The sequence below is a fragment of the Arachis stenosperma genome, chromosome 1 (genome assembly GCF_014773155.1).
Source record: "Arachis stenosperma cultivar V10309 chromosome 1, arast.V10309.gnm1.PFL2, whole genome shotgun sequence".
Lineage (NCBI taxonomy): Eukaryota > Viridiplantae > Streptophyta > Magnoliopsida > Fabales > Fabaceae > Arachis > Arachis stenosperma.
Window position 1 is genome coordinate 4,766,836 of NC_080377.1, and position 138,737 is coordinate 4,905,572.

At 34.7% G+C, this 138,737-nt stretch overlaps 3 protein-coding genes, 3 long non-coding RNA genes and 2 pseudogenes across 11 annotated transcripts; 6 read left to right on the forward strand and 2 right to left on the reverse strand.

Moving 5' to 3' along the window:
- The first annotated feature begins 231 nt into the window (after positions 1 to 231).
- LOC130962602 (uncharacterized) lies at positions 232 to 2,949 on the forward strand. The gene is made up of 5 exons (XR_009079789.1): positions 232 to 835; positions 921 to 1,108; positions 1,180 to 1,241; positions 1,376 to 1,496; positions 2,920 to 2,949. It is a non-coding gene; the product is annotated as an uncharacterized LOC130962602 (long non-coding RNA).
- Positions 2,950 to 10,146: 7,197 nt separating this feature from the next.
- Positions 10,147 to 11,761, forward strand: LOC130948658 (uncharacterized). The gene is made up of 3 exons (XR_009073298.1): positions 10,147 to 10,509; positions 10,655 to 11,307; positions 11,400 to 11,761. It is a non-coding gene; the product is annotated as an uncharacterized LOC130948658 (long non-coding RNA).
- Positions 11,762 to 21,942: 10,181 nt separating this feature from the next.
- On the forward strand, positions 21,943 to 23,998 carry LOC130962651 (uncharacterized). The gene is made up of 2 exons (XM_057888840.1): positions 21,943 to 22,173; positions 23,104 to 23,998. The coding sequence occupies exon 2, from the start codon at positions 23,111 to 23,113 to the stop codon at positions 23,771 to 23,773; it is 663 nt and encodes a 220-aa protein (XP_057744823.1). The 5' UTR covers positions 21,943 to 22,173; positions 23,104 to 23,110; the 3' UTR covers positions 23,774 to 23,998.
- Positions 23,999 to 24,690: 692 nt separating this feature from the next.
- Positions 24,691 to 30,639, reverse strand: LOC130962644 (protein DNA-DAMAGE INDUCIBLE 1). The gene is made up of 16 exons (XM_057888834.1): positions 30,375 to 30,639; positions 30,207 to 30,239; positions 29,731 to 29,882; positions 28,948 to 29,056; positions 28,566 to 28,682; positions 28,384 to 28,449; positions 28,236 to 28,298; positions 27,975 to 28,019; positions 27,773 to 27,834; positions 27,411 to 27,504; positions 26,747 to 26,839; positions 26,589 to 26,658; positions 26,395 to 26,462; positions 26,112 to 26,157; positions 25,719 to 25,744; positions 24,691 to 24,975 (listed from the first exon to the last, which is right to left on the reverse strand). The coding sequence occupies exons 1-16, from the start codon at positions 30,438 to 30,440 to the stop codon at positions 24,847 to 24,849; spliced, it is 1,239 nt and encodes a 412-aa protein (XP_057744817.1). The 5' UTR covers positions 30,441 to 30,639; the 3' UTR covers positions 24,691 to 24,846.
- Positions 30,640 to 42,068: 11,429 nt separating this feature from the next.
- On the forward strand, positions 42,069 to 52,220 carry LOC130957265 (enhancer of mRNA-decapping protein 4-like; annotated as a pseudogene).
- Positions 52,221 to 52,996: 776 nt separating this feature from the next.
- LOC130957340 (uncharacterized) lies at positions 52,997 to 92,026 on the forward strand. Of its 6 annotated transcripts, none has more exons than XR_009077247.1 (11): positions 52,997 to 53,830; positions 54,276 to 54,514; positions 54,658 to 54,813; positions 54,919 to 54,972; positions 55,138 to 55,191; positions 55,375 to 55,477; positions 55,994 to 56,057; positions 56,191 to 56,244; positions 69,564 to 69,656; positions 89,518 to 89,624; positions 90,000 to 90,792. It is a non-coding gene; the product is annotated as an uncharacterized LOC130957340 (long non-coding RNA). The 6 variants fall into 6 exon arrangements; XR_009077248.1 differs by lacking the exon at positions 89,518 to 89,624 and having other exon boundaries at positions 52,998 to 53,830; positions 90,000 to 90,108; positions 90,204 to 90,787; XR_009077252.1 differs by lacking the exons at positions 89,518 to 89,624; positions 90,000 to 90,792 and adding an exon at positions 92,004 to 92,026 and having other exon boundaries at positions 53,000 to 53,830.
- A 114-nt stretch (positions 92,027 to 92,140) lies between these two features.
- On the reverse strand, positions 92,141 to 92,952 carry LOC130957184 (chaperone protein dnaJ 8, chloroplastic-like). The gene has a single exon (XM_057884081.1). The coding sequence runs from the start codon at positions 92,840 to 92,842 to the stop codon at positions 92,543 to 92,545; it is 300 nt and encodes a 99-aa protein (XP_057740064.1). The 5' UTR covers positions 92,843 to 92,952; the 3' UTR covers positions 92,141 to 92,542.
- Positions 92,953 to 115,916: 22,964 nt separating this feature from the next.
- On the forward strand, positions 115,917 to 130,685 carry LOC130973982 (enhancer of mRNA-decapping protein 4-like; annotated as a pseudogene).
- Positions 130,686 to 138,737: the final 8,052 nt, after the last annotated feature.

Genomic DNA, 138,737 nt, shown 5'->3' on the forward strand with positions numbered 1-138,737 from the left:
ATTTAATTTATATCATTTAATACTTTAAGTTAAAGATAAAAAACAAAATTAATTATATTATCATGAATTTTTAATTAGAGTAATTTATTGAAAATCAATTAGTATTTTCAAATAATATTTTTAGAATAATTTTAAAGATCAAATTAGATTTCAAATTAATATTCTATATCTTAATTTGATTAAATTAAAAACAAAACCCTAACTTTCCTAATACTACCCGCCGCCAGTAACCTTCCTTTCCCAAAACCCACCTTCTTTCCCCAAAACCCACTACTTAGCAGCTTCAGGAAAATCAAAGAAAGAAATAAAGAAAAGAAAGGAAAGAAAGGGAAGAACGGATAGGGTGAAAAAAGGGGAAGAGGGAAACAGATCCACAGAGGAAGAGGAATGGGGAAGAGAGATCTGAGGGGGAGAGGGAGACCGTGACTGGCGCCGCCGCCGCCTCGCCCAGTTGCCGTGCTTCTCGTCGTCGCCACCAAAAGGAAGAGGGAGAGAGAGCCCCGTCGAACAGAACGCGAGAAGGGAGAGGAGCTGTGTTCTGTTGTTGACGTTGCACCACCGCCACGCCGTCGTTTGTGCTCGTCGCCGTCGAGGGTCCATCCACGTCATCGCTGGAGCCTGAACACCACTGCAACCACCGCGTGTTATTATCTTCAGATCCGCCGCCGTTTGAGTCGCGAACAGGGGAACGCGCGCGAAGGAAACCGTCGCAGAGCTGTCGTCGCCCCCGTTTTGATGGGCTCGCCGTTGTTCTGCTCGCGTGGCTGCTGCGTTGCCGAAGCTCCTCGTCGTTGCTGCTGGCACCGGAAATCGCCTTTCAAGCCAATATATGTTGGTAAGCCCTAACTCTACTTCAGCTTTTTCATCCGTTAAGTTTACCTTTATCGTGAGAGTTGTTGCTGCTGTTGGGTTCGCCGCAGGGAGGAGTCCGAGCAAGAAAAGGAAGAAAGTGGTGATGGATATCTCCGCTGCTGCTGTTGTTACTATCGGTGTTCTGGAGCTTGTAGTACTACCATTTTTGGGTGATGAACCTAGCTGTGTCCTTGCTGCTGATTGATTGCAGTGAGAGACGTTATAGCCATTACTTTTTATCTTGGTTAGTTCATGGGTAAGATTTCTTTGGTTCTTCTTTGTGCCATTTTATGTACGCAGCTAGTTCTGATCCGTTTAATTTACCAGAGTCACCATTGTCATATCTCGGCGCTGCCGCCCTTGTTTGGAACTACTAAATGTTGTCTCCGGTAGCACTATTCTTCCCATTTTAATTTTAACTCCTTTAATTCTGAAATTTATAATGTTTCTGCCTTTATTCTACTGCTATTTGGTTTCCTTGTGCCACCCTTACTCTAATTATAGAAATATGTTTCCATTTTAGCCACTGTCGATTTATCTATTGCAAAGTCATAATTGATAATGGAGCTGCTAAGATTGCTGCTGCTGCCATGACTGGGGATAAAGGGGGTTATTGAGTTAAATTCTGCGATTGAGACATTGAGGTAGGGGCATCTTTCTTAAACTTGTTTTTCTTTCCAAAGTTGTTATAAATCGATATTAATGCATGAAATACATTTCTGTGATTTCGTAAGTCTTATGAATTGGATTGAGTTATTTTGGATGAACGAGGTTAATAGTTTGACTGACAGATTAATCGATTGAGAAAGTTGGGTGTTTTGATTAGTTGAATGATATTGTTAAAGTGGTTTCCTTGAATTATCGGAGAAGATTATAATTGGCATTTGGTTTAACTTTAGAAATGGTTTGGTTTGAAACTGTTTGAGAAAACCGAGAGTTCTTAATCATTGACTGGATTCTGGATTTATAGTTCCCTTGGATTGAATATGGTTGTTGTGAAAATGGTTATTAGAAATGATTTGAATGATTAAAAGGCGCTTGGTTTGGTTTGGTTGGGACCCGGAAAGGGTGGCAGAGTCCGAGTTTTAGAGGAGATGCTGTCGGAATTTTATAAACTTGGAAGTTTCATTTGAAGTAATTATTTAAAAAGGGTTATTTTTTTAAAATTTTATATGTTTTAAGATTGATTTATAATGAACGGAATGGAAAGAATGATGATGAGGATTTTCTTTGAAATATGGTTTTTGAATGAATTTGGAAATGAGGTTTGGATTGAAGAATGATTATAATGTTGAGAATGTTGAGATATGAACTTTGAATTATTCACATGGCTTATGAATTTAAAATATCTGAGATACGAGGTTCCCTGGATTAAGTGCCGTGGCTTGCCACCACGTGTACCAGGTTAAAAACTCGATACTCTGTTGACCCTACGACGTAAGTGTGACCGGGCACTATATAAATTCCCGGGAATGTTACCCCCATTGAGCAATATTGATCATTTGAGAAAAAACTATGCATAGACTCTTGGGGATGCACGTCGGGGGAACAGTCTAAGGACAATTCAGACTTGTCGGGTTGGCTGGATAACCGACAGATGAGCCTCATCAGCCATAGGACAGGCATGCATCATATGCATTTGTATGCTTTGCTTGGGTTTGAACTTGTTTTGGTTTGCCTAATTGCTAAACTGTTCTTAACTGTTACTTGAACTACTTGCTATAACTGCTTCCTACTTGTGCTTTCCTTGCCTGTGTTTGTCCTGGCGTGTTACATTGAGAATGGACTTTGGTGCTGAATTAATGATTGTGTTGTTTGATTGCGTGGTTGGTTTGATTGAGAATTTCTTATGAGAAAAGAAAGACTTTGGATTTCTGAAAATACTAAACATTGGTTCCTTAAAAAGGTCTTGAACGATTAGCTATTAGATTTTAAAAGGATTTATAAGGCAATGATAATCACTGAATTTGAAAACAATTCTCTTATTGAATATCTTTTTATGACAACTTTGAAATTCCGTGGTGAGACGTGGTTAGGTTCTCACCCCCTACAGCTTTACCTTTTCAGGAACCGGATGAAGAAGCATTAAGAAGAGTTTATACTGTGTTTGGTTTATATTTTGTGGTACTAATTAGTTTTTTCTTCCCTCGTCTTTGTTATTACAAGTTTGTAAGAGGGATAGGAATTGTATGTTTTATATGTATATTATATTATGAGTTAATATGTAAGGAATCTTGTATATGAATCTAAACCTGCTTGTATTTTTCTTAAAATAAAGTATTTATTTTCAATTTTAAAAAAATCAGTGATACAGTATCGAGTCAAAGGCTCCTATTCTAGTAACTAGTATGTAAAGTAGTCGTAATACCTCTTGCTATCAGAGTAGTGCAGCCGGAAGCGTGACTTCTGATAGTGAGGGTGTTACATAGTGTATCATATAAAATAAGAGTAACTACTAAAATAGTATCCTGAAATTAAAGTTTATATCACTAATAAAAGTAACCTTAAAAAATGCTAACAACAAATAAGTTTTTAAAAGATTTAAAAATGCGACAAAAAAATATAAATATTAAATATATTCTAAACAAATACTTTATAGAAAATAAGATCTTTTCATCCTTAAAATTTACTAATTTTATGTCAAATAAATTTTTTAAAAATTTTGTAATTATAAATTACTATATTTTTTTGGAAAATAAAAAAAATCTAGAGATTAAATTTTGTTCTAAATTTTGTGTATTTTTTAAATATTTATTTAAATATTGTCACAAAAATTCAGATCAAATGAATATGTTAACTAAATATACAAGTTTTTTTGTTACTCACAAAAAAATAATATTTATTAATTATTTTTATTACATTTTCAAATCTTTTAAAGTCCATTTTGTCGACAACATTTTTTAAGGATTTTTTATCTACAGTTAAATTTTTTAAATACCGAATTATTAGTATTATTTTTCTAAAATTTGTCATATTCATGAGGCAATTAAGTTCAAACAAAATAATAAACTTTATAACAACACTTCGCAGCAATGAAATTTTGATTTATTTGTATTTGTATCTTGTAACTCTTTAGTGTAAGGAGAGAACACATACTATTCTAGAATCATATTGCATATAATAATATTTAAAAAATTAAACATGTATATAAACGCTAGTCTTTTGTAAACTTCTAATTGCAAGACAAAATAGACTAGGGGGCCATGGACAGGATTTGTTCAACTCTTACATTATTGATGGTTGGATTTTTTATTTTTTCTATCATCGCTGAATATCAAGATGTTGTTTCAGAAAAACCTTCAAATTCGGCTCAGCTTTTTCAATGTGTCAAGAAGTGTTGGAAATACTATATATTTAATTCGAGAAAGAGGGAGAAATGCGTTAATAAATGTCTTAAACTCTTAATGCGTTATGGACTGTCTGGCAGCGGCAGAAAAAATGTGATTTTGAAGGAGACGAAGTGCTAGAGGGTCTATTATTTTGTCCTTATTGCTGTTGCGAGAATAGAAATAAAACATTTGAATCTTCTAAAATGAAAAATTTAATAAAATAGTAAAATAATGAGCTTATTATTATTAATTTGGTAATTTTTATAAAATATATATTTTATTATTTTAATTTAAAGTTTTATTACACATCTAAGTAATTTATGCAACTAAGCAATTAAGTCATTTAGTTTACGCTAAATAAAGCTTCGTCTTCTTCTTCTTCTTCCTCTTTTTCTGGTGACCATAGCCCTTGTGATAGTCACAATAGAAGTTCTTGTTTCCCCCCGTACGGTCCTTGAGTGGTCGGGGCTTCGGCAGGATTCCTTTCTCGGCAATTTGCTGATAAACTTCCATGATGGGAAGAGTGAGCGGAGTATAGTTGGTGAATTTTCCGACTCGGGGGAATGGCCTGGGTGCCTTGCTCGGCGCTCCTTCCCTGGCTTGTTCTTTTTGTCTTTCTCCATTACCTTGTTGCCTAGGTTGGTTGTAGTCGGAGTGCCGTTTATTGGCAGCCACGACTTGGCTGACTTCCTCATCATTTATGTACTCCTTGGCTACCGTTTGGATCTCGTGCATCGTCCAAACTGGTTTCGTGGTAAGGTGCTTTCGAAAGTTCTTGTTGAGGAGGCCGTTCGTCAGACAAAGGCTGGCCACCGAATCGGTTAGGCCGTCAATTTTCAAGCATTTGTCGTTGAACCGGTCCAGATATTTTCTGGTCGGCTCTCCCTATCTCTGGGTTATCCCCAGAAGGTTGATCGGGTACTTTACCTTTGCTATTCGTGTTGTAAATTGGGCTAGGAAGGCACGGCTAATGTCTGAAAACCCATAGATGGACCCCTGCGGGAGGCCGTTAAACCATCTGATCGCGGGTCCTGCCAGGGTCACCGGGAAGGCTCGGCACCTCACCTCGTCCCCTACTCCCTTCAGATTCATCCTTGCTTCGAAGGCTGTGAGGTGTTCCAAAGGGTCTTGGTTTCCATCGTACCTCATGTCCGTTGGTTTGTCGAAGTGCTTCGGCAACCGGACTTCGAGGATGGATCGATGGAATGGGGTGGCGCCCATTATCACGGGTCGCCGTGTCCTCTCGGACCTCTGTCGCGTCCTTGTGTGTGGTTCAGTGCGTTGACGGGGGGACCTCCTCTCTGGCGAGGCGATGGAGGCTGCCCCCTCTGCTCCGGCTCCTCGGCCTTGGTCTCCGGCGCCCGGCACGACGTCCATTTAGGCGTCCCCACAGACGGCGCCAATGTTCGGTTGTGCGATTACCGGACGGTTCGAGTGGAATATGTAGGACTGGGGACGCTTCGATCACGATCGCGCTTGGGTCCGGTCTGCCGAGCTGCCGAGCTTTCGTTGTGGAAGGAGGGGGTGTCACCTACAAAGACACTCCGACGCTCTAGTCAGTTAGTGTGCAGGTGAGAAATGGGTTAGGTAGAATCTGTGACGTACCTTGGGGGAGGGGTAGGACCCTCCCCTTATATACTATGTCAGATGTGGGTCCCACGAGGGCAGAACCCACCTTCTTCGAAGCTTCCCTATACAGCTGTGGTGGCCAGCTGTCCCGGACGCGTGTGCGGGTCTAATACGGGCGCATTACCCGACCGTTCAGGTCGGGTGGTAGGTGGGTCGGGTCGGCCAAGTCCCTTTTTGGGCCAGGCCGTAACAGTCTCTCTCTCGGCTTTCAGGAGATGGGGAGTAGCTAGGATCGGTGGTTCGTCGGTCGTGCTCCTGGTCGGCTAGCTGCCGTTTCAGGTTCTGGACCCTGTGACGTAGCTCCTGCATTATTCTGGCGCTGTCGCCGCCAGTTCCTCCGAAGGGTCGCGTCCTTGTGTGTGGTTCAGTGCGTTGACAGGGGGACCTTCGCCGTCCTCTTGGCGAGGCGACGGAGGCTGCCCCCTCTGCTCCGGCTCCTCGGTCTTGGTCTTCGGCGCCCGGCACGACGTCCATTTAGGCGTCCCCACAGACGGCGCCAATGTTCGGTTGTGCGATTACCGGACGGTTCGAGTGGAATATGTAGGACAGGGGACGCTTCGATCACGATCGCGCTTGGGTCCGGTCTGCCGAGCTGCCGAGCTTTCGTTGTGGAAGGAGGGGGTGTCACCTGCAAAGACACTCCGACGCTCTAGTCAGTTAGTGTGCAGGTGAGAAATGGGTTAGGTAGAATCTGTGACGTATCTTGGGGGAGGGGTAGGACCCTCCCCTTATATACTATGTCAGATGTGGGTCCCACGAGGGCAGAACCCACCTTCTTCGAAGCTTCCCTGTACAGCTGTGGTGGCCAGCTATCCCGGACGCGTGTGCGGGTCTAATACGGGCGCATTACCCGACCGTTCAGGTCGGGTGGTAGGTGGGTCGGGTCGGCTCAAGTCCCTTTTTGGGCCAGGCCGTAACACTTTCTCTTTTTTTCATCTTTTTTTCAATATATATCATCATCACCACCACTATACCACCACCACATCCATCTCCTCCTCTTCTTTTTTTTTTATTTGAAATTCTTTGATTTTCTATTTCTTTTTCTTCTTCCTCCTCCATCATTATTATTGTCATCACCAACAACACTAATATTTTGCTAATATTTTTATTGATTCTGATTTTTTGTGGTGACATCATTAAATAATGAAAAAATATTGGTAAACAATAAAAATATTAAACAATGTGAATAATAGATATATCGAATATTCATTTTATTAAGTGTTCGGATGGTTATGCTAATATTAAAATTTAAATGAATAATTTAAAAGTGTAATATATTTTAATTTAATTGGTAATTATTTATATTATTCAAAAAAGTTATTAATCAGCTAGTATTACCTTTTTTTTTGTGACTATATCATGCATGTATAGTTTAAACCGTTGGTTTGTTGAGACATTTCTTGACCACTAATCCACTATACCCCCCTTCACTTCCCTCTCTTAAGACTAGGTAATGAGTTGTCTCGCTCAATAAAAAAAAAGGTATTAGGAATGCCATATGCATGTATAGCTAGTACCTTAGACATATAGTAATTAAGTATCTAATTTATTGCAAATTATTTTGAGTTTCTCTGGTATAATTTTTATGAATATGTGTCAAGAGAACAATAAATTATTAAGGAAAAAAAATAAATAGTATATATAAAATAAAGTATATTTTTTATTTTTAAAATTTATTAAAAATTTTTAAAATACCTTTAAATTTTATTTTATTTTAATTTTATTTTAAAAAAGTTTAGTTTTGATTTCGTAATAACTTCACAAAGACAACATTCAACATATATAAGCCAAACACCGTTTTTGGCACTGGCTTTTAGTTTCGGTACTAAATGTTTTAAAAATTTAGCTGTTAGTGATATATTTAATATGAATTAATTTTTTTAGATAAAATTAAAACAAAATAAAAATTAAAAATATTTTAAAAATTTTTTATAAACTTCAAACAAAATATATGCTTTACCCTAATTATAAGTAACTTTTGTTTTTTTTTTTTTTTTACCAAAGATAAAAAAATTCGAATTCGCAATCTCTTAAATAAATATAGAGAGACTATGTCATTTGAATTATAACTTATTGACAAGTAACTTTTGTTAATACTGAATCAATGTTAATTTTTATAAATAATTAGACCATTCCTTTTCTTCCCCCGGCCGGTATCATTACACATGGAAAAAACACATCCATATTGTGCTTTAATAGTTTTATTAGTTAGGCAGCTTTTCCCATTTTTTATAGGCTATATTTTATTTTGAACATCATCTAACGACAAATATATTATATAAGGATTTTATACAAAATCAAATAGTATTAACATTCTAATATGTTAAGCTCAAGAGGCAGTCAAATTTTAACAAGATAAGAAGCTATTCTAAGCAACACTTTGCTAAATTGAAATTCTTTTTATTACGTTGATAATAAGTAGCTCTTAGTGTAATGTAGGGATACGAACTAAAAATGGAATATCCTAATAACTCGTCCGAGAATTATGTTGCATATAATAATATTAAGGAAGGATCTAAGGTTGTATAAAACATGTTTTGTCACAAACTTCTAATTACATGACAAAAAGACATAGAGATCCATGGCTAGGAATGGTGCAGCACTTGCAATTGCAACATTGATTATTCAAGTAGTTACTTATTCCGCCATTGCTGAATTTCAAAACAATATTAGTGAACAACCTTGGACTCCATCCTATTATATTGCACGTAGTAACCTTTTTCAGTGCATCAAGGAATGTGAGATGCTGTATGCGCTTGAGCCGATAGTTCAGGCACTTTGCATTCAGCAATGCATTTCTATGTTTGGTTAGTATGTACTTTCTTCAAGGTGAAACATATAATAATATAATATAAGTCATTGTGAATCTTCTGAGTTTTATGAGTTTGCATCATCTTATATGAATATCTGATGTAATAATTTTTCCACTACTGTATGAGTTGAGAGATCAGTAAGTCATAAAGAGTAAAATATTTAAAGTTTTTATTTTTTATATTGATCACATAAATAATTATTCAAACGAATAAATGTTATTTAAGATGGTGCACGATTCAATGAATTAAAATTAAATTCGTGAAACAAAACACAATTGTAAAAGAGAAATTTAAGCAAATTGTGGTATTAGAAGTATCTCCTAATTATTTAGTCAAATTACTACAAGAAAAATATCCATTCAACCGCACTTTTTTTAAGCTACATTTGAAAAGCGTAGCCTATTACTAGAATAGGCTACGCTTTTCTCCGTGTTTACTTTTTGTAGGAGAATAGGAAACACATTTGTGGCATCACTTGAAAAGTGTCTCCTTAGATATTATAAATATCACTTATAAAGCGTAGCTTTAGCTTAAGAGCTATATGGGTTCACTTTTTCTACCAAAGAGAGCGCTTTTGAAAGGGGTGAGTTTTAGCCTGAGCCTGGCCTAATGAGGCGCAGCATTAGCCTCGTCCTTTTGGGCTTGCTGTCACGTGGAGATTGTAACGCATGGCTCGCTTTATTCACACCTGTAAATAAGTGACGTATGAGTTCACTGTCAAAGGAGAGTCTACGTTTCTAGTGAAATTGTTACTGTTACCCATGTTTGGGGGACAATTCATAATTATCCAAATTATATATGCTAAAATTTGTTTTTCATGGAATAGGATTTTGGAGGAATGAAATTTGGGCTTTTGATGTAAGCTTCAGAAAATAAGGACCACATCCTTATTGTTACTTAAAAAAAGACCAACCATTATAAACAATGGTTCTAAACAAAAAAAAAAAAAAAACAACTGTTATTTCATCCCTCAAAATTGAAAATAAAAATAAGATGCATTTCTATTATTATAAAGGATCAAGTACGAAATTTTTAAAGTCTTATGTTAGAATGACTTTCACAAAAAAAATTTATTAGAATCATAATCATAATCATAAAGTAAAACTAATAACTAATACTAATCTACAAACATATTTTTTTCAAATTTTTAATGAATAAGTAGAGAAATATGCATTTTAGAATAAAGCTATAAGCCTATAACACCTAATATATATAGTAATTTGGATGAACAAAGACATTTTTACATTCTATTTTAGTGATTTCATATCATTTAATTACTTGTATGTATCTTTTATGAGAATTTTTTATTTAAATGAATATAAAAAATTAAAATTTTAATTTTAACAATTTAATTATGACTATTAATCTAATTATAATTTGCTTATGTTTGTAATTGAATGATTAATTTACAGTTTTTTTTTTCAAATCATTATTTCACAAAATGAAAAGTCTTATTATCTGGACATTTTTTTGGTGATTAATATCTAGGCTTGTAGATCTAAATATGTCGTGGGCCTGTTATTTTCTGAAGGGCAATTTTTGTGAATGAACTTTGCCGTTGTTGTATACCAAAAAATTGATTGTACTAGCTCCCCGCTCTGGTTCGCCGTGCTCCTCCGGCAGCGAGGTAGATCTCCGAGCGTGAAGTTTGGCTACTGGGTAGAGGTTTTTGATTCATCAACAAAACCATGGCCCTCCTCCGGCTAGCGATGACGGACCTCCGAAGTTGCAGGAATCGAAGACGCGCAACGCAGCGCAGCGAATAGGGGTGCAAGCCGAGTGAGCGGCGGCGGCGGTGCAAGCCGAGCGAGGCCGGAACAACCATCTATATCTCTCCGAAGAGCAGGGAGCAGCGGCGATAATTGACTCGGATCCAACGAACGATGGTATTCATCCTTTCATGGGTGTGGGTTTTTTAGTCTAAGTCTCAGTGTTTGTTTTATTTATAACTTAACCAGCATTCAAGCAATGTTTTGGCCCGTCACTTAATACCTTTTATCATCCTTGTCTTTTTGGTTTGTTTGTTCTCAGCTTCAAAAGCAATTCATGGAATGAATGGGCCCATCAACACAAAAAAGGGGAAGAAATGAAATTCATCTCACTTAAAGACTACAACATGATATTTAACATTAGATAGGGTCAAAATGAAATTTTAAAGAAGACCCACTAACAAAGCAGCAACCTCTGCCAGAGAGGACAGGCTAATGCTGCGCCTCATTGTGACAGGCACTTCCTAAAACTCACCTTTTGAAAGGTAGCCTATTTGTCATACTTCAGATGCACTTTAAAAGTGTTGTCTAATGTATCTAAAACCAAATATAAACCAACACTTTAGTAAATTTTTATCCCCTTTTCACCAACACTTAAACGTGACTGGCTTCCTTTCTCCCTTTTCCCCTTCGCGCGCCATTGAGCTTCACCAAAAATCAGAGAAAGGTCACCCTCACGCCGTCACTCATCATCCTTTTCCCCTCTTCCCCACGCCGTCACTCATCACCCTCACGCCGTCACCGTCGCCCCTCTTCCCCGCTCCCCACTCTCCACTCTCCACTCACTACTCACGCACACCACTTCGCTACTGGAGAATCGTCGCTCCTCTTCATCCTTCTGCTCTGGCTGTCACTTCGAACTCACCATCGGGAAGAACCGCGTTCATCCTCTCTTCGCTCATCGTCGTCGAGAAGGTATGTATTCACCTTCATTTGGTACTAAAATTTGAGAGGGTTCCGATTTGATTAACTTTTTGCTTATCAGCTTGCATTGTTTGATTTGATAGGGGTGTTCTCAAGAACAGGGCTATTATAATGGCATGTGTCTGCAACAGTGCTACTCTATGAATTTGCTTCATCTTACGTTTTGCTTACTCTGGTTTGTGCATGCCTTCAATTTTGGTTCTTATGATTTTGTGTGTGTGTGTTCAGCTGCTTGAAAATGAAATCATTAATTAGTGTTTATTCAGTTCTGTTCTATTCTGAATAAACCTTTGAATTCCATTATATTGTTTATTTGATGTTGTCGTGAATTGTGATAAGACAACTGGAAAATCATACACAAAATTGTACTGATATTAGGTGTGTTGTAGTGTTGAGTTGAGAATCTTGATGCGTATTAGAAAGTAGTATTATGACACTGACTTCAAGTAGCTAAAGAAAGTGTCTAGTTCCAGTTGTTGGGTGATTTATTATGATAATTCTGGATTTTTTTGAAGGAAAACTTTGGATGATTTGTTCTTAAATTGATTTATGATCAGTGTTAACAGCTTCTGTAACTAATTTTTTATGCATGCTCATTGATATATTGGAGATGCATACTTATGTAAGACACTTTTATGGCAAACCTTATGCATTTTTATTCATGTTCTTAATAAAATAAATTAAATATTTTGGTATAATAGCTCTAGTTGCTAGGCTGAGTATCCTATAAAGTATAAACTAGATTTGAAGATTATATAGTTACAATAATGGAATCAGTCTTGCTGAATTTGATATCTTAATGGTTATGTTCATGGAATGAAATTATATCTACAGTTGCAACATAATTATGTTACAACAATGTAATGAATTGTATTCTTTTTAACTCTTTTTTATATATTTAATATAATTAGCGTCATTTCAACTGATGAAGACACAAATTAAAAACATATATTGCATAATGATATGATATATTTTGCTCGCTATGATTTGTATATGATTTTCAAATTGAGTAGTATATTATGAGGTGGTATATTATGAGGTGGCTGAAAGAGAAAATAGAAGTTAGGACAAGGGTGATCATGAAAAGGAGAGTGCACATAAATCAAGCACTTCAATCAATCTCAAGTTTTTTCATCATCTTCTTTTGTTGGTGTTACATTTTCCTTTTTCTTGTTTTTCTTTTTTTTCCTTTATATTATTGTTTTTTTTTTTCATCCGTATTTTTCTTTATTGTTCTTACTTCCTTTTTTTCTTTCTATTTTCTATTTTCAGAAAAAAAAGACAGAAGAAGGTTCATCGATAATGTTAAATAGCTATATTTACAATCGTAAATGTCAGTAATATTGGTAAAAAATTATCGAAGAATGAACGGTTATATTTACCAACGTCTTGACCCATAGTAAAAAATTGTACCAACGCTTCCGCCATCAGTAAAACTATTGATAATAGCAAATTTTTTTTTACAGAAAACTAGAACTGGAAGCACATAATGAAAAATGGATAAAATACGATTTGAAATGCTTAATTAATTGATGAATTTAATTACAAATATTATTTTTGGTTAGTTAATATTATGGCAGTCTTATATTGTGTACTTAGGATCACCTTCTTATAGTCTAAATTAGGAGTGTATATAGATAGAATAAATTAAAATTAGATTTGTCTGAGACTAAATATATATCGGATTTATTTTTTAAATTCTAATACGACCTTAAATCTAATAAAATCTATATATATTGGGGTCATAATTATACACCAGATAAAAATTAAATAAAAATCAGATCTTTAATCATAATTTCATGCATCTTTGTACCTTTTTTATGTGTACCTAATATTTTTTAATATATATTTTATAAAAAATTAATAACAAGATATCATAAATTATGCTATTTATATGAGACGTGCGGATGTGTGGATCTGTGGATTGGATCCACAAATATCACTGCCAAATCTGCAATCCGATCCTACTATAGTGCAAATTGAAACTGAGCTGATCCGATGGCTCTGCAGATTGAATAATATCCGCAAAATTCAGATCGAATGCGGATAATTACCATGAATATGCGGATATTATCCAATTCATATGTAGCCCTAATTAAATATCTAATTTATTGGAAATTATTTTGAGTTGTTGGTATAACTTTTATGAATATTTGTCAAGAGATCAATAAATTATTAAGGAAAAAAAAGTAAATAGTATATATAAGATATATTTTTTGTCTTCATTATTTATTAAAAATTTTAAAAACATCTTTAAATTTTATTTTATTTTAAATTTATCTCAACCAATTTTAATTTTGATTTCACAATAATTTCATAAAGATAACATTTAACATAAATAAGTCAGACACCATTTTTGGCACTAATTTCTAATTTTGATCGTAAACTTCTTAAAAATTTTGTTGTTAATGATAGATTTAATAATACAAATTGAAAACTTTTGATATAAAATTAAAATAAAATAAAAATTAAAAATATTTTTTAAATTTTTTATAAACTTCAAACAAAACATATGCTTTACCCTAATTACAAGTAACTTTCGTTAATACTGTATCAATGTTAATTTTTATAAATAATTAGAACATTCCTTTTCTTCCCCCGGTATTATTACACATGGAAAAACACATCCATATTATGCTTTAATAGTTTTATTAGTTAGGCATCTTTCCCCATTTTTTATAGGCTATATTTTATTTTGAACATCATCTAACGACAAATATATTATATAAGGATTTTATACAAAATCAAATAGTATTAACATTCTAATATGTTAAGCTCAAGAGGCAGTCAAACTTTACTAAGATAAGAAGCTACTCTAAGCAACACTTTGCTAAATTGAAATTCTTTTTATTACGTTGATAATAAGTAGCTCTTAGTGTAATGTAGGGATACGAACTAAAAATGGAATATCCTAATAACTCGTCCGAGAATTATGTTGCATATAATAATATTAAGGAAGGCTCTAATAAGCTTGTATAAAGCATGTTTTGTTACAAACTTGTAATTACATGACAAAAAGAAATAGAGATCCATGGCTAGGAATGGTGTAGCACTTGCAATTGCAACATTGATTATTCAAGTAGTTATGTATTCCGCCATTGCTGAATTTCAAAACTATATTAGTGAACAACCTTGGACTCCATCCTATTATATTGCACATAACCTTTTTCAGTGCATCAAGGGATGTAAGATGCTGTATGCGCTTGAGCCGATAAAGAAGGAACTTTGCATTGCGGAATGTATTTCTAATTTTGGTTAGTACTTTCTTTAAGGTGAAACATATAATATAAGTCATTGTGAATCTTCTGTGTTTTGTGAGTTTGCATTATCTTATATGAATATTTGATGTAATAATTGTTCTACTACTTTGGGCCAGTTTGGCTAAACTTCTTAAATAAGTTCTTTTGAAAAAGGAGTTTAAAATATAAAGACTTTTATTAATAATAACTTTTAAAGAAGTTATTTTGAGTTTAGATAGTTATTATAAAAATCCTTGTTTTAAAGTTGTGCATTAAATAAGAGTGATAAAATAGCTTTTGAAAATAGGAGAAGTCACATTTTTTAACTTCTTCAAAAGCTCTTAAATAACTTTTTGAAAAGTTAAAAGTTTATCTAAAAAATTGTACCAAACACATTAATGTAACTTTCTATAAATTAAAAGTTGAAAAAAGTAACTTTTTGGTGTTTCCCAAACAGACCCAAATGAGTTGAGAGATCAGTAAGTCATAAAGAGTAAAATATTTAAAATTTATTTATTTTTTATATTGATTATGTAAATAATTATTTATACGAATAAATATTATTATAAGATGATGCACAATTCAATATATTAAAATTAAATTTGTGAAATAAAACACAATTGTCAAAAAAAAAAAAAAACTTAAGCAAATTGCGGTATTAAAAGTATCCCCTAATTATTTAGTCAAATCATAGTATTTAGATGTCTAAATATTGTCCTCAAAAGATAAAGTAAGTATTTCTGTACAATTATTTTTTTATTGTATCTAATATTAAGTAGTATATTATGAGGTGGCTGAAAGAGAGAATAGAAGCTACGACAAGGGGTGATCATGAAAAAGAGAGTACACATAAATCAAGCATTTCAATCAATCTCACGTTTTTTCATTATCTTCTTTTGTTAATTGGTGTTGCATTTTCCTTTTTTTTTCTTTTTTTTTCCCTTCTATATTGTTGGATTTTTTTTTCTTCCTTTTTTTTCTCTATTGTTCTTACTTCTTTTGTTTCGTTCTATTTTCTATTTTCAGAAAAAAAAAAAGAAGAGGGTTCATCGATAATGTTAAATAGTTATTCATGGTCGTGAACGTCAGTAATATTGGTAAAAAATTATCGAAAAGGGAACGGTTATATTTACCAACGCTTTCGCCATCAGTAAAGTTATTGACAATAAAAATTTTTTTACGGAAAACTAGAACTGAAAGCACGTAATGAAAAATGGATAAAATACGTTTGAAATGCTTAATTAATTGAATTTAATTACAAATATTATTTTTGGTTATCTAATATTATGGCAGTCTTATATTGTGTACTTAAGATCACACTCTTATAGTCTAAATTAGAAGTCTATATACTATATAGACCGAATAAAATTGGATTTGTTCTAATTTAAATTTGGCTCTAAATTTATATCGGATTTATTTTTTAAATTTTAATACAACCCTAAATTTAATAAAATCTATACATATTTAGATTATAATTATACCGAATAAAAATCGAATAAAAACTTAATAAAAATCAGATCTTTAATCATAATTTCATGCATCTTTGTATATCTTTTTTAGTTTTACAATTATTTTTATTAAAAATGAATGGATTAATTTATATATAATTAATATTACACAATATTAGTTAAAAAAAAACATAAATTAAAGACAAAATGTATTATCTTCTTGAATATTAGTACGAGAGTGTTAGAGTATAATTAGGATCAATTAGATCAATTAGTATTATTTATCATATCTAAATATTTATTATATATAGGATATTACATCTTTATTATTTTGATTCTTTTAACACATATAAATACCCTTCTATATTATATCATTCTAAATAATTTGAATACACACAAACCTTTTTATTTTTTTACAAAAAAGGTTTGAGTGTATTCAAGTTGTCGAGAATGAAAAGTATCAAAATATTAACAAAAGAGAAAAAAAATTTGCACGGAAGAAAAATATGAAAAATACTGTGATTTTACCAAAAAAAAAAAATTCAACCTATCCTCCTCAAGGAGGATACTATGCCTCCTCCGCCCTCCGGTACCATATTAGAAAGGATAAGAGAAAACAATAGAAAAAAGTTTGTATGTATGCAAGTTATCTGGATGATACAATATAGAAAGGTATTTATAGGTATTAAAAGAATCGAAATAATAGATACGTAATATCTTATAATAAATATTCAGATATGCTAAATAATGCTAATTGATCATAATTATATTCTAACAAAAATAAGTTCCAAATTTCCGACCATTATTTCATATGATGAAATTCACTTCAAAATATAATAAATACTAACTAAATTTTAAAATTAAAGTATAATCATGAATCAATACTAATAACACCAAATATGCAAGTCACATACAAATAACACAAAAAAATTTAGATTTTCTAAATTTTAGATTTTTACTTTAGAGAATAAAGTGAAATCTCTCGTCATTGAATATTTTTTCTTAATTCCACCTATGAAATATATGATGATAGATCATACTTTACCCTCTAAGTAAAATTCAAATTACATGTTAGTCTAAAATCTTATATTTCTTAAACACAAAACAATAATTTAAAATATATATCGTTGAGCCGAATCAGGTGAAATGAGCTATAGTTTGAATCTAGTTAGAATATTCTTCTAAATGTTATTTTTATTTTCGGATCAAATTTAGACCACTTCAAACTCGAACCAACATGTGCAAAAATACTTCGAATTCGAGTTGGATCTTTACGTCGGACCGAACGATATACACCCTTAATCCAAACCCCTCAATAAGTGATCTCAAATCTGCCACAAATTACCATTACGATTGTTAAGCTCACACTTGGGAAGGTACATATAATATCCATCCATTGAACTTATTTTATATATATATAGATAAAATTCGATAAATTAAAGTTGACCACTTACAAGTAGTAAAATATATTTAGCTATACTACTTGGCAGCCATGAGAATGCAAAAGAAGCAATATTTTACTCATACAACAAACACATCAATGGTTTTACTGCTCTACTTGAAGAGTAAAAAGCAGCTGAGATAGCAAGTAAGTGTAATCATCATATTTATAATCATTAATCATCCTTTCTTAAGCTAAGTGTTGTTTAAACAATTTAGGTTGTCTTGTATATCTTCCCATCTTTTTAAAATTATTATAATACTATTTATTTAGAGTTATGAACTTTTTAAATAAAATTTTAATTTACAAATTAAACAGGGTATTTTGTAGATAAAAAGGATTTTTTTTTTTAGAAAATCCAAATGTGGTGTCTGTTTTTAAGAACAAAGGGTACAAATTGATGACTACAAGGTCATGGGAGTTTTTGGGGCTTGAAAGTAGCAATGGAATTGTTCCCAAAGACTCAATTTGGGAGAAAGCAAAATATGGGGAGGGGGCAATTATTGCTAACATTGATACAGGTGAAGTCACCTTCTTATCCTCTTAAGCTTCTATCTAGTCAATAATTTGCATTCTCCACTAATATTAATGTCAAAGGAAGGAGGCTAATTTATTTATTTATTTTTTGGTCTCATTGTATCATTAGTATAATATATATATGTAAGATATTTTTCTCGGTGTTTGATCAGTAGGATAGTATGTGATAGATAATCTAAACTAAAGGAGCATAATAGAATATAGTAATATACAGATAATTTTCCATATTTGTTACTGTGTCATGAAATTCATAATTATTCTCCTTTTTTTTTACTTTCTAAAATTTTATCTACTAAAACATTACATAAATACAAACAAAAAATTAAGGATGTTCATGGATCAGATTTGATCTGTATATTCGCGGTATTTATTCGAATCTGATCTAAAAATTACGAATATCAATCCGATTCGCAAAGCTATCGGATCGAATCCGATCCGTACACTAATAGGATCGGATTGCGAATTTTATGAAAATATCTGCATTTCATAGATCCGCAAAAATAAATAAATAAATAAATAAGTATTTTTTTATGTTCTATTTCAACTAATAATGATCATATATCTTGTATTATTTTATTTTTATTATTAAAAAAAGTATATTTAATAATGTTTTAAGAGTAAACATATTTAAAAGGGTAGAAAAATAATATTTTATTGATATTTTTTAATAAAAAAAACTTTTTAAAATATCTATATATTTTGCGAATATATCCGAGATTCGATCCAATCTGATCTGTAAATGTACAGATCGGATCAGATCTAAACTTAAAAATCGCGAATATTAGATCCGATCTAATTATTTTAGTTCAGATCAGATCGAAAATTTTGTTATATCCGATCCGATCCGCATTCACCCTTACAAAAAAGCATTCATATAGGTTTCTAAACAAAAAATTAGGACCGTCAAAATGAATTAAACCCATTAAACTCTCCCGTCTAAATTTTGGGTGTCCTAATTAATCCAAAAAAAATAATAAGTTAAATAAGTTAGTCCACGCCATAAATGGGTGGGTCATTTACATTTTTTTATATTTAAAAAAACATTTTTTGCCAATATGAATGTTATTGTGATATTTAAATTAAAAATGAAAAAAAGAATATGAATGTCAATTTATAATATTAGTGAATATATGTTTATTATTTATATTGTAAGATATAAGAGTGTTTTTCTTTTATTTAAACCATTTTAATGCTCAATTAATTTTTTTGTCATTCAAGCATACTATATAGTATATACACAACTTTTCTTCTTAAATATATATTTTTTTTTAATTTTTCATTACATTCGACCTATTAACAGCGTATAAAAGAGAACATTCAATGATTATTAACCCATTCTTTTCGACATTATTACCATCAAGAATGGGGTCATAATCAAGAGATACAAAGCAAAATTCTCAAATAGTTACGAGACACAATAAAAATAAGGAATAATAGTATAATACAATACTCATTTTCAACCACACCTACTGACCTACATACCATTTGAATGCTTCAACTGTTCAACACCTATTGCATGCACGTTGAGTATAAGGTCCACTACAGTCTCCTGCATATATTTATATAACTCCAACAGGGACCCGCCAAGTTTTTTTTCTTTATATAGAAACAACTCAAAACTCAAAACAGCCCAAATCCAATACCTATTTTAGCCTCAACCTGTGTCTTTAAACAAAAAATGGAACACTTGACCAAAAAAAAAAAACAAAAAATGGAACAGTAATCCCTCCCCCTTACAATAGTCAGTCTCACACACCACTCGTTACATTCTTTCAAGAGCTCTTGGTAGGCGCTCTGTTCCATCAAAGGCTTGATGCTCCTTTTCCGTCCGACCTCTCATTCTTCTCTCAACTCTTCCATCACTAGTTATTATTAAATTTTTTTTTTACCTTAGTCTATGAAAGTTTCGTGATTTACAAATTTAGTCCAACAAAAAAATAAATTCAATTACAATTTTAGTTTTTATTATCTTATCTTTATTTTTAGTTGTTCTTCTCTTATCTTTATTTGCTTTGTCTTTTATAAGACAATGTTATATATATATTTAGTCTTATCCTTAAAAAAAATAACAATAAGCACAGATTTTTGTATAAATAGTTAGACAAGGGGTGGAGCCGATCCACTTTAAACAGTATCTTCCAAAATCAGAACTCTAATCCTAAATAGGATTCTAATTTAAGCAAAACAACTACATATTGTCCATTTGTGAGAGATAAATTACAAAGGTTTCATATTAAGTTGGTATATTTTTACTCTGACGGACATGATAATGATTCACATGAAAAACTAAGCATTTCCAATCCTTTTAAAGTGATAAGTGCAGAACTTCATATACCTCTTACTCCAGGGATTTATACAAATATTAAAAGAAAATAGCATACATAACTGAGATAGTATTTCTTTGAATTGACAAAGTTTTAGAAAACGGAAAAACCATTCCCAAAAAATGCAAATACAACTTTAGACTATTTTAGAAGATATTATAAACTTAGCCCATTACTTGGCATGCTAACAACAAATTATCTCTATCGCAGTCACAAGTTTAGTTTCATATCTCCTAAGCAGAAAAAGATTAATGTTGTTGTTGTGCTACCCAACCACAAATTAAGGAAACAATCACAGGAGTGAGTTTTTCTAGTTCAGAAAATTGATATCTGATAAGAATTTAAAAAGCTAGATTCAAGTCAAGGCAAGTTGCGACTAAACTGACAAGAACAAAGAAATTCTAAGGCAATTAAATCAATAGTTAGAACATATATTAGAATTCAGTCAAAATTATTCGATGTGACAAAGCATATTGATATTACTAAGCCTATAAATTCCCAAGACAAGCCCTATTGCAAATATCTAGTAGCTCAAGCCAATAAACCAGTGTTTATACCAAAAAGGAACAGCAAGATTCATACGAGTGATCATAACATTATATGCCAGTTTACAGTTCCTAGACAATTATATATTGTTGTGCATGATTTTAATATTTTTCACTAATAAGCGAGAACTCGGACTATTTTGCACAAAGTTTCGGTGTTTTCCTAGTAGTTGGCAGCCACGAACAATATTGAAGAATGATAACATATTTTCATCTTGTCTTACCTCAATAACAAGTGTTGTGTAGTCACCACATTCAACACTTTTTTTTCAAGGTATGGCCAACTAAAAATTGGATGAGTTAACATGAAAGCAGCGAAAACCATAGAGAACAATTCTTCAGCTGGATCATTTGGGATAGAGGGATCAATCCAGTCATACAATTTAACATGCATTGATCCATATAAGAGCTTGTTGAACACTGTCATTCCAGAATGATTATGCAGAGAAATAACAGATGAAGGGGGCATGCAGAAAATTCCTATCTACAAGGGATAAAATTATTGATCAAACTTCATGTAGTTATATTATAAAATTGCTAATTATGACATAAAGTTGATGTGGAGCTATGGAACTTAATACTTACAGAGAAGCTGTTGGACTCATGTAAATGCAAGTATTTGATTGGAGGTAATGGTTGAATGCCCCCATTACGCTCAAGCATTGCTCCAGACCAGTTCCTAACCGATTGTGCCTCCTGTTCAAGACCAATATCTGATGGCTTAATTTTTTTGAGTTTGTATTTGAATGAGATCATAGCATTCTAGTTTATATAATACTTTTAATTTAGATGATATTTTAAAGTTTATAAATTATAATTATTATTTTATTATAAAACAGTTTTTTCGTTCAACTACAATCAAATCGATTGAACCTATAAACCAATAAATTAATGATTAGAATGGTTTGATGATTGGTTCGGTTATTAAAACTTTAATTTATTGTAGTATTTAAATTGTCTAATTTATCATTTAAAATAAAAAATAAAATAAAAAATAAATTATTTAAAATTTATTAAATATCATTTATCTATTTTTTTTAATAACTTAAATATATAAATATATATATGATATGTTGAAAGTTGAAACCCTACCCCAACCCCAGATCACAGTCTCTGCGCCTCTCTATCACACGAGCACGAGCCTCCTCTCCACTCAATCTCTCCAGCTCTTCGCCACCTCCTCTCTCTGAGTCCCTCACGGTGTCGTCCCTGGCCTTCCTCCGTCGCAGCCGCCGCTCACTTGACGGCAACTCTACTTCAGCAACGCCTCTGCTCAGCGAAGCCGACGACGACTCTGCTCTGAAGCCGGCCGCCTTGCAATAAGTTAGATGTTTCTGACTTTCTATTAATTGAGAATATGTGTTTTGATTTTTATTTGATGAAATTGCTATGAAATTGAGATTAAGTTTTGAATTCTATTAATGTGAAATTGGGTTTAGGTTTTGGATTTGGATTCTCTTAACGTGAAATTGGGTTTAGGTTTAGGGTTTGGATTCTGTCAATCGATAAATTTGGGTGTAGAGTTAGATTTTGTTGCTGTGAAACTAAATTTAGGGTTTGGATTTTTAACTGAAAAATTGGAACATTGGATTATAATACTGAGTTTATTGAGATGTCATTGTTCACTGGATTTTTGTTCCTTTTTATTTTTTTCTTATCCCTAGTTAGAATGTAAGATTTAGTTTATTTCAAATTTGCCTATGTTCATTTTATTTGTTGGTGGCTTAGTTTTGTTTATTCTTGTAAAAAAGTATATATTTATTTTATTTTATTTTTTGGTAGAATATATTTTATAAATTATGAGTCATGTTTAAAATTCGTTTTACAAATTACGATTTTGCACTATCTTCTGAGTTCAAGTAAAAACTTCGAATTGACTTCTTTGATCTCAACCCTAAACTTGAAATGATTATAGGGAATTTCTGAGTTTGGGATTTTTTGCCTTTTTGTTTTAATAAAAACATTATAGGGCACTTCAGGTCTTGGCAGATTTTTGTGTTGTGTGTATGTCGATAACTGTGTTAGCATGTTAGCGGATTGAGTTAGTAGAAGGTTGTGCTGATATTTGTCCAAATATGTGTATTTTGTAATAGCAAAGATCAGTATGCTGATAGAAATTTGTTTGATATACCCTTAAATGTTTACAAACTGTTGGTATCTAGGGTGGAAACCTTGGAGTAGATTTTGCTTATGTCTTCTTACTCGTGAACCTTTAGATTCAACTTACTTTTTTTTTTTTGGTCTTTTGAACAGTTACATAATGCAGTCAAACATGGCTTTATCTTCGATGGAAGTAGAAGCTCCCCCTTCTGGGGCAAAACCATTACCTCCAAAGCCAAAGTTCGAGCCTTTGAAGCCTCATGAGATGTCGGATGGTCAGGTTCAGTTCAGGAAGGTGTCTGTTCCACAGCATCGCTACAACCCTCTCAAGAAAGCATGGATGGACATCTATACTCCCATATATGAACAGATGAAAATTGACATCCGCATGAATTTGAAGGCTCGGAAGGTTGAACTGAAGACAAGGCCAGATACACCCGATATTAGTAACCTGCAAAAATGTGCTGATTTTGTCCATGCTTTCACGATGGGCTTCGACGTCATAGATGCCATCGCTCTACTCCGTATGGATGAACTCTATGTCGAGTCCTTTGAGATCAAGGATGTTAAGACACTTAGAGGTGATCACTTGTCTCGCGCTATTGGAAGATTATCTGGTAAAGGCGGTAAAACTAAGTTTGCAATCGAAAATGCAACTAAGACAAGGATTGTGATTGCTGACACCAAAATACACATTTTGGGGTCATTTTCCAACATCAAAATTGCAAGGGATTCTCTTTGTAGCCTTATCCTGGGATCACCAGCAGGAAAGGTATATTCCAAACTAAGAGCAGTTACTGCTAGACTGGCAGAGAGGTTTTGATCATCCTAGTCATGATACTGGATTTTTTTTGGGTCTAATTCTATAGCTATATTATGAGATGAAGTGTGATGAGGATGAGTTATTTGGTAAGTGGTTAGTTCTTCAATCCTTTTTGTTTAATTCAGCTATTTGTCCAAGTTGAAATCAGAATTGTAAGTGTAATGGAATAGCTGTAAAGTTTTGTTCGATTATAAAGTAAAGTAGTTATTTTCGAAGGTTCTTCAATCTTTTTCCATTTTTTTGTGTTCTTGGTAGCAGAAAGTTGAAATGGTTTTTGTTTTCGAATTAGGCATGTCATACAGCTTTCGGGTAGAAATTGAAAAGTTAAGAATTTTATGTTCTACAGGTCTAGAAAAGGATGTAAACATACTCCTCTTTATATCCTCTCCGGAATCTGGACTCTGCACATAAAAGCTATTAGATCTTAAGTCGGAATTTGTGTTGCTAACGTAATTCAAACTCAAATATAAAGGAATTGAGCGCTTCAAAAAATTACTCTACATCGATAATTTATTGGGTAACTTCGTTGAATGTTCTGGGTATTTTTGTCATGTTTTGTTTATTTTAGTCAAACGAACTCAAATCTTCTATTGGGACTAGCTATTTCATACTTATGGCTCTTTAGTCTTTACCATTAAATCCCAGTCCTTTTTAACCATTCAAATGCTGTTTTAAATCATTTGCATTATATCCAACAAAAAAAAGGATAAAATAAATTAAAAACCCATGCAAATCCGGCATCATAGCAGCATATTTTCCTTTTTGATATAACTACTCTTTCAATTTACTCATGGATTGTCTCGAGTACACTCTTTGAATATGAAACTAAGCAATGGTTTAATGGTGCATTCTTATTTCTTTATTCGCATTTAGCATTGTAAGGTTAGACCCATTCAACCTATAAACTAAGGATACAGTTATCCACAAATTGGTTTATCAAATAAAAAGAAACTTCCATTACAGTATGAACAATTTCACAGTAAATGTCATCAGGTCTAAAATTCCAATTTTATAAATCCTGTAAATAGAATGAGTTAAAATTTGAAATCAATCGTTTCTAATAATTGTTCCTTTCAGCCCCCAAAAAGAAATCCTGCTGCTTGTTCCTCATTGCCATTAAATAATTGAAGAGCTTCTATTACTGCAGCTCTTCCAAATCCTAACTCAACAAGCTTTGCAACTTTGGCTTCAAATTCAGAGTCCTGCAACAACAAAGATTATTTTAGAGAATATACACCAACAACATTAATTAAGCCCCATCTCACTACATGAAATCCAGTCTATGAATAGAACAGAAGTGCTATATCCCAAGTTTTTATTTAAATATCTTTGAATAGTCTAAGAAACAAACATTTATAAAGCCTTATCCCACTAGGTGGATCGGCTACATGAATCAAACGACGCCATTAAGTCCTAGGTAGAATATACAGAACAGAAACTGGTCTTTGGGAGAGTAGAATAAAGTTTATCTAATAATTGAGACTATAAGGGATTTCTTTGGTTGCTTGTTTATCATTTCATCAAACATCCTAAGAGTTTGTGGACATTCCATTGGAAAAAACTTGGTAAACGGATCATTTTAGTTAAGCTCATCCAAACAAGCTCTAGGTACTACATTTTGCATTATGGACTAACATGACAATAGTTAAAAAACTTGTCCATATTTCCAAATTTCTTCCATAAAGGGGAAAAAAGGCAGCTTGGATCAAAACATCCTGCATTATGCAAGATCCGAGAAGAGCCGCACCCAACGAGTTTTGGGTGCAACACAGGCAAGCTAACTTGATGCTTCCTTATGCAAGCACCTCAATGGAGAGCACGCAACCATTGCAACAAAAATCAAACTGAAAACATTTATACTAGAAAACAATGAAGTACAAGATTTGAAAAGGATAGGGACGAAGAGTACAAAGCTGAATCAGCTGGTTGAAGCTTCATAACATACCTTAGACTTGTCGCCAGAAGCTCCCCCTGAAATTGTTTTTGGAAGATCATAAAATAGGTAAGTTTCTAAGCCTTTTGACAAAGTCTAGAAGAGTGAAATTTGAGACGGAAAAAAAAATAAGATCACTTATCTAGACATCTACCTAATTATCAATGTATAAAAGTAAAAAGGCTTTCCAATACTTAAAATAATTGTTGTCGAAATAAATTGCAAGCTTTTAAAAGACTGGTTTCGGGTTGTATTTAAATGAGATACTAGTCAATTGAAAAGTACAAAATAAGACATAAAAATTATAAATTCAGTTTGTTCAAATCTAAAGCTAGACGATAAAAAATAAACTAAAAAAAGGGACTTTTCCTTTTATACAATTACAAAAATATCCCCAGTACTAACCAGAAGACTGGCCCCTTGGTGATGGATTATTGCCCCCTGATGTAACCTGAAGGTAAAAAAAGTAATTAAAAAATTTATTAAAACAATGACTGCAATCCATGTCTTGAAGCAGATTAAGAATATGCTTGTTTTAAATGAATATCAAATGCGTTATGGAGAAAAAGAAAAAACTAAGGAAGCTTCTATTAAAATTTCATTAGAAACCTTGTTTTCTACAATATCATTTGCAAATAAATAAACACATGGCTTAAAAGGAGAATCTTATAACTTCAAGGGTGCTTACTTGTGCGCCAGAGCTTGAAGCCTCCTTAAACTTTTCCTCATCAAGAAACCGTGACGGTATGTCTTTCTCTGAACAGAACAAACAAGGTTAACTACTTGTCAAATCATCCACTTGATTGAGTTTAAAGAAGAGCCATGCAAAATATAGGGAGAAAAAATGGGATGACTACAAAATCCAGAGATTAGAAAACCAACCATGCAAAAATGGTACTGAAACTTCTCCACCACCAACTCGTAAAACATTATCTTTTAAATCGATTATACACTGCATTTATGAGCCAAAATTGTAAGAATAGCAGCTACATATAGTTACTGAAAGTAACTATATCGAAGGTTACAACCAAGGACGATACCTGGTGCTTTCGGAGCATATCAAGCCCAAAAAGGAACTCCATATTGGGAGAATCCAGAACTAAGAATGAGCAAGGGTAAAATATACTCCCAATCTACAACGACAACAACAAATGCACAAAATGAATATTAGAATTAAACATGCCGGAACTGTACCTGCCAACGATCAGTAATTTCAATGTGTATTAAGATATCAATCTCAACCGACGAAACAAAGTCCTTCATAAAAAATCAGGATTTCTCTATCACTAACACAATCACAGAGAGGTCATGTGGAGAAAAATCACTTGCTAAACAGATATTCACAAGAAAACCATGAGACATTAACGCATCTGCATGCTTAAACTCAATCATGTAAAATATTGTTTCGCCCTTACGATGAACACACTAAAGTCAATAGCATAAAACAGTCATATATAATGGATAACCGCAATACAGGAAGATAATTACCAACATTAATATTTAAACAAATAAAAGTCACACGGATAACCCGACGAGAAAAATCTGCAGTTCTGCTTTCAAAGGAAAAATACATAACCAAATATAATTGGTCTCCATGTCCATGACAAAAACCAAGACATCGAATTTAAACAAAATATCATTATCTGAAAACACCATCAGGAACAAATAGACATGACTTCAATATTGGTCCTGTTAAAAGATTACCTTGATTGGAGCTACATGTATTCGACCTAATATTTCTGATTGACCAACTCCATGAGCAATACCTTTGTATCGCTGATCTAAGAGTCTCAACAATCTGGAAGATAATGTGACTATTAAAAAACTTATCTAAAACATAATTTTAATATCTGGCAACTTATAAAACAATATAATCTAGAACATAATACAACAAGGAATTAAGAACTTTATTTCCCTCGTTAATCATCTGTCTATCCATCTATCTATCAGTGTTGGAGTAGAGTAAATTTATAGCCATTCAAATGTGCTACCTAATTAGTTAAATCATCATACCACAGTATTATACAAGTCTTGGATGCACAATCTAGTTGAACAGATTAACATACCCACAGCGCTCAGCACAACTTTTTGATATAATGGTAGACTGGGCTCCACTATCGACAAATGCCTGAAAACAAAGTGAAAATCAATGTACAATCAGAAAATACTAATTGAAGCATCGAGGCTAACAGAAATAGAATCTTGATCAGTGTAGATATAAAACACTGAACATTATGAAGAATGCATTTGTTGTGATGAGCCACTTACCTTCAATGGGACACCATTAACCTCCATATCAACATAAAGCATAACCTGAAAAATTACATGAAAAAGCACTTTAGCATGCATAACAATGAAGCTATTAACATGGTAATCAAAATGGTTCACCTAAACTCAACTCATGAACTCATAAGAGTTTACTTGTAAACTTGATTTGGGGACATAAAACTACAAGTTTACAAGTTAACACAAAAGTTCGATAACCTTGGCTAATAGCATGTAAAACAGAAGTTAAAATTCTGTACATACCACTCTAGCAAAAGCTTCAGGATTATGTTCCAGTGCAGCTGCCCAGTTTTCATCAATTCCTTTCTGTGAAATTTGTTAAAAGGTCAACATTAATCATCATAAGACGAGCATTATATAATGCACTTCATGTGTTATAAAAAGAACTAACTTGGCGAATGGCAGCTTCAATTTTTCTTTGGGCTTCAACATCAAAAGGATCCGCATAGAGAAGAGCCTAGTAAAAGGAAGTCAAACAAATTTAGGAACAAAGTATACCAATAGAAGTATGTCGAGCAAAAACAGAAAATTCGGCAAATGGAAGAAAATATGGCCACCATACAGGAAACTTACAAGCTCTTCTTCTTTCTGACGCTGTAGTTCTTCCCTTTGACGATGACGCATTCGCAAAACTTCCTGCAATCTGTTAAGATCATTCCCAAGAATAGCTTGCGCCAACTCCGGATCACTCTGTATGTTCCATTAAAAATAGGATCAACATAAAACCACAGAACTAGCAAGCCTGTCAAGTGATTCAAACTGTCCAAAATAAATCAAGTGATTTGAAAATTAAAATATAATTGCACTTAAATCTGAAATTCTACACCACTAAACAGAAACAAAGGAATGTGCTTCACTATATTTAGTAATCATAAGAGTAACATATGATGTATATGCTTCAAATATTGATAAAGAAAAATGACCAAACTATGTACTCAAAGAAACATTGAATTACCTGAAAGAGCTGACCTATCAAATTAGAATCACGTCTTATGTGCTGCTGGAAAGCACTGGGATTTACAGCGGATCCATCGGCATTTAAACTCAATTCATTGGCAGTTCCACTGAAATAATTTAAATTTATCATGTTAAGTATACCAAGTTATTCATAGTTTACATTTCAAATAAAGTATATCGATATCCACAAATAAAGAATACAAAAGTCAAAGGACAAAGGCAAGCTTCATAGGATAATATTTAAATAGTTCTCCAGCAGGCAACTGCCTATTTTCAAGTGCCTAAACATCTTCCATCCTTATTTCCAGATGAATCTCAAATTCTCGTTATTTCTCTATCTTCAAGTGCCTAAACAATGTAACTTCTCTATATTTCTATCCCGAGACAGTCTCCAACCACAGCCTCACTTCACACTTAAACCCCAAGAACAACTATACCATACGCAGAAGGCATTCCTACAGTGTGACAACTTCGAAAGCCAGTGAAAACGCATAGGACAGCTTCCACATAAAACAAAAGGTAAAGTTTGAAGTTCTCAGTACATTTTTTCTTTCTCTTTTTTGATAAAAAAGAATCTCATTAAGATGAGGAGAAGGATAACATTGGGGGATAAGGGATCCCCTATACAAAAGCAAAATAAAAAAAAAATAAAAAATAAAAATCAACAAAGCATAGCTTTCCTATCTCACAACATGTCTGGGAGGGAAAGTCCTCTACTGAAGTTCTCACTTCTCAGTATTATCTCCTAATAGTGACATGTAATATAAATGAAGAGTCATACCTAGCAGCACCGCCGCTGCCGCCGCTGCCACCACCGGAGGAGACCATCATAAGCAAATCGTCATCCTTCACGCCTATGGCACTTAACTTGTCAGAATTCCTAATCTCCTTCCCATTGAAGAGTAGTTGCTGTTGCTGAATAGGGACACTTGTCTTCTCATAAGGGCAAGTTTTAGCACCAAAACCAACACAACAACAATAAGAAATCCAACCACAAAAACAATGTGCCAAGAAGAGTTAAAAACAACACTAAAAAACTAAACTCATATAAGATCCATCATCTCATTGCACACATGAATCAACCAACAAAACCATGCCAAAAATCAATAACAGCAAACTCTCACATGAGATTTTGTTCATCAAACAATAAAATAAAACTCTCAGAGAGACGCAGAATTCCTAAATTAAAAATTTGCTCCCACCTAAGCAGAATCAAATTTTGGGGGGAAAAAAAAGCTGGGAAATAATGAAACTCACCTCAACCTCCAGCAATGCCTTGACGTTTTCCACCTACCAATTAACATACGAAAAAAGGAACCAAGAATTTAAAAATAATAATAATAATAATGAATGAAAGAAAGAATGAAAAAGTAAGTGATATGAAAGGAGAAGATGAAAGGCAAAGATGAGATCTTTGATGGTTACAGATTCGTGAGGATCGACATCCAAAGTGAGAATTTGTTCATCAGCAGTCATGACAGTGATCTTCATCTTTCACAACTCACAAGTCGCCTGTTTCTCTTTCTATCACTAGATTTGTGTTACGAATTTCGAATTACGATACGGTTGTTGTTGCGCACGAGAAGATTATTAAAAAAAATCAAGGTTAGTATATTTATGTATTTAATATTTAATTTTTTTATGTGCAAAGACTCGAAGAGAGAGAAGACTATCGAATGACTAGGCTTGGGCCGAATGCTTATAACTTAGAACTTAGAAGACACGGAAAGTGTGCTTTTAGGATCAACCGATCAAGTGGGCGAGCTTCTAAAAAAAGCAATTTTTTTAAGTAATTTATTTTTTAAAAAATATTATTTATATATTAAAATTAATCATTAAAATCAGTCATTAATATATTTGTGTATAAATATATATATAATTTTATTTATTTTTAATGTATATTTATATTTTAATATGTATTATATTAGTGGTTGACTTTAAAAACTAATTTTAATATACACATAACATAATTCTTATCTTTTAATATTTAAATATTTTATATAAATTTATTTTTTTATAAATTATATTTAAATATGATGATATAAAAATATGTAGTTATTTATTATATTAAAATATATTTTTTAAATAAAAAGTATCTTTTTAAAAAGATGAGAATTGTATTTTTTAAAAGAGTTTTTTTTTTTGCATTTTTCTGTTTCCTAAACAGATTTACCGAAAATATTAATTATTGTTGTTACGGTGGGTAACCGGAGATTAGTCCAATGGATGGCGTTTGGCGGCCCAAGTGTATGGTGGAGGAGAACTCCGGGTATGTCCGCAGCTCGGGAGGCTCCGTCCGACTTGTGCTCGCGTGTGAATGGGGGGTGGTACCTGCAAGGACACTCCGATGCCTAAGTTAGCAAGGGTGTAAGCAGGTCTTAGAGAGTATTGGACTTAGAGATACCTGAGGGGTGCCAGTGTATTTATAATGGTGAGCCAATAACCACCGTTGGTGTAGTGCCGTATCTTTAGGGTGGTAACCGTCCCTATTATCTTGGGGAGGTTAAGATATGGCTTTATGAGGTGGTTAGAGAGATTTTAGGGGCGGTTACTCATTTGAATGAGTGTTTATCTGCCAGCTAATCTCACATCCGACCTCTTCAGACCAAGTCGTGGCTGGCACCGACTTCTTGAGTGGAGGTGGGTGCTTTGCTAGGCTTAATCTATTGGATCAGGCCTTTCGATTGGACCTGGGCCCTTAGCATTGGGCCAGGGTATGAACAGTGCCCCTACTTGAGCCCAAGATCCTTTCAAGGCTTGGGTTCAAGTAATTAACTCGGGTTTGTAGCCGACTTTCACGGGTTTTGAAACCGACGTGATTTTCGCGACTTTTTGTTTCTGACAGTTACGTCAATTCAAGCGTCGTGTCCGTTGGAGAAGCGTTTAGAGATTGAGGGCCTTGGTAACGGTGCAGTCGCATTAATGACTGCCTCGTTTTTACCATTATGCCCCTTAGCCTATTTATAAATACTTTCCCTCTCTTTCCATTTTCCGTTTCTGCGATCTTTCAAACTTCTCCTTATCTTGTTTGTACTGCATCCTTGCGTTCGAAGACTTCTGTTCTTCTCCAACCTCCATTTTCGGATAAAGGTTAGTTTTGCTTTTCCCATGTCATGCTTTATGTTTGCATGTTTTGTTTTGCGAGTAGATAGGTTGACCTGTAGATTCTAGTTTCGAATCTCTCTTCTTTAGTGGCCGTGTTTTTTGATTTTCTTTTTCTTTTTCCCTTTTTGTAGGTTTTCTGCCACTTTTCTTTTTATAAAAAATGGCTTCTGTAGACATTCTTTCTCAGTGGGTTGATGATACGGTCCTTGGGAGGAACCGTTGGTTGACGCTGAGTTCATCACTCACCTTCGTACTCATCATAGGCTCTGTACTTCGGACGAGGACGAGCCCAAATATGAACTGATAATCCCGGGTCCTGAAGACCGGGTCTGTTTTGGGAGAGTTAATGAGGCGGCCCCTCATTTTTCTTCATGTATGAAAGTATGATCACCCGCTTGGGTGTTTTTCCTTTCTCAGATTTCGAGATATCCGTTTTGCACCACTGTAAAGTTGCCCCTACTCAACTCCACCCCAATTCCTGGGGTTTTTGAAGATTTATCAGTTTATAAGCCACGCTGGACTTTCCGACTTCCTTGAGAATTTTCTTTTATCTTTTCCATATGACTAAGCCCTTTAGTGGGCTAAACAACAAACACAATGGGTATCCTTCCGAGCCATTCAAGGTCGGAGGATTTTCACCCTTTTGACGAATCTTTTCACGACTTCAAAAACTTCTTCTTCAAGGTTCAAGCTGTAGAGGGCCACCACCCCTTTTTTCTGGACGAGCATTCCTCCCCTCGCTTTCCCCTTTACTGGCTGCCGGCCACCCCTTGCGAAAAGATTGGTCTAGATGACCTAGACGAGGTGGAGGCGGCCATTGTGGGGTTTTTCCGAGAAGCATGGGGGAGGGCCCCATACTTAGATACGAGGAAAATCCTTCAGGGGACGTCGGCTTTTGTTCAATCTTGTATAGGTAGTGCATGCATTTCTTATTTCCGAGTCGTTTTGTCTTCCGAGTTATTTTGCCCGACTTGTATTTTACCGACTTGTAACTTGGTTGTTTCTTTTGTAGATATGGCAAAAAAGAATGCTCAAGAGTCTTACCAAAGGATCCAGGAAGCTAAGGCAAAGTCCCGGTCTAGGTTCGGGGGTTCCAAGGCGGTCATCTCTCCTCCTCCTCCTCCTCCTCCTCCTAGAAATGTGGGTACTCCCTCTCAACCTATTATTATATCCTCCTCAAGTTTGGCTCGACCACTCCCTCCTGCCCAACTTCCTTCCGAGCCGGATAGGAAGAAGCGCAAGACTTCAGAGTCTGGCCCTTCTTGGGAAGGTGGGGTTAAGGCGGATGCTCTTGCATTCGTCCGAAAGAACATCTATCCTCTTATAAGCATGGATGATGTTTCTGTTCCGAACCACCTTACCGCTCTGGCCGAGGAAAGTTTTAGGGCGGCGGGAGTTTGTGGCAAACTTTTGGACATATTTGAGAAGACTCCCCTCAGCTCCTTGGGGACTTCCCCAAAGGTTGAGGAGCTGGAGGAGAGGCTTCTCATGTTTGAAAAACATGAGAGGGAGTTGAAGGGGGAGAGAGATAAGTTGAGGAAGGAGAGAGATGACCTCCGGGAGAAGGAGAGTCAGCTGCGAGCCCAATGCACTATGGAGGTAAATCTAAGGAAAGCAGCCCAGGAGAGTTATCAAAGCTTATTTAAAGATATGGTGGAGGTGAAGAAGGATTTGGTGAACTCTCGGAATGCTTATGCTGATTTGGAGGACTCTATCGCCGATGGCGCCGAGGAGTCTTGGAGAATTTTCTTGGAGCAGGTCAGGGTTATAGCCCCCGACTTGGATCTTTCTCCACTACATCCCGACAAAGTGGTGATTGACGGCGCCATTGTTGATCCTCCTGCTCCCGAGGTTCTTTCCGAGTCAGACCTAAAGACTCGAGGGCAGAGGATTATAGAGTCTCCTCCTCATTCCAAAGATGCTCCGAGTTCTTCGACCCTCGCTCCGACTTCCTCTTTGGCTCCTCCTCCCGGTCCTGGTGGTGTTCCTCCTGGTGGTGGCGATTCCTCTACTCCGTCCAAAAAATGACTTCTTTATCTTTGTGGCTATATGGGGGCCCGGCCTGTGGGTCCCCACTTTTTTAAACTTCTATTTATTTGCTAGTGGTTGTGAACAATTTCCTTCTGGCCTTTTAAGGCCGTAAACAAAATATTCTGTTCGTTGCCCTTTTTGGATAAGGGTTTTAAACAAAATAAATGCCCTTTTTGGATAAGGGTTTTCCAATCGAAGTAGGCGCCCTTTTTTGGATAAGGGTTTAAGTTACTTTGCGTGTGTACATGCTTTTCTGCTTTGAATATGTTTGATCCTTTCGAAAAAACCTTTTGTTGGCTTGCATTGTTTTCTTGAGCCTTTTTCGTGCAAAGGTTTGTCTGCAAACTTTAAACTTTTTCAGGTTTTCATATCTCTTTTGTTATCCTTTATACTCAACTTTGCTGTAGTGAGTTTTTATGACTTAAGTTATTTTTGTGATGCGTTTTTCGTTTACTCGGAATATATCCGAGTTTTTCTACTCGGGTTCTTGTCTTCGACTTATAAGTCGGACTGTTCCCGAGTTTCATACGATCAACTTATATAACCTCTTTACACCGACTTGTACCTCGTCGTTTTATCCTGACGACCATGTTAGATCGGTTCATGGGATTTTCACGCTTTGTCGAGCTTAAGTCGGTGCGTTTCGTAGAAAGACTTAAAAATACTAAAGGAGGATATTAAGAGAGATATTGTAAAAAAGATCTTTATTAATTGGGAAGGTACCTTTTGCTACTAAGGGTCTTGATAGCATATTTTCCCTTAGCCTCTAATATGATGCCTCGTTAAAAACCCCTCTCCAGAAAAAACCCTTTTTTGGGAAAAAATCATGAAGCTGGGAAAAGAGTACATCAGGGAGTAGAGTTCGCTTTTAACTGTAGTACCTTTTCATATTACAAGCATGCCACGACCTGGGTAACTCAGTGCCGTCCAGGTTGGTTACTTTATAATAACCTTTCCCTAACACTTCCTTGATTTTGTATGGTCCTTTCCAATTTGCGGCGAGCTTTCCATCTCCCGATTTGTTGACTCCGATGTCGTTTCTGATTAAGACCAAGTCGTCAACGACGAATGTTCTTCGAATGACTTTTTTGTTGTATCTGGTAGTCATCCTTTGCTTTAATGCCGCCTCTCTTATCTGGGCTTTCTCTCGGACTTCGGGGAGCAAGTGGAGTTCCTCTTTGTGCCCCTGTACATTTCCGACCTCATCGTGGAGAATTACCCTTGGGCTTTGCTCATTGATTTCTATGGGAATCATGGCTTCTACCCCATAGACTAGTCGGAAGGGTGTTTCTCCTGTGGCGGATTGGGGGGTCGTCCTATAAGCCCACAATACTTGAGGGAGCTCTTCAGCCCAAGCCCCCTTGCTTCCTGTAGCTCTTCTTCAAGCCTGCCAGTATGACTTTGTTAGCTGCCTCGGCTTGCCCATTGGCTTGTGGGTGTTCTACCGAGGTGAATTGATGTTTGATTTTCATACTAGCTACCAGGCTTCTAAAGGTGGCGTCGGTGAATTGGGTTCCATTGTCTGTGGTTATGGAATAAGGTATTCCATACCTTGTGATAATGTTTTTGTAGAGGAACCTGCGACTTCTTTGAGCGGTGATAGTGGCTAGTGGTTCCGCTTCTATCCACTTTGTGAAGTAATCTATCCCCACGATCAAGTATTTGACTTGCCCTGGTGCTTGGGGAAAAGGACCTAACAAATCCATTCCCACTTCGCGAAAGGCCAGGGGGAAGTTATACCGATGAGCTCTTCGGGTGGAGCCACGTGGAAATTTGCATGCATCTGGCATGGCTGGCATTTTTTCACAAAGTCTGTGGCTTCTTTCTGCAAGGTCGGCCAATAGAATCCTGCTCGGATTATCTTCCTGGCCAGTGACCTTGCTCCGAGATGATTTCCGCAGATCCCACTATGTACTTCCTCCAACACCTCGGAGGTTCTTGAGGTCGGCACGCACTTCAGCAATGGTGTTGATATCCCTCTTCTGTAAAGGACATTTCTTACCAAAGTATAATGTTGTGCTTCCCTTCGGATCCTTTTGGCTTCCTTCTCCTCTTTGGGGAGAATGTCGAATTTCAGGTATTCGACTAGAGGATTCATCCATCCGAGGTTTAGGCCGGTTACCTCAAGTATCTCTTGTTCCTCTCCTGTTTTTGATACCGAGGGCTCTTGGAGGGTTTCTTGAATATGTTAATCTCGGTTTCCGCAAAGTGCCCAAGGTGTTCCAAGGTTTTTTCCAAGTATTTCTTCAAATTGGGGTCCTTTGCCTGATATTCTCCACTTATTTGGGAAGTCACCACTTGTGAGTCGCTGTAGATCATCACCTTCGTAGCGCCAACTTCTTCTGCTAATTTTAATCCGGCAATCAAGGCCTCATATTCTGCCTGATTGTTTGAAGCCGGAAATTCAAATTTCAAGGAGACCTCTATCTGGGTTCCTTTTCCATCTACTAATATTATGCCTGCGTCGCTTCCTGTTTTGTTGGAGGATCCGTCTACATAGAGTTCCCATGTAGTCGGTTTTTCCTCTTGTTCACCTGCGTATTCTGCAATGAAGTCGGCGAGGCACTGGGCTTTAATTGCAGTCCGAGTTTCGTATCTTAAATCAAACTCGGAGAGCTCTATCGCCCATTGAACCATTCTCCCTGCAACATCCGTCCGTCTTTTGAAGGATTTGCTTCATGGGCTGGTTCGTGCGGACTCTTATTGTGTGAGCCTGGAAGTAAGGTCGTAGCCTTCGTGAGGCTATCACTAAGGAGTAAACAAACTTCTCTAGTTTGTGGTACCTTAGCTCAGGACCTTGTAGAACCTTACTGGTGAAATAGACTGGGTGTTGCCCGACCTCGTCTTCTCTGATCAGGGCTAATGAAACAGCCTTGTTTGCGACGGATAGGTATAGGACGAGGTCTTTTCCCGGTATTGGTCGAGTTAATATAGGAGGTTGGCTTAAGAATTTTTTGAACTCTTGGAACGCCTCCTCACATTCCGGAGTCCATTCAAACTGGCATCCCTTCCTTAATAGGGAGAATAGTGGAAGGGATTTTAGTGCCGATCCTGCCAAAAACCTGGAGAGGGCTGCAAGTCGGCCATTGAGCTGTTGAACTTCTCTCAAACAAGTCGGACTTTTCATTTCTAGGATGGCTCTGCATTTGTCGGGATTAGCCTCAATCCCTCTTTGTGTTAGCATGAAGCCTAGAAATTTCCCTGCCTCTACTGCGAAGGCGCATTTTACGGGATTTAATCTCATCCCATGCAACCTTATAGTGTTGAAGACTTGTGAGAGGTCGGTTAAGAGGTCGACTTCTTGCTTGGTTTTTACTAACATGTCGTCGACGTATACCTCCATTAAGCTCCCTAAATGGGAGGAAAACACTTTGTTCATCAGCCTTTGGTACGTGGCTCCTGCATTCTTCAGTCCGAATGGCATGACCACGTAGCAATAGTTGGCTTTTGGTGTGATGAACGATGTTTTCTCCTGGTCGTGTTCATGCATCGGGATTTGGTTATATCCCGAGTAGGCGTCCATGAATGATAGGTATTGGTACCCTGAGCTGGAGTCTACCAGGGTGTCAATACTCGGTAGAGGATAAGGGTCCTTAGGACATGCCTTATTCAAGTCGGTATAGTCGACGCACATTCTCCATTTACCATTTTGTTTTTTGACCAGCACTATATTGGCTAGCCATGTTGGGTATTTGACCTCTCTGATAAAGCCGGCTTCCAGGAGCGCTTGTACTTGCTCTTCTACTATGGAGGCCCTCTCTGGGCCGAGCTTGCGTCTTCTTTGCTGTACAGGTCGGGACCCTGGGTAAACCGAGAGTCTATGGGACATGAGCTCGGGGTCAATCCCGGGCATGTCGGACGCCTTCCAGGCGAAGAGGTCGGAATTAGCTCTTAGGAGTTCACCCAACCTTTTTTTCAGGGTTTCCCCTAGGTTGGCTCCTATGTAAGTGTTTTTTCCTTCCTCCTATCCGATTTGTATCTCCTCGGTTTTTCCTCCCGGCTGAGGTCGTAGCTCTTCTCTGGTTCTTGCCCCACCTAACTCTATGGTGTGGACTTCTTTGCCCTTTCCTCTCAGATTTAGGCTTTCATTATAGCACTTCCTAGCCAATTTCTGATCTCCCCTCACCGTTGCTATTCCTCCTGGAGTCGGGAATTTCATGCAGAGGTGAGGGGTCGATACCACTGCTCCAAGGCGATTAAGGGTAGTTCTGCCGATTAAGGCATTGTAGGCTGACCCTTCATCGATGACTATAAAGTCTATACTCAGAGTCCTTGACTTTTCCCCTTTTCCAAAGGTGGTGTGAAGGGGTAAAAATCCCAGTGGCTTTATTGGCGTATCCCCTAACCCGTATAGAGTGTCGGGGTAAGCTCTCAACTCTTTTTCATCTAACCCTAGCTTGTCGAAGGCGGGCTTGAAAAGGATGTCCGCCGAACTTCTTTGGTCTACTAGGGTTCTGTGGAGATGGGCGTTGGCTAGGATCATAGTTATCACCACGGGATCATCATGCCCGGGGATTATCCCTTGCCCATCCTCTTTTGTGAATGATATAGTGGGGAGGTCGGGTGTTTCATCCCCGACCTGATAGACTCTCTTTAGATGTCTTTTGCGAGAAGATTTGGTGACTCCCCCTCCCGCAAATCCTCCTGAGATCATGTGAATGTGTCTCTCAGGGGTCTGTGGTGGAGGATCTCTCCTGTCCATATCATCTCGCTTTCTCTTTCCATGGGTGTCCGACCTCTCCATGAGATATCTGTCAAGCCGACCTTCTCTAGCCAGCTTTTCTATCACATTTTTGAGGTCGTAACAGTCGTTGGTGGAGTGACCATATATTTTATGGTACTCGCAATACTCGCCGCGACTTCCCCCTTTTTTGTTTTTAATAGGTCTTGGGGGTGGCAGCCTTTCAGTGTTGCAAATCTCTCTGTATACGTCCACTATAGAAGTCTTTAGAGGAGTATAAGAGTGGTACTTCCTGGGCCTCTCAAGACCGAGCTCTTCCTTCTTCTTGACTTCCCTTTCTCTCTCCCTGGATGAGGAAGTGGGTCCGGGTCGGGAACTCAGGTCTCTTAGCTTTGCATTCTCTTCCATGTTGATGTACTTCTCGGCCCTTTCTTGTACACCACTTAGAGAAACGGGGTGCCTTTTAGATATGGACTGTGAGAAGGGGCCTTCTCTAAGTCCGTTGACTAACCCCATTATTACTGCCTCTGTGGGCAGGTCTTGGATCTCTAAACATGCCTTATTGAACCTTTCCATATAGGCTCGTAAGGACTCTCCGACCTCCTGTTTTATTCCCAGGAGGCTCGGTGCATGTTTTACCTTATCCTTTTGGATCGAGAACCTCATCAAGAATTTCCTGGAGAGGTCTTCAAAACTAGTAATGGATCTTGGGGGAAGGCTATCGAACCACTTCATCGCTGCTTTCGATAAAGTGGTCGGAAAAGCCTTGCATCTCGTAGCGTCGGAGGCATCGGCCAGATACATCCGACTTTTGAAGTTGCTAAGATGATGCTTTGGATCCGTATTCCATCATAGAGGTCCATATCAGGGCTTTTGAAGTTCCTTGGAACTTTTGCCCTCATTATGTCCTCGCTGAAAGGATCTTCTCCGCCGGGGAGTTGATCTTCTCCTTCGTCGCGGGAGTTCTTGAGGGAGGATTCTAGCTGCAAGAGTTTTCTTTCTAACTCTTTTCGCCGTTCCATTTCCTCTTTAAGGTACCTTTCGGTTTCCTTTTGCCTCTCCCGCTCTTGTTCCAATTGCTCCAAGCGACTGTGGACTAACCCCATTAGTTCAGTCATATGGGATGGTCCACCTTTTTCCGATTCTCGTTCGTCTGAGGGATTTGTCTTCGGGTTTTTTACCCCGGAAGCTCCTTCTCTATGCTGATCATTAACTTCTTGGTGGAGGGTTAAATCCACGTTGTCGTTCCCTGCGTTCAGATTCTCTTCTTCGGAATCCGTTTCCGCACGGACTTCTTCGTGGAATCTATCCGCCATTGATGGATGATCTCTCGGGTCCCCGGCAACGGCGCCAATGTTACGGTGGGTAACCGGAGATTAGTCCAATGGATGGCGTTTGGCGGCCCAAGTGTATGGTGGAGGAGAACTCCGGGTATGTCCGCAGCTCGAGAGGCTCCGTCCGACTTGTGCTCGCGTGTGAATGGGGGTGGTACCTGCAAGGACACTCCGATGCCTAAGTTAGCAAGGGTGTAAGCAGGTCTTAGAGAGTATTGGACTTAGAGATACCTGAGGGGTGCCAGTGTATTTATAATGGTGAGCCAATAACCACCGTTGGTGTAGTGCCGTATCTTTAGGGTGGTAACCATCCCTATTATCTTGGGGAGGTTAAGATATGGCTTTATGAGGCGGTTAGAGAGATTTTAGGGGCGGTTACTCATTTGAATGAGTGTTTATCTGCCAGCTAATCTCACATCCGACCTCTTCAGACCAAGTCGTGGCTGGCACCGACTTCTTGAGTGGAGGTGGGTGCTTTGCTAGGTTTAATCTATTGGATCAGGCCTTTCGATTGGACTTGGGCCCTTAGCATTGGGCCAGGGTATGAACAATTGTCTTTGGATGATCTTTTAAAAAAAATTTAAGTGACTTTTTTGTTAAAATATATTTTTAAAATAATTTATATTTAAATATTCTATGTAAAAATTAAAAAATATTTTTTATTCATTATTTATATTTAGAAAAAATAATAAAAAATATTTTATATTTTTATTTTTTATGTTAAAATGTTTTTTAATAAAAAATTTGTAAATTTTAACTTTTAAAAAGAGTTTTTTTATTTTTCTGATTTTTTATTTTTTTAATTTGTTAAATATGTTAAAAAATAAAAAATATATATTTTAATAACTTAATACATCCAAATCAGTTATTATAATTATCGTAATAAGAATGTTTGATTCAACTCAAATTTTTTAAAATAAATAGTAGTTCATATATTAAATTAAAATAGTGTAAACAAAAAGTTATTGTTATAAAAAATTTAGTTAATTAAATGATTTTTATCCTTATATTTCACCAGAAAATGAAAAGATTAAATATTAAAAACACTTAAATAATCATATATATAAATAATATTTTAAACTTTTTAGTAATTACTAACTTATTAAGTGGAGTAAGTCCCACTTTAATTTCAGAAATGAGCTAATTATATTAATTTAGTTTTTAATTTTTTAATTATCATAATTTAGTTTTTAATTTTTAATTATCATAATTTAGTCTTTTAAATAAAAAAAGTGCACTAATATAATTTTTTGTATATCTTTTATCACTAAAATTTAGTGTCATTTTAGTAATGTTGCTCAACTCTTATTATAATGGACATACTAAAATGACAAATATATGTTTTGGCGCTAAAAAAGATGCTAAATAATATGATTTGAGAATTCTAACAAAATTAAAATGTTACACCTCTTTCTTTTAATCTCTTCATCTTCTTCTTCTCCATTGAACTTCAAACAAAAAAAATTAACTCTTCTATAAGTGAAAAGAATTGAAGGTTAAAAAAAAAAATATTTGTGGTCACCTTTTAATTTTCACAAAATGAGTATTGACACTTTAAAAACTGAAAAGGGGTTTAAGAATTCTAGGTTTGTCCATACTCCATAGTGATAGAAATATTAAATTATTATCTGAGAATTTAAGTAAACATTTTATAAGATAATTGAAATATTAATTATACACTAATATAAATATTTTTAACAAATATAAATAATTTATATTTAATTATTTATTGAGTAGTAATATATAATTAAATATTTGTATAAATCTGTTGTGTACTAATTTTTTATACCCATGAGAAACAAACATGTAAAAATTATTTTCCGATTTTATGAAAGAACATAAAAAAAATGGCAAAAACAAATGAACAGTCAGAAGAAAAAATTAAGAACAAAAATCCCTAGCTCCTTTCTCATTTTCTTCTTTTTTTTTTTTCTTTGTAATTCCCAATATACCGAAACATCTCAGTTTCAGATCTCACTTCTTCTCCTCCTCTTTCCCACCATAGCAGATCTCACATCACACACTACACTCTCCAACACCAACAGCAACAATCAATTTTGCTCTCTTTTCCCTCCCCCCAAATTCCATTCCAATCAGATTCAAATCCCTAAAAATTTCAATCTGAGAAATGATGTCTTCCCCAAATCACCCTCAACAACACCAACACCAACACCAGCAGCAGCAGCAACAACAACAACAACCACCCTTCGATATGCACTCATTCTTCAACCCTCCAAATCCAATCCCTAACCCTAACAATTTAACCGCCCCTCCCTCCTCCTCCGCCTCCTACCCTCCACCCTTCTCCGCCGCCACAACCCCCTTCCACCACCATCATCCCCTCCCCCTCCACCCTCCTCACCCTCCCTTCCCTTTCGACCATCACCAACTCCAACACCATCACCGCTCCATTTCCTTCCCCACCCCCTCCCCTCCAACCACCTCCCACCTCCTCCTCCTCCGCCGTCTCCTCCCCCAATGCCGGCGCCCGCCTCATGGCCCTCCTCACCAACCACGACCAACAACAACCGCAACCGCCACCGCAACTGCCTCAACAATCTTCTCAACCGCTTTCCGCTGCGGCTTCCGCCCCTATCTCCTCGATGGGGATGTTATCTGCCGCGAACGCTGCGGCAGCTGCGCTGAATCGCGTGGCGAGCAGTAAGGTGCCGAGAGGGAGGCGCCTGGCGGGGGACCATGTGGTGTATGACGTGGACGTGAGGCTTCCCGGGGAGGTGCAGCCGCAGCTTGAGGTGGCGCCGATAACGAAATATGGTTCGGATCCTAACTTGGTTCTTGGAAGGCAAATAGCTGTTAACAAGTCTTACATTTGCTATGGGTTGAAGCAAGGGAACATTAGAGTGCTTAATATTCACACAGCTGTTAGGTCCCTTCTCAAAGGCCACAATCAGGTTCGTTTCCTCTTTTGGTTACTCTTGTGCTCTTGTAATGCATTTGTTTTTATGTATATTTAAGAATGTAACATCATGTTGGGAAATAAGAGTAAGAAAGGTGGAGGATAATCTTGAATTAAGGTGAATTTTAGAAATGTGTTGGGTTGTTTATGAGATAGTGAAGTGAAAGAATTCTGTTGTTGATTTGGTATGTAAGAAAATTTAGTTATTTTTTAATGCAAAACATAAGTTAGTTCCATGTTATCTCACAAATGACAGGTTTGGTTCTTTTTGTTTTCTCTTTTGATGCTTGACTGGATTTTCAATGAAAAATTATAAAATAAAGCAAAACTAAAGCCATTTTGAACCTGGGATCGTTCCATAGGCAACCAGGACATGGTTGTATCTTATATGGTTGATTATTGCTAGTTAATGAGGTGAAATAGGCAAATGTTGATTTGATCTATCATGCACTTTTGCAAAAAACTGGCTTATGATTGTTTGATACAAGACAGTTTAATAATGTCCGAGTTTGGGTTATCTATTGAACTCAATGTTGGAAGTTGCTAGGCGAGTTGTAAATGTTTGATAGTTAATGGGTTTTTTCATAAATGTTTCATAATTTATTAAATATGAACATTATTTGCTTAATTGACTCATGACTCACCTTCGAAATGGTACCATTGGGAAAGAGATTGGCACCAGAATAATCCAAAATGTTTCCTTTATAATATTTGAGGGTTATATGGGATGGAGAGGATTAGACGCCTAACATATATTTGTTATAAAGCTCATGATCTTTATAGAGTACTATCCCTCTCGGACATGCTGAGAGATTGGAATGCTATGCTTTATATAGATAAATCTTTTGTATTGTTTTTGTCTTGCTCTTGTATAGAGGAACTCTCATTCTTTTTCTTCTATTATCCTTCCTCTCATCTTTATGAAATTCTCCTTTTAACAAAAAAAAATAAAAAGGTTGAGGATTTGTGCGTAGTGATGTACTTGTATTTTAAATGGATGAATCTGGAGTTTGAATCACAGTCATGGTACAATCATGTTATCTTGCTGCATAATAAATCGATAGGCGCAGGACCCAACTCTTTGTTGGACTTCCATTTTAGCATTGATTTGCTTATTAGGGAGATTTACTTTCAAAGAGTCAAAGGTAATTGCCTTTTGTTCATTGCAGCAAAGTTCTAGTAGTTATTTATTAGAAGGTTGTTACTGGTTTGCTGACTATTGACTTGCAACTTGTATTGAAGTGCTATACATGGGTATTAGGTTGATGCCCTTAAAATGATGATAGTCCATCTTTCACTTATTTGTTTCTTCTTTTTCCAATCAGAGGGTCACAGACTTGGCTTTCTTTGCTGAAGATGTTCATCTCCTGGCTAGGTAGTTTCTGTTACCTGAAATAATTAAATGACCTAGTTTTCTTGTCAATGGTTTATGTTAACATGCTTTTCCTACAGTGTTGGAACAGATGGCCGTGTCTTTGTGTGGAAGATCTCTGAAGGTCCTGATGATGAAGATAAGCCTCAAATTACTGCCAATATTGTTATCGCTATCCAAATGGTGGGAGAGGAGAAAGTTGAAAATCCTCGAATCTGCTGGCACTGCCACAAACAAGTAAATGCTCCATATCCTGCTTCATAGTTCTCTTCCACGAAGCTTGAAGAAGTGATGATTGAACCTTATTCCTTCCATTCCTGTCATATTAATTCATGCCTTTTCTTATAGGAAATTTTTGATAATTGGTATGGGAAGACATGTTCTAAGAATTGACACCACAAAAGTTGGAAATGGTGAGGCCTTTGTGACAGAGGACACTCTGAGGTGTCCTCTTGACAAGCTCATAGATGGTGTTCAGCTGGTGGGCACTCATGATGGAGAGGTGACTGATTTGTCAATGTGCCAATGGATGAGAAATCGTTTGGTATCTGCATCACATGATGGCACGGTTTGTATTTTCTTGCCTTAAGTAACTACTATGTGTTGTTTCTTTCAGTTCTATTTCTTTCTCTTTGTGATTTTCTAATTTTTTATGTTTGTGTTGTGGAACATTTATACGTAATGAGATACTTTTGCATAGATGACTAAACAATTGAGTGCACCATCCTCATTATTCCTATGTCCTACTCAGTTTATATTTTTGTTTAGTTTGTAGTATGTCTTAGTTTTATTTTTTGGCAATTGTCAAATACTACAGATAAAGATCTGGGAAGATCGCAAAACACAGCCACTTGCGGTGATGAGACCACATGATGGGCATCCTGTTTTTTCTGCTACATTTTTCACTGCTCCCCACCGACCTGATCATATTGTCCTTATAACTGGTGTAAGTTCTTTCATCAAGTTTTTTAACATGTTGATTAGGTATTGCTGATTTTGCTATGTCCAGAAGTATGCGATATGCAATTTTTTTGAAAAATATATAGTTTCATTCAGGGTAACCTTCATATCATTTTGTCTAAAAGCATATGAAGTTTACTTACATTGTGGTTGTGATTTTTATTATACATTTCTAATCTACTTATATTTATATTATGTGATTTTATTTGAACTGTTCGTAGGGACCTCAAATCGGGAAGTTAAGCTTTGGGTCTCAGCAAGTGAAGAAGGTTGGCTACTTCCAAGTGATGCTGAATCATGGAAATGCACGCAGACATTGGAGTTGAGGAGTTCAGCTCAACCATCTGTTAAGGACTCATTCTTTAACCAAGTTGCAGCATTGTCTCATGCAGGTCTGCTTTTACTTGCAAATGCTCAGAGGAATGCTATATATGCTGTACACTTAGAATATTCTAATCCTGAATCAACACGCATGGATTATATAGCTGAGTTTACTGTGACCATGCCCATTCTGAGTTTACTGGGACAAGTGATATATTACCTCATGGTGAACATATTGTTCAGGTTTATTGTGTTCAAAACACAGGCCATTCAGCAGTATGCTTTGGATTTAGCCCAATGCCTGCCACCACCATTTGAAAATGTGGGACTAGAGAAGCCAGATTCCTCTGTTTCCCGAGATGCTGATGGATTCAGTACTGTGGACTCATCTGGTGTTAGAGCATCTGAAATGTCGTCAGCCAGTTCTGCTCCCAAACAATGTCACAAGGGTAGCACTGAGAGTGCACTTGCTGGAAGATACCCTTTAAGCTTGGCTATATTGAGGGACCTACTTCGGCTCCATCCAGTAGTGATGCTGATATTGTTTGTGTTCCATCTCCGCCTCTTCCTTTGAGCCCAAGGTTGTCTAGAAACTGTCTGATTTCAGGAGTTCACAATCTATTTGGGTGACCCATGTTGGGGACCAATCCATTAATGATTATTCAGTTGACAGACAAATGCCTACTATTCATAGGACTTGTCTGCACCACTGATGAATAATGATTTGAGAATCTAGGAAACTGTCTGATTTCAGGAGTTCACAATCTATTTGGGTGACCATGTTGGGGACCAATCCATTAATGATTATTCAGTTGACAGACAAATGCCTACTATTCATAGGAACTTGTCTGATGCACCACTGATGAATAATGATTTGAAGAATGATGAGAAAGTCAAACAGGATGATATTTCGAGCGTACTTAATCCCTCTGTTTTGTTTAAGCAACCAACTCACCTGGTTACTCCTTCTGAAATCATTAAGGCCGGTTCTCCCCCTGAGACAAATAATTGATAGAAATAGTGAAGGAGATACAAAGATCCCAGATGTGGTTGATTTGGGTAATGCTGAAGTAGAAGTGAAAGTGGTCGGTGAGGCTACACCTGATCAAAGCGATGAGTATAATCATCAGGGATCACAACAAAACCTACTTTCTGATGTTAAAGAAAAATACTTTTGCTCTCAGGCTTCAGATCTTGGTATTGAGATGACGCGAGAATGCTGTGCAATATCAGGGGGAACTTATATTACTGGGGAACCAGGGCAAGTTGATCTCAGTTTAGGGGAATCACTTTCCCAAACTTCTAATGCTGTGAGGATGGACTGCAAGACTCGACAAAAGATGTGCACGAAAGATTTCTAACTCATCTGCATCCATGACAGTACCACATTCAAATTCAGTTGATTGTCAAATGAACTAGGTGGAAGTTCAAACCTCCATCTGCTGAAAATGCATTTCATCAAATTCTAGCATGCAAGAATCAATTAATCAGGTATCATTCAGGAGTTTTGTGCTGGTCACATGAATTTAATACTGTTTATATTCATGTATTAATATGTGGAGGTTGTAATGCATTTTGTATATTTTTAGGAAAAAGCCTCATGATGCCAAGATTTTGTAGTACATATGTTCATTGAAAAGTGGCCATCAATTAAAGCTTATATTTCCATATATTAGGAGCTTAAGGGCATGTGGAGGTGATATGTTTGTACACCTATTGAATTTTAACCAAGTCATATAGGATAAGCCAAGAATTGTATTTACAGGATTGTACTTGGTATATTTTTGGTAGTTTACTTGCTGAATTTTTTTTCTCCTTGCTTGGCAGTTATTGACTATGCAAAAGAGATGCAGAAGCAAATGACAATGATGGTTACAGTTCCAGTTACAAAAGAAGGTAGAAGGCTTGAGGCAGCCCTGGGGAGAGCTATGGAGAAAGCTGTCAAGGCCAATATGGATGCTTTGTGGGCTCGAATTCAAGAGGAGAAGCAAAAAATGAAAGTTGTTACGAGATCGTATTCAGCATGTACAGGTTTGATTAGTAACTTTATGAATAAGGATCTACAGCAATATTGGAGAAATACTAAAGAAGGAATAGCTTCAGTGGGTCCAGCTGCAGTCCGTGCAATGCCCCCACTATTGAGAAATAATATCTTCAGCCATTGTAGAGTCTTTCCAGGTTAGTGAATTGTTTATATATATATCTTGGGTGTTAGATTGAACTCAATGAAGTTGTATTGTGGATTTAATAGACACTTTTTACCAGAGAGGAGTAGGTGATAAGGCAGTAAATCAACTTGATAAATCAGTCAATGCAAAACTTGAAGCCACTGTTGCCAGGCAAATTCAAGCACAGTTTCAGACGACTGGAAAACAAGTGCTTCAGGTGCCTCACTTGCTTTCACTTGAACTATGTTGTATATTCATTCAATCTGGGTCAATCTGGCATTTTCTTTGTTAAAAAAATTTCATCATGTTCACCATTGTAAAATAATTTCTTCTGTAGGATGCACTCAAATCCAGTTTTGAAATATCAGTGGTTCCCGCATTTGAGAAATCATGCAAAGCAATGTTTGACCAAGTAGATTCTACATTTCAAAAGGGCATGCTTGAACATTCAACTGCAGTGCAACAACGCCTTGAATCTGGGCACACTTCACTGGCAATGACTCTAAGGGTAAGTGTACTCATTGATATTCTCTTGTTCCTTTGGTCTTCTATAGCAACATTCTCGTTTGCATTTGGGACGAAATTGTGTTGCTACTCTCTTAAAAGGAAAAAGTTCAGGGTCAGCAGTATTCAAGAAAGTTATTGATATAGAGTTGAAGAATCTAGGATCAGTGAGATTAATGGTATGAGAAAACAGAGTTAACTTGGATCACTAAACATTTTGATATTTTTAAAATAAAGGGCATGTTTGTTCAAAGAGATCTAGGGTTGATCTTCTTTGCATAAATGCGTTCTGTCTATACCTGTGATTTCCTGAAAAAGTTAAATTACTTTTAAGTGGAATTGTATCGGCTCCTGTTTGGATGTGTCATGCTTAGGAGAGGATCTGAATTCACTTACTAAAATGCTTTCTAATTTTATGAGCTTAAGTTTTTAAATGGCTATTTATTCTAAAATTTTGGCTGTGGACGATTTCAATGGTTGTATTATGATAGTATAGTATGATACAAACCTTAGGACAACCCTACAACAAAAGCTAGCCATTGTTCACGTTGCATATAAACCCACATTGGAATCCCATACATCTGATGTGAGTGGTGTTTGCCCTTTGGTTTGGATTAGGTATGGAGTAAAATAATAAACAACCCAAACAATTTTGTACAGGTTGGGTTTGGCTGTGCACTTTTTTTTTTTTTTTGGTTACCTCGTATTTTATATTTCATGTTTTAGATACTGAAGCAAAACATGCTGAATATATGGATAAAATATTTTGGTGTAATACGTTGTGACAAAATGAAGTGTTGGTCCTTATTTATAATAACAAAATCCAAATCCTAATTAAATAAGTAAACGTTTATGGAAATAAAGGTTATAACAAAACTGATCCTAAGATATATTCATTCATATTTTGAGATACCATATATGATAATTGTAACAATTCCTCTCAAGCTATAGCTTTAAGCCTAAGCTATTATAAGTAAACTGTTACAAATATAAAATGACCTCCATTAAGATTATCAAGTCAACTTTGGATCCGGGATATGCCTGGAAAAGATAGCACTACAAGCCAGTTGGAGTGACCATCAGCTTGAACAGTTCTTGGATAATCATATGATTTGGAAGAAGAGGCACTCATATATCAACAGAGTCTCCAAACAACATTTAAATTAAACTTAAATGATCCAACGGTAAAGGCTGGAAGTGATGCAATGAAGGCAATGAAAGTTTCCTGTGCATGCAATAATGAACCAAAAAACGGTATACGAAAGCCTATTAACCTACACTGGAGCTCCAAAGTAGCCATGAAAAGGAATCACTGACATGATTTAGTGAAAGAAAAACATCAGCATTAGTAAGGTAATGAGGGATGGATGTAAAAATTGCGTCAGAATATTGAACAGAGGGACTCTCTCATTGGAAGGTGTTTGAAACTGATACAGCTGAGCAACCTCAATTTTGTGTCAGTGACCTGCTATTTTAAAAATTGTGTCTACATGTTGTGTCATGTCAAGTTTACATGTTAGTATTTGCGCTTAGTAGGTTATAACATAGTGGGAAAGGGGAAGTTCCGCAGCAAGGTTTTTCAGGAGTGTAGCTGCAAGATTGTGGCTGATGGAGTAATGGAGACCTCTGAATCGTAATCTGATGATACAGCTGCTGTGAATGTGGAATGAATCACTTCGAGGTGAACACCATATGTAGGAGTGAGAGGTGACGGTTGGTGGCTTTTGGTGCAGGAAATAGAGGGAGGTTGGAAGAGGTGGTGCTAGCCAGTAGCAATAGGGAAGTGAGTGCAAATATAGGCAGTGATGGGGATTTCACTGGTGAGTCGTGAGGTTGAATGGTGCAAAACACGGGGTATTCAAACAAAATGGGTTTGTGTGATATATTTGGTTAATGATTAGCATTTTTATACCCAATACCCATCCCGATGAGTAAGAGGGTTAAAAGTCTTCAACCCAAATAGACCACTCGTACCTGTTCCAAACTGAAATTGTGTACGGTTCAGGGTAGATGAGTTTTCCTGTAGCAATTAATATCTACCTTGCAATTGGATCCTAACATACTAGTTGAAGTTCTATGTGTGGATCTCGCACTTGCTGTGCGCTAGTTTGGCATACCATCAAACCTACTGCAGGAAGCTTGTAAACTTTTGTATTTTTCTCGATTGTAATTCTGTATGCTTTTATGTTATGTCAATGTAGATAATATATTTACCAGCGATAAAAGTCTTTGTTGCTTAATTCATACTGGTAGTGAGTTCAAAAGAAAATTTACAGATATGCCATATTTTACTCTTAGTTTAGCTTTGCCCACTCTCTTTGTTTCCCAGTGTTGATGTTCCCTGTTATGCAATTTGCAGGAATCCATTAATTCAGCTTCATCAGTTACTCAAACTTTGAGTAGAGAAGTGCTAGAGGGCCAGAGAAAGCTAATGGCATATGCAACTGCAGGAGCCAACTCCGGCACACTAAATCCTTTGCCCATTCAGCTGAACAATGGACCTCTGCTTCGTGAAAAGGTGGGGTAAAAGTCCTATTAACTTGCAGGACGATTGCCTTTCATATTTGAGTTTGCATCGTAATCATTTCTTACAATTTGTGTCGCATATAAGGTTGAAGTGCCTCTCGATCCCAAACAAGAGCTAGCAAGGTTGATAGCTGAACGGAAGTTTGAGGAAGCTTTCACCGGGGCTCTACAAAGAAGTGATGTGTCGATTGTATCTTGGTTATGTTCTCAGGTATGCCAAAAACATTTCTATAAATATCTTAAAATGCATAACTAAAAAAGTGGTACTTCAGCTGGTGCAATGTTGAAATGGATTTCCTATATGGTATGCCAGAGATTATGCTTACTTTATGAACCCGACTATTGATCTTTGTGATTGATACCATGTTATGAATTAGAAAGGGGCATATTATCTTAGTTGATTAGTTGTCATCAGAATCATTAGAGTCACCTTAAACCTTTAATTCTACACTGATGCTCAATCTAACATTGGAATTGGTCGTTTGTTACATGTCAAGAATATCTTGTCACGAAGTTGTTTTATCGGACCTTATTTTCTAAATTTTTAGCCTTAAACTAAAGTTCCTTTCTGTTGACGTCGGGGATTAAAATATTGAGCATTAACAGTACCACACCATTTCTGCGAAGCAGGTTGATTTACATGGACTTTTGTCAATGGTTCCTCTTCCTTTGACCCAAGGAGTAGTGCTTTCACTTCTGCAGCAACTGGCATGTGATATTAACAATGATACCTCACGAAAGATTGCATGGATGACGGATGTGGCTGCTGCCATTAATCCCTCAGACCCCATGATTGCGATGCATGTGCGACCCATATTTGAGCAAGTTTATCAGATACTGAATCATCAACGCAGCTTGCCTACAATGACTGGACCTGATCTTTCAAGCATCCGTCTTTTATTGCATGTCATCATCTCTATGCTCACGACATGTAAATGATGTTCCTCATTTCTGGAAGTGTGCAATTAGCCTTTTGAACTTTCAGATATTACAGCAATTTTGTACAAAGCTCAGTGAGTTTCATTAAAGGATCCATATTGGTAGTTAGTTGACTATGAATCAAGTTAGTGTTGAAGAGGTGATTCTTCGATCAAAATTTCTGCAGCAACGAAATTGTTTTTGGGCTCAAAATATTCTGGTTATTTTTTGTCCTCCCAACATTAGTTAAATATAGAGGAGTGTATATACTATATGTACTCAGTCCTGTACCTTTTGTTATTAACTTCATAATGATCTGACAGACAAGGATAGTTTTAATCCTCCTTTTAGGATTTGTTTTGAATGCATCCATGAATAATTAATTACATTAAAGACGCGAGTTTCTTCCTTTATAAAAGAATTCTGATATCTTTTGCTATTAGAGAGAAGCATCATTATTATATATATAATACAAGCACCTTTGTGAGCATAGTGTCTCCATCAAGTTTCATATTTAGATATAGATATATTTTATGATACAAAAATTAAAAAAGTTAACTATAATCTAATGGTTAACGCCTTAAGAGTTGTGTTAAGTTTTACAGTTCGAAAGCACCAAGTTCATTATCCATAATAGCCATTTCGAAATTATTAGTATAGTAGATATATGTATAAATGATAAATCTAAAAAATAGTCATAGTTATATAAAAACTAGTGGATTACCCGCGCTTCGCGCGGACTATATTATGCATCAAGTGAATCAATATAAAAAATAATGAATGCTTTGTTTCCACGTCAAATAATTTTTAAAATGGTTAATAGGAATAATTTATTGAATTAAACCTTAAGTATATGAGTATAATTTGAATCATTATATATTGTGTTTCCTGCATAGAATAAATATAAATAAATAGCGTATTATTTAATGTGTTGAAATAAAGTGTTTTAAATTATTTCAAACTAATATAATAAAAAAACTGACAATTTTGCTATGAAAACCATAATTTTACATTAAATGTTGCAGAAAAAATCAAATTCAAAGTGTGCTTTTCATTTTGCTTTATATAATAATAATAATAGTAATAAATCAATTATTTATTCATATATATATATATATATTCATGAAAAATTGTTTTTGACACATGGCAAGTGGCATGGGAGCACTCTCTCCTTTCATTTTTTTGGGTCAGATAAATTCAACATCCTTCAAGTATCACAATAACCGGTTTCATCTATAATCAGTAATCAATTAGTATTATTAATTTAATTTCTTTTTGTATTTGGCAATACGGGCGAGATTTAGCCCAACCCGACAACTATTCTGACCCGATGGGAAAGATGCGTGACCAAGGTCTATCTCCACCAGAGACGCCATTGTCGCCCAGAGGAAGAACACCGTTACCGTTCCATGGATCTTAATGTATTGTCTTCACCCACTTGCGCTGGTTTTTCTTGCTTTGAATCTGAGCTATGACTCGATGTTCATCATTCCGCCAAGTCGGTCATCCTCTCCCCCAACCCGGTTCGTGGCTGGATCGAAACCGATCGTGGAGCATGGATCCCCGTCGTAGCCGCATGAAGAGGCCGATTCTGGCCCGCCACTTTCTTCACCTTCAAAACGATCTCCTTGTTCGGTCATTCTCCACCGCAGAATCACATGGTCGCCATTTGCCATCATCGCTTCGGAGCTTGGAGCGGTTGGTTGCGTCGACGATCCGATAGGCTTCGCGTGCTTCTATATGAGAACTGTCCAGACTTGCATCTTGTATTGAGTTACGGTTTCCTGCGATGCTTGGAGAGTTTCCAGCCTGTTGGTATCGATTGCCACATTCCCTGTGTAGCTGGTTGAGACGATACCCACTGTTATCGCTCCCGATAATAGATAAGTACCCATCTGTTCTCAGTCTCACGCTTTGTTGGTTGATTCCTTGCCTCCCTTTGCATGATTGTTCTAATCTCATGTGTTTGACTATAGCAGCAAGTCTGATTCCAAAGTAGGCAAGCACATTAGCTATTAGACCATTTCATAAATGAGGCCACCAGGTAACTCTTCTTGTTTCGCAATTGTTGCTATTAGTGATGTTGTTGCTGCTTGAGTATGTTGTCTGCTCTGTTTGATTCGCTGTTTAAAGTCGTATTCCAAACACTTTGGTTTTATTATAGTATAGCTAACATCGGGTTCATATCTACACTTTTAAATAATGCATGATTTCTCAATTTCCATATTTCCTACATGAGAAACCTAAATCTGCTCTTCGTGGTATGCTTTTGATCTCGTCCGTGCTCATTTATAAAGATAGATTATATTGGTCACAGCGAGAGATTAGAGATTTTGTAACATCATACATAGATAGGAATTTCAGTAACAGTGTTGGAATTTATATTTTTAACATCTAATATTTATGGCCCATGAGGAATTTGGGCCCAACAACGGGGTTATTAATTATGGTTGACAACCTAATCAATATAATCTACCTACCGTTCTCAGGGGTGCACTAAACTCCTTACCAAAATCTCCACCTGCAACATCAACAAACAACAGAAGTCTCTGTTGCCAATCCTTAGATCTCCCTTTGTAAGGTGTGTTGGAATAAGATGGGGGTGCTATGGCCGACCTTCACCGGCTTTGGAAAGAGCTTCAGTTAATCAAATATTAATAGTTTTTCAATTTATTGCCGATCACATCTGTGTCAGCCTACTTTGATCTTCCATTGAGTAACTTGAAAGGTAACTGACTGTGTCTCTAAAGCTTTTTTACAATATGAATGTGGGATTCATGATAGATTTTTCTACTTGTGCCTTTTATTGATTCCTACCATCCATTGTCTATCTTCCCCCCGATTCTGATTTTTGTTCATGATCTCGTTTAGGATATTTGAGTCTGCTTTGTTGTGGCCATGGAGAGATGAACTACGAAGATTGTTGATTGGGTGCTCTTTGATGAATCATTGAGGTCCAGCGAAGGCAAATGATTCGTAATCAAAACCGAAACAGGGAAAGTAAAACGCATGGACAGCATTCAGTAGGTGATTAAAAAAAGATTCAATTTTGGTCTTTGGGTACTTTGTTTAGCTTATTTTCATATTCTTTTTTAGCATGGTATGATGCCAACTTTTTTGGTTTTCATGTAGTACCCTTGGAGCTTTCATGATTGTTATTCAACTGAACTTTCCGTGAGATTGAAGGTTCCAAAAGTTTCAAGATTTTTCTTTCTTTCCTTACCTATTGTTATGGAATTAAGTAATTTAAAAAGAAAATAATGGTTGTGTTTGGTAGTAGGAGAAACCTCAATTGCAGGATCTGCTATTCTTACTATGAAACGGTGTTCTAATCATAGATCTTTGTGCCAGGCTTGTGATATGGGGTAGTGGATTGATCTCTCTCTCTCTCTCTGCTTAAGTCAGGTCCATTTTCTCTTTCCCTCCCTCTTTCTCGCTTCCAATGATTGTTACTTAAGTGCGTGTGACTATCTCTTCGACCATTTGGTTGGTTTCAATTTGATTTGGTTCATTAAGTTTTGATGTGTTCAATTAATTAATGTGTGCAAAGGCTCATAATAAGTGTTGACTGTTTGGAATTTGGTTTAGAATTTGAGCTGGAGAGATTTTGACAGTGGCAACCAATGCTTCTAATAGAGCATGAAAGCAATCTCGTCAGCCATCTCCGTTGTGATTCTCCAAGTTCTTTCAGGTCATCCGTCATCCCTCACATGGCATTCTGTTACTCGGATTATTTTCTACTTTTTATGTTGCTTTGGATCTAGTTATGTCAAAAAATTCTACTATTTGATGGTCTGTCATAGAGTCCTTTATTTGCACACACTCCGCTTCTCTTATAAATGAATGTTTGATGGTGGTACATGGTAAATGTTACTCGTTTGATTTCAAAATAACTGTGAATTTGGGTAATGTAACAGTGTGGTAAATTAGAAAACTTTTAGTACCTGTGGGTCAGCTATACTACTTTTCCATGTCACTATCACATTAGCATGATTAATATCACATAGCAAATGTGTATGCAGAATCATATCACATCTCATAATTGGGAAGGGAGAATTCATTTATTGGCTGGATAATGTTTTTCCCAGGAACATTTATTTTTATACACGGGCATTTTTTACTATGCCTAATATGATCCACCGATGTCCACTTCTCATTCACCTTTCATGAACCAACCGATAATTGTTTGTCGTATATTCTTCACCAGATGTTTGGTGTCCAGGCAACTAAATGCATTTTTGCCGCTGCAGACATAAAGGCATAATGTTTGGGTAAGCACTGAATTTATGATTTATTGATCTTATCCAAGGATAACCTGTAGCTAATTAACTACATAGACTCAATTCAATCAACTCATTGACATTATCATTGTATCAAATACTGAACTCCTGATTCAATTTGCAGTTAAAAGGAGGAAAATGTCTTCATGCTAATGCTTCCTTTCAAGTTCATCGACAGGTGATACATTATAACACTCTTTGATGGTTCTGAGGCTAGAAAGATACTTAAAATCATATTGCACACATTGAAAACAGCCTTGCAAAACAATGCTTGTATCACTAATTTCATGTACAAAAGCAGAACTAATTGAACAAAGACTTATGCAACCCTGTTATTATTTAGGAGCAGATATATCTATAAATCACAGATGGACCAGATCCCTCCACCCCAACCCGGACCCCCACCCCCTCCCCCCCCCCCCCCCCCCCCCACCCCCAAAAAAAAGACATTGAAGATTTAAGCACCCACAAAGTATAACCGATAAGAGAGTAATTATAACCGAATACTAATTATAAGCCTGAGCGACAGAAGTTAATTATTTTACAGACGTTGAAAACATAACTTAATTGGAAGTTGTTTGCTACTATATATTATTATATAATCAAGTATTCGAAGGTATAAAATCTGAAATGAGTGAGACTCTACAGATTTCAAAGTCAATATTTCATAGAGTAAATTTTAATAGTAAAATGTGAATTCTAAAATTACACCGTTGGTAATCTAATATGAACCAAAATCATTTCAGGTCTATCAAAAACATATAAATAGTTCAGTTAACATTATACTTGAATGATGAAGTACTTAAAAACAAATTAAACTTGAAATGATTACAATACCCATTATTCTGGGAATGCAATGTCCGCATTATAATTACATGTAAAAGTAGAATCAATTTTTGCATACTCAAATATGCTATCTGTTACGGTGGGTAACCGGAGATTAGTCCAATGGATGGCGTTCGGCGGCCCAAGTGTATGATGGAGGAGGACTCCGTGTGGGTCCGCAACTCGGGAGGCTCCGTCCGACTTGTGCTCGCGTGTGAATGGGGGGTGGTACCTGCAAAGACACTCCGATGCCTAAGTTAGCAAGGGTGTGAGCAGGTCTTAGAGAGTATTGGGCTTAGGAATACCTGAGGCGTGTCAGTGTACTTATAGTGGTGAGCCAATAACCACCGTTGGAGTAGTGCCGTATCTTTAGGATAATAACCGTCCCATTATCTTAGGGAGGTTAAGATATGGCTTTATGAAGTGGTTGGAGAGATTTCAGGGGCGGTTACTCATTTGAATGAGTATTTATCTGCCAGCTAATCTCGCAACCGACTTCTTCATATCAAGTCGGGGTTAACACCGACCTCTTGGATGGAGGTGGGTGCTTTGATAGGCTTAACCTAGTGGATCAGGCCTTTTGATTGGTCCTGGGCCCTTAACATTGGGCCAGGTATGAACAGTGCCCCTACTTGAGCCCAAATCTTTTAAAGTTTGGGTTCAAGTATTTAACTCGGGTTCGTAGTCGACTTGTTTGAAAGAACACGGATCTTGGAAACCGACGTGATTTTCGCAACTTTTGGTTTCTGACAGTTACGTCAATTCAAGCGTCGTGTCCGTTGAGGGTTTATTTAGGGATTTGAGGGCTTTGGTAACGGTGTCTCATTAATGACTGCCTCGTTTTTACCATTATGCCCCTTAGCCTTTTTTAAAACTTTCCCTCTCTTTCCATTTTCCGTTTCTGCAATCTTTCAAACTTTCCCTTATCTTGTTCGTACTGTATCCTTGCGTTCGAAGACTTCCGTTCTTCTCCAACCTCCATTTTCGGATAAAGGTTAGTTTTGTTTTATTCATGCCATGCTTTATGTTTGCATGTTTCGCGAGTAGATAGGTTGACCTGTAGATTCTAGTTTCGAATCTCTCTTCTTTAGTGGCCGTAATTTTTGATTTTCTTTTTCTTTTTCCTTTTTGTAGGTTTTCTGCCACTTTCTTCTTTATAAAAAATGGCCTCTGTAGACATTCTTTCTCAGTGGGTTGACGATACGGTCCTTGGGGAGGAACCGTTGGTTGACGCTGAGTTTATCACCCACCTTCGTACTCACCATAGGCTCTGTACTTCGGACGAGGACGAGCCCAAATATGAATTGATAATCCCGGGTCCTGAAGACCGGGTCTGCTTTGGGAGAGTTGATGAGCGACCCCCTCACTTTTTCTTTATGTATGAATGCATGATCACCCGTTTGGGTGTTTTTCTTCCTTTCTCGGATTTTGAGATATCCGTTCTGCACCACTGTAAGGTTGCCCCTACTCAACTCCACCCCAATTCCTGGGGTTTTTTGAAGATTTATCAGTTTATAAGCCACGCTCTGGACTTCCCGACTTCCTTGAGAATCTTTTTTTATCTTTTTCATATGACTAAGCCCTTTAGTGGGCTAAACAATAAACAACAATGGGTATCCTTCCGAGCCATTCAAGGTCGGAGGATTTTCACCCTTTTTGACGAATCTTTCCACGACTTCAAAATTTCTCTTGAAGGTTCAAGCCGTAGAGGGTCACCACCCCTTTTTTCTGGATGAGCATTCCTCCCCTCGCTTCCCCTTTACTGGCTGCCAGCCACCCCTTGCGAAAGATTGGTCTAGATGACCTAGACGAGGTGGAGGCGGCCATTGTAGGGTTTTTCCGAGAGCGTGGGGGAAGTCCCCATACTTGGATACCAGGAAAATTCTTCAGGGTACACCGACCTTCGTTCAATCTCAAATAGGTAGTGCATGCATTCTTTATTTCCAAGTTGTTTCCGCCGACTTACATTTTGCCGACGAGTTGTTGACTTACATTTTACCAACTTGTAACTCGGTTGTTATTTGTTTTCTTTTGTAGATATGGCAAAAAAGAACGCTCAGGAGGCCTACCAAAGGGTCCGAGAGGCCAAGGCGAAGTCCCGGGCTAGGTCCGGGGCGATCACCTCTCCTCCTCCTCCACCTCCTCCTCCTAAGAACACTGGCACTCCTTCTCAACCCATTGTAATTTCTTCCTCGAGTTTGCCCCGACCACCCCCTTCAGCCCAAATTCTCTCCGAGCCCGAGAAGAAGAAGCGCAAGACTTTAGAGTCTGGCTCTTCTTCCTTCGATGGTGGGGTTAAGGCGGATGCTATGGCATTCGTCCGAAAGAACATCTATCCTTTTATCAGTATGGATGATGTTTCTGTTCGAAACCACCTCACCACCATGGCTGAGGAGAGTTTTAGGGCGGCGGGTGTTTGTGGCAAACTTTTGGACATTTTTGAGAAGGCTCCCCTCAGCTCTTTGGGGGCATCCTCGAGGGTTGAGGAGTTGGTGGGGAGACTTCGTATTTTTGAAAAACATGAAAAGGAGCTGAAAGAGGAGAGGGATAGGTTGAGGAAGGAGAGGGATCACCTGAAGGAGGAGGAGGGTAAGCTACGGGCCCAATGTACCTTGGAGGCTAATCTGAGGAAGACGGCGCAAGACAGCTACCACAGCTTATTTCAAGATATTGTGGCCGTGAGGAAGGATTTGCTGAATTCTCGGAACGCCTATGCCGAGTTGGAGGACTCTATCGCCGATGGTGCCGAGGAGTCTTGGAGAATTTCTTGGGAACAAGTCAGAGTTATTGCTCCCGACTTGGACCTTTCTCCACTACATCCTGACAAAGTAGTTATTGATGGCGCCATTGTTGATCCTCCTGTTCCCGAGGTCGTTTCCGAATCAGACCTGAAGACTCGGGGACAGAGGATTATTGAGTCTCCTCGTCCCCAAGATGCTCCGAGTTCTTCAATCCTCACTCCGACTTCCTCTTTAGCTCCTCCTCCCGTCCTGGTGGTGTTCCTCCTGGTGATTTCTCTACTCCGTCCAAGAATGACTTCTTTTTATTTGTGGCTATATGGGGCCCGGCCTGTGGGTCCCCCTTTTTAAACTTCTATTTATTTGCTGGTGGTTTGCGAACAATTTCCTTCTGGCCTTTTAAGGCCGTAAACAAAATATTCTGTTCGTGCCCTTTTTGGATAAGGGTTTTTAAACAAAATAAATGCCCTTTTTTGGATAAGGGTTTTCTAATCGGAGTAGGCGCCCCTTTTTTGGATAAGGGTTTAAGTTACTTTGCGCGTGCGCATGCTTTTTCCTATTTTGGTATTTTGATCTTTTCGGAAACCTTTGTTGGCTTGCATTGTTTTTTTGAGCCTTTTCCGTGCGAAGGCTTGTATGCAAACTTAAACTTTCTCAGGTTCTCATATCTCTTTTGTTATCCTTTATACTCAACTTTTGCTTTAGTGAGTTTTTATGACTTAGGTTATTTTTGTGATGCGCTTTTCATCTACTCGGAACTCGTTTCCTTTTACTCAGAGTTCTGTCGAGTTTGCGTTACTCGGGCTCCTTCGACTTAAGAGTCGGATAATCCCGAGTTTAATGCGATCAACTCGTATAACCTCTTTACACCAACTTGTACCTCGTCGTTTCATCCTGACGACCATGTTAGGTCGTTCATGGGATTTCACGCTTTGTCGAGCTTAAGTCGGTGCGTTTCGTAGAAAGACTTAAATATAGAGAAGGATTTTAAGAGAAATATAGTAATGAAAAGATCTTTATTAATCGGGAAGGTACCTTTGTGCAAGGGCTTGACAGTATATTTTCCCTTAGCCTCTACTATGATGCCTCGTTAAAAACCCCTCTCCAGAAAAAACCCTTCTTTGGGAAAAAATCACGAAGCTTGGAAAAGAGTACATCAAGAGAAATATAGTAATGAAAAGATCTTTATTAATCGGGAAGGTACCTTTGTGCTACTAAGGGTCTTGACAGTATATTTTCCCTTAGCCTCTACTATGATGCCTCGTTAAAAACCCCTCTCCAGAAAAAACCCTTCTTTGGGAAAAAATCACGAAGCTGGGAAAAGAGTACATCAGGGAGTAGAGTTCGCTTTTAACTGTAGTACCTTTTCATATTACAAGCATGCCACGACCTGGGTAACTCAGTGCCATCCAGGTCGGTTACTTTATAGTAACCTTTCCCTAACACTTCTTTGATTTTGTATGGCCCTTTCCAATTTGCGGCGAGCTTTCCTTCCCCCGACTTGTTGACTTCTTTGCTTTAATGCTGCTTCTCTTATCTGGGCGTTCTCTCGGACTTCGGGGAGCAAGTCGAGCTCCTCTTTGTGCCCTGTACATTTCCGACCTCATCGTGAAGAATTACCCTTGGGCTTTGCTCACTGATTCTATAGGAATCATGGCTTCTACGCGTAGTCTAATCGGAAGGGTGTTTCTCCTGTGGCGGATTGGGGGTCGTCCTATAAGCCCATAGCACTTGGGGGAGCTCTTCGGCCCAAGCTCCCTTTGCTTCCTGTTTTCTTCAAACCTGCCAGTATGACCTTGTTAGCTGCCTCGGCTTGCCCATTGGCTTGTGGGTGTTCTACCGAGGTGAATTGATGTTTGATTTTCATGCTGGCAACCAAACTTCTGAAGGTGGCGTCGGTGAACTGGTCCCATTATCAGTGGTGATGGAATAAGGTATTCCATACCTTGTGATAATGTTTTTGTAGAGGAACCTGCGACTTCTTTGGGCTGTGATGGTGGCTGTGGTTCTGCTTCTATCCACTTTGTGAAGTAATCTATTCCCACGATCAAGTATTGACTTGTCCTGGTGCTTGGGGAAAAGGACCTAACAAGTCCATTCCCCATTTTGCGAAAGGCCAGGGGGAAGTTATACTGATGAGCTCTTCTGGTGGAGCCACGTGGAAATTCGCATGCATCTGGCATGGCTGGCATTTTTTCACAAAGTCTGTAGCATCTTTCCGCAAGGTCGGCCAATAGAATCCTGCTCGGATTACTTTCCTGGCCAACGATCTTGCTCCGAGATGATTTCCGCAGATTCCACTATTACTTCCCTAACACCTCGGTGGTTCTTGAGGTCGGTACGCACTTCAGTAATGGTGTTGATATCCCTCTTCTGTAAAGGACATTTTTCACCAACGTATAATGTTGTGCTTCCCTTCGGATCTTTTTAGCCTCTTTTCTCTTAGGGAGGATGTCGAATTTCAGGTATTCGACTAAGGGATTCATCCATCCGAGGTTTAGGCCGACTACCTCAAGTACCTCTTGTTCATCTTCCGTTTTTGTTACCGAGGGTTCTTGGAGAGTTTCTTGAATCAGGCTTCTGTTGTTCCCTCCAGGTTTGGTACTTGCTAACTTGGATAGGGCGTCGGCTCTGCTATTTAGATCCGAGTTATATGCTTGACCTCGCTTTCCGCAAAGTGCCCTAGTGTTCCAAGGTTTTTTCCAAGTATTTCTTCATGTTGGGATCCTTCGCCTGATATTCCACTTATTTGGGAAGTCACCACTTGTGAGTCACTGTAGATCATCACCTTTGTAGCGCCAACTCTTCTGCTAACTTTAATCCGGCAATCAAGGCTTCGTATTCTGCCTGATTGTTTGAAGCCGGAAATTCAAATTTTAAGGAGACCTCTATCTGGGTTCCTTTTCCGTCTACCAATATTATGCCTGCGCCGCTCCCTTTTATTGGAGGATCCGTCTACATAGAGTTCCCATGTAGTCGGTCTCCTCTTGTTCTCCTGCATACTCTGCAATAAAGTCGGCAAGGCACTGGGCTTTGATTGCTGTCCGAGTTTCATATTTCAAATCGAACTCGGAGAGTTCTATTGCCCATTGAACCATTCTCCCTGCAACATCCGTCTTTGGAGGATTTGCTTCATGGGTTGGTTCGTACGGACTCTTATTGTATGAGCCTGAAAGTAAGGTCGTAGTCTTCGTGAGGCTATCACTAAGGAGTAGGCAAACTTCTCTAGTTTGTGGTACCTTAGCTCAGGGCCTTGTAGAACCTTACTGGTAAAATAGACCGGGTGTTGACCGACCTCGTCTTCTCGGACCAGGGCTGAGGAGACAGCCCTGTTTGCCACGGATAGGTATAGGACGAGGTCTTTTCCCGGTATTGGTCGGGTTAAGATAGGAGTTGGCTTAAGAATTTTTGAACTCTTGGAACGCCTCCTCACATTCCGGAGTCCATTCAAACTGGCATCCCTTCCTTAACAAGGAGAATAATGGAAGGGATTTTAGTGCCGATCCTGCCAAAAATCTGGAGAGGGCTGCAAGTCGGCCATTGAGCTGTTGAACCTCTCTTAAATAAGTCGGGCTCTTCATTTCTAGGATGGCTCTGCATTTGTCGGGATTGGCCTCAATCCCTCTTTGTGTTAGCATGAAGCCTAGAAATTTCCCTGCTTCTACTGCGAAGGCGCATTTTGCGGGATTTAGTCTCATCCCATGCGACCTTATAGTGTTGAAGACTTGTGAGAGGTCGGTTAAGGGGTCGACTTCTTGCTTGGTTTTTACTAACATGTCGTCGACGTATACCTCCATTAAGCTCCCTAAATGGGGGGAAAACACTTTGTTCATCAGCCTTTGGTACGTGGCTCCTGCATTCTTCAGTCCGAATGGCATGACCACGTAGCAATAGTTGGCTTTTGGTGTGATGAACGATGTTTTCTCTTGGTCGGGCTCGTGCATCGGGATTTGGTTATATCCGAGTAGGCGTCCATGAATGATAGGTATTGGTACCCTGAGCTGGAGTCTACTAGGGTATCAATACTTGGTAAGGGATAAGGGTCCTTAGGACAGGCCTTATTCAGGTCGGTATAGTCGACGCACATCCTCCATTTACCGTTTTGTTTTTTGACTAGCACTACATTGGCTAGCCATGTTGGGTATTTGACCTCTGATGAAGCCGGCTTCCAGGAGCGCCCTTGCTCTTCTACTATGGAGGCCCTCTCTGGGCCGAGTTTGCGTCTCCTTTGCTGTACAGGTCGGGACCCTGGGTAAACCGAGAGCCTATGAGACATGAGCTCGGGATCAATCCCGGGCATGTCGGAAGCCTTCCAGGCGAAGAGGTCGGAATTAGCTTTTAGGAGTTCACCCAACCTTTGTTTCAGGGTTCCCCTAGGTTGGCTCCTATGTAAGTCGTTTTTCCTTCCTCTTTACCGACTTGTATCTCCTCGGTTTTTCCTCCCGGCTGGGGTCGTAGCTCTTCTCTTGTCCTTGTCCCACCTAACTCTATGGTGTGGACTTCTTTGCCCTTTCTCTCAGATTCAGGCTTTCGTTGTAGCACTTCCTTGCCAATTTTTGGTCTCCCCTCACCGTTGCTATTCCTCCTGGAGTCGGGAATTTCATGCAGAGGTGAGGAGTTGACACTACTGCTCCAAGTCGATTAAGGGTAGTTCTGCCAATTAAGGCATTGTAGGCTGACCCTTCATTGATGACTATAAAGTCTATACTCAGAGTCCTTGATTTTTCCCCTTTTCCAAAGGTGGTGTGAAGGGGTAAAAATCCCAGTGGCTTTATTGGCGTATCCCCTAACCCATATAGAGTGTCGGGGTAAGCTCTCAGTTCTTTTCATCTAACCCTAGTTTGTCGAAGGCGGGCTTGAAAAGGATGTCCGCCGAGCTTCCTTGGTCTACTAGGGTTCTGTGGAGATGGGCGTTGGCTAGGATCATAGTTATCACGGGGTCATCATGCCCGGGGATTATCCCTTGCCCATCTTCTTTCGTGAATGAGATAGTGGGGAGGTCGGGTGTCTCATCCCCGACCTGATAGACTCTTTTGAGATGTCTTTTGCGAGAAGATTTGGTGATCCCACCTCCCGCAAATCCTCCTGAGATCATGTGGATATGTCTCTCTGGGGTTTGTGGTGGCGGATCTCTCCTGTCCATGTCATCCCGCTTTCTCTTTCCATGGATGTCCGACCTCTCCATGAGATATCTATCAAGCCGGCCTTCTCTAGCCAGCTTTTCTATCACATTTTTGAGGTCGTAACAGTCGTTGGTGGAGTGACCATATATTTATGGTACTCACAATACTCGCTGCGACTTCCCCCTTTTTTGTTTTTAATAGATCTTGGGGGTGGCAGCCTTTCAGTGTTGCATATCTCTCTGTATACATCCACTATAGAAGTCTTTAGAGGAGTATAAGAGTGATACTTTCTGGGCCTTTCGAGACCGGGTTCTTCCTTCTTCCTGACTTCCCTTTCCCTCTCCCTAGGGGAGGAAGTGGGTCCAGGTCGTGAACCTAGGTCTCTTAATTTGGCATTCTCTTCCATGTTGATGTACTTCTCGGCCCTTTCTTGTACATCACTTAGAGAGACGGGGTGTCTTTTAGATATGGACTGTGAGAAGGGACCTTCTCTAAGTCCATTGACTAACCCCATTATTACTGCCTCCGTGGGCAGGTCTTGGATTTCTAAACATGCTTTGTTGAACCTTTCCATATAGGCTCGTAGAGATTCTCCGACCTCCTGTTTTATCCCCAGGAGGCTCGGTGCATGTTTTACCTTATCTTTTTGGATTGAGAACCTCATCAAGAATTTTCTTGAGAGGTCTTCAAAACTGGTGATGGATCTTGGGGGAAGGCTATCGAACCACTTCATCGCTGCTTTCGACAAAGTGGTCGGGAAAGCCTTGCATCTCGTAGCGTCGGAGGCGTCAGCTAGATACATCCGACTTTTGAAGTTGCTAAGATGATGCTTTGGATCCGTAGTTCCATCATAGAGGTCCATATCAGGGCTTTTGAAGTTCGTTGGAACTTTTGCCCTCATTATGTCCTCGCTGAAAGGATCTTCTCCTTCGTCGCGGGAGTTCTTGAGAGAGGATTCTAGCTGCAAGAGTTTTCTTTCCAACTCTCTTCGCCGTTCCATCTCTTCCTTAAGGTACCTTTCGGTTTCCTTTTGCCTCTCCCGCTCTTGTTCCAATTGCTCCAGGCGGCTATGGACTAGTCCCATCAATTCTGTTACGTGGGATGGTCCACCCTTTTCTGATTCACGTCCATCTGAGGAGTTTACCTTTGGATTCTTCATTCCAGAGGTACCCTCTCTGTGTTGGTCGTTATCTTGATGTTGGGCTGTGTCTTCATTGTCGTTGCCCAGGCCTAGATTCTCTTGCTCAGAATCTGTTTCAGCATGGCCTTCTTCATGGGATCTTTCTGCCATCAAGGGATGATCTCTCGGGTCCCCGGCAACGGCGCCAATGTTACGGTGGGTAACCGGAGATTAGTCCAATGGATGGCGTTCGGCGGCCCAAGTGTATGATGGAGGAGGACTCCGTGTGGGTCCGCAACTCGGGAGGCTCCGTCCGACTTGTGCTCGCGTGTGAATGGGGGGTGGTACCTGCAAAGACACTCCGATGCCTAAGTTAGCAAGGGTATGAGCAGGTCTTAGAGAGTATTGGGCTTAGGAATACCTGAGGCGTGTCAGTGTACTTATAGTGGTGAGCCAATAACCACCGTTGGAGTAGTGCCGTATCTTTAGGATAATAACCGTCCCATTATCTTAGGGAGGTTAAGATATGGCTTTATGAAGTGGTTGGAGAGATTTCAGGGGCGGTTACTCATTTGAATGAGTATTTATCTGCCAGCTAATCTCGCAACCGACTTCTTCATATCAAGTCGGGGTTAACACCAACCTCTTGGATGGAGGTGGGTGCTTTGATAGGCTTAACCTAGTGGATCAGGCCTTTTGATTGGTCCTGGGCCCTTAACATTGGGCCAGGGTATGAACACTATCCAAGGTAGTTATCATCTAGGCTTTGGAAATGTAGTTAGATGGTGTACCTTCAACACTATCACCGCCCTGTGTCATAAGGAAAATGTATTTTAACATTAACCACTATAACATATCTGTACTGAAAATTCATGGGTTGGAGAAATATTTTATCATACCCTAAAATGTAACTATTGCAAAAAGTGCTATAAGTCATCCACATGGAAACCCAAAATAAGTTTCTTCCAAATAATTTAGTATCTTAAAAATTTAATGCACATAGTTTTCTAGAACATCATAATAGTTTATTTTCCGTGGACCTATAAAGCAATAATAGTGCTAACGAAAGAGAAAACCGTTATAAAAAATTCACCTTCATATAAGTATACCTCAACTTTAAGTCTAAATCAGGTGTCCACAACTTTTCTGAAAACTTCCTTGAAAACAACATTGTCTGTTTCATTGTCCTCATGTCTGTCATGACAAATTAGAATCTTGAACCCATTCTTATTCGTAACCGTGGACACCGCAACATACAGTTGACCATGTGTGAAAATTGGTTTCTTTAGGATTAGACCAACCTTTGCTAATGATTGACCTTGACTTTTGTTAATTGTCATTGCATATGATACCATTATAGGAAATTGTCTACGTTCGAATTTAAATGGTATCCTTTGGTCAGATGGAGTTAGGGTCATCCTTGGGATAAAAACCTTTTGATTGCTGTTAGTCCCTGATAGCCTTCTTGCTTCTATTATGTGCTTTCCAAGCTTAGTCACAACTAACCTTGTCCCGTTGCATAAACCAGCTGAGTGATCAATATTCCTAAGTAACATAATAGGTGTACCCACCTTGAGAGTTAGCTCATGACTTGGCACACCAGAACATTTAATGGTGTTTAAGAACTCTGGTGTATGAATTGAAGCCATAATGTCATTATTGGTCTCGGTTTGGCATGCTTTGTCAGAACTAAAGTATGTATATGATTCAGCTGGATTGAGACTCATCATGTAGTTGTTAAGTTCGTCAACAATCTGAAGTGTTGGTGCAAGAATGGCTCGTTCCTCTAGTGATCCTTGATTTGAATTTGAATTGCTCACGTATTCTGGATAGATTGCTTTACAAATGGAAACTATAGGATCATCCCAATCACTAATGAGGATATCATTGGGGATAAAAACTTGTTCAACTCCATCCTTATCTATACCGCATTTTCCATCACCTATTGCTAATATCCAGTCAGCAAACTCTTTCAGACTATTTTTCTCTTCAGTAGTATGGTCAACTCTTAATCTCATGTTTTTGGTGAGTGTCAATAGTTTGCAACCATCCCAGATGTAGGATGAATTAATGGTAGCATTTACAATATCTTGCCTGCTTCCCTTAGGTATCACAAGTAGTATTTGTCTAAAATCGCCTCCAAAAACCATTGTCTTCCCTCCAAACAGTTGTTCTTGACTATCACTGTTGCTAAACCTCAAGATATTTCGCATTGTTCTATCCAGTGCTTCGTTTACCATGGGAGCTTCATCCCATATAATGAGTTTTGCCTTTATTATCAACTCAGTCAAAGCACTTCCTTGTTTGATGTTGCATGTTGAAAACTCATCAAGATTTAATGGGATTGCAAATTGTGAATGTGCTGTCCTGCCACCTGGTAATAATAACGATGCTATACCACTTGATGCAACAGTCAATACAATTTGACCCTTAGATCTTAGGGCAGAACATAAAGTCTTCCAAACAAATGTTTTACCGGTTCCACCATATCCATATAAGAAGAAAACACCACCTCTACCACTGTCAACAGCTTCCATTATTGTTTTATACACTGCACTCTGTTCATTAGTTAACTGTTGCAAATAAGCAGCGTGCTCAACAGCTAATTTTTGCCTATCATACCGAAGCTCATCAGCTATAAGACGATTAATCCCACTTGACATCAACTGGTGGAAAGATGTGTCCATATCAGGATATGGCATGGATGAGTAATCTCTTAGGCTCTTGTTATAACTCTTCAATTTATTTTCAATATATATAAGAGTTAAATCCTTCAACTCTTCTTCCGTTAGTTGTAGAGCTGTACATAACAGAAATCATTAAGCTAATTTGACTTGTAGTAAAAGAAAACTATTCAAGTGTGTCTATATGAAATAAAAATGTAAGGCTAGTAAGTGAGATATATATGTTAGGATGCCATGAAACTACCCCCAAATTGAAACCAAAATTGATTTCCTCTAAATTTATTCACAATGTCTATAGCAAAGTAATATCTATATTGGTTTATTATCATTATTGGATACGTTATCATATACGTATCCAATGGATGGTAAACATCTTGACAATGTATATTTAATATACCGTTTCTTTAGATAATTTGTTTTATAATAAAAATTTTGTAATTGTCTTCTAATGCTATATTATTTTTTTGTTCAATTAATCAATAACTTATTTTAAATACAAATCTCAATTCTATATTCATCCATGTAACTCAACTTCATAGCATGTGAAGAATACACCACTATATATATTTAGGATGTAAGATGGGAATAAATATTGAATTTGTTACAATTATATACTATTAGTATATCTAGTAAAAATAAATGCAAATTGAATTTGAAATTTAGTACAACATTTAATACAAAATTAAGGTCTTTATAGTAAAATTATCAATTTCCTATTAAATTAGCTTGAAGTAATTTCGAACATTTTTTCTAACACCAATTAAGTAGTATGCGGTTTGTTTGCTTCTATTTTATGCAGGTGTGGCTCCTCTACACAGTATATCATGATTCAAATCACACTAATGAACTTAAGATTTAACTCAACAAATTATTTGAATTACTCATTTTTCGAGAAATTTGCATAGCATATGTATCTGGACAGTCATATAAATGTACACAATTGCATAAGCTATTTAAAACTCCTTGCACATAATGTATATGTCATGGAAGTGTTTTATGTTTTACAGGTAGGTAGCTGCCAGTAGTATCTACAAAATCAAGCATTATACAAACACCTAATCATCAAGTGTGGTCGACCCAAGTTACAAACTCGAGCTAAGGTAAGATATACCCTTATGACCTAATTTACAAAAGTGTATATGCATATGACTTGTTTGATGAGTTCTATTTCTAATCAAGTATCATATCATGGTGACATACCCTGTTTAAGTCCCCCTAATTATGAATACTTTAAAAATTTGGATAATGTGTAGAGAATAATCTCATCTTTGTTAGGTATAAAACATGCTTATGTTTTACATTCATGTTCTGTCAGCATTTATCCTCCTGGTCACAATAATTATTTCTGATTAATCTTATCTATTCAATTACATATTGTCTCTTTGATATCCCTAAACTAATCTCTTGTTTACTAATAATGGTTCTTTGCTATCGAAGATAGAAAACTTCAAGCATACGATGATAAAAACATTTTATGTTGGAATTGCCCATTTTTGAATATACCAGGACTAAATTCTACATATTTGATAAACGTATTTTCAATTGCTAATCCTTTACCAAGTACACTAACTAAAGATTGAAAACTATACCATGACTTGATAATAGTTTTTATCATCTCAAAAATCTTTAACCCAATCTGTATATCATTTTGTTTAGGCATTCCTTCTTAAAGGAATCTTATATTTTTAGCATATACAATCTTCCAAATATAGTTTTACATTCTTAGAAATATGGTTTTGTAATACTAACCTGGATTATCGAGTAATCTTCTTTGCCTATGTAGTATGTCATCACCAAGCATCTTCCATGTATTTTGCCATACATGTTCTGGTCTTTCCATTGAGTTAGATGCCATAAGAATTGCAAATAGCTTCCTTAGGTACTCTCCTGAACCCCAATGGCTTGCTTCCTCTATTGCATCAATGTATTTTTTATCATCATCTAATAAACCTTGTGCATAACATGCGTCTCTGCAAGATGGATAAAGAACCCCATCGATAGTTCTGATGTCCTCATAGTAAGTTGGACCCCTTGAAAAATTTAGAAGTAGCCTAAGATAGTAAATGTCACTAGATCCAGGTGGGACAAAGAATATCCTCCTAATAACCGAATGAGATTTGCACAGGAACTACTTTCGTGGATTAGGCTTCCAAACAAATTTAGTAGGGAATTCCACATATGTTAAGTTCCGTGCTTCTGGATATTTTTTTATTAGCCTCAATCCATCCCAAAAACATTGACTCCTTCACCGAAGACTTCCTAGCAACATCATCTAGGCTCTCGTGGTCTTTAAATACCACAGGTTGCTCACTGGGTAAGTGAAACCCCAATCTTACAACTGAAGGATCTCTATAGTGGATATTGTAGCCAAAGATTCGCCAAGCTGCTTCACATGGAGAAATGTATCTACAATCATATTACATACTCACTTCATCACAATCATCTTCTTCAGCATTAGTTGCAGCACTTTTATAAAATGAAGCTGTTACTCGATCATGACCTTTATTCACATACTTGAATAAATATTTGATTGATCTTGACTGGTTGCACCACTCGACATTAACATGTGCTCCATATTTCAATAGTAGCTTCCTATTGTGTGCCACTACATACCGATTGTCAAGATCAATGCCGGACTTGTTGATTGTCTTTCCATCTTCTCTACGTCTATAAATCGGATAACCATCTTCATCAACTGTCGTACTATCAACAAATCTCTTAGGAAAGTGGCGTATGCATTTACCACTCTCCATGCATGGAGAATATTTCTTGAGAGCTCCACATGGTCCATGCATCATGTGCTTTCCAACTGCTTCATAGTATACATGGTCATTCTCTTTGTTCGGAATTTCAGCACTAATTATATGATCTATATCTTCTCCTGTTGGGTATTTGTCATCGCGGTGGAGAAATAATAGGATATGTGCATGAGGCAATCCACGCTTTTAAAATTCAATGGTATACACAACTGCGAGAATAAAAAAAACACAACAAAATTGTTGTTAAATAATTTGTGTTTATATAAATAATCAAAATATATGATAGAACTACCTTATAATTTTACCAAACCATAGTGGCACATATAAGGAACTCAAGATTAACATTGTGCATGTAACTAATTATTGTATGTGACATTTTAACACATTTTTGATATATATAGATAGATTTATTTAGTATCTTTTTCGTATATATTTGGTTCTAAATTCTGCTTTCCACCTATATATGTAATATCTCCAATAAATACATATAATTATGTTTGACAATCTTTATATATTGGATTAAAACTAAAAATACCTGCAATGACCCTGCCAAAAATCATATTCTTCCGTATGTCTTTGATGAGTCGATCCAATTTAACTTTGAAGGCTCTACAGACCATGTCCGGTCGGTCTTCTGCATTTAATTGTCTGTTCTTTAGGAAGTCTTCTAGCTCTGGCCACTTTGGATTACACGTAAATGTCAAAAAAAGGTCTGGATAACCAACAAAACGACATATTGCCATTGCATCTTGATAATTTTGTATCATATATCTAGGGCCTCCAGTAAATGATGATGGCAATATAATACGCTTGCCACGTGATGATGGTGTCGTCTCACCAGACAACACTGCTTCTGTAATTCCTTTGTACATCTCACATCTAAATTTTTCTTGGTCAAGGCGAATGTATGTTGATCTGGATAACTCAATTATTGAGTAACCATCAACCAAAAATTGTTGGAATAATCTCCTTGAGTAAACTAAAGGGGAACCATCCGCATATCTCTCTTGTATCCTATATGCAAAGAATTCCTTCATTGATACTTCTTGACGACCTCTTTCAGAGTTAACACTACGTTTGTTTAGGGGTATATCTTCTTTGTAGCCATCTTCGCCGTACGGAAATAACAAATGATATTGTAAGCCCAAGTATGCTGGATTAAGCTGGTTTATTCGCTTGAGTTTTCCACTTTGAGTCTCAACCACAATATCAAATCATATTTTAAATTATATATTAAATCATACAACACTTTTGGAGCTTCTTGAAGCTGCGGAAGTTCCACCTGACCACCTCTGCAGCAACTTGTATACTTGGTTCATTTGTGTTGTAATGTTTTTGGATTCTCTCTTCGTACCAAAACAGAGCTTGGCAATGTTCACATTCATGGGCTAAATCTCTCATATGCCAATATTCTGACAAACATGCCATGAACATATTAGTTAATTTTGTATTTTTCAATAATAAACCCGTGGTGAAGAAGTGTCACAAATTCTGGTATAATAATTTACATTACATACCTTCATCTATTGTTGATGTTGAGCCTATACTTGATCTAGTACTTCTGACAATTGTTTTCCTAATGCCATTCTTTCCATTTCCTGATAAATTTTACATGAGATAGCTGTTGAGTTGATACTTATGATTCTTTAGTAGTCATTGAATAATGATAAGGTTTTAGATGTATCATGTAATCTAAATAATGATACCTTGGTTTAAACATTTGAATGAAAATTAAAGAGAGTTTCTTTAATATATATATATATATATATATGGATGGCTGTTTTTATTTATAAAAGGCAATGTATTTTTGGTTTATTCCTAATAACTTATTTTCGTATTTTAAAATCTAAATTAAAAACCAAATTCTTTTTTCACAAAAATAGAAAAATGTCAGTCTTTTTGAACATACACACATATATATATAAGTTTAAATCATTTTTGTTTTCTGACAATAAAATGCTCTACTAAATTTACGACAAACCTATACACTTTATATTGTGTATTAAAATTATTGTGATGTATTTTTTTAAAATATTTTTTCTTATCCAGATATTTAAATATAATTAAGAAACATTTAAATATATTCTTTAAATATTTTTTGTTATTGATATTTTTTCTTATCCAAATTTTTTATTTTTATTACACCTTGAACATAATATCTTGTGTGTTTAACCCAATTTTTCTATATCTTTTAGGCCTTTTAAAAATAAGCAAATTTGTAAACAATTTTACTACTATTATAATTATGGGGAATGATTTATAGTAAACTTCATAAATTTAATAACTTTTATTAGCCAAAAATATTATTTTTTAAAAGTTATTATTTTCCTAAATAATATCCAAAGTTACTCTATTGTCAAAAATAATTTTAATAGTAAAATAATATGTCATCTAGAATCAAATCTCTGTATAATAAAATTATGTTACTCAACTTTCATAAAAATATAATTGACCTGATCTTGAGAAAAAATAAACTAATCTCATATTCCAATAACTTAAAAAGGACACATCTTTTTTTTCTGTGACTTTTACACAAAAAGTTGATTTCACTTACTGTCAAAACTAAATAGATATCTATTCAACATACATTCTACCCTCTATTGTTTAATGTGTTCTGACCCTTGAAATTAAAATAAGCAGGAGTTGATTAATTATCAATTTACCAAGTGCATATTTTATATTTGACGTGAAGGCTTAAGTTTCTTTTCTTACATGTTGCTTTTCGATGTAAGCATTGAGTCAAAGATCTATTTAAATCTCTCTTTCATGGTGCATTTTCTTATTTAATATATCCAGCAAATCTTTCTACCTCGTACAGTACCTAATTATCTTTGTGACAATAATTCTATAGATCAATGGTTAACCTCTTTTTTTTACCACAAAAAATTATGAATTAATAAAATTTATATCTAATTATTTTTTGTTGTAAGCTTATGTACTTTATCATTACAACTAAAAGTATTATGATTTATAGGGTTTATGACATTTAAATCATTACATTTTTTGGTACTTTAAATCATTACATATTTGGTATATTTTGTATAAGTACTGAAGATTGAATCAAAATTTTACTATATGAATATGTCGAAAATGTACTCTTTAAAGTCTTATTAATTTAAAATGTTTGTATTTTTTTTTGAACTAATTATTTCTTGTAAGAAAGCTGTGAATATATTGAAATTTTTTTTATATTTTGTAAAATTAGAAGTCTAATATAATTTTTGTAGATTAAATTATTTTCTGTATTAAAATTATTGTGATATATATTTTTTTTAAATATTTTTTCTTATCCAAATATTTAAATATCTTTAAGAAACGTTTAAATATATTCTTTAAATATTTCTTGATATCGATAATTTTTCTTATCCAATTTTTTAATTTTTATTACACCTTAAACATAATATCTTGTGTGTATAACCCAATTTCTGTATGTCTTTTATGCCTTTTAAAAATAAATAAATTTAAAAACAATTTGACTACTCTTATAATTATGAAGAATGATATATAATAAACTTTACAAATTTCATAACTTATTAGACAAAAGCATTATTTTTGAAATTTTTTTTATGGAATTAAATACGGTACTAAATTATTTTAGTTAATAATTTGGTATATGAATTTGAATGAAAATGTAGATAAGTTAATATAAATCTTACAGGCCTTCTAATAGGTTTTAATTGTCATTAAATATTAATATTTTTGTTAAATTATTAATATCCTCAATTATTCTTTACTTAAACACGTGAAAAAAATTCTTTTCAAAAAAGGTAACCTTTTTTTGGTTCATGTTAGTTTTTTAATATTCTTGACAATGACTAATCTAAAAACTAAATTCTTTTTTGACAGAAAACAAAAAGACACAAACATGTCAGGTTTTAGTTTTTTTTTTTTTGTCTTGGTCTAAAGCCCTACAACTATACCCAATTCCAACAACCCACCGTCCTCAAATCCAGATTCCCTTCTTTAGTTTATTATTTATGAAAAAATATTTCTGAGTTCCTACCAAGATTATATAATTGGCTTGGCCCAAGATGGTCCAACCCATCAATTATAACAACTATAAACCCTAATATATAAAAATGATTATTTTATATTATATTTTGTTAACCATAAATAATTTCTAACGGTTTGTTAAGAGAGTACATTAAGTGAGGCATTCTTTAAATATATTGTTTAAATATATTATTATAAAATTTAGTCAAACTCGTACATTTTTAAAAAGAAAAAATTGTAATATAATACGCTGAAAATTTTTTTCTACCAAACTCCTAATAACTTAAAAAAAATGCCCAACTTAATGTATATTCAAGCGAAACCTGTCAAATCATTTAACGACTCGTAATTATCAATCTATTATATATATATATATATATAAACTTACATTTACACTATTTAGTGTTATATATATACTCATAAAATGCTTTAACAAATTTATAGATTTATGCTTGATCTTTTGAAGAAATTATTGTACTTAAGAAATTGATATTAATAAAAATATAAATGTGTACTAAAACTAGTTTTTATAAGTAACTAAAACTAAATTAATGACTTCAACTTGATTGGAATAATTATGTTGAATTAAAAATGTTACTAAATTATTTTAGTACTTGTTGGTCAAGGGACCTGAATGAAAATGTAAATAATTTAATATAGCCTCGTTAAGGCTTCTAACCTTCTAATATGTAAGATTTTTTAAAGAGTATGTATTACAGTATGTTATTCTATTTAAATTATTAAGATCCTCAAGTATTTCTTTGTTAAACATGTATTTGTCCGTCAAAAAATGTGACATAGTTTCAAGATAGTTGTATTATAACAAACGGATATCATCTTCGGGGAAAAAAACACTAAAATTATGTTTATGTACATGAATGTTATTATCATATAATATTTTTCTTACCGAAGTATCGCAGGCTTGCATCACATGATAATGGTTGCATAACATCAGCACTTGGTATAGTTGGATATGAACTATTATCCAAGTTAGTTGTCTTGGGCTCTGAAACTAAAACAATTCAAGCTACTTTAAAAAAAAGCTAGTGTTTGCAAGATATGGTAGAACTTTAAACTATCTATTGGATAAGATTAATATAATTGCCAATATAATGTTTAACTCATTGCTTACCAATTAAATTACATTGAGAATGGTCTTTAGTCTTTGATCTATCTATTGTGTCAATTTGCCAAGATGTTTTTAACCCAGTTATTTTAGATGTTGAGCCTTCACACAGGAAAACTTTCATCTGAGTCACAAGGATTTCCTACTGTAAAGTCTTTTGTTAATCAAGTACTTCACATCTCTTTCATTATCTTTTTTGTTGTCTCTCTTCTTTCGTTCTATTGTAAATACCCTATCTCTCTTAATTATCTTTACTTGTTCTGTTTAGATATTGCACACATTTATCCAAAAGTAATACAACAACAACAACAAAGCCTTGTCCCACTAAATGGGGTCGGCTACATGAATCACGACGCCATTGTGCTTTGTCATGTATCATGTCTACAGAGAGACCGTTTACATGTAGATCTCGTTTGACCACTTCATGGATGGTCTTCTTAGGTCTTCCTCTGTCTTTCGTCCTTTGTCCATCTTCCATCTCATCCACCCTCCTGACTGGATGTTCTATCGGTCTTCTTCTCATATGTCCAAACCACCTGAGATGCGATTCAACCATCTTTTCCACAATGGGTGCTACTCCAACTCTCTCCCTTATGTCTTCATTCCTTATTTTATCTAATCGCGTATGACCACTCATCCATCTCAACATCTTCATCTCTGCCACACTCAGCTTATGTTCGTATTCCCCTTTAGCCGCCCAACACTCCGTACCATACAGCATAGCCGGTCTTATAGCGGTGCGATAGAATTTACCTTTAAGTTTTAAAGGCACTTTTTTGTCGCATATAAAACCAGATGCATTCCGCCATTTTGACCAACCTGCTTGGATCCTATGATTTACATCCTGTTCAATCTCTCCATTATCCTATATGATGCACCCAAGATACTTAAAACTTTTAACTTTTCGTATGATGTTTTCTCCAATCTTCACCTCTATATTGGGGTTTTACCTTCTCAGACTGAACTTACATTCCATATATTCCGTCTTGCTACGGTTTATGCGCAGACCATATACTTCTAAAGCTTCTCTCTATAACTCCAACTTTTTATTTAGGTCTTCCCTTGACTCTCCCATAAGGACGATATCATCGACAAAAAGCATGCACCATGGCACAGGCTCTTGGATGTGCTATGTGAGTACTTCCAAGACTAATGTGAAAAGGTATGGACTTAAGGATGATCTTTGGTGTAATCCTATACCAATAGGGAATTCCTGTCACACCACCTTGAGTCTTCACACTAGTTGTGGCCTCATCATATATGTCTTTAATTGCCCGAATATATGCGATCATTATTCTCCTCTTTTCTAAAACTTTCCATAAGACCTCCCTTTGTACCCTATCATACCCTTTTTCCAAATCAATAAACATTATATGTAGATCCCTTTTATTACTACGATACCTCTCCATCATCCTTCTTAATAGGTATATCGCTTCAGTGGTAGATCTTCCTGGCATAAATCCAAATTGGTTCTCTGTTACTTGTGTCTCTTTTCTCAACCTCCGTTCTATCACCCTTTCCTATAACTTCATAGTATGACTCATAAGCTTAATCCCTCTATAGTTTCCGCAACTTTGTATATCCCCCTTATTCTTGTAGATAGGTATCAATGTGCTTTCTCCACTCATCAGGCATCTTCTTTGACTTTAAAATCTCATTAAAAAACTTGGTTAACCAGTTGATGTCTTTTTCTCCAAGACCCTTCCAAACCTCAATCGGGATATTATCAGGTCCTACTGCCCTGCCATTTTTCATCTGCTTTAGAGCCTCTTTTACCTCGATGTCTCGAATCCTTCGATAGTAGTCAAAGTTTTGATCTTCTTCCCTTGTGCATAATCGACCAAGGCTCAGAAGAGTCTTCTGTCCCTCATTAAATAACTCGTAGAAGTAGCTCTTCCACCTTTCATTAATCTTCTCCTCTTGGGCCAACACCTCTCAATCCTTATCCTTTATGCACTTAACCTGATCCAAATCTCTCGTTCTTCTTTCCCGGCTCTTTGCGATTCTATATATACCTTTTTCTCCTTCTTTCGTTCCCATAGACTGGTAGAGACCCTCATATGCTCTTGTTTTTGCTTCATTTACAGTCACTTTTGTCTCTTTCTTAGCCGCCTTATATTTTTTCCAATTATCTGCATTGCGGCATAAAGACCACTCTTTAAAGCATTCCCTTTTTATCTTTATCTTTTCTTGTATACTCGCATTCCACCACCAGGACTCCTTGTCTCTTGGTCCTATTCCTTTAGATTCACCAAAACTTTTTTTTGCTGTTCTTCTAATAACTTCTGCCATCTCCCTCCACATCTCTTCCGCGCTTCCATTCCCATCCCACTTTGCCTCTTCTCCTACCCGTCTTAGGAAGCTTCTTTGTTCCTCACCTTTCATCCGCCACCACCTCGTCCTTGGGTTCTTCGTATAATGTCTTTTCCTCAACTTTTGCTCAACGCAAAAATCCATGACGAGCACCCTATGTTGTGTTGTCAAACTCCGCCTATGTTACACTTTCGGTACATAGTCGGTCCCAAGTCCGGATAAAGGAGGAGGGTTGTGTTAGGTCTTCGGCAACCAACATAAAAATATAGCCGAACCCCCATGACATGAATCAAAGACATTTATCCAAAAGTAATATCGCCAAATTTAAAATTTTTCTACATTTTTATTACAAACCATTCAAAACTGAAAATTAATAAGGTGGTTCTTACCTGGTGTAATATTTGGCCATCCATTTTCTACCATTGTTCTGGTTGGTGGACCATTCACTTCTTTGTTGGAAACTTCATTCAAGCCGACCACTTCGGAATTGCGGATAGATGTTTCTATGCTACTGTTATATTTTTCATAGACATCTAGACATAATACTAAGGTTAAAGCTCAGATCTGACATGAATAAAATTCTGCAACCACTGGAACATAAAGTTATTATACCTTGTGGTTGTGGAATTGTGTTTAAGCTCATCTCTTCTAATGGTGGTCTTAACAACATAGGATTCCGTACATGAGGTGGTGATGTCTTTTGCTTCTTCCTTCTAGCATCGATTATGCTTTTCCTTTTGCTTCTAACTGAGGATGCAGTTGCTTCATCCATTGGTAGATTGGCCTTCTCCTTGAAGAAGAATGCTTGTTTTTTGAGACTAACGACCCTTAACAGTGTTGGTCTTGCAATGCATCCATTTAATTTATGGAGGCATTTCTTCCATTAAGGTGTATTTGTTTTTGTTAATTGCTCATTAACTCATCAGAAATAGATGGCCAATGAGGTCAATCCATTATTAGCTTGAATGTGGAGTTAAAGGATTTACGTTAATAAAGAATCCTTAGTTGTATTCTTATGATCTCACCCTCTTGACAAAATCTTGACATAGACTTTTTTTAAATTTAAAGTTTACAACTTATACCCTTTTCTTGTGAGTCATTCTAACTCATAGAATGTATGCTGCTTATGGAGACAACTCAACTTAATTATTATTCCATTCTAATGAGACCATGTCATATTAATTAAATTTTTCCTAGTAGTCAATAAATATTTCCATGGATGAGGAGATAAATTTCTCGAAAGGCTTAATTTGGTATGAATAATTTCACCTACATAATTCAATATTACAAATAATTATCATTTCTTTATTTTTTCTTCAAAAATCACGGTATCAAAATTTTCTACTGTCTTGAAATTAAGTAATTTAAATGCGTATTTTATAGTATACTCTATCGGACGTAATCATGGTATATTGTTGGTGTGATTCATAAAATTCATGTTAGTTTGGATTGTTTATTTTCTTGTGTGTGTTGTTGTGACCGATATAGCTGATTGCTAGATTTGATATGTTGTAACGATTTGAACTATGCTGAAAAGAAACTTGATCGAAATAATTATCATATTGAGTTTAATATGCTACTAAGTAGTTTTAGTTAACTATTTGGTTAAGGAATTTGAATGATTAATTCAAGAATCAATATAAACTTCAACCTGCAGTTTTTAATGTATTTTAACTATAATTAAGTATAATTTAATATTTTTATTAAATTATTAAGAACCTCTTGCATTCTTTGTTAATAGTTTAGTTATAGCCATTTATTTTTAATATTGTATTGTACAAATGTTAGGAAATGATCATCCATTAACTCATTCTTGCATTTAGTGCTATTTCTACTTGTCTTTTTGTTCTACTGTTCCAAGGTTGCAATAAAATAGCCTTACTGCGTTGTAAAAATAGTTTCTAATAGCACATTATGTGAATGGAAACTTTTTATTAATAAGGTGTTCTTTTCGTCAAAATATTTACTTGTTGGGCAATTGTTGTTGTAACTTTATAGGTTATATATTTTCTACCTGAACTCATGTAAGCTTCTTAGATCAAAAGATATATTAAAACTTGTGGTTTAATCAAGTAACACAGTCATAAACTCCAAATGTAGACACTTGATTCATAAATTACATGAACATAGGTTAATTCATTCCTCCCCTAAAGCATAATTTGCAAGTAGACCACTTAATTTAGTAAGTATAACAACAAACACGATACTATTATCAATCTAGAAAGATAAAACATCGAGACAATATATCTGGTTCTTCAGATATTCATAAACCGTAAATTACCCACTTCAACTACTCCTAAAAGCAACCGAGACCATAATATAACAACCTATTTGGATGTTTATTTAACATTGACATTAAACCATGTAAAGCCCTTCGGAATACATTGTGATGGTCTTCACATAAACCCTCTCTTGCCAAGTTTGGTGTAATAATATGTCCCTGGTAGAACTCATGAACTTAAGTCTTGTTAGTAGTATATCAGTCCTCTCGGTGTCATTCGAACCACCAGAACCGCACCTCAATTCCATGATTGACAAAATATCTTTTCCAACAAACAATATGGGGTTGTGTGGAATTGCAATTCCTGATACTTTAAGAAATTTATCCCAGACCAGCATGTTGTTATTATCTTCCTTAAGGCCCCAAACTACCATTTGTTTCATGAAACCGATGTTATGGTATGATATGAAACCAACACCTTCTTTAAAGTGCGTTAAAGTGTGGTATGTAGACTTGGCTTCATCTAGAATGTTTCCTTCATAGCACTGCTGTTGTTGCAAATCAAATGTGCAAATTGAAGCTGGATTCAAATAGCCAACTCCATCCCAACCTACCCAGTATGCTTTTCCATCATTAACAACTGACTTAGGCTCGAACTTCTGAACATTACTTTCGAATGTTCCTGAATCAACCCTATCAGCATCAATGAAGTTGTATAGAGCCCAGGACATCCGCCTTTCCTCTATATGCTTCTTGTAAACATGGAGAATGCGATACTCCATTGAATCATGCATGAAGCCAAATGCATAAAGGGACACAACATGACAACAATGTCTTATAGCTTCATCGGTGACAAAGTTAGTCTTTCTAGTGAGAGGATTCCATATAAGGAGCCTAGTGTTAAGACCCCCTGGTGATACCCTTACACACAACACACCATGGTCTGATCCTATGAGTGAGTAGAACCCGAAGCCATTGATGTTAAAGGGAATGCTGAATTGAATTTGTGCTCCAGTGTACGCCATAACGCGAACAAACCTTTGCGAGTTCTTATCGGCTGGAGGATAACCAATGCCGATAATCACACTCTTCTCTCTATGCTTGTTTTCCTCCCAGTTCTGCTTGATTAACAATGGGGTTGAGAGTCTGTATTTCCATGCCTTGTTCACAACTTTGAGTCTACCAACAGTTTTGGGCTCAATTTTGACAAAAATCTTCCATATCAAATCATCATTGATATGTGGAAGCTTTGTCCTGTTGGTGGATATGTCACTCATCTTTGTCTAAAATTGATTTTGTGTTTGAAATACTTTCTATGTAGAAGAGAGAACACTCAGTGTGGCTTATCATTAGAAATGATGTATATATACTATTTTTCACAATAAAAAACCAGGATAGCTTCAAGATATTGATTCAACTATTTGTGTTTTGTGCATTGTGTTAAAGATATATTCATTGTTTCGATATCCTAAATGCTACTTGAGTTTGTTAGATAAACTAATAAATTACTTATTAATTGTTTTGCATAATAAATAAATAAAACTTGAGTAACTTCACGATTACATTGGACATGTTTTATTACGTATAATATAGGATTTTCTATTTATCAATTTCTTAGATTAACAATCTATTATTAAAGATGTATGTAGTTATACTTTATAAATTGGTGACCTTAATGAATTAGAAAATATATAAATTCATTTGTTTCATTAGCTTGAGTGCACCATATGGCATAAAGAGGAGACCAAAAGCAAATTTATATGATATTTGTATTTAATCAAATGCATATTAATCAAGATTGTTGCTCCATCTACAGATCTGTTTATAAGATTTAATTTGATAGAATCCGTGTATAAATATGATTTTTTGGTTTATGAAGTAATAATACTTGTTCCACAACATGTTAAAATATTTTTTAAATTATTTTGTAATTTAATAAATCAAAAGTTTAATACCATTGCTAGGATTTAAAAAATAATGATTTTTAACATATAAGTCTATTTATCTCTCTATATTTAAAGAATTACAATTTTTAGTACATTAAATCCTTACATATTTATTATGTTTGTATAAGTACTAAGGATTGAATCAAAATTTTACTATAAAAATATGTCCAAAATGTATTTTTCAAAGCCTTATTATATTCAAATATTTGTATATTTTATTTCTTTTTGAACTAATAATTCTTTTTAAGAAAGTTGTGAATATATTAAAAAGTTTATTTTATAATTAAAAAAATCAGAATTCTAATGTAATTTTTGCAAATTAAATTATATTGTGTATTAAAATCATTGTGATATATATTTTTTGTAAATAATTTTTCTTATCCAAATATTTAATATATTTAAGAAAAATTTAAATATATTTTTTAAATATTTTTTGTTATTGATATCCATATTTTTGTAATTTTTTTATCTTAATTACACGTTAAACATAATATCATGTGTGTTTATATTTTATTTTTCTATATCTTTTATGTATTTTTAAAATAGATAAATTTAAAAATAATTTTACTACAATTATAATTATCGAGAATGATATTTAGTAAAATTCACAAATTTAATAACTTTTATTAGTCAAAAGTATTATTTTTGAAAAGTTATCTGTTGATAAACTTAGAAAAAAAATTTGAAAAATTCTTATTTTACTAAATAATATCCAACTTTATTGTATTGTGAAAATAAATTTTAATAATAAAATAATATGTCATATCATTCAGATATAAATTTCTGTGTAATAAAATTATGTTACTCAACTTTCTGAAAAATGTAGTTGACCTTATATTTTATTTTTTTTTATATGTTAGAAAAGTAATACAAAAACTCTATAAAACCCTTATAAATCAAGATTGTTTAGAAAAATAATTGTGTGTATCAATCAGTCATACAAAATTTTGTATGTATCAATCAGTCAAACCATTTCACTCAATTTTATACAATCAATTTAATACCACAAAATTTAAACTACACTTTTATATCATAAATAGAAAAGAATCACATTACATAGACTATTATTTGCATATATAACTTTTTTTTTTTGAATTGACCTATTCAGAAACCAATCCTTTAGAAGCTAGGCTAAACAAAGCCATAAATGCTATTTAAAATCTAACTCTTTAGGGAAAAGATCAATTGTGATTTTTTGGAACCACTGTTATAAAGTTTATGCAAAAGCTTGCTACTACATGAGTGTTACATGTTAGAAGTCTTGAGGAGTTAATAGGTATTGCATTTGACGTGTGGTGTTAAGCATACTTTACTAACGTGTAAGTCTTGTATGTATTGGGTCATTGATTTTTTCAATTAGACATATTGTGCTTTCATCAATTATCCTCTTTCTTGACTGCCAAATCTTTCTTCTGTACTTTATTCTTGATTATCCTTGAGACAATAACTGTATAGACCAATGGTTAGTGGTTATATTCGAATGATTAATTCAAGAATCAATATAAACTTCAACCTGCAGTTTTTAATGTATTTTAACTATAATTAAGTATAATTTAATATTTTTGTTAAATTATTAAGAACCTCTTGCATTCTTTGTTAATAGTTTAGTTATAGCCATTTATTTTTAATATTGTATTGTACAAATGTTAGGGAATGATCATCCATTAACTCGTTCTTGCATTTAGTGCTATTTCTACTTGTCTTTTTGTTTTACTGTTCCAAGGTTGCAATAAAATAGCCTTACTGCGTTGTAAAAATAGTTTCTAATAGCACATTATGTGAATGGAAACTTTTTATTAATAAGGTGTTCTTTTCATCAAAATATTTACTTGTTGGGCAATTGTTGTTGTAACCTTATAGGTTATATATTTTCTACCTGAACTCATGTAAGCTTCTTAGATCAAAAGATATATTAAAACTTGTGGTTTAATCAAGTAACACAGTCATAAACTCCAAATGTAGACACTTGATTCATAAATTACATGAACATGGGTTAATTCATTCCTCCCCTAAAACATAATTTGCAAGTAGACCACTTAATTTAGTAAGTATAACAACAAACACGATACTATTATTAACCTAGAAAGAACAAATTTCAACCTGCAGTTTTTAAGTTTTATCTAATTGTATGAATAAAAGTTTTATCTAATTGTATTTTCTTCTAAGTCTATATACTTTATAACAACTACTAAAAGTTTAAAGAAAGTTACCAATTAGAACTTATTACATGCTGGTCAATGACACAATTTTATTTTGTTGTAGCTCTTTACACTCTATGTATTAAGTTGTACTTTCTTTGAGCTGAGCTTCCAATATTTTATGGCACTTTTATGCTTGTCATTGACTATTGAAAATCCTTAAAATTACCCACTCCCCCAGCTGCAACTTCACGTAATATACTATGAACACATACTTTTGCTCTTACTTGTAAGGTTTATATTCTTTTTTGTTTTAGGGTATAATAAATTCTAAGTGACCACTTAATTATAATGTAAGTTAATTAAAATTATTTCAAGAACATACATTGAATTTTGTTATGTTTTTGGCATATGAACTCAACCAATGATATCAAGTCAAGAGCATTATATATATATATATATATATATATATACCTCCCTATAGTGCTCTGCTATTTAAGTCTGTTACCATATGCATGTCACATAAGAATAATTTATAGACATATGACAATACAAACTTTAAAACCATATTAGCATAACATTCATCAAGTTTTTCATTGCCTAAAACATTAGTTAAGGTGATACAATCAAGTAGTTGAATATTGTCTTTAAAACATTACAGGACTAATAACTTAAAGGTCACAAATATTACAGGACTAATAATTTAAAGGTCTAAACACTTAAAAGCATTAAAACAATTTAGGTGATAGTCACTCAAACATGAATTTATGAATACTCAGTTATCCACTTCATTCATTAGTGACTTTTGCTTCTTGAAACCTTTTCTGCTGAACTTATTTGTTGACAATTGTCCTTCTTCCCCAATGTGGTTAAGCCCATTAGAGGCTGGCTTCATTTTGCTGCAAGCTCTCTTAGCTGGAGTTTTGTACTTGAGGTTGGATATACACTCTTCGATACCATCCTACACAGAATTTGACAAAAGACTCAATCCTAGCAATTAACAGGAATTTTAACGAAAATATTTTCTACTATGATGATCATATATGTAAATTAGTCCTATCTAATTTCAAATAAAGTCTGACCATTGTACACTGAGTATCATTATCAGTGTTGAGATTAACAACATTCTCCGAAAAATCCAGCGAGTTGCTGCATCCATTGTCCTACAAATAGGGGAATCGAGGATCTGCTTAAATATGAGCGAAACAATTCATCCCTAACACAAAATAAACATCAGATAGGATACAAAGTTATCTTTAAATACCTCAACATTGTTAGCGGGGTTGGTTGTGTCAATTACTGAGATGTTCTTCTCAATAATTTCATGATCATCACAGATCTTCATAACAGTAAAGACTTGATCATAGTGGTTGATATTTGCAACTTTCACATTAATCTTAAAAAAAAAACCCTCTTATCCATCATATTGTCAAGTGTGGCTGGATATTCATCCCCACTTGTGACCTGAGTTAGACAACAATACAGTGTAAAGCTTTTAAAAATATTCACCATGTAAACTAATTTATTCATAAGTTTGAATAAGCTAATAACCTCTTCCTCCTTAACTTTTTTCGCTTGTTTTCCACATAGTTGAAAGGTTTCTCTGTCCCACAACAGCAAGTTAATACTCCCTGTTCCATCATGAACCATAATCTCCACCTTGTACCTATTAATGGACCAAGATTAACCACTTTGTAAATGTGACAGTCTGACGGATGGTATAAAAAAATTTCAGTTGCTTTTAGCTTTACAACACCGATACTTAATGCAAAATTCTTGTGCTGTATTTGGGGCTTACCAACTCATTATTCAGTTGTTTAAGTTTAGTTGCAACATTTCCTAAAACTGAGTTCAATTATTGATGGTACTTAAAATGCATCATATATATACAGAAGTATTCATGTTGATTGGTTCTAAGAAAAGCAACAAATGAAAAGATCCAAGTCTTAATACTCGTGTATAACCAAAAACAAAATTGGCATGTTGTATTGATTTATAAGAATGTAACTGGTACACCCAAATACTCCATTAGTCTTTAAACTATGATAAGGTTCAAGACTACATAATTACCAACTATTCATTTATTTTAGTTAAGTATGCAAAACAGGAAAAATATATACAACAACAACAACAACAACAACAAAGCCTTGTCCCACTAAGTGGGGTCGGCTACATGAATCAAACGATGCCATTGTGCTCTGTCATGTATCATGTCTACAGAGAGACCGTTTACATGTAGATCTCGTTTGACCACCTCATGGATGGTCTTCTTAGGTCTTCCTCTGCCTTTCGCCCTTTGTCTATCTTCCATCTCATCCACTCTTCTGACTGGATGTTCTATCGGTCTTCTTCTCACATGTCCAAACCACTTGAGACGTGATTCAACTATCTTTTCCACAATGGGTGCTACTCCAACTCTCTCCCTTATATCTTCATTCCTTATTTTATCCAATCGCGTATGACCACTCATCCATCTCAACATCTTCATCTCTGCCACACTCAACTTATGTTCGCGCTCCCCTTTAGCCGCCCAACACTCCGTACCATACAGCATAGCCGATCTTATAGCGGTGCGATAGAATTTACCTTTAAGTTTTAAAGGCACTTTTTTGTCGCATATAAAACCAGATGCACTCCGCCATTTTGACCAACCTGCTTGGATCCTATGATTTACATCATGTTCAATCTCTCCATTATCCTGTATGATGCACCCAAGATACTTAAAACTTTTAACTTTTCGTAGGATGTTTTCTTCAATCTTCACTTCTATATTGGGGTTTTCCCTTCTCAAACTGAACTTACATTCTATATATTCCGTCTTGCTACGGTTTATGTGCAGACCATGCACTTCTAAAGCTTCTTTCCATAACTCCAACTTCTTATTTAGGTCTTCCCTTGACTCTCCATAAGGACGATATCATCGGCAAAAAGCATGCACCATGGCACAGGCTCTTGGATGTGCTCTGTGAGTACTTCCAAGACTAATATGAAAAGGTATGGACTTAAGGATGATCCCTGGTGTAATCCTATACCAATAGGGAATTCCTCTGTCACACCACCTTGAGTCTTCACACTAGTTGTGGCCCCATCATACATGTTTTTAATTGCCCGAATATATGCGATCCTTACTCTCCTCTTTTCTAAAACCTTCCATAAGACCTCCCTTGGTACCCTATCATACGCTTTTTCCAAATCAATAAACACCATATGTAGATCCCTTTTATTACTACGATACCTCTCCATCATCCTTCTTAATAGGTATATCGCTTTAGTGGTAGATCTTCCTAGCATAAATCCAAATTGGTTCTCTGTTACTTGTGTCTCTTTTCTCAACCTCCGTTCTATCACCCTTTCCCATAACTTCATAGTATGACTCATAAGCTTAATCCCTCTATAGTTTTCGCAGCTTTGTATATCCCCCTTATTCTTGTAGATAGGTACCAATGTGCTCTTTCTCCACTCATCAGGCATCTTCTTTGACCTTAAAATCTCATTAAAAAAATTGGTTAACCAGTTGATGCCTTTTTCTCCAAGACCCTTCCAAACCTCAATCGGGATATTATCAGGTCCTACTGCCCTGCCATTTTTCATCTGCTTTAGAGCCTCTTTTAACTCGAAGTCTCGAATTCTTCGAGAGTAGTCAAAGTTTTGATCTTCTTCCCTTGTGCATAATCGACCAAGGCTCGGAAAAATATATAAGAAACAAATTAATGATTTTAGATCTTTAGACTCATATTCCACCAATAAGTATATAAAAGTATGTTTTAACTACAGGGACCAATTTTTTTTGTTTTAATACTTATACCTCAAGGCTGCACACTCATGTGTGTGACCACATTTAGTACATTCATATCTATTACTAATCGGAGTTTCAACCTTCTTTGGACACTTGTGACATGACTTGTAAAACCAATCTTCCTTGCCCGCATTTATTGAAACAATGGTTCCCTCAATCCAAACCGTGCCTTCCTGGAATTCAGCATTTAAACACTAAAGGTTAGCTTTTGATTATCTTAGATAACCCTGTATTACTATTGAAGAAAATCTTTCACTTCACCTCAGTACTTGTTAGCACTTCATCGATTGATTTGACAATAGCAGATCCTACGGTAAGCTCATCAATACCGGAGGAAGCACCTTGTGAAGACATTTGACTAATCCTCATAGAGTTTGATGGTGCACCACTTAGCAACCTAAAAAGATCAATTACACATGGATTATGAAACCCCTAAACCACACTGAATCTTAGTTTCAAATACACATTTGTCAACAAATTTTTTAGAACAAACTTTAAACTGTAATAGTATTTGTAGGAAATATTACACAACATAGTTACCTGTCTCTAAACAAAACCACTTCTTTTAATTCTGGGTTAATGTGCAGCTTTGACATGTTGAAGTTGCTCTGAATAGATGTTTGGCCTACATATAAATGGTATTTCAGTTTCAGTGTGAAATAATTTCAGGTATTGTATGAAGACAGACTTTATTTAAGGCATACCATTCCACCTATGAGCCTTAAATAGCTGAAACACCACAATGAGTGGCTCTACCCTCTCATGTTGAAGATGTGGTAAGATTTGGTCAACCATTTCACCAAACAAAATGCAGTGAATACGGTTGTTCCTGTTATAGGCAAACAACAACAGCATCGGTTAGCCTCTTGAATAAAAAAAATCAAATGTACATGTCAACTTAAACAAATAACAGGGAACGCACTTTAAATCTTCTAGTTCTAGAACCAAACGTTTTGTCTCCATTTCCTTGCTGGTGACTAAGTCCCTAGGATCGGCCTTTCCAACAACCTCGGCAATGAGATCTAATGAAAACATAAAAAAATCAAGTTATTAACCATGTAGCAAGTTAATAGAATGATAGGACATTTATTTAAAAGAAAATGTAGGTAGAATCTAACCAACAATATCGTTCTCATCGATCTTCTGTGCAGTGACCAAGTCAGGAATGGTCTTGAAATGGAAAGCTTCAAGTGGGAAAGAAGGATTTTCCACGTGATTAACACGTGTCCTGTGTGAGAACATGAGTAACCACTGGCTAGGGTATGTCTTGGTCTTAGTAGTGTTTTTCAACACCACAAAATTTGACATAATGTACATCTGAAAAGCCTCAATGACACCCCTCCATTTTCTATTAGCAACTGCCCTTGGAATGGAAGCGTGGATTCTCCCACCCTGCCATGCGAGACTTCACAAAAGGAGAGATACAGAAAGCTGCAATGCGAGACTTCACAAAAGGAAGAAGAGACAGGATATTCAGTGTTTAAAAAAGTGAAATGGAAATTATAACTTGAATTTCAGTTGCATTATATATACTTTTAATATATTATATTTGTCCTTATCTTTTCATTATAATCTTGTATTGAGACTGATTTTAGTGGACAGGTGTCGAATAAATAGCCATTCCACTTGTCGAGTACTTAGGCATAGTGTCTCCATCAAGTTGCCTATTTAGATATAGATATATATTTTATGATACAAAAATTAAAAAAATTAACTATAATCTAATGGTTAACGCCTTAAGAGTTGTGTTAAGTTTTACAGTTCGAAAGCACCAAGTTTATTATCCATAATAGCCATTTCGAAATTATTAGTATAGTAGATATATGTATAAATGATAAATCTATAAAATAGTCATAGTTATATAAAAATAAACTAAGAAAACAAAAGCAAAATGATGGTTATAAAATTCAATCTTTATTATGCATACAGCTAAAAAAATGGCAATACACTAAAGATTTACTCCTTTTATCAGGCCAAAATCGGGTATGAACCAGCACCTGTGATGTTGTGTATTCGTCATCATTAAAAGGTTAACCCTCCATGTAGAAAGTAGTGAGATTTCCCAATTAGGGGGTTCATTAGTCACATTGTAAGTGCCTTTTCCAATGTAAAAATGTTCGGAACATGATCGTGTCACGAATTTTACATGAAGAGTAATTTATGTATCCTTTAGATTTTAGAGAGCCCACGGAGATATAGGATTCTAAACAGTAGATTAAAATGTTATTTTTTACAATTGTACGTTTTACCTTGTAGTTCACGCAAAGACTGAAATGTTCTATCAAGGTCTAGGGACATGTCCTAAGCTTCTAACAGCTCTTATTTGTAACGGAAAAAAAAGAGGCCATATTTGGTTTGAATTTTTATCTAAACATAAAAACATACACCATCATTCAAGCCCTAAATTTATTTAGGAAAGCAATCAAGGTATATTCTTTATATTAACTGTAATTATACCGTCACCAATTTTTGTCAATATAAGTGTTAAAAGTTCAAATATAAGTCTTAAAATCTTGCATCTATTAAGAATAATTAAATGAGAATCATCGTATGTACTTTAGAGAGACCTATTAAAATCAAGTCAAAGATAAAAAAAAATTTGGAAGATCAACTCTATATTTAACTAAGCAGTAAACTTTTTAAAAATCATGATTTTAAAATTTTAAAAACTAGTTTTATATTCAAAAAATATGAAAATTTAAAAAATTAGCTTTATGCTAAAAAAACACGCATATTAAAATTGAGCATCCTCTCATATTTTTTAACATAAAATTAGCTTTTAAAATTTTAAAATAAGATCATTTAAAAAATTGGCTGGTTGATTGCATAAAGAATTAGTTCCTAGATTTTCTATCAACTTATTATTATGATTTATCTCTGGTTTCATTGGGTATAGTTTTTATCTCATGTTTCTGGAGAAGTTTTCAGCAGCTGATTAAATTAAACAAACATAAAATCCGTCAACAAAGGTATCAATGGAGTAGCGGGAGGAGTGGAGGCTCACTCAACTCCATCCAAAAAATATTATGAATTAGAATCATATAGTGGGGAGTGAAAAAAGCCCAATAAATAATTCATTATTTTAATTTTTTAATCTGGTGTAAAATTTCCATTACTTTTTTTGGGTGACTGTAAAATTTCTTTTTGTGCTTCAGATTCGTTGTACCATTTTATTGGTTTATGCAAAACAGCAGCAGATATCACGCACAGAGGAAGAAAAAAGAAGCAAGCCAAAATTGGCAAAACAATATTTATATTCCATTTTTTCTTTTTAACTTTTTACAACGTTAGTTACATTTATTACCACCACCATCACTCTCTCAAAGACTCAAAGCAACGAACACCTTCTCTTTGTCCTTAAGAAATCCACTACTTCTCTTTCGTTCATAGCAGAAGTAAAGCCAAGTTTTTCCCTCCAAAAGAAAAACAAAAAAAAAGACAAGTTTGGATTCCATAACAAGACAATTCCCCCCCTTCCCCTGAACGGCTGAACTGTGACCTAATATCTTTTTTTCCTTCTTTTTTTTCAACTCTATCTACCAGCATTGGTCCGTTTCAAATCTTCGGGTCGAGTAATGATCGGAATTCCGTTTCACGCTCAATGGCTCCGGAAACCTCCACCGCCGGGAGGCCAGAGACAGATCGTACATAGCTCTCGCTGAAGAATCTGATAGCGTCTAGTATGCGTTCCGTATCACGATGAAGTCGCGTCGTCCGTGCCGGAACCGCCGTCAGAATCCGGCAACCGCCTCACGGCCGCAACGTCGGGGTGGTAGAGCTTCGCCAGGCTCCGGAAGGCAGACTTGATCTCCATCAGCGACGCATCCTGCTCGACTCGCAAAACCTCGTAGAGGCTAGCCGATGTGGCCGGCACCGGAGAAGCGACGGCGCGGATCGGACTACGGCGGCGGAATCTTTCGTTAGAAGCTCGGTTGTTGCTAGAGAAGGAGAAGTTGACAGCGGGAACGGTGGATAGGCTGAGTATTCCCGGCATCGGAGGGTTAGATCGGAGAAATGTTGAGGTTTGTGATTTTCCGGCGAGGGGTAAAATGGGAAAAATGAATATATTGGGAGTTGGGACTGTATGAGAGTGTGCTGGCTATTTGGAAATGTAGGATGAGCGAAGAAAAAGTATAGGGGTTTATGTTTATATAGTAGTCAAAGGAGTAGGGGTAAAAGTGTCATTTTGTATGCCACGGAGGATGACATAGGTAGCTGCGTGCGTGGCGTGAAAAAGAGAGTGACAATAAACTGACCAGGGTGACGTGGCGCTATGCAAGCGCGATTGTAGAGAAGGCTTCTAGAAGGGATTTGGAGACCTTCCCTACCTGTAGGGGGTGTGCCCAGACCGGTCCGAACATCTGATTCGGTCTCGAATACTTTAAAAACTAATTTAGTGTGATTTTATTGGGTTTAAAATCGGATAAGAGTCTCAAAAATAGATTCGATCATTATTTCGGGTCGAGTCTGGACTATAGTTCGGATCATCCGAATTTGGCCCGATGACCCGATCATCATACACAATTAGTATTTTGTGTTATTAGTGATGGATGATGGTTATTATTATGTGGAATTTAAGTATCGTAAATCTTAATATTTTGTGTTATTAGTTATTATAAGACTATAAGTTAATCAGTTAATGTTTTATGTTTAAAATGCATAAAATTTTAGACTAATACATAATATTATGTTATTTGTATTGATTTAAATATTTGGTGTTATTAGACAATATTAGTATTGATTATGGTTATGCTTTAATTTTAGAGAAGAGTTGGTTTTTGTTATATTTTTCTAAGTGAATTTTACCATGTTAAATAATAGTTGGAGTTTTAAAAATTTAGATATTTTCACATACTAGCTTATAAGAAGGTATTAAGATAATATAATGTTAATGGCCCAATTTTTACCTGATTTTTATCCGGTATAATTGTGGTTTGAAAGTGTATAGATTTCATCGAATCTAACACCAAATTCGGATCTAATAAATAGATCCGATATATATTTCAAATCGTATCTAAATCATATCAAATTCGATTTCATCCGACCCATACATACCCCTGCTTTCCTGTATCACTTAATGTAATAAAGTGGCTTGCGGCCCATATTAGTTCTTGGTTGTTGCGAAGATTTTTTTTATATATTTAGAAAATTATTATTTTTCTCATTATTAAATGTTAAATAAAAATGTTTTATAAATAGAAGAAAAATTTATCTATTTTGTACCTTAAACACATATACTATATGTTAATACTACAAATTGAAAATTTTTTATTAAAAATACAAAAAATTTAAATTTCAAATGCATTTATTTTAGAGAAAAAATTTTAAATAGTCCATAATAATTATCTCAAAAGACAATAAGATCTTAAACATTTTGGCCCTTAAATTTTATTTGTGTAAAACTTATTAGTCCTTCTATCAATATTTTCTCTATGTATTAATAGAATAAATCTATATATAACATGTTAAAACGTTGATTTATTCATTAAGAGTTAACTAGGATTGATATTTTTTTTGTTAAAAATCTCGTTATCTTTTAGAGATAATTATTAGTTTTTTGTTATCTTTTTTAAATACATAGATTAAATTTACTGTTGTAAAACTAAGAAATATTTGTAATTTTAAATTATTTTACTTATAAAATTTAAATGGAAGATATATTAATGATTAATGAGTCACATAAGCATGTTCTAAAAAGAGACCATTGACAGAAGAATTCATCAATCTCGCAAAATTAATTATCAGGGATCGAAATGGATATTTTTTTCTTGAAAACTTCATAATCCTTCAAAAAAAAATTATCAGGGATCAAAATGGTTATTTTCCCTTTATTTTATATATATTAAATAAAAAATTTTAAAATTCTCTATTAATAATAAATTTATAATGACCCATAAAAAAAACTAGTCATCATCATATATCTACCTATATTTACATATGTTTTAAATAAATTTTTCATAATAAAATTAGTGTTAACTTTTTGTTATAGAATAATCAAAATGTTCAAAACTATATTAAAAATTAACCAGTACTATAATTTTTTTAAATTCTATTCTATTTTAATAATGAATGTGAATTTAATTTGAAAATATTATTACCATTGCATCCATTTGCTATCTTTGTTTGTTGACATCTCTTTTCACTGTCAAATTTAATATTTTAATTTAAGATTATTTGATTTTTATTTTTATTAAAGCTAAAAAAACCACTATAATTAGTCTATAAAGTTCAACAGTAAAAAGTTTGAGCAGTATGTAAATATACCATTCTAAATCTAAATTTCAGTATTATTTATTGATATTCGTAAAAAGATTATGTAAAATTATTATAACAAGTATAATATAATTAATATATTAAAATAATTTCATCCTTATTATTCCATTTCACAATAATTGTATATTTTTTAATCTAGTATTTACTTATTATTTTAAAATATATCTATACACACCATTAGTATCTAAGATGGCATTCTTAGTTATTGGTAAAACATGTTATGACGAGGATGGATAAGGGTGATGGATGCCCATTTATGAGGGCACATTTTCCCTATGTTGAAAGAAATAAATGAAGTTTGAAATATAAACTTTGTATGCCTATAAATACATGTGCTGGGGCAAAGAGGAGAACAAAAGAGCAATAAAAATCTTCTCTCTCTTATATTACTAATAACAATTCTCTCTCTCTATTTATATTGCCTACATATAAATTTTTTCTTCTTTCTTTCTTTCATGTTGCAATATAAAATTTTCTTCTTTCTTTCTTTCATGTTACTATATATATTAGTAAAATATATATTTAATATATATATGTATCATCTCTTTTATATTGAGATAGTAATTGTGGTGGATATTACTACTAGAATTATTTAATTATATTTTATATTTTATATTTGTTACCTCTTTCTTATTTATTTATTTAGTTATTTTACAACACGTTATCAGCACGAAGCTCTAGCGAAGTTTTAGGAAAACTTCAGGTAACAAATTTTTATTATGTCGAAACTCTTTCTTCTTGAATATAATACTCTTGATATATTTGAAAATAATTATTTATCATGGATATAGATATTGAAATCCATCTTGATTCAATGGATCTTGAAGATACCATTGAGACTGAAAATAATATATCCCAGAAGGATAAAGAGAAAGCCATATTTTTCTTTTTGTCGTCATCTTGAAGTATGATTGAAAAATGAATATCCCACATTAAAAGATCTTACAGATCTGTGGAAAGACCTTAAAAAAAAAAAGGTACAATCATCAAAAGACGGCGATACTTCCTCAAGCCTGATATGTTAGAGATAATTTTCTCGACCTTCTATGTCTCGAATGTGCTCCTGTAGCAGCAGTATCGAGAAAAAGAATTTAAAAATATTCTGAGTTAATTTCTTACTTTCTTGTTACTGAACGCAACAATGAGTTACTTTTGAGAAATCATAAAGCGCGCCCAGCTGGTGCCGCTCCATTTCCTGAAGTAAATGCGGCAAATCATTACCCCAGAAGAGGTAAATGGCAAGCTTTTAATAACAAGAAAAATTATGGAAGGAAAAAGAATTATGTTCAAAAGAGAGGATCTCACCAGAAGTGGGACAAAGAAAGGAATATCGGGCAGAATAAATCAACCGAGGAGAAGTGTTTTCGCTGTGGTGGAAAGGGCCATTGGTCACGTACCTGTCGTACCCCAAGGCACCTAGTCGATCTTTACCAGGCATCTTTGAAAAAGAACGACAAAGGAAAGGAAACAAATTTTGTTTCAAATGATGCTGAGAACTCCACCACTCATTATGATGTATCTGATTTCTTTGAGGATCCTAAAGGAAATATTGGCTATTTGATCAATGATGGAATAGTTTGATATATGTATGTGTTTGTTAAGTATTCATGTGAATAATTTTACTGTGCATGTACTTCTACTCATTTTATTATCATTTGTCTTTGAAGAAAAATGGTAAGGACATATCCTGAAGATATTTGCCTTGCGGATAGTGCAAGTTCGCACACTATTCTTAAAAGTGATATATATTTTACCCATCTTGTGCCAAAAAGAGGAATATGTTAATACTATTATTGGCTCAGGCAATGTGATAGAAGGCTCCGGAAGAGCTGTAATTTTGTTTCTTGGAGGAACAAAATTTATAATAAATAATGCACTATTATCTACCAAGTCTCTGAGGAACTTGTTGAGTTTCAAAGATATTCGCCGAAATGGATATCATGTTGAGACGATGAATGAGGAAAATCATGAGTATTTATGTATCACAACTCATGATTCAAATAAGAAAGTTATATTAGAAAAATTACCCTCTCTTTCATCTGGGTTGTATTATACCAAGATTAGTGCAATTGAATCACATGCCATTGTAAACCAGAAGTTTACTAACTCAAATGAGTTCATAACTTGGCACGACCGATTGGGTCATCCGGGAACAACCATGATGAGAAGGATTATTGAAAACTCTCATGGACATTCACTAAAGGACCAGAAGATTCTTAAAACTAGTGAATTTTGTTGTGCTGCATGTTCTCAGGGAAAGCTAATTTTAAAGCCATCACCAGTAAAGATTGGATTTGAGTCCCCTGAATTCCTAGAAAGGATTCAAGGTGATATATGTGGACCTATTCATCCACCATGTGGATCTTTTAGATATTTTATGGTCCTGATAGACGCATCTTCGAGATGGTCACATGTGTGCTTATTATCTTCTCGCAACCTGGCGTTTGCGATATTACTGGCTCAAATTATTCGATTAAAAGCACAATTTCCAGAAAATCCAATTAAAGCAATTCGTCTTGATAATGCTGGTGAATTTACTTCCCAAGCTTTTGATGCTTATTGTATGGCTAATGGAATAAGTGTTGAACATCCAGTGGCTTATGTTCACACACAAAATGGGTTAGCAGAATCACTTATTAAACGCCTCCAAATGATTGCTAGACCTTTGCTTATGAGAACAAATCTCCCAACCTCGGTTTGGGGACATGCTATTTTACATGCCGCAGCACTTATTCGTTTGAGGCCAACAAGTTATCATCAATTCTCTCCTATGCAATTAGCTTTTGGCCAGCAGCCAAATGTTTCCCATTTAAGAATATTTGGGTGTGCAATATATGTTCCCATTGCACCACCTAATCGCACCAAAATGGGACCCCAAAGAAAATTGGGGATATATGTTGGATATGATTCTCCCTCTATAGTGAGGTATCTTGAGATACAAACTGGTGATGTGTTTAAAGCCCGGTTTGCGGATTGTCATTTTGATGAATCAAAATTTCCAACATTAGGGGGAGAGAATAAGCTTCCTGAAAAGGAACTTAATTGGAATGCATCATCGTTGATGCATTTAGATCCTCGATCAGGGCAATGTGAACTAGAAGTTCAAAAGATTATACATTTGCAAAGAATAGCAAATGAATTTCCTGATGCATTTTCCGATACAAAGAGGATAACCAAATCTTACATACCAGCGAAAAATGCCTCAATTCGAATTGACGTCCCAGTAGGACAAGTAGCCACTGAAGCAAATTCACGCCAGAAGCGTGGCAGGGCAGAAAATGCCCCAATTCGAATTGATGTCCCAGTAGGACAAATAGCCACGGAAGCAAATACACGCCAGAAGCGTGGCAGGCCTGTCGGTTCCAAAGATAAAAATTCTCGAAAGAGAAAAGAGGTAAATACGATTCCTGTTGAAAAAGACATAGTAAAGACACCAGCAGTTGTCCAAAATTCTGATATAACGCCAGAAGACGTTCAGGTACCTGAAAATTGTGAAAATGATGAGATCTCAATAAATTATGTCTTTACAGGAGAGAAATGGGACCGAAATAAGACAATTGTCAATGAAATATTTGCATATAATGTGGCATCAGATATCATGCATGAAAGTAAGGATCTTGAGCCAAGATCAGTCGAAGAATGTCGACAAAGAAATGATTGGCCAAAATGGGAAGCAGCCATGAAGGCTGAATTAGACTCACTTGCAAAACGTGAAGTCTTTGGACCTATAGTCCGTACACCTGAAGATGTAAAACCTGTTGGATATAAGTGGGTATTTGTGAGAAAACGAAATGAGAAAAATGAAGTCGTGCGCTACAAAGCCCGACTTGTGGCACAAGGTTTTTCACAAAGGCCCGGTATAGATTATGAAGAAACGTATTTCCCTGTAGTGGATGCGATAACTTTGCGTTATTTGGTCAGCTTATCTGCATATCATAAACTGCATATGCATTTAATGGATGTGGTAACAGCCTATTTATACGGCTCATTAGATCGGGATATTTATATGAAAGTCCCTGAAGGATTAAAGATATCTAAACCATCCAATGAATATTCGCAAGGGTTATACTCAGTCAAATTGTAAAGATCTTTATATGGTCTAAAGCAATCTGGACGAATGTGGTATAATCGTCTTACTGAATATCTGGCCAAAAACGGATTCAAGAATGATGATATCTGCCCATGTGTTTTCATAAAGAAATCTGCATCTGGATTCGTTATAATTGCTGTGTACGTTGATGATTTAAATATCATTGGGACTCCTGAAGAGATTCCAACAATTATAAAAACTCTAAAAGAAGAGTTTGAGATGAAAGATCTTGGAAAGACTAAATTTTGTCTCGGCCTGCAGATCGAGCATATAAAAGATGGGATCTTTATTCATCAAACAACATACACAGAAAAGATCTTGAAGAGATTTTATATGGATAAGTCACATCCATTAAGTACCCCAATGATCATAAGATCTTTGGATGTGAAAAAGGATCAATTCCGTCCTAAAGAAGAAAATGAAGATATCCTTGGTCCTGAAGTACCATATCTTAGTGCCATTGGAGCGCTAATGTATCTTGCTAATAATACGCGACCTGACATATCATTCGCGGTGAATTTATTAGCAAGGTATAGTTCCTCTCCAACCAGAAGACATTGGAGTGGAATCAAACAAATTTTTCGATATCTTCATGGAACGGTTGATATGGGATTGTTTTATCCCTATGGATCCAAGTCACAATTAGTTGGCTATGCAGATGCCGGATACCTGTATGATCCACATAAAGGGAGATCTCAAACAGGATACCTGTTCACATATGGTGGTACAGCTATATCTTGGAGGTCCACGAAACAGACAATTGCTGCAACATCCTCTAATCATGCTGAAATACTGGCGATTCATGAAGCTAGTCGCGAGTGTTTTTGGCTGAGGAGTTTGATTCAATACATTATGTCATCATGTGGACTGATTGATCAGAAGATAGCTCCAACTGTCCTGTTTGAAGATAATACAGCATGTATTGCTCAACTTAAATGCGGATATATCAAAGGTGATAGAACAAAGCATATTTCTCCCAAATTATTCTTCACTCATGATCTTCAAAATTAAGGGACAATTGATGTCCAACAGATCCGCTCAAGTGACAATCTGGCAGATTTGTTCACAAAGTCACTCCCAAAATCCTCTTTTGAAAGATTGGTACATGAGATTGGGATGCGCCGATTTCATGACATTAATGATGTCGGCAAGAGGGGGAGACTGTACTCTTTTTTCCTTAGTCAGGTTTTTTCCCACTGAGTTTTTCTTGACAAGGTTTTTAATGAGGCAGTCCTCATCACAAAGGATATTGTACTCTTTTTCCTTCACTAAAGTTTTTTTCCCATTGGGTTTTCTTTAGTAAGGTATTAACGAGGCAATAATCCTAAATGGTCATCCAAGGGGGAGTGTTATGACGAGGATGGATAAGGGTGATGGATGCCCATTTATGAGGGCACATTTTCCCTATGTTGAAAGAAATAAATGAAGTTTGAAATATAAACTTTGTATGCCTATAAATACATGTGCTGAGGCAAAGAGGAGAACAAAAGAACAATAAAAATCTTCTCTCTCTTATATTACTAATAACAATTCTCTCTCTCTATTTATATTGCCTACATATAAATTTTTTCTTCTTTCTTTCTTTCATGTTGCAATATAAAATTTTCTTCTTTCTTTCTTTCATGTTACTATATATATTAGTAAAATATATATTTAATATATATATGTATCATCTCTTTTATATTGAGATAGTAATTGTGGTGGATATTACTACTAGAATTATTTAATTATATTTTATATTTTATATTTGTTACCTCTTTCTTATTTATTTATTTAGTTATTTTACAACAAAACATAACATTTATAATTAATTGTGTGAATTTTTTAATAGTCAACTTATCATAGACCCTTTTATTTTGTTTCTCCAAATGTAGAATTCATTTATTGAACATTAATTTTGAAATACAATAGAGAATCACTAAGGACCAACAACAATATATAATAATGAAATTCCCAAACAAAACTAGTGAAAAACAAATAAAGAGAAGATTCTGTTGAAAAACTAAAAATAAGAATACCGTAGCTTGATTCATGATTTATTAATTTACAATAGTTTAAAGTGATTGATAGTTACAATGGAAGTGTCATTGACTATTTGTATAGAAAAGGTGGCACATCATTTTAATAATTCTTTCAAAAATTAATCTTACACTTCTGGTCGTTACAAATAGTGCAGCTCCTCAAATCCGTATATAATTGTAGGAAAAGTAATAATTGCATGAGCAACTCACAAATAATCAACGGTTTAATATATTTGAGTTTGATACCCACCCCAAAATGGATAAGGAGTTTGAAATTAAATAATGATTTGATTGGTAAATAAAATAACGACTTATAAAGCTAATAAAAAATAAAAGAAAAGTGTTGTAGCTTGTAGGCATCGCTGGCATGTGCACCGCAACATTAAAGCTTTGGTTAATTATACTTAATTAAATAAAAAAAATTGTAAGTGTATCTAGAGTTGGCAGCAGTACCTGTACTCGCAAATACCCGTCACGCTCCTATCCAGCCGGATCAGAGCAGTTTTAAACCCGACCCGGAGCAGGACGGGTCTAAATCGTGGCGGGTCTGATGAGCGGGGCGGGGCGGGATCGGGTTCAAGGTTAACCCGCCCCTACTCGCCCCGGAGTACATATATATAAATATAACTTTTAGTAATTAGGGTTAAGGTTCTCACAATCTCACTTCTGATTCTCACCCTCACCCACCGTCACTGTCTCACTGAAATCCCAGTCCCAACCCTCGTTGTCTTCTTCAGCTTCTCCAAGGACCATCGCCATCGCAAAATCGTCTCATTCCCACTCCTCCACAACGCATCTTCTACGATCTCTTCCGCGTCTCCTTCAAGCCGCCTGTCGTTCCTCCTCCGCGCCGCCTCTCAGTCCCACATCCTCTGCACTCCTGGCCTCCAGCCTCTAAGTCGTGCACTAGGCGAGCCACCCCCGTGCCTCCTCTGCATCGTAATCGAGTCTCGTCTGGCTCCTCCTCCGCGCCGCCTATCAGTCCCACATCCTCTGCGCTCCCTCCGGCCTCCAAGTCGCGCACTAGACAAGCCACTCCCGTGCCTCCTCTGCATCGGAATCGAGCCTCGTCCTGCTCCTCCTCCGCGCTGCCTCTCAGTCCCACATCCTCTGCCTCTGCGCTCTCGCCGGCCTCCAAGTCGCGCACCTCCACCAGATTCTTCCCGCATCGAGCAGGTACTGTTCTTGCCCCTATCCCAGCCTTTCTTTTCTTTTTGAATGATTTGATTTGTTTAATTTCTGGCTAATTTTAGATGTATGATTAGAATAGATAAAGAAAAAGCTCTTTTGTTTTTTGGGTGATAATAGGAACAGTATGTTTGTTGGTTCAATTTCTGAATACTTGATACACGTGCAATTTCTCTATTATCAGTTCCTTCCAATTTCCGGTATCTACTCTAGAATGTCCTGAGCAGTATTTTTATATAGTAAGAGTTTTCTTCGTTAATTTTCTATTCTACTTTTAAGAACAGTACCAGTTGCTTTTTTATTACAAATGGAACTTTGTTATAATGTATTAATGTTCATATGGCAATTCAAGTCTTGAGACGAAACTTATCTGTAAACTGCAGCAAAATGTCCCAAACATGATTTATCTTATAAGTTCCATGGTATTATTTTTTCTTAGAAGATAAGTTCTGCGTGTGGGTTACACCAAGTGGATTTGAATTTAATCATGTTTGTAATTAGACCACTTACATCCAAATCTTTTTCAATTTTTTCACATAAAGTTTTCTGAGTTTTTATCTTTTGCTATTGAACTGTCCTCCGTATAAGATAATCTCCCTGTTAGAACTTCTACAACCTTAATCCATTGATTCCTAAATAACTCATGGTGATAATTCACCTTCTTCTGCACAATAGGTGCTATACTAACTTTTCTAATGTATTTGTTCATCACCCGATTGTCCAGTGTGTAGACACATCCAATGTAAAATCATAATCTATGCAAATACAATATTAAGCTTTTTTATTTTGTTGGTTCTATTACTGACCAATATTCACGTTCAATCTCTGTATAAACATATTTGGTCTTTTTTATTTTGTTGGTTCTATTACTAACCAATATTCACGTTCATACTTAGTTCAATTTCAATTGCACGTGTATCAAGTATTCAGAAACACAATAAAACATAGCACCAAAAGAGTTAAAATGATGCTAAACCTCTGTTATATGCAGAAGTTGTTGTGTTATGTTTTTTTGTTAAGAAAATTTGCTCATGATGTTCTGTTTTAATTAAGGAAATATGCTGTTACATGCAGAAGTTGTTGTGTTCTGTTTTTTTTGTTAATGAAATATGCTCATGGTGATCTGTTTTAATTAAGGAAATATGCTGTTATATGCAGAAGTTGTTTTGGCTCATGGTGTTATGTTTTCTTTGTTAAGAAAATATGCTTATGGTGTTCTGTTTTAATTTTGATTTTATTCTGACTTTGTAATTTTGATTTTAATTTTATTGATATAGGTGTTTTACTGATGATGAAGATGTTGAAAGTGATCAAGATTAAGGGTTGAAGTTCCTTTTATATCTAATATTGTAATTTTTTTATTATGGTGTTAAATTTGTAGTGATCTAACAATATTTTTTTTTAATTTCAAGTTATTTTAGCTAATAACATTGTATGAATTTTATGTTTGTATTTTAAATTGTCTATGAATTTTAAATTTGTCTTAATTTAAATATGAATAGGTAAAAATTAAAATATTTAATTTTTATAGGGGCGGGTCGGGTGGGGCGGGTTCGGGTTCTGTAATTTACTACCCGCGGGTACTGATGGGCGGGTAGTATACGCATAACAGGACGGCGGGGCGGGGTCGGGTAGGGCAAAAACTTGCCCCTACCCGCCCCACTGCCACCCTTAAGTGTATCAAAAACACCGATACTGCAGTTGTTTTAATCGTTGATTTGAATTATAAAAAATATATATAATATATTAATTAAAATCAACGATTAAAACAAGGGTAAATTATAGTTTTTGTCCCAGAAGTTTGACAAAAGTTTTAAAAATATTCCTAAATTTTATTTTGTTTCAATTTTGTCTCAAAAGTTTTGGATTTGCATCAAATATACCCCTAACAGCTAATTTTTCAAAAAATTTAAGACCAATTTAACAATAATTTCATAAGAACAATCTTCAACACAAGCAAATCAAGTATAATTTTCATGCATTATTGTTAGATTGGTTTTAAATTTTTTGAAAATTTAGCCGTTAGGGTACATTTGATGCAAATCGAAAAATTTTAAGACAAAATTAAAACAAAATAAAACTTAGGGATATTTTTAAATTTTTTGTCAAATTTCAAGGACAAAAAATATACTTTATCCTTAAAATAATTAAAATACCGGTATTTAATTGAAATTCTTTCAATTAAATGTATTGGATAAGATAAAGTTGCATACCAATCCATAAAATTGAATATGATAATTTCAATTGATTCGCATTTAACTAATCAGATTAAATTTATAGATATTATTCAATTTATATTTACCCTTAAATTTAAAAAGTTGTTAAATGCAAACTTTAAATTAGAAGTAATAATAAGGTTAGTCATACTAATTTCTTTATGAGTGTTGAATACTATCCATCTTTATCTTTATAATTAAGGATACCTAACATTTAAGTAAATTCCTAAGTTTCAATCCAATCATCTATAATCTATAATAATCTATATCTATCTATATAATATATAATGGCAATACATGAGTTTGGTGTCCAAGATTTCTTTCCAATATTACCATTTTTATTAACTTTTCAACTACTTGGCCACCTTAACCTAACTTACCTGTTATCTTTTACCTCTTATCGGTTTCTTTCTTTTCATCGATTTCTCTCTTTTCATCGCATCTTTTTTCATTTTATTTTTTATTAGTATTATTGAATACAAATAGAAATTTTTTTATTTAATTTGCTTTTAATTCAATTTATTTTTTTTAAAGATATCACAAACAGAAATAGATATATGTTTAGAATTACTGACCTTCAATATTTTACTTGAAATACTCTATCTAAATTAATTATTATAAATTATAAATAATAATTTTTTTGTTTAGATTTATGTTTTGATTATTACTATTATACTTTTTTTTTTACTCTTAGTAACTATAATTTATATATATAACAATATATAATGGCAATACATGTATAACAATATATAATGACAATACATGGGTTTGGTGTCCAAGATTTCTTTTCAATATTACCCTTTCTATTAACGTCTTCACTACTTGGCCACCTTGAAATAACTTAGGCTTGGTTTGGTAAAGCTTTTCGAAGAGGTGACTGTGCTTTTTAAAAGTTTAAGCACTTCATTTTGTGTTTGGTAAATAAAAAGATCATGTGCTTGTGCTTGCAGCTTTTAAAAGATCGGGGTACTTTTGAAAACATCTAAGATAGAGCTTTCTAAAGTTAGCTTATGCTTTTCAAAATTTAAAAGTCTAATATAACCTCGTATGTTAACTAATTTTCAAATTTAATGTTTGTATTTATGTCTATTATAGTATTTTTAGATTTTAAAAGCTATTTTACCAAATACAATTGTTGTTGCTTGTGTATATTAAAGTAATTTTTTAATTTGATCTACTAAATATAAATGTTACAATTTTTAAAAAGCCATCTTTTAAAAGTTATCTTTTATAAGCTATTTTTGAAAAGTAAAAGCTTTACCAAACTAAGTCTGAGTCGTTATCTTTCACCTCTCATCGGTTTCTCTCTTTTCATCTCATCTCTTTTTATTTCATTTCTTATTAGTATTATTGAATATAAAGAAATTCTTTTATTTACTTTCTAATTTATCTATTTTTTTAAAGATATCACAAACAGAAATAGACACATGTCTAGAATTATTGACCTTCAATATTTTACTTGAGATACTCTATCTAAATTAATTATTATAAATTATAAATAATAATTTTTTCGTTTAGATCTATGTTTTGATTATTATTATTATTATTATTATTATACTTTTTTTTACTCTTAGTAGTTATAATTTATATAAAAAATTACTTTATTTTTGGTAGAATTTAAAAATATATTAATTTCATGTCAATAATATATTTATTTTTTAAACATTCAGATACTCAAAATAACAGTAGAATCGATACAAATCCAAGTAATAGATGAAACAGTAATAACATTTAGGAGTGTTCGCGGTGCGGTTTGATTCGGTTTTTGAAGGAAAAGCCATCCGATCCGATCGTTTAATTAAGCTGCGGTTTGGTTTGGTTCGGTTTTTTTTCAAGGTCATCCGAACCAAACCAAATCAATTAAAATCGGTTTGGTTTGGTTTGGTTTGTTCGGTTTTTTCAATCAAATAAAAAAAATTCTACCATACTATTATGCAATGTCATAAGATTGAAATCAACAAGCCAAAATACACAATAGCTAACAAAGTCTTGATCTAATGAAATATAACGACAATAGAATTCAAATACGACAATTAAAGAAGTTTAATAGCTCAACAGTCAACACAACTGAAAATAAAAATAAATTGTCATTAAACTGATAGCAAAGTTATGGTGTATTCTCCAACAAAATAGCTAAAACTTCATAATGCAAACCAACCTGAAATAAAAAAAAACAGTTACATGATAAGAACAACAAGAATAACAACAACAATAATTATTATAATAATAATAATAATATAAGGAGAACAATTCATACCATAAAACTTAACAAGATGTACTTTAATCAGACTCAACACCAGAATCTTCTTCATTGGGATCACGAGTGGGTGCAACTTCTACAAAATATATAAAACAAGAAACAATCATAACAAATAATATATATTAATAAAAACTAGATTAAAATAAAGAAAATTATAAGTAGAAACTTAACCATACCTAATTCTAACTTCTCCAATTCCTCGATGAGTTCCTCAATGACAAGTTTTGGAGAGTTTCGAAGCCAATTTTGGGTACAAATTAACGCTTCAGCTGTCATCGGAGTTAGAGAACTCCTATAATTATTCAACACCCTTCCTCCAGTACTAAATGCCGATTCTAAAGCAACTGTAGAAACTGGCATGGCTAAGACGTCTCTTGTAATCCCCCAAGAATTGGAAATTTAGTGGAATTCACTTTCCACCAATTTAGAATGTCAAATTGCACGCCACTCTTCTCTAATGCCTCCATAAGATATAACTCCACCTCATTCTTGTTAACACTCTCATTGAATTGCATTTTCTTCTCAAATTCCATAGCAAAAGAAGTTTCATGTGCCTCAAGCTCTTGTGTGCTAATTTCAGGAGGATCTTGCCGAGTAGACCTTTGATAGTTACCACCAAATAGCCTGTAGCTATCAAACACCTTGAAAAGCGTCTCATTCACCTTTGAAGTTAAAAATTCAGCATCTTCTTTTTCATACAACTTTTCAAAACTCCACTTAATCAATTGAAGCTTATACCTAGGATCAAGAACAACTGTAATAAAAATCATCATGTTTGTGTTCTTAATATCTTCCCAATACTTATCATACTTGGACTTCATTTTCTCAGCCATGCTTGAAAGTACCGTATCTAAGCTTCCCATCCAATGCTTAAGTGTAGACAATATTTTACAAAAGTCATTAAAGTGTTGAGAAGATGTCACAAACGTTGAACCAAAAAATTTGTTAGTAACCTCATAAAATATTTTTAAAAACTTGACAAAATACCTTGCATTCTCCCAATCCTCAGACCTAGGAATCCCACCAGCCATCATAGCAAACTCAAAATCTCTCTCCCCCAAACGTTTAAATACCTTTTGAAACTTCAAAGCACTTTCAAGCATTAAAAAGGTAGAGTTCCACCTGGTAGGAACATATAAATGGACAGTGCCTTTTTCCAGAATTCTAGCTTCCTTAATCATAGTTTTAAACCTCTCAGTATGACCAGGTGATGCACGCACATGCCGAACCGCATTTCTAATCTTTAAAATTGACTCATGCATTTCTCTCAACCCATCATTCACAACAAGATTTAAAATATGAGCACAACATCTAACATGTAAAAACTCTCCCCTTAATGGATGTGAGTTCCAATCCTCCATTCTATTTTTCAAGTAAGAAAGTGCAACATCATTTGAACTAGCATTATCAACAGTGATAGAAAAAATCCAGGATATCCCCCAGCTTAACAAACATCTCTCAATCTTCCTACCAATTGTTTCTCCCTTGTGATTCTTGATAGCACAAAAATTCAAGATTCTTTTTTGCAACTTCCAATTAGCATCAATGTAATGAGCAGTAAGGCAAAGATAGTTTAAGTTTTGCACAGATGACCAACAATCAGTTGTCAAACAAATATTTTGATTTGGTTGAGAGAAAATAGACTTCAACTTAATTTTTTCATTCAAATAAAGCTTCCAACAATCCCTAGCAACTGTGAGCCTTACAGGAATTAGAAACTTGGGTTGCAAACAACTCGTATAATAACGAAAACCCTCCCCCTCAACATGCAAAAAAGGCAATTCATCCACAATAATCATTCTAGCAAGCGCTTGTCTACAACGATCAATATCAAATGACACAGTAGAATAGACTGAATACACCCTAAACACTAAACAGCAATACCAACAATAACCCTAACCTGAATAAACTGAACAATAACCTCAAGCAGCAATACCAACAAGGCAACAATGCATTAGTAAAGTTTACCTGAATAGATGGCTCGAGCTCCATATTCACTTGAATCGGTGGCTGGGTGGGAGACTTTCTGGGTGGAGAAGGGAGGTCGGAGACTCGGAGGTGGTGAGGTGACCCTACAGAACCCAGAAACGCTGCTGGGTGGAGGCTTTCTGGGTGGAGGCGGCGAGGTCGGAGGTGGTGAGGTGACCCTACAGAACCCAGAAACGCTGCTAGGTGGAGGCTTTCTGGGTGGAGGCGGCGAGGTCGGAGGTGGTGAGTAGGGGTCCTGTGTTGATCGTCGCCCGTGGCTGTGCTACCCTGTGGCTTTTGGGTCAGTGGGTGACTGGGTCTTCGTCTTTGTCTTCGCGGTGGGTGGGTGGCTCTGGCTGGCTTCGACTTCGAGTTTCAAGGAGTGAAGGAGGTGAGATTTGGAGGAAGAGGAAGGCTTCGAGTATCAAGGAGGTGGGTGGCTCAGGCTGGCTCCGTGGGGGGGGTCTGGCCATCTGGGTGAGTGGGCGAGATGTGGTGGCTCCGATCTGGGATTTGGACGGGGTTAGGTTCCCATGGGGGGAGGGACTCGCGCAGCAGTGCAGCACGACAGCAGTAAGGTAAGGTAAGGTAAGTAGGTAACGCGTTTAGGGGGTGGGGTAGTTTTAATTTTTAGGGTTTTGGGAAGAACCGGTTCGGTTCGGTTCGGTTAGGGTTTTGGTGGCAAGAACTGAAAACCGAACTGAACCGCAGAAAAACAGCAAAACATCACTTTTTCGATTTTTTCGGTTATTTCGGTTTTCGATTTTTTCGGTTCGGTCCATTGGTTTAGTTCGGTCCGGATCGGTTTTGAACACCCCTAATAACATTAGTGGGTATAAATTATCATTTTTTAAAAGCTTTAATTCATAATTAGTAAACTTTAATTATTTCTAATATAATATGTTACATATATCTATAATACAGTGTATTATGATTGATAATTGTTCACTTAAAAAATTTACACTATTAATTTAATATTTGAATTTTTTTATTATGGTACTATTTTAATGTACTCTAGATTTTTATTATGTATTTATAATTTTGATAAAAATTATTCTTAGAAGAAATATTAATCTTATTTCTTAATTTTTTTGGTTCAAACAATATTAAATCATTTATATTAAAAGATTTAGATAATTCAAAAAATATTATTTATATCTATAACAATATATAATAGGAATACGGAAGATTTGGTATCAAATTCTTTTCTTATTTTACTCCTATTTTTATAATCTAAATCTACATACTTAGTCACGTACTCACGTTTTATAAATTTTGCAATAATCCACGAGAAAGAAATTATGTAACTGCTTCGCTTTCAACCATTAAAAAAATTTAAAAAAATTGTTCACTCTCAATCGTAAGATTATTAAAATGGCTCCACTTGCAAAATAATTTAAACAAGGTAATTTTTTTAATTAAATATATAAAGAATAATTTTTCTCTTTAAATTATTATCATACTATTTTAATATACTCTTGATACTTATACAATACATAATGATAATTAGTGTCTAAATTTAAGTTCCAATATTACTCTTAAAAAGACATTTATTATTAAAAAATTCTTTCGTCAATTACGTTAATAAAAAAACTTCTACCATTTTTCAGAGTAACCTCGTTAAGATATTCCTATTAGATGTAAATTATTGTTACAGATTTTTTTTATTAGGATACATTTTTAAAGAATAAAAGTAAAATAGTTCAACAAGAATAATTTTTTTAAAAATAAATTTACACAGAATAATTTTTCTCTTTAAATTATTAAACTTTCTCTTCTAATATATTCAAAGTACCTATACAATATATAATATCAATATATAATATCAATTAGCGTTCAAATTTAAATTCCAATATTGTTATTAATGAGAGAAGTTTATTATTTTTTATTGAATTTACACACAATAATTTTTGTGTCAATATATCATGATTCATTTTGCATATAATATTCATTCATCTAAGTGAGTTCGTAGAGTGCCTTCAAAAAATTATATTTAAGTAATTTTTTTATCTTTTAACTATTTTATATTTTGGATTCAAAGTTTTGTATTTTTATTTTTATTCAATGTTTATTTTTATATTTTATTATAATTCTGTTAATCTAAACTATGAATATTAATTTTAATTTTTAATTTTTAGGATAAATAAAAAGATGAGACATTTTTTTATAAATTAAATTATTGAAAAATATACTTATTATATGAGAAGTTATGTCTATTTCTTGACTATAGGAATACATATAATTCACTCTTAAATGTAATCAAAATAAATATAAATTTATTTAAAATTTTAAAATTTACATTAATTATTAAAATTATAATATAATGAATATACTCCTATAAAAATATAAAAATGACTTCATAACTTTTTTTTTTGTTGAGAGAAAACATGACTCAACGAGTATAAAGTCTGATTTAAACAACTATAGATAAGTAAAATAAGTAACAAAAAATAAACATAAAATTTAAATTTTTTGTTATTTAGTATAAAAATAAATATAATAAAATAAATAACTACTCTCATACGTAATGGCATAAAATTTGATATTATCCTTTTTTAGAACTATTATTTTTTTAGTTTTTATCCTTATTTTTGTATTTTATTTTAATTTTGTTAAACAAAAAAGTACTAATATCATTTAAGTTTAATTTTTAACTTTTATCATAAATAAAAATATATGATTTTGTGTGCATTAAACAATAAAAAAAACTCATAATAGAAAAAGTTAAGTTTAACTCCTTCGTAATATTTATAAGAGTATAAATAATTCACACAAGTGTTACAAGACTTTTTTTTACATTGTTTTTAAAGTAGTATTTATATTTGAGTGTAATAATTATAAATTAATATACGGTGATAACTAATTGTGATCGAAGAGAAGGTAGAAGGAGAAAAAGAGAGAATAAGCCAATATAAGAGTGGCGGTGAGCCAATAATAAATATGTAGATAGATAATAGTAGAAAAAAAGAATAATAAAAATAAAAATTATAAATTATAAAAGAATAATAAAACTAAGGTAATTTAAAATGTTGAATATAAATTATTAGAAATAAAAGTTTTTTAGCCATTAAAATTATGCGAAAAAAAAGAGTGATTTAAATATAAATTTTTATATCTACTTTAGATTAAATAAAATTGAGAAATAAATAAATATATAAAAATTTATAAATTTTTATCTTCATTGTTACACATAACAACAACTTAATGATTTTAGTATTATACTTAAATTAATTTAAGTTTAATTATTCTATATATTAAAAAATTAAATAACTTATAGATTTTTTTATTTTTTATTTAATTATTCTATACAAAATTTCTGAATGCTTAAGATCTTAAATTTTTTTTAAAATGATAAAGTATGATTTTACAAGTAAGTATGGAAAATAAATATCTATATAATAGTTATACATCTAGATATCAAATCAAATAAAAAAATATATCTAGATATATAAATCAAACAAAAAAATAATTCTTTTAGCAAATTTTTAACAAATAACTATGAATCAAAGTGATGAACAAAAATAAAAGTTGCCATAATAGTACGGTGGTAATTGATTGCAATTGACAACGGCGGATTTACGGGGCCTAAGGTGGCTATGGTCCCCCCATTTAAAAAAAATTAATACTATTAGTTTATTATTATTATATAATTAATATATATATTATAGATTAAATATATTTTAGTATATTAATACACTAAAAAAATTTACATATTAGTAACTTAATATGTATAAATTATAATGTGTATTATAATATATTAGTAACAATTAATAAATAGGTTAAAAAAATAAAAATTTATAAATATATAAATAATTAAAAAGTTATTAAAAAATATAGGTTTGTATTAATGTAAAAAAGTAACAACTATAAAAAAAAATTATTTTGATTTTTCCTATGACAATAGAAACAATTAAATAGACTTTTATTAAATAATAAAAATTATTAAAACAAGACTTTAAAATAAGATAAAAGATGATTTTTTAGCAGATTATATGATTGTATATGTTGAAGAAGAGAATGCTTCAAAATTTATTTTAAATGATAAATTTATAATTTCAGTTATATGAAATATCATATAACAAATTTAAAAATACAAAAATCTTAAAGTATGTAGTTGAATGTTAATTTCTATATAATATAATTATTAATTTTGATCTATATACTATAAATTATATTTTGTTAATTTTTTATTTTATTATATTTTAATTTATTTTATATTTAATTTGGCCTCCCTTTCATCAAATTTCTAAATCCGCCACTAGCGATTGGGTTAACAGAAGAAAAAACCAAGGAAAGGAAATAAAACAAGGCAATATAATAGTAACAATGAGACAATAATAATTATTATCTATGTAAAAAGAATGAAAAAACGGATATAATCAAAATAATAATTAATAATTTTAAAATAATAATAAAATTAAAAATAATTAAAAATGTTTAATATAAGATTAAAGAAATAATTTTTTTATTTATTAGAATTATGCATAAAGATAAAAAAAGGGTAAAAAACACAAATAAATCAAGGCATGAAAATACTTGCATGAATAAGCCAAAATGAAAATTGCTTCATGAATCAACCAAAGCATATTCTTATGTAATTCGAACTAGCTTGGTTCGAACCACATTTGCACATAATTCGAACCTAATTGGTTCGAACTAGGAAGAGCATAATTCGAACTACATTGGTTCGAATTACACTTTAGAACGCTTTTCCAAGTAATTCGAACCTTGTTGGTTTGAATTATTCACTAGTTTATGCAATTGCTAATTCGAACGGAGCTGGTTCGAATTAGTAGGTTTTTGGCTATATAAGGAGTTTGAATCACCCTAATTCGAAACAAACTCCTTATCCAAAATCTCCCAAATTCCAGAGAAAACGACCCAGATTTGATCCGACAAAGACTCGAACAGAATACTCAGCCGATGGAGGACGATCCGGCAAGGCTGTATCGGTTGGACGGAGTTGCTCATATAGCCGGGGTCATCAACGACGAGGTTAGTGGATAGAACACATTTTTGCGATCAGTTTATCTAAGTTAGTGGTTTTGCATGTGGTTTTAGTGGCGGTTTACGTTACTGGTTTATAGTAGTGGTATTACGAGTGGTTTATTTTAGAGGTTTTGTATGTGATTTTAGTTAGCGGTTTATGTTAGTGGTTTTTTTTGTGGTTTTGTTGATGGTTTATGTTGGCAAATTACTTTTGGTGGTATTGGAAGTGGTTTATGATATGGTTTCATGTGCGGTTTATGATAGTGGATTTGCATGTGGTTTTCGTAAGTGGATTAGGTTCCGGTTTATGTTAGCGGTTTAGGCATGTGGTTTTGTTGGCGGTTCAGTTTAGTAGTTTTTATTAGTGGTTTCGATAAGTGGTTTCTGTTATTAATTATTTTTGTTACTGGTTTTCTACGTGGTTCTAATAATGCGGTCCATGTATTGCCCAGCCACAGAGATGCATCAGGAGCATATGGCGGCAACAGGGCATGCGACTCGATGACTGGTATGTGCCGTACTTGCAGATGGCCGGGTTATACCATCTAGTGAGGCTGAATGATAGATGGTTCCGGTTAGATGAGCCCCTTGTCAGTGCCTTCGTGGAGCGGTGGCGTCTTGAGACGCACACCTTCTATATGCCCTTCAGAGAGTGCACGATCACACTTCAGGACGTGGCGTACCAGTTGGGGTTGGCAGTGGATGGGCGTTATGTCAGCGGTTGCCTTACAGATTTTCATATATATATCGAGGGTGCACGTCCAGCTTGGGTGTGGTTCGAGGAGTTGCTTGGAGTGATTCCTCCTCCGAGCCAGGTTCAGAAGTTTGCAGTAAACTGCACCTGGTTACAGGAGACTTTTGGAGAGTTCCCCGAGGGAGCCAATGAGGAGACTGTGCGGCGCTTTGCACGTGCCTATATCATGATATTGTTGGACACTCAGCTGTTTGCCGACAAGTCCGTCAATCGCATTTACATCAGATGGCTTCCCTACGTAGCTAGGCTTGAGGAGATGGGTTCCTACAGTTGGGAGTTTGCAGCATTGGCATGGTTGTACAAGTGCATGTGCCGCGTGGCAAACAGACATGTGGTGAAGTTAGCGGGCCCACTTCAGCTACTTCAGTCCTGGATCTTCTGGCGCTTTCCTAGGTTTAGGCCTGCTGGGTATGATACGTGCAGCTGGACTTTGGCATCGAGGTACCCTACTCAAACTTTTCTATTTCAAGTTGAAATAGCTAATGTTCATGTACGCTTGTACTGTTTTACAAATCTGTCATACTTTTATTTAGACATAACACCCATGTGCAATGCAGGTGGTCAGGTTACAACCCTTCATATAGCGAGGAGGGTCCTAGAGTGCAGATGTGGAGACTGAAGATAGACATGTTACAGCCCAGGGATGTGAGTATACTTCCGGTTACTTTTATTTAAATAAGTAGACTTTATGATTTTGTAGAAGGAGTTGGCGTGACAGTGTTGTAATTTTTGTGCAGTTTATCTGGATGCCGTATAGCTCCCTCGAGGTACTGCAGGTTGTGCATCCTGAGGCGTTGGAGCCTCGACACATGGCGGTGTGGCGGTCTGTCACGTCACTGATATACTTTGCCGTTATAGAGTGGCATCAGATAGATAGGGTTCTACCACAGTTTGGCGGTGTCCAGCCCCGTCCGCGTCCCGCCCTGAACATCGACTTTCTGATGTCGAAGGACGGGAGAGGCAGTGATCGTTGGTTCCCGTCCGCTTTGCAGCATTGGCATCTTCATTGGGAGAGCCGTGCAGACCACGTCCTCCGGTTCGATGTTGTTGCGGACCCTGGACCGTCGCACACCTTCCTAGATTGGTGGAGTCAGCATGAAAATAGATTATTGTCACCAGAGAGTTATTTGGGGATCTGAGGGCGTTCCTATTCCTGCGAAGGCGTCACAAAGGGGTCCTGGGCGAGTTCCTGACATGGATCGAGTTGATGACGTCCCTGATAGGCGTCGGGTGGAGAGGAGAGCTCGAGTCGGGACACGACAGAGCCAGCATGAGTGGAGGTGGCTAGAGCAGGCTATGGGGGAGACTGATGAGGCAGGTAGGGGTGGTGGTTGAGGATGGGGGCGTAGAGGCAGACGGAGGGCGCCTGTTGCGGGCCACGACGATGGTGATCTTGGTGACGTGGCTGGTAGGGGAGGGGCTGCAGTCGGGGTTGTTAGTCCCCATCATGGCGGGCTTGGTGGAGAGGGGTACGCTATCAGAGATTCCTCTACCCATGGTGAGGCTGGACTTGGGGAGGGGCCGCTCCGAGATTACTTCATTGGTGTTTCCGGTGACGACCACACACTTCAGAAGAGTACATTATGGGTGAGTCCGGGCAGCACGTTTTCAGACTTCCTTGCCGGTGTTGCTCTTGATGCGGATTATGGTGGATCACCCTTCCTCGATGAGATCAGTGCATTCATGTAGGATGATGAGGCTGCCCGTGGGCGGGGTCAGACGACGGGGACACAGGCACCGTTACATGTCGATCTGAATGAGCCTCCCTCCGTGCTTCCTCTAGACCATTTCACTTTGGGTGGTACCCCAGCTTCGGCACATACTGATGGGTCACATTCAGTTGCCGGGCCGTCTTCGTCCCGATCATTACATGTCCAGCGTAGGACGCCTGCACAGCCAGACCCGCAGGACGAGGAGGATGAGATCGAGGATGAGGAGCCGCTTATCCGGAGAGGTCAGAGGACGCGGGTTTCACGTCGTTGCTTCACGGGGTCGCACCTATTTAGATGATTTATGTGCCGTATTGTATGTTACCTATCTTCGTCTATGTATTTTGTTATCAGTGTCACTTCGTAGGCACCTTTACTTTATCAGTTGATGTATATGTGTGTTACTTACTGCTTTATCGTCTATCAGTTAATATGAAAATATATGTACTTTGCGTCTTGATATTATTTAATTTCTGCATCATTTCTTAATTTAATTTGTAGATTTATTTATTCCCGTGTGCATTCAACAGACATTTCGTTTAAAACTCCGCAAATAAAACATATCCATTATTTACGATCCCATGCACAGTACATATCATTCAGGTCTGATCCTCAATAATTCGAACCATCTTGGTTCGAAATAAAATTAGTAAAATTTGAACCTACTTGGTTCGAATTACGTTTGATTACGTGCATGGAGGTTGGGTTCGAATTACTTGATGAGTGTAATTCGAACTCTCTTAGTTCGAATTATAAACTTAGAGTTCGAACCATATTGGTTTGAATTATGAACAAACTAAAATCGAACTAATTTAGTTCAAATTATATATAAATATCATTTTGGTTGATTAATGAAGCAATTTTTGCATTGGCTGATTCATGTAAATTCTGCCTTCCCTAGGCTTATTTCTGTTTTTTGCCATAAAAAAATATTTTGAATATAAATTTTTTAATTTATTTTAAATTAAATAAGATTGAGAAAATAAATAAATTTAATATATGAATAACTAATTTGTAAACAATGTTAGTAAATTTTTATCTTAATTTTATTATACATAATAATAATATAATTTTTGTTGTACTTTTCTCAATTTAAATTTAATTATTTTATATTTTTTACATATATTAAATAATTTAAAATATTTTATTTTTAATCATTGATATTAAATTTATAATTTTAAAAATAAAAATGTAAAAAAATTTTTTAACTCAATAAAAAAGTGGCTGAAAAAATTAAATTAAAAATATTATAAATTAATAGATGACATTCAAAGTTTTTAAAGAAATACAATAGAAGTATTATCATTTTGAAAATACTCTTTCTATATTTAAGTATAATTGAGAATACAAATCTACTCTATCGAATATTTCACCTCATATATTATCTAGGATTTTAAACTATAACAATTTTATATTACCTCTTTATTGTGTGCTTTTATAATTTAATATTTTAAAGATTTTTTATAGTAATTTTAATTTTAACAAAATATGATATAAATAAGATCACGTTAATATTAAAATAAAAAAATACTTATCAAATAAATTTGAAAAATATATAATATATTAACAAAAAAAATAAAATTAATTTTTTAAAAATAATAGAAAAGCAGCTGAACAGGTACGCTAGTACCTGTTGAGCCGCTAGTAATATTAAATTATTTATTGTTTTGTATGAATGTTGAGGTTATCTAGATTCTAGAGTGTATTGGAAGTTAGTAGAGCATTAGTGAGTTATAGTGGTTATTCTTTGTTTACAAAAATAAAGATAAGATATTAAAATATAGATATAAAAATATAAAATTGTATATGTTTAATAGATAAAATATAAATAAAAATATTATATTATAAGATATTAAATTAGTATATTTTGTATTTTTTTATAATTTTTTAATAAGACACAGAATTACTAAATGAAAAGATAATTTATTTTTTATTTTTTATTTATTATTATTATTATTATTAAAATTTTATAATTATAGTTTTTATTATTTTATTTTTTATTCTAAATTTTGTATGAAGGAAAAAATAAAGTAAATCAGATTTTTTATTATTTGTTTTATCTTATATTCGGTTTATCACTAAAGAAAATACAAAATTATTATTTTTTGTATCTTTTTTCTTGTGTCATCTTTTCAGTATCTTGTCTTGTTCTATTTTTAAAATCAAACACAATCTTAAAGTCTTTTAGATATTAATCATCATTTCTTTAATTTGTATATGCTGGTATAAAAAATGGATTTTTTCGATTATCAGTAGTTTCGACCATAAAAATAGTGTTTCGACTACAAAAATAGAGATAGGCAAGTCAAAGTTGAAGAAAGATGGTACAAAGAGCATCAAAGTCGAAAGGGTAGTTATTTCTTTTCTTTGATCATCAAGACTTGCTGGTGGACTTTCAAGCTGAGTTGAGGACATGAGTAGAGGAACAAGTTGAAGAAACGTGGGACTTTAACCAAAGAAGACATGAATGTCAAAATTTATGGGTCAAGTTTCTTTATAGTCAAATAAAACAATGTTATGACTGAGAAAAAGGAATAAGACAGTAGACAAACATGCTCCATGACAAGTTTATTTTTGTGATCTATAAATAGTAGAAATTCAGACTTCAATCAAGAACACTAGATAATTACATAATCTCATCAAATTTCCAGTCTCCACGATATAACGGATGAACATAGAGTGCAAGTAGTGTATGTGAGTGTTAGAAGTCGATTTTTTACTTGTTTGTTTTACTTTATTTGGTTCAGTTTCATTTAATTTTGAATTTTGTTATTGCTTTGTTTGTGCTTTCATGATCGTCTTTTTTCATTTTATTATTTATTTCTTTGTCTTTTATTATAAAGTTTATCACTAGCAATCTCGACATAGATTATCTTAACACTAATTAAGTAATTTTCAAGTTGAACTTACTTTTTTTCAGAAAAATCATATCTGCTTTTTAATACTTAAAATTTTGATACAAACTCATTTCAATAACACCTGTCAAAGTCGACCAAAAAATAAATGAAATAATATATATTTAAGAAACAATGGTAATTTAGTTAATAATACACTTCTAATCATTCAGTAATTGAAAATACTATACTAACTCCATTTCTTGTAATTTATTTCCCTCTAGCTAGTTCTTATTTTCATCTTTTTTCAAGGAGGATGACAACCTTGTCTAATTTGTTTGTGAACAATACATATATTAATTATAATCATAAGTTATGCTATTTCAAATTAAATGACTTATATAATAGTTATCTTATTTATTGTTATAAATGTTAAATTAAATAAGAGCTCGTTTGGAAAGTAGCAGAAACTACTTTTTCTGACTTTTGAATTATGAAAAGTTACACTACGCGTGTTTGGCACTATTTTAAAAAGAACTTTTAACTTTTCTAAAAGTTAATTTATAACTTTTTGAAGAAGTAGAAATATATGACTTATCCTCCTCGATAAGTCATTCTATCATTTCCGTAAAACAAAATAACTTCAAAACAAAAAAATACTTTTATTCTTGGCTCTGTACAAAAATACTTGAAATACTGGTTCCCACCACCATTTTCACCCAAGGTTCCATATGCTAGAAATATTGGCATTCCACCATCATTTTCACGTAATGATTTATCTATTGAAAATATTGACCCTCCACCGCCATTTTAAAATAATATTCCATCTGAACCACCTATTGCATATATTCCTTCCAGTTTTTTTTATCATTTTACCACTATATTTTTATTATTAAATTTGTATTTAACATTATGTGTGGTATAAAATCTCAGTTTTAATTTATTTTTTTCCCTGTGATTTTATTTTTATATAGCTACTATTATTTTTATAGTTAGTTATAGCAAGTTCTTAACCCCAATAAAAGAGGAGAAAATTCTAATAGAAGTAAAAAAAGTAAAAATCAAGTCACCAAAAAAAAGTAAAAATCAGCAACAAAATATATATTGACACACATTTCACATTTATTTTTTATTTTTATCTATCATATCATACACAATCAAATAGAAAACACTAACTACATAATAATTTCTTTGGCATTGCCATCAAGATTATTGTGAATTAAAATTTTATTACTATTTACCACATATAAGAACACCATTATGGGTGAAGATGAAGTAGAAAAACTAGTTTCTACCTAAAAAATAGAACTAATAAGAGAGCAAATAAAAAATTAATTGCCTAAACAATTGTAATCTTAGTGATTAGGTTATAGAAAATCAACATTCAATATTGAAAAGTATTTGTTATCATCGTTGTTTTAATATCCTTTTTTTGGAAAAAAATTGTATTTTTTGAGTTAGAGTAAAGGACAAATAGGTCCCTGACATTTTTTTGTAGACATTTTCGTCTCCAAAGATTGGAAAATACATTCAAGTCCCTGACCCTTCCAAAACGCAGACAAATTTACCCCTCCGTTGAAGTGACTCCGTTGGACTCAACGAAAAACACTAACGTGGCTCCCGTGGCACTGACCTGGCCGTTGCGGGAGCACACGTGGCGTGTAACTTTTTAAAACAGGACATATTAGTCATCTCACACCAAAACGTATAGCTTTTCAAAACAGGACATATTAGTCCTCCCACCCCAAAATAACGTCGTTTCACCAAAATCCTCAATCTTTCACATTTATGAGCCAGCTTTGTTTTTGCCTCATTAGCTTCTTTCTCCAATCCAACAAGCCGAGTCCTATACTCCTCAGCCGTCTCTGCTTCAACTTTGGTAATTTGTATCTCTTTTTCCGCAGTTTTGCTCTTTTCTGCTTCTACTGCCTTCAAAGCTTCATCTGCTTTCTTTCTCTCCTTCTCCGAATTTTTCTTCTCCTTATCCGCCTTTTTTTTTCTCTGCCTCCAGGAGCTCCTTCAACCTACTGATTTTCTTTTTCGTATCGGCTATACAAGCTTAAAAATCCTCTATGCTCTCATTTCCATTCTTAGCATCACCACCAGGTTTATGTCAAATCGCATCAATTTCAGACCTCAAGCTACATATTTTATTCTCTAAAGATACTCTAGCATTACATTTTTAAGCTTATCCTCAGCGTCTGCTCTGGCTCGCGTCCATTTTTCTTCACATTCTACAGAAAATACAACATTACAATGTTCACTAATTACAACTTAATCCAATCTGTTTAGTGAATCCACTCGCAGAAATACCGCTACATATGCATAAAATTCTTATTCAGATTCACTACTCACATCCCAAAGAAAAAGGCACAAAAATAAAAAATGAAAATAAATAAATAAATAACCTTGGTTGAGCTTCATATTTTGAGCTTGAACTTCATTGATTTTGGTTTCTGGAAGCTTCACAGCTTGGCGAAGGTGCGTTTCGTGATTCTTGAAGCTTCGAACATTTCTTCTTCCACTGCCACAGAGAAGAAAAATAACTAAATAAATAAAGAACTCGGCTTTGAATGACAAATAAAGAGAAAAAGAGAAAAAGAGAGGGTTTTACTGCTTCACAGTGGGAGGCTGGGAGCAAGCAGTGGCGAAAACAGGTTCGAATGGGTGATTTGTAGAGAGAGTCATTGGCGGCAAAAAGGGAATGGAAAAATGTGAGATTCTTCAATCACTGGCATAAGAATCGAACGGTAATTAGAGACACATAGTGGCGGTGCAATCAAGTAATCATTTTACGCCATTAAAACCCTAAAACCCCATAGCAGAGATTCTACACCACCGTTTTCTTCATCCTTGGGGTAAGCGAGGGAGTGGAGAGGGAGGGGAGTAGAGTGTGTTAGGGTAAGCGAGGGAGTGGAGAGGGAGGGGGATGGGGCAAGGAGAGGAGGGGCAGCGTAGGTGGTGGTGGAAGAGGGAGTCAGGGGGCAGGAGGTGATTGGGGTTGGAGGTGGCTAAGGACAACGTAGGGCTCATAAATGTGAAAGATTGGGGATTTGGGTGAAACGGCATCGTTTTGGGGTGGGAGGACTAATATGTTCTGTTTTGAAAAGTTACACGTTTTGGTGTGAGAGGACTAATATATCCTGTTTTAAAAAGTTACATGCCACGTGTGCTCCCGTAACGGCTAGGTCAGTGCCACGGAGCCACGTCAGCGTTTTCCGTTGAGTCCAACGGAGTCACTTCAATGGACGGGTAAATTTGTCCGCATTTTGGATGGGTTAGGGACATAAATGTATTTTCCAATCCTTGGGGACGAAAATATCCGCGAAAAAAAAAGTCAGGGACCTATTTGTCCTTTACTCTTTGAGTTATTTATCCAAACGCTACAACTTTAAAATAAGTACTTCTATAACTAAAAAATCAAACACAAAATAATTTATTTATTAGCTGTTATTAATAAAAGTCCTTATATTTTAAGCCTATGATGCACGGACACTGACACGGACACGGGACACAGGACATGCCGACACGCGAATTTTAAAATTTTATATGACACGGGGACTCGCATACATATAAAGTATAAAGTATTTTTTAGATAAATCGTAATGATATTTTGATATTTTATACATATTAAAATATAAATTAAATTTTTTAACTATTTTTAATTTCTTATTTTAATTATAACAAGTATTTAAAATATTTTTTTGTTTTAATAAATAATATATAATATATCTAAATTTATTTTAAGAATATATGTTAAGAATAAGATTGGACGTGGACACTTTTACGTGTGTCCAGGCGTGTCCGGAAAAAAATTTGTATTTTTTATTAAGACACGGTTGGACACAGCAGACACGCGTGTCGGACAAGTGTCGGTGAGTGTCGTGTCCGAAATGTGTCCGACACGCGGACACGACAACTCAGCGAAGTGTCCGTGCTTCATAGCTTTAAACTCTTTTTACAAAAAAATTTATTTAAGTTATTTATCCAAACTAAGCCCAAGTCTTGGAATTAAATAAGAATAAAATCATATATTATCTTTTGTTTTTTAGATAATTATCTTTTGGAATTTAGATATATTATCTTTTGGATTTTGGATACTAATTTATTTGGGTTTTAGGATTTAATGGGTGTTATGCTCAAATATAAATAGTGACTTTGGGGTTTCGATCCCCAATATATCAAAATCGCCTTTGTTGTTCTTTCTCTGTTAAAAGAGTCACCCTAAACACAGAAGGTTTTGGTTGAGGAAGATCGAAAGAACATAAAACTGAGACAATTTTTCAGTTTAATCCTCTTCACCAACCACGACCAACAACAACAACAACGCAACCGCCACCGCAACTGCCTCAACAATCTTTTCAACTTCTTTCCGCTGCGGCTTCCGCCCCTATCTCCTCAATGGGGATGTTATCTGCCGCGAACGCTGCGGCAGCTGCGCTGAATCGCGTGGCGAGCAGTAAGGTGCCTAGAGGGAGGCGCCTGGCGGGGGACCATGTGGTGTATGACGTGGACGTGAGGCTTCCCGGGGAAGTGCAGCCACAGCTTGAGGTGGCGGCGATAACAAAATATGGTTCGGATCCTAACTTGGTTCTTGGAAGGCAAATAGCTGTTAACAAGTCTTACATTTGCTATGGGTTGAAGCAAGGGAACATTAGAGTGCTTAATATTCACACAGCTGTTAGGTCCCTTCTCAAAGGCTACAATCAGGTTCGTTTCCTCTTTTGGTTACTCTTGTGCTTGTAATGCATTTGTTTTTATGTATATTTAAGAATGTAACATCATGTTGGGAAATAAGAGCAAGAAAGGTGGAGGAGAATCTTGAATTAAGGTGAATTTTAGAAATGTGTTGGGTTGTTTATGAGATAGTGAAGTTCTGTTGTTGATTTGGTATGTAAGAAAATTTAGTTATTTTTTAATGCAAAACATAAGTTAGTTCCATGTTATCTCACAAATGACAGGTTTGGTTCTTTTTGTTTTCTCTTTTGATGCTTGACTGGTTTTCCAATGAAAGATTATAAAATAAAGCAAAAATAAGCCATTTTGAACCTGGAATCGTTACATAGGCAACCAGGACATGGTTGTATCTTATATGGTTGATTATTGCTAGTTAATGAGGTGAAATAGGCAAATGTTGATTTGATGTATCTTATATCATGCACTTTTGCAAAAAATTAGCTTATGATTGTTTGATACAAGACAGTTTAATAATGTCTGAGTTTGGGTTATCTATTGAACTCAATGTTGGAAGTTGCTAGGCGAGTTGTAAATGTTTGATAGTTAATGGGTTTTTTCATAAATGTATCATAATTTATTAAATATGAATATTATTTGCTTGATTGACTCATGACTCACCTTTGAAATGGTACCATTGGAAAAGAGATTGGCACTAGAATAATCTAAAATATTTCCTTTATAACATTTGAGGGTCATATGGGATAGAGAGGATTAGACGCTTAACATATATTTGTTATAAAGCTCATGATCTTTATAGAGTACTATCCCTCTTGGACATGTTTGAGAGAATGGAATGCTATGCTTTATATATAAATCTTTTGTATTGTTTTTGTCTTGCTCTTGTAGAGGAACTCTTATTCTTTTTCTTGTATTATCCTTCCCCTCATCTTAACGAAATTCTCCTCTTATAAAAAAAAAAAAGTTGAGGATTTATGCCTTAGTTAGTGTTTATTTTTAGAGATAGGACATAAATAGAGACAATGGAACAAAGACATTAAAAATTATTCTTTATATATTGTGTTTGGATTCGATGTACAAGACAATAATATAATATCCAGTATTATGTTTGGATACACACAAAATTAAAATATTTTATGAAATGACTAAAATAATCATATAATTTCAAATTTTCTGGTACAAATTAATTTACTAAAGAATAAGAATACATAGGAGTACAGACAATAAAAACTTAAAAAAAATGTTTGAAAGGACCAAAAATTTTATTAAAAAATTATATAATAGTATTTATATTAAAATAAAATTTATAAATATAATTATTTTATTTTTAAATTTATTATTAATATGTAGGAATACATATGGTTAATATTAACAAAAAATAAATATTAATAATAAATTTCGTTTAGGATAATAAGCCAAATTAATTTTAAATACAAAATTAGTTTTAAAAAAAATCCGTTTTTACACAAAAAAATAATTATTGTACATAAAAATCTATTTTTATTTAGAAAACCAAATTTTTCTCATCTAAAAACTGATTTTTTTTCAAAAAATTGATTTTTCTTCAAATTATATAAAATCAATTACAATTTATAAATTATTTTTTAGTATTTTAAAAGATCAATTTTACTTTTATCATATTTATCTTTTAAAAGTCTCAAAGACTAACTATTTTTGTTATTATTTTTATTATAAATTAAATAATATAATATAAGGTTAAAATGATATTGAAGTAAGAATGACAAAAAAAATTATCCAGTCTAACAAAAATTTTTTCAAAAAAAAAAAAGAGTACCTGAAAAAAAGAAAAAAAGAAGAACGTAGAAATAGAGAAAAAACATAAAAAAAAGTACTTAAAAAAATATAAATTAAAAAAAAATAAGAAAGGACAACGGTGAAATAATAAAAAATATCTATAGACCAAAAAAGGCAGGAAAAAGATCATATTTGCTGCGGCTTGACTTGCAACTTGTATTGTAGTGCTATACATCTGTATTAGGTTGATGCCCTTGAAATGATGATAGTCCATCTTTCACTTATTTGTTTCTTCTTTTTCTAATCAGAGGGTCACAGACTTGGCTTTCTTTGCTGAAGATGTTCATCTCCTGGCTAGGTAGTATCTGTTACCTGAAATAATTGAATGACCTAGTTTTCTTGTCAACGGTTTATGTTAACATGCTTTTCCTACAGTGTTGGAACAGATGGCCGTGTCTTTGTATGGAAGATCTCTGAAGGTCCTGATGATGAAGATAAGCCTCAAATTACTGCCAATATTGTTATCGCTATCCAAATGGTGGGAGAGGAGAAAGTTGAAAATCCTCGAATCTGCTGGCACTGCCACAAACAAGTAAATACTCCATATCCTGCTTCATAGTTCTCTTCCTCGAAGCTTGAAGAAGTGATGATTGAACCTTATTCCTTCCATTCCTGTCATATTAATTCATGCCTTTTCTTATAGGAAATTTTGATAATTGGTATGGGAAGACATGTTCTAAGAATTGACACCACAAAAGTTGGAAATGGTGAGGCCTTTGTGACAGAGGACACTCTGAGGTGTCCTCTTGACAAGCTCATAGATGGTGTTCAGCTGGTGGGCACTCATGATGGAGAGGTGACTGATTTGTCAATGTGCCAATGGATGAGAAATCGTCTGGTATCTGCATCACATGATGGCACGGTTTGTATTTTCTTTCCTTAAGTAACTACTATGTGTTGTTTCTTTCAGTTCTATTTCTTTCTCTTTGTGATTTTCTAATTTTTTATGTTTGTGTTGAGGAACATATATACATAACGAGATACTTTTGCATAGATGACTAAACAATTGAGTGCACCATCCTCATTATTCCTATGTCCTACTCAGTTTATATTTTTGTTGAGTCTGTAGTATGTCTTAGTTTTATTTTTTGGCAATTGTCAAATACTACAGATAAAGATCTGGGAAGATCGCAAGCAGCCACTTGCGGTGATGAGACCACATGATGGGCATCCTGTTTTTTCTGCTACATTTTTCACTGCTTCCCACCGACCTGATCATATTGTTCTTATAACTGGTGTAAGTTCTTTCATTAAGTTTTTTAACATGTTGATTAGCTATTGCTGATTTTGCTATGTCCAGAAGTATGCGATATGCAATTTTATTGAAAAATATATAGTTTCATTCAGGGTAACCTTCATATTATTTTGTCTAAAAGCATATAAAGTTTACTTACATTGTGGTTGTGATTTTTATTATACATTTCTAATCTACTTATATTTATATTATGTGGTTTTATTTGAACTGTTTGTAGGGACCTCAAAATCGGGAAGTTAAGCTTTGGGTCTCAGCAAGTGAAGAAGGTTGGCTACTTCCAAGTGATGCTGAATCATGGAAATGCACGCAGACATTGGAGTTGAAGAGTTCAGCTCAACCATCTGTTAAGGACTCATTCTTTAACCAAGTTGCAGCACTGTCTCATGCAGGTCTGCTTTTACTTGCAAATGCTCAGAGGAATGCTATATATGCTGTACACTTAGAATATGGTTCTAATCCTGAATCAACACGCATGGATTATATAGCTGAGTTTACTGTGACCATGCCGATTCTGAGTTTTACTGGCACAAGTGATATATTACCTCATGGTGAACATATTGTTCAGGTTTATTGTGTTCAAACACAGGCCATTCAGCAGTATGCTTTGGATTTAGCCCAATGCCTGCCACCACCATTTGAAAATGTGGGACTAGAGAAGCCAGATTCCTCTGTTTCCCGAGATGCTGATGGATTCAGTACTGTGGATTCATCTGGTGTTAGAGCATCTGAAATGTCGTCAGCCAGTTCTGCTCCCAAAACAATGTCACAAGGTGGTAGCACTGAGAGTGCACTTGCTGGAAGATACCCTTTAAGCTCTGGCTATATTGAGGGACCTACTTCGGCTCCATCCAGTAGTGATGCTGATATTGTTTGTGTTCCATCTCCGCATCTTCCTTTGAGCACAAGGTTGTCTAGGAAACTGTCTGATTTCAGGAGTTCACAATCTAATTTGGGTGACCATGTTGGGGACCAATCCATTAATGATTATTCAGTTGACAGACAAATGCCTACTATTCATAGGAACTTGTCTGATGCACCACTGATGAATAATGATTTGAAGAATGATGAGAAAGTCAAACAGGATAATATTTCAAGCGTACTTAATCCCTCTGTTATGTTTAAGCAACCAACTCACCTGGTTACTCCTTCTGAAATCATTAAGGCCGGTTCTCCCCCTGAGACAAATATAATTGATAGAAATAATGAAGGAGATACAAAGATCCCAGATGTGGTTGATTTGGGTAATGCTGAAGTAGAAGTGAAGGTGGTCGGTGAGGCTACACCTGATCAAAGTGATGAGTATAATCATCAGGGATCACAACAAAACCTACTTTCTGATGTTAAAGAAAAATACTTTTTCTCTCAGGCTTCAGATCTTGGTATTGAGATGACGCGAGAATGCTGTGCAATATCAGGGGGAACTTATATTACAGGGGAACCAGGGCAAGTTGATCTCAATTTAGGGGAATCACTTTCCCAAACTTCTAATGCTGGTGAGGATGGACTGCAAGACTCGACAAAAGATGTGCACGAAAAAATTTCTAACTCATCTGCATCCATGACAGTACCACCTTCACCTGCACCTAACACAAAAGGGAAGAGACAGAAGGGCAAAAATTCTCAAGCATCTGGTCCATCTTCCCCATCTCCAAGTGCATGCAATTCAGTTGATTTGTCAAATGAACTAGGTGGAAGTTCAAACCTCCCATCTGCTGAAAATGCATTTCATCAAATTCTAGCAATGCAAGAATCAATTAATCAGGTATCGTTCAGGAGTTTTGTGCTGGTCACATGAATAACTAATACTGTATTATATTCAATGTATTAATATGTGGAGGTTGTAATGCATTTTGTATATTTTTAGGAAAAAGCCTCGTGATGCCAAGATTTTGTAGTACATGTTCATTGAAAAGTGACCATCAATTAAAGCTTATATTTCCATATATTAGGAGCTTAAGGGCATGTAGGATGTATATGTTTGTACACCTATTGAATTTTAACCAAGTCAATATAGGATAAGCCAAGAAATTGTATTTTACAGGATTGTACTTAGTATATTTTGGTAGTTTTACTTGCTGAAGATTTTTTTCTCCTTGCTTGGCAGTTATTGACTATGCAAAAAGAGATGCAGATGCAAATGACAATGATGGTTACAGTTCCAGTTACAAAAGAAGGTAGAAGGCTTGAGGCAGCCCTGGGGAGAACTATGGAAAAAGCTGTCAAGGCCAATATGGATGCTTTGTGGGCTCGAATTCAAGAGGAGAATGCAAAAAATGAAAAGTTGTTACGAGATCGTATTCAGCATGTTACAGGTTTGATTAGTAACTTTATGAATAAGGATCTACCAGCAATATTGGAGAAAATACTAAAGAAGGAAATAGCTTCAGTGGGTCCAGCTGCAGTCCATGCAATGACCCCCACTATTGAGAAAATAATATCTTCAGCCATTGTAGAGTCTTTCCAGGTTAGTGAATTGTTTATATATATATATCTTGGGTGTTAGATTGAACTCAATGAAGTTGTATTGTGGATCTAATAGACACTTTTTACCAGAGAGGAGGTGATAAGGCAGTAAATCACTTGATAAATCAGTCAATGCAAAACTTGAAGCCACTGTTGCCAGGCAAATTCAAGCACAGTTTCAGATGACTGGAAAACAAGTGCTTCTGGTGCCTCACTTGCTTTCACTTGAACTATGTTGTATATTCATTCAATCTGGGTCAATCTGGCATTTTTCTTTGTAAAAAAAATTTCATCATGTTCACCATTGTAAAATAATTTCTTCTGTAGGATGCACTCAAATCCAGTTTTGAAATATCAGTGGTTCCCGCATTTGAGAAATCATGCAAAGCAATGTTTGACCAAGTTGATTCTACATTTCAAAAGGGCATGGTTGAACATTCAACTGCAGTGCAACAACGCCTTGAATCTGGGCACACTTCACTGGCAATGACTCTAAGGGTAAGTGTACTCATTGATATTCTCTTGTTCCTTTGGTCTTCTATAGCAACATTCTCGTTTGCATTTGGGACGAAATTGTGTTGCTACTCTCTTAAAAGGAAAAAAGTTCAGGTTCAGCAGTATTCAAGAAAGTTATTGATATAGAGTTGAAGAATCTAGGATCAGTGAGATTAATGGTATGAGAAAACAGAGTTAACTTGGATCACTAAACATTTTGATATTTTTAAAATAAAGAGCATGTTTGTTCAAAGAGATCTAGAGTTGACCTTCTTTGCATAAATGCATTCTGTCTATACCTGTGATTTCCCGAAAAAGTTAAATTACTTTTAAGTGGAATTGTATCGGCTCCTGTTTGGATGTGTCATGCTTAGGAGAGGATCTGAATCCCGAAAATTTACAGATATGCCATATTTTACTCTTAATTTAGCTTTGCCCACTCTCTTTGTATCCCAGTGTTGATATTCCCTGTTATGCAATTTGCAGGAATCCATTAATTCAGCTTCATCAGTTATTCAAACTTTGAGTAGAGAAGTGCTAGAGGGCCAGAGAAAGCTAATGGCATATGCGACTGCAGGAGCTAACTCCGGCACACTAAATCCTTTGCCCATTCAGCTGAACAATGGACCTCTGCTTCGTGAAAAGGTGGGTAAAAGTCCTATTAACTTGCAGGACGATTGCCTTTCATATTTGAGTTTGCACCGTAATAATTTCTTACAATTTGTGTCGCATATAAGGTTGAACAAGAGCTAGCAAGGTTGATAGCTGAACGGAAGTTTGAGGAAGCTTTCACCGGGGCTCTACATTTGTGATTGATACCAGGTATGAATTAGAAGGGGCATATTATCTTAGTTGACTAGTTGAAGGGGCATCAGAATCATCAGAGTCACCTTAAACCTTTAATTCTACACTGATGCTCAATCTACATTGGAATTGGTCGTTTGAATATCTTGTCACGAAGTTGTTTTATCGGACCTTATTTTCTAAATTTTTAGCCTTAAACTAAAGTTCCTTTCTGTTGACGTCGGAGATTAAAATATTGAGCATTAACAGTACCACACCATTTCTGCGAAGCAGGTTGATTTACATGGACTTTTGTCAATGGTTTCCTCTTCCTTTGACCCAAGGAGTAGTGCTTTCACTTCTGCAGCAACTGGCATGTGATATTAACAATGATACCTCACGAAAGATTGCATGGATGATGGATGTGGCTGCTGCCATTAATCCCTCAGACCCCATGATTGCGATGCATGTGCGACCCATATTTGAGCAAGTTTATCAGATGCTGAATCATCAACGTAGCTTGCCTACAATGACTGGACCTGATCTTTCAAGCATCCGTCTTTTATTGCATGTCATCTCTATGCTCATGACATTTTCCTCATTTCTGGAAGTGTGCATTTTTTTGAACTTTCAGATATTATGCAATTTGTACAAAGCTCAGTGAGTTTCATTAAAGGATCCATATTGGTAGGTAGTTGACTGTGAATCAAGGTAGTTGAAGAGGTGATTCTTCTATCAATTTCTGCAGCAACGAAATTGTTTTTGGGCTCAAAATATTCTGGTTATTTTCGTCCTCCCAACATAGTAAATATAGAGGAGTGTATACTATATGTACTCAGTCCTGTACCTTTGTTATTAACTCATCAATGATCTGACAGACAAGGGTAGTTTAATCCTCCTTTTAGGATTTGTTTTGAAGCATCCATGAATAATTAATTACATAAAGACGCGAGTTTCTTCTTTTATAAAAGAATTCTGATATTTTTTGCTATTAGATAGAGAAGCATCATTATTATATATATAATACAAGCACCTTGTTGAGCATAGTGTCTCCATCAAATTGCCTATTTAGATATAGATATATATTTTATGATACAAAAATTAAAAAAATTAACTATAATCTATGGTTAACGCCTTAAGAGTTGTGTTAAGTTTTACAGTTCGAAAGCACCAAGTTCATTATCCATAATAGCCATTTCGAAATTATTAGTATAGTAGATATATGTATAAATGATAAATCTATAAAATAGTCATAGTTATATAAAAATAAACTAAGAAAACAAAAGCAAAATGATGGTTATAAAATTCAATCTTTATTAGCATACAGCTAAAAAAATGGCAATACACTAAAGATTACTCCTTTATCAGGCCAAAATCGGGTATGAACCAGCACCTGTGATGTTGTGTATTCGTCATCATTAAAAGGTTAACTCTCCATGTAGAAAGTAGTGAGATTTTCCAATTAGGGGGTTCATTAGTCACATTGTAAGTACCTTTTCCAATGTAAAAATGTTCGGAACATGATCGTGTCACGAATTTTACATGAAGAGTAATTTATGTATCCTTTAGATTTTGGAGAGCCCACGGAGATATAGGATTCTAAACAGTAGATTAAAATGTTATTTTTTACAATTGTACGTTTTATCTTGTAGTTCACGCAAAGACTGAAATGTTCTATCAAGGTTTAGGGACATGTCCTAAGCTTCTAACAGCTCTTATTTGTAACGGAAAAAAAAGAGGCCATATTTGGTTTGAATTTTTATCTAAACATAAAAATATACACCATCATTCAAGCCCTAAATTTATTTAGGAAAGCAATCAAGGTATATTCTTTATATTATACAGCCACCAATTTTTGTCAATATAAGTGTTTAAAAGTTCAAATGTAGGTCTTAAACTCTTCTTGCATCTATTATGAATGATTAAATGAGAATTAACGATATACACTTTAGAGGGACCTATTAAAATCAAGTCGAAGATAAAAAAAAAAAATTTAGGAAATCAACTCTATATCCAACTAAGTAGCCAACTTTTTAAAAAATCATGATTTTAAAATTTAAAAAATTAATTTTATGTTAAAAAATATGAAAATTTAAAAAATTCATCTTAAAATTGAGCATCCTCTCATGTTTTTTTAACATAAAACTAGCTTTTAAAATTTTAAAATCAGATCTTTCAAAAAATTGGTTGATTGCATAAAGAAATAGTTCCTTACTTTATGATTTATCCCTGGTTTTATCGGGTATAGTTTTTTGTTTTTAAGTTATCAAAATTATTTTAGACATCATATAACTAAAAATCTCATGTTTCTTGAGAAGTTTTCAGCTGCTGATTAAATTAGACAAACATAAAATCTATCAACAAAGATATCAATGTTGTAGCCGGAGCAGTGGAGGCTCACTCAACTCCATCCAAAAAAATTTATGAATTAGAATCATATAGCGGGGAGTGAAAAAAGCCCATCAAATAATTCATTATTTTAATTTTTTAATTTGGTGTAAAATTTCCATTTTTTTTTGGGTGACTGTAAAATTTCTTTTTGTGCTTCAGGTTCGTTTGTACCATTTTGTTGGTTTATGCAAAACAGCAGCAGATATGACGCACAGGAGAAGAAAAAAGAAGCAAGCCAAAATTGGCAAAACAATATTTATATTCCATTTTTTCTTTTTAACTTTTTACAACGTTAGTTACATGACTTACATCCATTACGACCACCATCACTCTCTCAAAGCAAACGAACACCTTCTCAACACCGTTGTTTGTTGACATCTCTTTTCACTGTCAAATTTAATATTTTAATTTAAGATTATTTGATTATCATTTTTATTAAAGCTAAAAAACCACTATAATTAGTCTATAAAATATTAAAATTCAACAGTAAATTATTTGAGCAGTACGTAATATATACTATTCTAAATCTAAATTTCAGTATCATCTATTGATGTTCGTAAAAACTAAAAAGATTACGTAAAATTATTATAACAAGCATAATATAATTAATATATTAAAATAATTTCATCCTTATTATTCTATTTCACAATAATTGTATATTTTTTAATATATCTATACACACTATTAGTATTTTAAAATATATCTATACACACTATTAGTATCTAAGATAGCATTCTTGGTTATTGGTAAAACATAATATTTATAATTAATTCTATGAATTTTTTAATAGTCAACTTATCATAGACCCTTTTATTTTGTTTCTCCAAATGTAGAATTCATTTATTTGAACATTAATTTTGAAATACAATAGAGAATCACTAAGGACCAACAACAATATATAATAATGAAATTCCCAAACAAAACTAGTGAAAAACAAATAAAGAGAAGATTCTGTTGAAAAACTAAAAATAAGAATACCGTAGCTTGATTCATGATTTATTAATTTACAATAGTTTAAAGTGATTGATAGTTACAATGGAAGTGTCATTGACTATTTGTATAGAAAAGGTGGCACATCATTTCAATAATTCTTTCAAAAATTAATCTTATACTTCTGGTAGTTACAAATAGTGCAGCTCCTCAAATCCGTATATAATTGTAGGAAAAGTAATAATTGCATGAGCAACTCACAAATAATCAACGGTTTAATACATTTGAGTTTGATACCCACCCCCAAAATGGATAAGGAGTTTGAAATTAAGTAAAGAAAAGTATATGTAACTAATCAATCAAAAAGTAAATAATTTAACTAATTTATAATTATATTTAATTAATTTTTATTTGTTTTTAATTTATAATATTTGATATTAATTATTTCTCACCTCAAATTAAAATTTTAAATGATAAGTTGGAGAATTAGGGGTGAGAATTACGAAAATCTGCTTCCAAAAATTCCAATTCTTAGTATATAAAAAAATTTATAAAATATATAAAAGAACATCTATTTAATATAATAATTAGTAAAAAAAATATCATAATACCTAATAAAAATATCATTCACATAAGAATTTTGAACTCACTCAAAGTTATTTGACTGATTTTTGATTGGTACATCTTAATTCTCTAGTATTATTGATTAAATAATGATTTGATTGGTAAATAAAATAATGACTTATAAAAAAGCTAATCTACTATCTACTATTTGTATAATAGGCGTGGCTCATTAAGCCACGCGTCACTCTCAAGTTAATTTTGAATAAAAAATGAAAAAGAAACAACCTAAGCACGTTTCATTCTCGCCTTCATCTTCTTTTTCCATTCTCTATCTTTCATTTGACGCTGTCTCTCCTCTCTCTATCTCTCTCAAAAACCCTAATCCCCTCGTTCCCTTCGTTCTCTCCTCGATTGGCTATTATCTCCTTCTGGCCTAGATCATTTTCATCGGTGTTGTGACCTCAATCCTTTACCTCTCCTCTGATATTATTGGGTATCTGCGATGGGTCTTTTGTATTGGAATAATTTAGAAATGACATTATTTTCTCTCGAAAACATGGAATATTACTGAAGAAATTATTTATTTTGTATTTTTAATGCATATTTTCTTTACAAATAGATATCTTATCTATTTTTATTGAAACAATTATGCAGAAGAAGTTGGAAAGGAAATTTGTTTTTTATGCCTCTGTTATCCAAATGCTTTTGCAGAATCTAATGAAAAAGAAATGCTTGATAGAGGACAAACATGATTTCTGAGATTGCATAAGGATATTCCTTGCTTGCACCTTATAATTAACAAAAAAGGTATCTCGCATAATTTATGATTTGAAATCATATACTCATTTTATTACATGTAACTTTTGTAAATTAAATTACTACTAAAACTTGAAAGGTAGATGCAATGATGAAAGTTATCCTTTTATGTCATTTCAAGAAATGATCTAAACATATGGTGCTAACTTTTGCTCTTTTATATTTTTTTTTGCAACGATGAAACAGTTGTTTTCAGTAGCTGAAGAATTTGGTTAATCTAAATGGATTCTATTTGATACTCCAGTTGTTCAAATAAAAGTAACAAAGAACATCCTGTGTTTTGGTTTTCTTTTGATTTTAATGCATTCTCTTTTATTAAAATGCCTTTTGCTACTCAAGAAAATGACAATTTATGTTGAAAATTTTTTCAATCATCGGACAAATATACATGTTTTAAAATTATGAAGTGTAGAGTATAGAGGAGGACAGCAACTTGAGGGGTCATTTGTTTTACGGCGAAGGATTTTAGTGTGGATCACTTTCTGTAGGTAAGTTTAAGTTTCGTCTGTTCTGTTTATTTTTTAAAGGTTAGCTTTTAGGATTTGCTTTCTGGCTTCGCTCATTTTGGTTTTTTCTGCCTTTATTTTGTTCTAATATTAAAGGGTTAGTTTGTGTGTATTGAATGTTCACTGTTTTTTATTCATATTTCCTAAAAGAATTTAGTATGTTATTTTTCACAATTTAGGAATTAGGTTGAATAAGTTCTGTAGGTATGGAATTCAGAGTTATGCATGTGTCGGATGTAGATTAGATTAAATGTTGTTGTGTTTCTTTTTTATTGCACTTTTTGTTTAAATATATTTGCCATCTAAAATATGTATTGTGGAATCATTTTTATGAGGTGACACTTTACATGATATCGATCTTTATTGGTTTAAAGTTGATTGAGTTAAGTTATTGTGGCGTATTAAGCATTGATCTATAAATTTATTAATATTTGATGTCTATGACCAATTTGAGTTTAAGAAAATAATCTCACTTCATGTTATAAGCATTAGAACTAATAAAAATGAGATAGATAATTGGGTATTAGGTAAGAGAGATGTTATATTTTTGCTCCATTTTACGTTTAATTTTGAGATTGAGTTACTATCTTTCATTGGTTGATTCAGAATTTTTTCACTTTTATCTGGCCCATTGTATTTTCTAATAGAGTTTGTTTTATTAATTGTAGTTTGGTTTTCCTTCATCTTTTTCATCCCATTTCAAAATGAGAACTCCCATGGATATGATAAATAAGATTAATCTGGAGAAGGAAACATTGAGTCTTAAGGTTAGGGTGATTAGGTTTTGGACTATTTCCAATTTCAGTGGTCAGCTCTTTCCAAATTCTACGATGTTGATTTTAATTGATGAATCTGTGAGTTTTTGTGTTCCAAGCATGCCTCAATTAATATATATGGTCTAATCTTTTGTTTTAAATGCATTATTTTTGGGTTGATTCAGGGTGTTTTCTTTGTTGTGTTTGTAACTCTTAAACATGTGAAATTTAGCATGTTGTGTCCTTATCTCATTCTCACTTTAATCTATTCCTGGATTTTTTTGTATTTAATGTTTGGCTCTTTGTAGTTTGTCTTATATTTTGTCCTTTTTATTTTTCGAGATATGTGCCAATTATACATTTTCTTTTCTTAGTCGGTGATGCCAAATTTGATACAAATTATCTTGTGTATTGACAGAGGTGCAAAATACAAGTTACTGTTCGGAGGCCTATAATTTTGTCGGAGGGTCAAGTATATGTGATGAAGCACTTTTCTTATATTTTGATTTTGTGATTCTGAATAATTATTTGTACAAATGTTAAGTCACTTATATAATTATATTACTGATATCACCTTTTTTTTAAACCATTAAAGTTATTACTTTACCTGTGTCATTTTTGAAAATGATTCATTATGCCATAAGCTTATCCACTGGGATTCATGATTTAATTATGGTTGAAAATTAAGAGAGAAAAAAAGAGGAAGAGAGTATCTGTCGACTGTAAACACCCTTTGAGAATTCATGTTTTTTAAAATTTTAATATAGAGCTAGACTAGAGTGGTACGAGCCTATTAGAAATTTGCATTTTCTATACACATGCATTTTTTATTTTTTGCAATTGTTGTGAGTTGACTTCTTTTTTATTGTTATTTTACAACTCTATACGTCTTCAATTTTATGTCTTTGTTGGATGGATAGATATTTTTAGTAGTAGTATAAGTCACATGATTTGTTGAATTTGATAGGTTGAAAAAATTTTTTGACGCACATTAGGAAGTATTTTTGGAATACTATTCTTTATTTTTCAAATGGTATATTAAAAGTAGATTATATTTTGGCTCTACCTTAAGTAAAGCAAAAAGTAACGTTCGAAAGCAAAAAGTAACATCCTCTATAGGGCTTTCTTTAAACTAAGTTAGGATTCAAATTAAAAGGTAGTAGTTAAGAAATTTGAAGGATAGTTCAAGTTGAAAAAAAGCTTTTTTTTTGTATTTATTTTTTTCATCTTGAAAAATAAGTTTGATGAGAGATTTCACATTTATTCTTTCTCTTTTTTTTTTCAATCAACAAATAAATAAAATCAAAGGTCAAAGTAATAGTTTTTTTAAAATCTTTAAGTTCCTCATCTTTTTATGCACCCCTCTTTTAAAGTTTATAGACTTTCATTAGTATTAAAAAATGATAACTTATATTTTTGTAAAATAATTTTTTTATCTAAGAAATAAATTATTTTAACACAATAAATCAAAAAAATTTTACATAAATAATATTGGTTATGGTTCTTATGTATGTTTTATTTTTTAAAATGTGTTGTTTATATGTTTAGATGGTATCTGTTGTTGCATAATTTATGAAGTTGAATATGATACAATATACTGTGAGACAGATTTCTTTAGCCCATTTTAAGTGCTTATCAAATAGTATGTTGATATTCAAATGAATGTTTTGAAAAATAAAAATAAAAAAATGAATATAAATTTGGTCTTAATTAAAAATAAATTTACAAATTATGATGGATTAAGAAATGATATTTATGTATTTTGAGTAGTGATAAAATAAATAAAATTTTTTATTTTTAAATAAAAAATTGAGCAACAAAAATATCTTTATTAATGCAAAAAATAACAATCTAAAAAAACTGAAAAAAAAAAACTAAAAATCTTCAACGATGCACGGGACTTCTGCTAGTAAAAATAAAAGAGACGTGCTGTAGCCTGTAGGCATGGCTGGCATGTGCACCGCAACATTAAGGCTTTGGTTAATTATACTTAATTAAATAGAAAAATTTTAAGTGTATCAAAAACATCATATTGCAGTTATTTTAATCGTTGATTTGAATTATAAAAAATATATATAATATATATTAATTAAAATTAATGATTAAAATAATTGAAATA

Coding starts and splice junctions, on each gene's coding strand:
- LOC130957184 (XM_057884081.1), bottom strand. CDS start 92,842: ATGCCGGGAATACTCAGCCTATCCACCGTTCCCGCTGTCAACTTCTCC.
- LOC130962644 (XM_057888834.1), bottom strand. CDS start 30,440: ATGAAGATCACTGTCATGACTGCTGATGAACAAATTCTCACTTTGGAT. Junction 30,240..30,374: donor ATGTCGATCCTCACGAATCT/GTAACCATCAAA, acceptor GTTAATTGGTAG/GTGGAAAACGTCAAGGCATT. Junction 24,976..25,718: donor CTTCTGGCGACAAGTCTAAG/GTATGTTATGAA, acceptor TTGTTGTTGCAG/GACTCTGAATTTGAAGCCAA.
- LOC130962651 (XM_057888840.1), top strand. CDS start 23,111: ATGCAGTCAAACATGGCTTTATCTTCGATGGAAGTAGAAGCTCCCCCT.